The sequence below is a fragment of the Haemorhous mexicanus genome, chromosome 23, assembly GCF_027477595.1.
Source record: "Haemorhous mexicanus isolate bHaeMex1 chromosome 23, bHaeMex1.pri, whole genome shotgun sequence".
Taxonomy (NCBI): domain Eukaryota; kingdom Metazoa; phylum Chordata; class Aves; order Passeriformes; family Fringillidae; genus Haemorhous; species Haemorhous mexicanus.
In genome coordinates this window covers 707,087-811,047 of record NC_082363.1, presented here as the reverse complement: position 1 = coordinate 811,047, position 103,961 = coordinate 707,087, and the positions used below count along the sequence as shown (strand labels likewise).

The following is a 103,961-nucleotide window of genomic DNA, read 5'->3' as shown; positions in this document are numbered from 1 at the left end:
GCACTGGGCACAAGGAGATGCTCTGGACCCAGCAGAGCCAGGCTGAAAGGATGACAAACCCTTCCCACAGCACAGGATGATTGGAATATTTGCTTTGTTTTCCTGGCCTTTGCTGAGGTACTAATGAAGTGCTTGGAGGCACAGCAGCAGTGATGGCAGTGGCTGTCGGAGGGGGCTGGTGCTGCACACTCAGCACTGGAATCCATTATCTATAGCAGAGAGCCAGACCTGCACTCAGATGCACAAACAGGCATTTAACAGGGCCAGAGGCAAGGTCACACCTGTCAGATGGGCTGTGTCCTGGAGAGCAGGGCCCTTGGCAGGGGACTGCAGGACAGCACTCCTCACAGAGGTGCTGTTGGTGTGGCCACCAGGGCAAATGAGGTGCTCGTGTGACTAAGAGGCACCATAGAGGGGAATGACCTCCCTGTCCTCATGTCTGACTGAGCTCCAGAAGGATTTGATGTGGCTGATAGATTTCTCAGTGTCCAGCAGAGGATGTTTCTGGTGCTCTGCTGGGTGCTGCAGACAGATGGGCTGGTGAAGGTCAGGCACGAGTGACTTTGTCATAAAGACAGACCCTCCAGACCCAGGCAGATGCCAGGTATTGCCTGAGGTGTCACTTAGACACCAGCCCCACAGAGGTGTGATCTGAGACCTGCTGTACAGCTGTCCCATCACTACCATCACCTCATCCACAGCACAATCAGAGCAAAGCAGGTACTCGTTCATATAATGGTATCAAAACATGGTCAGGAAGAGGCTCAAGGACCTGAAACTAAAATGTGCCCGGGGGAACAGAATATACCATGTAAATACGGATATTCTTATCTTCAGATCCATTTGCTCCTACAAACCTCTGTGTGCTACTCACCCACTGGATGGGGCTTGGAGCACCGGGGGATAGTGGAAGGTGTCCCTGCCCATGGCAGGGGTGGAATGGGATGAGCTTTAAGATCCCTTCCAACCCAAACCTCTCTGGGATTCTATGTTTCCTGCTCCAGGTCAGAGCACAGAATGGACAGGATGGGTGAGGGGAGACCAAAGAGGCAGGAGCGAGGGCAGGGAGTGAGGGCAGGGGAGTGAGGGCAGGGGACAGCATCTCTTGATCCCCATGGCTGGAAGGATGGAGGGATGCAGGCCACGCAGGGAAACCCCTTCCTCACCCTTTATCTTCCCTGTGCAGCTGGAGGCCATGTGCTGTGCTGGGTGCAGGGAAACCATTGATCTGGCTGTTTGGGCCTGAAGCTAGCACTTAGGATCAGGATGTCACCTCCAGGGAGGTGTGGGTGACACTGATCAGTGAGTGGAAAGCTCTGGCTTGGTCCGAGTGTTGCCTTCAGGCACCTGGAGCTGCAAGCATCTGTCCATATAGAGATGTTTTGCTGTGGTGGAGTCCCTCCTCTGCCACCAAAAGCATCTGCATCCCTTCCCTTCTGTGACTCCCACGTGCAGGTCTCTCCTCTCTGTCCTGTTTCTTGTTGCCTGAGCTGAGCAGAGCTCCAGGTCTCTCTGCACAGGGATACAGCTCAGCTTTGCTGCTGCAGAAGTTTTCACGGCAAGCTAATTCTGGAGTCACTAATTTAATGATGATTAATGACAGGTACACCACCTTTTCCTTCCTACTTTTATCGATTGGGGAAAGAAACCTGGAGCAGAGCTGGATATTAATTAATTCTCTCAAGTGGAGGGGAAAGTGATCAGACTGAAATCAGACTGAATTTAGGACTTGCAGGTGAGCAGGAGGATGTGCTGAGTGATGAAAATGAGAAATGGCCCAGTCTGGCTGGGCTGGGAGGGACAAGGCTGCTGAGCAGATTCCACTGGAAAGGCCTGGCAAAAGTGGATGTAAGGGACAGGTATCCAGGCTGGACCTGCCCACCTGGGGCACACAGCCAGGCCCCACACTGAGAGGGAGTGGGCATGATGTGAATTTGGTGGAAAGCCTGGCAAAGATTTGCCTGGGTGGCCTTATCTCTGCCCTGCCTCCACTTTGGCTGTCTTTCCTACAGGCTGCATCACAGCATCACATTACACCTCACTGGCAGTGTCCAAGGCCAGGCTGGAGGTGGTCTGGAGCAGCCTGGGACAGTAGAAAGTGTCCCTCTCCATGGCAGGAGTGGAACAGGATGAGCTTTAAGGTCCTTCCCAACCCAAACTAGTCTGGGATTCTGTGATTGTATGAGCATCCAAACCAGCTGAGCTGCCACACAAAGCCACATGTTGCGAATCTCTGTGATCGTAGATTTTTGCTTCACCTGGGAGTGCCAAGAGTAGGGCTAATCAAGGCTGGAGAGTCCATCTGCCAAGCATCTAACTGTTTTAAAACCACATATTCTCCAAGAACATCCATTTCACCTTGAGATGAAAGCCTCCTCCCCTCCTTCCCTGCAAATCAGTTCAGGGCTGCAGGTCAGGGCTGAGCCTCACAGCTCACTGAGGCTCAGGGCTCCAGCAATATCCCAAGTATTTAAGCATGACTAATTGGCTTGTGCCTACCATACAAGGGATTTAAAGCCTGTATCCTATTCAAGCACTGGTCAGACCCATAACTGCCTAATTTCTAATAGCATGCACACTCAGCCATCAGACAGGAGACATTCCAGAGTGCCCTTTCCCTTTGCAGTCCAGTGCAGTGTCACCTCACATTAGGAGTGGGACCATGAATCCTAAACCTGTGACCCCAGTGAAGCAGTCAGTGATGCCGTGTCAAAATCTTTTGACATTATGCTTCAAAAAAGAATCTTAAAGAAAATGAATCAAATTAAATAAATGCAATTAAACAGACATTTTTCATCAGAAGAGAGGTTACTGACTGGGTCCACTCCAGGATGTGAGCAACCTTGTGTTCATAAAGGACAAGAGAAAGTTTTCTGCTGAAATCTCCAGTTTGGGCAGGGCTTTGTGGGTCAGGTCAGGTTGGCCTGAGCCAGCAGTGAGGGCTGTCCTCCATCTCTGCAGGAAAGTGCAAGGCAAACACAGTCTTTGGAATGGCTGGAAAGAGAAACAAGGGCAAACCAGCAATCTAATTACTGCTCCTGCACCAGCAGTAGAGACTCATTTAAAAGAATCATGGAATATCCTGAGCTGAAAGGGACTCACAAGGATCATCCGGTCCAATTCCTGTCCCTGCACACACACCCCAACAATCCCACGTGTGCCTCAGAGCCTTGTCCAAACTCTCCTGGAGCTCTGGCAACCTCGGAGCTGTGCCCTCGGAGCCTGGGCAGTGCCCAGCACCCTCTGGGGGAAGAACCTTTTCCTGATATCCAGCCCAAACCTGACACAGCTCCAGCCATTCCCTGAGTCATTTCACTGACTACCAGAGCAGAGATTGGAGCTGCCCTTCCACTTCCCTGGGAGGAAGCTGCAGACCCCAATGAGGTCTGACCTCAGCCTCCTCCAGGCTGAAGAAGTCGACTGACCTCAGCAATTTAAACACACTGCCTTTAATGCCCTGGAGACAAGATATGGGAGTTTGCTGGATGTCTCTGGGGATGCCTCAAGGGCAGGACATTGTGGAGACAGCAGTGTGGAGGAGCACTTCCATCAGGCAGGAGACAGACATGGAGATGAGGAGAGGCACAGCTTTTTGTAGGGTGGTACTACAGAAAATGGGTCCAAGCCAGAGCCCTTATGTCCCATCATGTGTGCCATCACCTCCAGAGACCTGTGTGATAATGAATAATTTTCTCCTGTGTTTTGCGGAAAGAGCAGAGTGAACTCAGCCTCTGAGTCAGGTGCTGCTCTGCAATCCCCAGGGCAGCTCTGGGGATGCTCACTGCTGTGTGCCATGGGGACAGTGAGTCACAGAGGACTGTCCCATCAGCCCTGCCCTGCCAATGGCCACACAGCAGCAGGAACTGCCTTTGAGTTATGGGCTCTCTGAGAAGCCCTCACCAAGGTTCTGAGTGACCCAGTGCTCAGTGACCTCAACTGCAGAGGTTCAGAGGGTCTCTCGGAGAATGTGGGCTGGCATTTCTGAGCTGGACTTGGGCCAGGATGTGCAGGAGAATCACAGAATCATTCAGGCTAGAAAAGACCTCTGAGATCATTGAGTCCAGACAACAAGAAGCAGAAGGGAAGGTGGGAGCAGAGGGGAAGGTGGGAGAGAAGGAAGGGAGGACCATCCCTGATCCCTAACTGACATCCCAGCCTCCTGCCAAGGGAAGGAGGTCAGTGGAATGATGGCACTAAGAGGCAGAGGCAGGACCCCCTCTGGCTGCCTCCTGCAGCCCTGCCCAGCTGAGAGACAATTGTTAAGGGCTCTGAGTAGCCTGGTCTGGTGCAAGGTGTCCCTGTGCCAAGGTGCGTTGGAATGAGATGATATTTAACGTCCCTTTCCAAAGCAAACCATTCTGACATTCCATGATTCTGTAAGTCTAGAAGGGGTATGTGTTGGGGTTGACTCAAGATGAAGATGACTTAGAAATAAGGCCATGGGAAAACACCTCAGACCTATAGAAAACCATAGAAGTCTGTCCCAGACTTCCCCGGTTGTTTTATGCAAATTTGTACTAGAAAGTTCTCGGTTCTCTCCCAGTTACCTTGATGCCCTCGATTGGTTGATGTACCCCTGCAATGTTTTCCAAATCCTCTCCTATTGGGCCTTACCCTCAGACCCTGTCCTAAGGCCGCCCATCTCCCAACCTGTATGTACCCCTGCAAGAGCCTGGACCCCCAGCTGCAGCTGGGCTTTTCTAGTGTGCTTCCACGTAGTTTGTTCATTTTCCAGTTTGTGATTTTCCGGTTATTAAAGGGTTTAGCTCCCAAGCCACTGGACTGGATGCTTGTCTCTCTCTTCAAAGTCGCCCTATCAGACTCTGGACATAGTTGCCACAGGTCCAAAGCTGTCTGGACCTAGGACCATGTTATAGATGGATGATGAGATTATTGGCGCTTTCAATTAAAAGATAACAGTTGTGTGACTAGTAAGAAAAGCTTTAGTGATGTATAGTTATGTTACTGTAGTTTAAATGTCCTCTGTTCTCCCCACAGTTCCCTTTCCCCCCCTGTATTGTTGCCATCAGACAGCCGGGATTGTCTAGGACAGGTAAAATGAAGGCTGAACAGGTGTCTCTTGCATGGGGCAGTTAGTTGGGAATGGAAAAGCTTGTTGCTAGGCAGGCACAGCATGGCAACACCTGACTTCCAATCCAGTTATAAGAAAGCAATCTCCACTGATAAATGGCAAAGAAGAGCTGACTGACAGACTTTGGGAGGGGCCAGGGCTGGCTGATGCAACCCCAGGGGTATAAAAGATTGAGCATCCATCTTGAAGACAAACTGGCCACATGGTATCCATGAGGGCAGTTCCCAACACTGCAGCTTTTTCCTTATGTAGTCCTTTTGTTGTATTTTTGTCAAGATTTAGTAAACCTTTTTAAATTTTCAAAGTGAGCAGTTGTTTATCACAATTGGGATGCAACAGGGATGTGTCCTGAGGCTCTGGAAACACCAGGAGCACATCCCTACCCTGCCCTGAGCAGTGATGCTCTCGTAGGGGCCGGTCCCCCCAGCTGTCTGTGCTGCCACCTCTGCCCGCAGCATCCCTCCCTTCAACATGGAGGCTGTGCATGCAGGCAGGGCTCCTTCCTCGGAGCTTCAGCACAGGAGGCTGTGCATGCAGGCAGGGCTCCTTCTGAAGTAAAAGGGCAAGTAGCCCTGCTCTTTTTTTACCGCCTTTATGAAATCAGCTCTGGGTGGAGGCCCAAGGGGTTGCGCACCACTGCCGCTGCTCCCCTCGAGGATGTGGAGGAGGAGGTGAACAGCTTTGCTATGTAGCAAAGCTGGGGCTTCTGTCCTCACAAGCCTGCCTAGGAAGATGCCTTTAAATTCCTGGTCAGAAGTCCTCACCCTGGTCCCATTCTCTTTGTGTTACAGTGACTGCCTGGAATTATGCCGATGGAACAAGAAAACTGTTCCCAAGCGAGACATGTCACTCAGTCTCTTACACTGCAAGTTGGCTCATCTTTTAGGGTGTTATTCTTTCAAACAGTACCGGATGTCTCTCAATTTACATCTACGCCGGTGACGTCGCTCTCTCCTTCATAGCTCAGGCCATCTTGGGAAGCAGCGGAGGCAATACTCGATGGAAAAAAAGGTACAGGCAAGGGAAGGCACTGCTGGGTGATTAACAGTATTGGTAATCAACAGAACCAACACACTCAACTTGGTGATCAACATCCAGTGTTGCAGAGTGATTTCATGGTTCACCCCAGAACCCCAGGTTTTTCCCCTGAAGATTCCCTCCCAGGTGTGTCAATCACCTCTCCTTTCCCCACCCTGACCCCTGCCGAGCACTGTCTGTCAATCCTGGAATTCCAGAAGGGCATCAAGTGATTGGGCAGATTCAAAAGATGCCCTCTACCCCTGGCGGGGCATTGGGCCATCCAGGTGTCCTTTGTCCCTTGAGATCTCCTCTCCCGTACCTGGTTGGTGGGCTCCCCACCCCTTCCCTCCTCCCCTCCCCCAGGTAAAAGGGCAAGGAGGAGTTGCTGGATTCAGAGGCCTGTGGGCCTGAATAAAGCTCTGGATTGAAACCCTCCATCAGAACGGCTCCTTTCCTTCACCATCGCCTTAAAGCTTCTCCAGCAGAGGGAAACCTGAGGAGCGGCCCCTCCACAGGAGGAACCTCCATCCTGCCACCACCAGAGCTCCTGCATGTCTGGACTTGTCCCCACGTGCCCAGCTGCAACATCCTGTGAGCCAAAAGTGTCTCTGGGGTGAAACACCACAGTTGTCACTATTTGGTTCAGCAGCAGGGGCCAGACAAGCCAAGGCATGTCCCGTCCACAATATTGGTGATACCAATAATCCAACAACCAACAAACACAGTAACTTGTTCATAACAATTCCATGGAGCCTCAGGACAGGAGGCTGTGCCTGCAGGCAGGGCTCCTTCCTCAGAGCCTTGGCAGAGGAGCAGCCGTGCCTTGTCCCCATGCCTTGTCCCCGCAACCTGTCCAGCTGTTCCCCTCGGGGCCCGGCTCCCTGGGACCTGGCATGGAGCCTGGGCCCTGTGCAGGGCAGGGTGAGTTTGTAATTTATTATTGATTGTCAGGAGCGGGGAGTGCTCTGCAGGACACGGAGGACACAGGGAGACAGACTGCCCCTGCCTGTGCTTCTGCAGCAGCACTGCTTTGTGATAAAAGTTTAATAAATTGAAAGACACAGTTTCCATTCCATTGGTAATTAACTTCTGCTGCTGTGTTCCCTCCTAATTGTCTCTATTACTCCAGATAAAACTGAGATCAATAGAAACCAAAGTCTGGAGGCTGGGAAAGTTGCAATTAATTCATTATCTCTCTCTTGCATGCATCCTCCATCTGCTGGTAATCAAATGAGATTAGGCTGGTCCTCGTGCAGATCCTGGGCCCTCCATGACTGCTGGAGTCCCGTGGGGACTTTGCAGTGGGGCTGAGCAGTGTGTCCTGGAGCAGGAAAGGGCAGAGGGACAGCTCTCACTGTGCCATTGCATTCCTTCTAGGTGTTTGGCCTCTCCAGGATGGATTCCATGAGAGACCACTCAGTTTCTCCCAGGGTGGAGGCTGCCTGTCATTCCCTCAGGCTCTGCAGTTTGTGCTGGGGCACAAACACCAGGAAGCACCTGGAAAGCAATGGTGTGACACGTGTTAAGGCCTGTGACTGTGAACAAGGCTGAGAGCCAGAGTCTTTCTCACATGGTCTCCGAGAGCCTCCAGCAGTCTTTGGCATGCTCCATGACACATGGACTGAAGCACCTGTCCCCAGAGCCAGCTCATCTCTGGATCCTCTTTAAAGGCTGGAGTATTTCTCACACTCCCCCTATTTCTGCTGTCTGGGGAAAGTGCTTTTTTGGGATGTTGTCAGCTCTCCCAGCTAAAGCTCTGTCTGTTGGAGTGTGTCCAGAGATGGGAATAGAGCTGGGGAAGGGTCTGGAACACCAGGAGCCATTGAGAGAGTTGAAGGAGCTCAGCCTCAAGAAAAGGAACCTCAGGAAGGCCCTTCTGGCTCTGCACAACTCCTGACAGGAGGGGACAGCTGAGAGGGGTCAGGCTCTGCTTCAGGGACAGAGACAGGAGGAGAGGAAATGGCCTCAGGCTGGGCCAGGGAAGGTTTAGGTTGGATCTGAGAAAAGGTTTTCAGGCACTGGGACAGATTGCCCAGGGCAGTGGTGGAGTCACCACCCCTAAAGTGTTAAAAAACCATGTAGACGTGGCTCCTGGGGACGTGGTTTATTGGTGAACATATGAATGCTGAATTAATGGTTGGAGTCAGTCTTAGAGGGCTTTTCCAACCTTATTGACTCTGTGATTCTTTATGATTTTATACTCAGCAATGCCCTGCTGTGAGCCAGGACAGCAGCATGTCACATCTGCAGCCTGTGCCGACATGGTGGCCAGACCCCTCCTGTGTCTCCTGGGGCTCTCATAGGAGACAGCTGCTGCTGAGAGTGGACACTTGGTAAGGATTTGTATTAAGTTATTCCACTGCTCAGAGAAAATTATGCCTTACCTATGAAGGTGAACACAGCAGGCCTCCAGAAGAGCTGTGCCATGGCCACCATCCATCAGTCAAAGATGGTGGGACTTCCTGGCCCAGACACAGGTGCTGAGTCCTGCTGCTCCACTGCCAGGCAGGAGCTGGAGGATTCATTCCCATTGTGTACCAGTGGGTGCTGTCACGTTTGCAGTGTCCCTGGCCATGGCAAGAGGTTGGAGTGAGATGATCTTTAAGGTCCCTTCTGACCCAAACCTGTCTGGAATTCTGTGATTTCATCCTTCTCCATACTTTGAATGGCCTGTGTTCCAGGGTGTACAGGGAATCCCTGCAGGAGGGCTGATGCATGGCTCCCTGTGTCCCAACAGCCCATCAATATTCCCCTTGCAGAACAGCTCTCTGTGCTTTTCATATCATCTGCTGGGACATGGGTGCTGCTAAATTGAGAATTTAAGAAGCAGCACTCAGGTGTGCTGCACTGAATTTCAACACAGCCTTCCCCTCCCACCAGTGCCAAGGACCTGCCCCAGTCCCCTCCCAGCACTCATCTGTCAGAGGAGCCTTTGCAGGCACAAAGCTGCTTTGGGAGCCTTCCCAGCACAGCAGCTCCGTGCCTGAACCACTCCCGTGTGTGAGGGGAAAGGTTCAGGAGTTCCCTGGCTGCCATCAGTCTCCAGGGGACAAGCTGTCATCTTGTCCTACTCTTGGTGCAGACCCTTTCAGACAAAGTGAGTCTTTGGGTCACCCTAATCTCTTAATTTTCCTTTGGCAAGGGGATCCTTCCTGGTCTTGTGGGTTTATTTTGGTGTCTCATGAAGGTGTGGGATGCAGGGAGGAGCTGGCTGGAGTTTCAGTGTGCCCAGCCAAGTTCTGCAGTTCTCCAGCTTCTCCTATGGCACCTTTTATCTTCTTTAGGCTTTAAACATCTTCCGCCTTCTGGATTGCAGAAACTATCCCTAAGAATGCTGGCTGCAGCTCCACCCTATTCCACCTGTGGATGTGACTTCTCCTCTCTCATTGTCCACCTATTCATCCCTGATTGCTTCATCCAGGCCCCCGAAAGTCATCTTTTGCCCTCAGAGGTTCCTATACCAAAAACTGCCCTCTCAGAAGAGAACAAGGGGCCAAGACACAAGAAACCAGGCATCAAAGAGAGACTGGACTACCTGAGCTAAGCCCAGTTCCCCGCAGTCATGGCAGAATGGTTTGGGTTGGAAGGGACCTTAGAGATCATCTCCTTCCACCCCCCTATAATGGGCAGGGACACCTTCCACCAGACCAGACTACTCCTCATGGATATTTGCTCCAAAAGCACACTCAATGCACTTGGACTTGTAAAATATTAAGGAAAAGAAGATATTTTTGCAAAGCTTGACAGGTATCAAGGAAGAGAACTGACAGCAGACAATTTCTCTGGGGAAAATCCCAGGTAATCTCAGGAGAAAGTGTACAAAACCTATAGTTCAGAGGGAAAACAACAGTATCTCTGTCTAGGGGAAGCTTCATCCAGACCTCAGTTACAATGACAGATGTTTCAGGCCTAACTGATCTTAACCTGTGCATCATTCCAGATGTTTCAATGCTCTGGCAGGGAAGTGAACCAAGAGACTGTGTTAGGGGAAAGAAAAAAAAAATATGAAGGAATAGATGGTTTCTGGCCCTGCAGGTGGCCAGCAGGAACTGACAAAGAGATGCTGGCAGGCAGTGATGGACCATCCCTTTGAGCCTCTCCAGGGGATGCTGTTATTCTGTGTATGATGCAGACCAGCATTTCCAGCACCAGGTTGACTCCTTCCTTGACCCTTTGTTATGGAATTAATCCCAAACCTCTTTGTCCCATTCTCCCTGCTTGGGAACCCATTCCCCTTTGTGTTTTTGTGAATCTCTTAATTTTCCATGTCACCGTGGTTACAGGCAGTTTATGCAGATTTCATATGCTAACAGAATTGTCTCTGAAATTGGATAATCCCTTTCCATATTTAAGAGATGGTGATCTCCTTTCTAGACCCTGGTTGTGTCAGGCCAAGGTCCCTGTGCTCCTGCACTCCCCAAATCTTCCCAGCACTGCTGCCAAGAGCTGGAGCTGGAGATAATGATGTGAGTAAGATCTTAACACTGCCTTGTACGTCCCTGTCTCTGCTGCAAGCACTCTGTCTGCTGCATTGTATGCCCGCATTAGCCACAGACTATTGGGAATCAAATTAGATTAGAGGAAAAAAGAGATATCAAATACCCTTGATCTCTGAGGTTTGAGACCGATTGTTTGTGACTAAGATCTTCACTAAGCCTGATTTGAGAGGCACATATAATTTGCCTGGAGTGAAACAAATTAATGGAAAAGCCTCTCAAATGAGGTAAATCCATTTTGGGGTCTTGGTCATGGTTGTTTGTCCATAACTGCCTCTGCTATATTTCAGTATGATAAACCACACTTTTAGGGCAACACCAGGCTGCTTTATAAACCTATAAATGGAAGGAGTGTTTAAAAATCTGTAAAACTTCTGCACTGCTGTATGTTCAGGAGGAGAAATGCTCTTTTAAACATTGCACCACAGCACTGCTGGTTTGAAACATCTACCATGATTAAACTGCAAAGTGAACCAGTTTCACTGAAATTAAAAGAAAATAAGGTCCAAATGCAAAAGAGAAAATTGTGGCCAGACCTGGGCAAATTAAGTGTCAAATCATTATGAATGGAATGAAATATTTTAAAGAGCAACTTCTTAGCAGCTCAGCAGCTAAGAATGCAATATTCCCCACACATTAGGAGGTCACGCAGTCAGGAGTGTCACCTCTTCTTGGTGACATTCTAGTAGAGGACAGTGGGAGCACATGGCTCCACAGTAAAATAAACCTTTGCATGATGTTCTGAACACCCTCTGATCAAGGAAATTCCTGCACCACAAGGGCTTTTCCAGAGGATAAACATAACAAACAGCCTCAGAGAAGTGTCAGAGGAGGTGCTGGAGCAAAATGTGCCTGACTAGTCCCAAACAGTCAGGATTATGTGGGACTCAGACAAGAATTGGAGAAGAATCAAATCAGCTTCAAGCTCCAATGTGTAACCTCAAAGGAGTGTTGAAGGTGACACGTGACACTGAACCATACAGATTTCTCTGTGGCCACCTAGACAGCTTATCACCAGCAGGTCTAAGTGTCACACCAAGCAACTGGGCAACTGCAGCGAGGAACAGAACAGACACCTTGATGAACAGAATTTATTAAGAAAATGCCTGAGATTTTCTGTAGAGGGGAATCAGGTCTCTCATACCTTGCAGAGATCTTTGAAGTGGTGAAAAGGAATGTGGAGGACTATGAGGACAACAGCAAGTCCTTGGATCTCTGTGCCAAGGTACCACAGAAGAGACTCCCTGTGCTGAGGGGCCGTGGCTCGGCCCTGTGGACTGATAACGAGCCCGAAGAAGAGAACACCAGAACTGGGCTGAGATGTCCAGGTATATGATGGGAGAGCTCACCATCAGGCCCAGGAATTCTGGCAGAGTCCCAGGCTTGATAGTGTGTTTGTAACAATGAAAGGTGATGGTGAAAGCTGAGGCAGCAATACAAATTTATTGAGAATGTTTGGATCTGAAAGGGAATATGAAAAGCTGAAAAGAAAGGCAAAAAAAATGACTGGCAGGGAGATAAAATGACTCAGTCCATGCCCTAGACAGAAAGCCATTTAGGTGGAAAGGAAACCCAAGCTGAATGCAATAACAGGCTCCAAACTAGAGGCACATGGAAAGAATCTTGCAGCTATGTGAAGCTCCCTGATCATACCTTGAAACTGTCCAGTAGCAAAGGGAAAGGAAATTAATGAAGTAAAATATTGAGAGCAACAGGGAAACTTTGCTACAGCTCCAGTGACCTGAACAGCACAGGCAGTTCTGGCCTTGGCACCAAAAACTGGTTTCTTGCAACAAAAACAGGGCCAAAGGAGAGAGGTGTGATGGTGGGAGAGGCAGACCAGGTACACAAAGAGAGATGGAAGGGCTGGGGAGATAGGCTGAGGGACAGGGATTCTTTGGAGATCTGTGCAGTCCTGCTGGGTGTGAGATGATGAAGGGCTGTCAGCTGGAACTGGGAAGGGATGTGTTTCTGGAGGATGGATTTGCCAAAGGTGGGGTGCCGGCTCTGGGGGTCCCTGTCCTGCCAAGAGCTGTGCTGCTGTGGCCACTGCAGTGTGCAGCAGCAGGCCCAGCCCAGGCAGAGCCTGTTGGCTCCATGCTGCTCCTGGATTCAACTGCTGCATGAGGGACAGGTTGGGTAGGCAGCCATAGCCTGCTCAGTGCCCCACCATGAGCTGGAAGGGGACTGGGAAAACACACACCATGAGCAGGCAGCAGTCCAGTCAAATCCAGCCACTGAGTTTGCTAGAAAATTGATTCCCTGAATTGCTCCTTTGCTGCAGATAATGAAAATTAGAGAAGGGATTGCTAACAGGAGAGAAAAGCTGATTTGTTCTGCCTTGGGTTTGCTGGAGCTTGCCAAACCCACGGAGCCTCTGCTCCCCTCCCAGTGCACCAGCACCATCCCAGACTGGCAAAGATGTTTGCAGGGCTCCACAGGAGAGGGGTCCAGTCTGAGCTGAGCTACTGCTGGCACAGGACAACTTCTCACAGGCTGGAAGAGACCCCTTAATCTGTGCAGTCCTGCTGGGTGTGAGATGATGAAGGAGCTCCAAAATTTGGGCATCCCCAATGGCTTTTACAAACCTGCCCTAGTCCTGCCCCCAGCTCTGACTTCATGCACTCGTAAGAGCAGCAGCTGTATGTCTTTTTAAGTCACGGTTGTGAATGTTATTTAATTCCTAATTTGAAATCCTGTATCTTTTGTGCTCCTGGTTCCCATCCCTTCTGTCAGCTGTACCCCATTACCCCATCAACACTCAGCCTCTCTGCTCTCCTAAACAGGGATGTTTGTGTCTGGCTGTGCCCCAGACACCTGGTTTGCCTTATCCAATGCCCCATCTCATCTCTGCAGGCTTTGCCAGGCACTTCACCTTCTCTAAGACAGAAATTCACTGTCACAGCCATTTTCAAATCTGCTGTACCTGTGTCTTCCTTTGCTGCTCCTCTGGCTGTTCTCTTCCTTCCTTTGCACTCACCCCCTCCTGTCCATCTGCTGCCAGGCTCTGAATTCTCCTTGTTCTCTGTTCCCCCAACCCCTGTGGACATTCCCCTCCTTTTGTCTCACACCTGAATCACAAACCCCTAATTACTCCCACTGTGCTGCCCTCCTCTGATCTCGCTGTACAATGCCCTGCCCATGCCTTCTTCTCTTTCTTCCCAACAATTTCTCCTTCTCTTCTCATACTCTTCCTGACAAATATTCCCTTCAGATCCTGGAGGTTCTGAAGGCTTTGCTTGGCCTTGCCTCACCCATCCTCTCCACCTCTTTGGGACCACCCTTGCTCCCTGCTGCCCCATCAGTAACAAGACTGGGGCTCATTAAAGCAACAGACCCACAGCCTTGTCAGGAAATACCCTGTAAAGAACAGGCCAGAATGTGGCAGCTGAGCTGCTGGCAAATACACAATGGATTTGTGGAAACAGCAAAGCCCTTTTTTTTGTTTCAGTGTCATAAATTGGTTCCACTTAGGGGCCTTTATTGCTCTTCTCCCTTTCCCATCACCCAGCCATCATCTCCCGCAGTGGAGTCCCGTGGAGCAGCACGGTCACTGACCTGTGTTCGGATGCCATGGCATTGAGGACCCGAGGCCATGGGGCTTAGTGCCAGCTTAGAACGAAGCAATTAATTTTCACAGCTGAAAACCCTTCACATTTCATCTCATTCTGTAAAAAATGCTGATAAAGCCACAAATTCCACAAGGAAAAGGGTTATCTTGACAGTCAGTCTTGTTTGCTCTCCTCCTGTGCAACTCCCCCATCTCTGACAGGGCAGAGCTGCATCTCCCCTGGCACAACAATTCCAGCCCAGAGGATGCTGAGGATATGTCTGTGGGAAGAAGTGCCTGGTCGCATTGTGAACTGACAACATGTTGACATTTCCCCTCGGTGCTGGAAAGCTGCAGCTCACCAGCCAACCCATGCTGCCAGGAATGATGAAACCTCTGCAGCAAAAGTGGGGCTGTTTGTTCGCAAATATTCTGTTTTGCAAGGGAGCTGAACGGGGAGTGGGGATGGGAGTACTTGAAAAGCAAGTGAACTTATGTTTTATGCTTTTTAAGATGTCTAACAGAGTACAAAAGTTCATCTTTAATAGGAGGGCAACACAGGGTGCTTAGAGCTGCGGTTTGACACAGATACAGAGCTCAAATGCCTTTGAAGTATCTTCTGATTCCTCATTCTGCCTGAAGTAACTTTAGATTTATGCAGCAGATGGGAAATAGTCCCTCGTTACGTGGCTCTCCACTTCAGCGCTGACTCCAAGAAAAGGCAGCCTCGCTGCATCTGCACTCCTCAGAAGCGCTCTTAGCGCTTTAGTCTTCAGGGGCCTGAGTTTGTAGTTTGCATATTTTTTTCCTGTTTTTCTCTAAAATTAGTCTTGATAAGTCCAACATGTTGTGAGACTCTTCAAAGGAGAATGAGGAGGAGAAAAGTTTGTCTGTGGAGTAGAGGTGATTCATTACAATGCGTTTGAAAGCAGTTCTGTGTGTTTGGGGGAAGAGCTTTCGGAGAAGCGCTGGGGAACGGCCTCACGGTGACCCCAGCCTCGCACAAGCCGGCTTTGAAGGAGTCACTAAAAAAGCTTTAGAGTTACTCTCACCGCTGCAAACCCCACCGTCAGCCCCGGCGAGGTCCCTGCGAGGGGGTCCGCTCCCCGAGGGGGCTGCAGAGAGAGGCCAGGGCGTGCCGGGCCGGGCTGGGGACGCGGCCCCGTTCAGCTCCGCTGGGGCCTCGCCCGGCCCGAGCCCCGGAGCCGCCCCCCGCACGCACGGGCTGCTCGCACGGCACCGGGCTGCCGAGACAGACAGAGAGACAGAGAGACAGACAGAAAGACAGACAGAGAGACAGACAGCCAGACAGCCAGAGAGAGAGACGGACAGAGAGACAGACACAGCCTCCTCCGGCAGTCTGCTGGGCTTCCTTCTCCCCTGGCCCTGGCCAGCCTTTCTCTGGGGGTTCAGCGCTCCCAGTCTGTCCTGGGAAGGGAGGCAGAGCTCCGCACGCCCTGCCTTGCTCGGAGATGCTTCAGCTGCTCGAAGCTGCCCCTGCACCGCAGCCTGGAGGAGAGGAGGGACCTTCCCCTCCTCTACAGCTCCCTGCCAGGAGCCAGGATAGGGCTGGGTTCTGGTCCCAGAGAACAAGGAACGGGATGAAAGGAAATGGCCTCTAGCTGTGCCAAGGGAGGTTTAGATTGGATATAAGGGAGTTTTTTTCACAGAAAAGGTTGTGAAGCATTGGAACAGGCTGCCCAGGGCAGTGGTGGTTTCACTATCCCTGCAAGAGTTCAAAAAAATGTGTGGATGTGAGACTTGAGGTTCAATGGTGAGTATCCTGGTGGTTCTAGGTTGATGGCAGGAGTTGATCTTAAATGCCTCTTCCAGCCTCAACAACTCTATGATTCTATGATTTTCATGCACTCCTTAGTTCATTCAGCATGGTCAGGGCAAGGCTGATCAGTCCTAAGGGCTGGCCCATCTCCTGCCAACTGGTCCAACTCCCAGCAAAGCCCAAGCTAGCCTGACTTAGGGTACCTTCCCCACAGGGCTCTTCCTGCTCCCAGAGATGGTTTAGGGCACTCAACGTGCTCTCCTGGGGCTTGGATTGGGTTGTGCCTGGCAGGTGTTGGGTGGGGCAGAGCAATGACAGTTGTCACCAGATGTCCCAGGGTGACGTTATGATGCTTGTATCCTCAGCTGTCTGTTCTGTTAATGCTGGATATTATATTCTGTGCCTTCAAGACTGGTTCTGAGAGTGGAAAACACCAGGAAAGCTTGTATATTATACCACAAAGTACCTGCAGTAATTGAGATTGTGCAAACACCATTTATTCTGTCAGGACTTGCAGCTATAATGGAATTGTTTCCACCTTTGAAGTTTTCCCCACTGACCAGATGCTGAGGGTTGTGATGTTCACCCTCCTGCATAAAAGCCTTTTTTCACATACTGCTTGGCATTTCTGCTCCTTGCAAGATTCCCTGGAATGCACCATGCTGGAGCATTGCCCTCCTCAGATCCTGCCCAGAAACTTCCCAAGTCTCCAACGCCCCTTGCCCCTGCAGGGACCCATTCAGGCACAGGAATCCTCTCCCTGAGATGGTGCTGCAGGAGCTGCTCAGTCTGGGCAGCCAAAGGTGTCTGGCAGCCTCCTGAGGCTCAGTCACCACTGCAGAAGGCAGGTGGGGATGTTTAGGACAAGGCTGCCTGACACCCCTCTCAAGCATCTACTGCTGGCCCTTCTCCTGGGGTGCCCTGCAAAAACTCCAGGATATATATATATATAGATGCCATATATATTTATATATTATATTTGCATTAAATATAAATATATAAAATATTCATATATGGCATGACATCATGCTCAGCATCATGCCCTGGGCTACAGGACCAATAGAATCCCAGAAAGGTTTGGATTAGAAAGGACCTTAAAGCTCATCTCTTTCCACCTCCTGCCATGGGCAGGGACAGCTTCCACTGTCCCAGGTTGCTCCAAGCCCCATCCAACCTGGCCTTGGACACTGCCAGGGATGGGACAGCCACAGCTGCTCTGGGCAACTTCTGTCAGGGCCTCTCCACCCTCAGAGGGGAGAATTTCTTCTCAATATCTAGTCCTAATATCCTAATATCTGTCCTAACATCCTAGTTCTTAATATCTGGGATGGGCACTTTGCCTATTTATTGCTGTCCTGTTCCAGCCAGACTGTTCCTGCATTCTGCCCTTGGTTAAAATCCTTGGAATCCATCTCAGCCCAGGTACCCCAGGCATCCCTGAAATTGCCTGTGTGAGTGGGGAGAAGATGAGAGGGCTCCTGTAATTGGGACAATTCTTCTCTTAGTCCATTTCCTGTGATGTTTATGCCTCTTTCTTCGTCTCAGGTGTTTAGAGTTGGCTGATCAACACGGTATTTATGACTTGTTTGTACAGTAATTGCTGCTTAAGATAAATGATTCATAAAGTCCTACCATAGTCTTGAAAATGGTGTAAACAGGGAGAGCATCTGGAGAACAGCAGTGGGATGCTAATGAGGGACCACCATGGGGAAGGAAATGCAAAAAGACTGGGGAGGAGGGGGATTAAAGCAGCCCCTGATGCTGAAGAACATCCAGTGCTCATCTGCAGCATGGGGCAGAGCCCAGACTGCCCCTGCTCCAGTGCTGAAACAAGAGGTCTGCAAGAGTCACTTTGAGCAGTTAGGGCAGGAAGGATCTGACCACGTGAGCCAGGAGTGGCAGCTCTGAGATGGCAGGAATGAGCAAGGACACGGAGGGGACAGGACTGGAGAGCCAGCCCCAGGCCCCAGGAGGCAGGTGGGACTTGTAACACCTGGCATTGGGATCAAAGACACCCAGCTCAGCTGAGCTGAGCTGGAGCAGGCTGCTGCTGAGCAGGAGCACAGGTCCCCTGCTCAGCAGCTCTGCTCCAGCCTCTCTGCCTGGCTGTCAGCAGCTCTAGCTGCAGGTGTAACATCTGCATTGACAGGACAAAACAGATGGGGTGGAGGGGCAAAGAGTAGGGACAGCCCTGCTGCCAGGTGCTCAGAAAACACCTCGGGGAGTGGGAAATTGTAATCCCACATAGCAGCATATGAAATTCTGTTTGTCTCCTACTAAGAGTGTGAGTCATGGGGGTGCAGGGTGGGAACCCTAGTCCAGCCCTGGGACCAGTCAGAGGACGGGTTACAGGAACAACTTTCTGGGGTTGTGTTCCTTTGACAGAAGGCAAGAGCCACTTGAGGATAGGCATCTGAGCTGCCTCACTGCTCTCCTCTGGCTGCCCAGGGAGTGTGGGCACTCAGGAGTGCCCACAAAACATTCTTCTGAGCAACACTTGGAAGAGACCAGCTCCAGGGCAGCACCTGGAAACAGCTTTGAAGAAGATTTACATGTACTGAACATCCCCCATGACCACCCTCAGCTCCAACACAGGTGTCACCCCATGGGAAGGCAAAGGGCTCTCCCTGCCCACTGCTGTCCAGGCACCATTCACTAATAGCACAGAGGCTGCAGGGCAGGTGTGGTATTATTTAGCCTCTCATTGAAATTAAAAGAGCTGAAACTGGTCACTCTCTGATCCCATAATGACAGGAGCAGAAATACATTCCTTTACTTTCTACACAAAGCTTCAGCAGGCTGAAGAAGCCAAGCCCAGCCCTGTCAGCACCGATCCCTGAGTGCTGCATGTGGAAAGGCTGCAGGGGCTGTTCAAGGCTCGTCACTGTTGAAGAGCAAAAGTTATCATTTCATCACCTGGGCAGAGCAGCTTGGAAATGGGGCAGAAGGATGAAAATGTCAATGTGTGGGGCACTTCCACTGTCTCTGACTGTGGGGCCACTATGGAAGAGTCTGTGTACGGTGTGAGCAGAGTGCTGCACCCAAACATAGCCAGAAATGCTCTCAGTGCTCACCCCCTGCAGGCTCATCAGTGGCTGGATAAATAAACACATGTAGGAAGAAGATGGACTACAAATAACAAGCTCCCTGCAACACTCAGGTCAGTGACACAGGACAGCAAACCCCTCCTGCTGCAGCACATCACCTTTCCTACCTTGTGCTTTCTGGGTGTTGGGATGGTGTGGTGCCCCAAAAGGAGGATTTTGGGCTGCATGCTACCAGGATACCACACACACATCTCTGCAGCACCACCCCCTGATTCCAACGCCTCCAGAATTCTTCCAGTCCCCAAACCTCAGTGCTATGGCCCTTTGCAGAGCAGCTGGGACCTCCTCACTCCACACAGAAGCCCTTGGAAGTATCTGGGACAACACCAGAGCAGACAGTGATGGTGACAGGGCCAGCCCTGGGCTGCTGCAGGTTGCCATTCCAGGCCAGAGTGCAGGCAGAGGTGAGAAGCCAGGGTTGATTGCCAAGAAGTTCTTGCAAACCAGACCGGGGGCTGGAGCTTGGATGTAATGCAGAGATGAAGTCAAACTCTTTCAGATTGATTCCCATTTTTAAGGGCTCATGCTGTCAAGCAAACATGTGATGTTCAATGGCTGTGTGTGAACCCCAGGGCTGAGGAGGGAGGCAAAGTGTGGAGCTGTGCTCCTCAACTGCACTGGGACCAGAGCTGGCATGGGCTGAGGCAAATGAGTTTGTTTTCAGGGTGCTCTGCCCTGTGCCCAGTTGAATATGCAGGATTCCAAGATCATCCAGGTCACAAGGGACAGGACAAGGGGAAATGGACTGAAGTAGCACCAGGGGAGGTTTAGGCAGGATATTGGGAAAATTTCTTCATTGAAGTGTTGGTCAGGTATTGGCACAGGCTGCCCAGGGCAGTGGTGGAGCCACATTTTCTGGAAGTGTTCAAAAACGTGGATGTGGCACCTGGGGACATGGTTTAACGGAGAGCATAGCAGTGTTGGGGGAATGCTTGGAGTCAATGATCTTAGAGGGATTTTCCAACATTAACACTTCCATGATCTTATGAACAAAATTGCTCCCTGCAGGCTGCATCCCCCTGCCACCACCAGCTCTCTGTGTCACAAGACCAAGTATTAGGAGAGGACAAGAGGTGGCAGTGGCTCTCAGCAATGCCAGCATCCCTGTGGGACCTCCAGTCCTGGCCACTCCAGTCCAGGCTCTCTCAGCACCCTCCAGCCTGAAGCAGCGCTGGGAGCTGCTGTGAGAGGACACAGTGCTGGAGGTGCAGGCAGGCGCCAAGGCACTGCCATGTCCCTGTGCCTTTGGAAGGACTGGACCTGATGCTGAGCTAGAGGATCACCAATTCTCCCAGGGCAGCAGTGGCCTGCAAATCCAGGATTTAGCTGAGCTTCCAGGGAAGCAGAGAGCCCAGCCAGCCACCATGATTTAGCCTGAGGAGAAGGGACTAAGCATCATGCCTAGTGCTGGCTCTGCTGGACCCCAGGAGCTGTGGGACAAATGAAGAAAATGACAGACTAGAGGGAAATTAATAGAGCAGAAAATTTGAAATGATGTGGAAATAATTCCCCCAGCTTAAGGAGAGCTCCTTGTATGTTTAATTTCAGAATGCAACTGTTTTCATGTTGCTAAATTACAGTATCAAAGCAAGGGGCCCTGCCTGGAGCTGATGGGACATGGGGACATCCCCATGCCTGTGATGAGCTCTCCCACCTGGTGCAAAGCAAGGGCTGGGGTGACCTATGTTTGCCATAGGGTAGGGGGCAAGGAGCTGTCACGGCTATTTTGGAGAAGTTCAAGTGCTGCTTGTCAGCTCCATGAAGATTTGTCCCGTTAACCTTTCATCCCTAATTTGGGGCTGCCAGAAGCAGCTGAGGGGGAGGGCAAGGGGCTGTGGGGGCTGGGAGGTGTCTGCTGACTCCTTTGCCCACTCCCACACTCTGCTGCTCCTCTGCATGGGGATCTCTGCTCACTCTGCTGTACACAGCTAGGCTTGGGAGCTGGGGGAGCCAAGAGGGATGGAGGGAGCTGCTGCAGTGGAAAGGGAGGAGAGGGACACTCCTGTTTCTTGGAAGCCTCCTGAATCCATCCGTTGTGGGTCCAACAGGATGCTGCAATGCCCTGATCTGAAAAGTTCTCCCCCCCACCCCCTGCATCCACCTGTGGGCTCCATCCTGGGTGTGGAGCCAAAGTGGGAGAGAGCACCCAGGACCCAACTGCCTCTGCCAGGACCTGGAGGACTTGAGTGAAACTCTCCCTGGGCACATCCCAGTCTGGGGTTATGAGGTCACCTGGGCAGGGGCCACAGAAAGCAGAGACTGCAATCACCCAGTGAAGAAACAGATCCATGCCAGTGGTGCTCCCTGCATGCCAGCCCAGCCTGGGGACCCCCTACTCAGGCTCGATGGCAGCCATGGGCTTACACTGCCAGAGAGTGCCTGGGGAAGGGGGATAGGGAAGATGCTCTTTTAGAGGCTGGAAATCTATTGGGAAGTCCCCAGGAGCTTCAGGGAGTGAGGAATCAGCTTCTTTCCTGACAAAAGAAGTTTTCAAGGTGTCCTTTAGGCTTCAGAGCACAGAGTGAGATTGATCTGTACTCAGCCCCCCAGAGAAAATCACCAGTCTGGATTTTCTCTTTCCTCACACATAAATGGGCAGGAGCTGCCCACATGTCCCTGCCCGTGGAGCCAGGAGCAGGCAGCCCCAGGAGGCAGGGAGAAGGGAGACAAACAGGGTGTCAGAGCAACATCCAGCTCTGTCCCCCTCTCTCTGCCGCAAACACACCTGGCTGCAGACTCCTGACATGCAGGGTGTGCAGGGCATGGGCAGGGAGGGACAGAGCCCTGGGCTGTGGGCAGAAGGGCAGGTGTGTCCCGTCTGGACACGTGGCCTCTAATTTCCCCGGGCAGAGTGCTGGGAAAAGGGACAGCAGCGTTTTGCAGCTAAAGCCCTGCAGCCCTGCCCTGTGCACGTTCCAGCGCAGCCTCCAGCGTGCATGCAGCACCCACAGACCTGCAGCCCTGCTGGGACACTCCAAGGCAGCACCCGGGGGTGGGGAGGCAGCTGCTCTGCCCCCCACTGCCGGGCACCGGGCACCTGCACAGAAAATGTTCATCTGTCACGGGGGTGCTGCAGATTACCCTGGTGCACATGGGCAGTGCTGAAGGACCAAGCCGAGTGGTCTCTGTCCTCTTGCTGCTGAGTTAGAACGCTCCAGGCACTCTTTCTAATCAGGCTGAGTGGCAGTTTCAGTCTTCCTGGGAAATCCCCGGCCTTCCGAATGCTGCATCCACAGCCCAGTTAATCTCTGCCTGTTCTTGTTTCCGCCTGCTCAGTGCTGCGCGTTCCCCCAGCGCCGGGAGATCGGTGCAAGCTGCAGAAATTTCACTTTTGTTACAGCAGGTGGAGTCCGAGGAGAGGAGAGAGGAGAGACAAGAGAGGAGAGAGGAGAGGAGAGTTCCTCTGCAGCCACAGCCTGTGTGTGGGCTTGCCAGGCATCCGCCCTGGCCACTGCAGAGCACAGAGGGAGTGTCCTCCATGTTCCCAGGGTGAATATCTCTGCTCTGATGGCCTGGACACGGGTGACCAAAGGTCCCCCCCGGTCACCCCCTTGCACACACCAGCTTTCCCCTTTGGTACACAAACCTCAGCCACATGGGATAGTGCTTTCCCCTCTGGTTAGAACATTTCCCATTCCAAACCCCTGAATTTCCTTCCTAACCTCTGGGGCATCTCCTGTACTTGGGTGGCTGCTGCTGGTATTGCCTCCCAGTGTGTCTGCTGTCCTTCACTTCCAGCACTTGTAGCATGAAGAGGTGGCTCCCTGGCAGAGTCACTCACTCTGTCTGCAGGGGTGTCTGTCTCTCTTCCCTGGAATTCTAAGCCCCAAATTGAGCTTGCTGGAGAGCCCTGGCTGAGTGTGGTGCATGGCCAGCACATGCAGATGAACTGCACCACAAATGCATAGAGAAAAAAACACACAGTGAGCCCTCTGTGCATGTAAATGGCCCCAAACTGAAGTGCAGGAGATGGAAAAATAGCCTTGGTTTTAGGAACACCCTGTGACAGAGTCTTGTCACCCCCGAGGCTGGGTCTGGGAGAATGGGTGAGGGACCACGAGGAGCTGCAGCTTGCAGGGCAGGACCACTGCACCAAATTGCTCTGCCCAGAGCAATGCCAGCCACTGTCAGCTGGAACTGGAAGAAGACAGACAGACCCTAAAGCCTGGCCACAAGACCTAAGGCTGACAAATTCATGTTGAAAAAGATTCTCTAAACATTACTGGTGAGATGGGATTGCTATGGCTGGGACAGTCTTCTCCCACCAGTGACACCAGTCCAGGAGATGCTGCAGATGCAAAGCCATGAAGGCTTCACCGGTGGCCTGGGGCAGGTGGGCAGTGAGGGGTGAGAGGCAGAGTGACGAACCTGCTTGTCAGAACCCAGGACATCCCTCTGACTGCCCTGGCAGTCATACTCGAGACCCTGGCAGGGAGCTCAGAGACCTTGGCATGGAGTCAAAGACACCTGTGCCTTTGATTTTAGCCCATGGAAAAAATTCCCAACTTTGTGTGAGGAGTTACAAGCCACAAGGGTTTGAATAGAATGATAGTGAATTTATCACTGGGTGAAAATGTAGAATTTTGGGGTTTTTAGAATGGGGGTTCAAGAGGCAAGATGGAGGAATCTGGGCGTGTCCTGTCTTTCTCCTTCTTCTTGTCCTCTATCTTCTGCTGTGATGGTGACACTGTTTGATTGGTTTAGAACAGAGACAAACTGTCTAACATAGGTGATAGGTATTGGAAAATTATTGTAAATAGAGTACACGTAGTTTTTAGTATAAAAGATAACACTGCCCTGAGGGTGGTCAGTGTGCCACAAACCGACCTGCCAGACAGACCTCAGAAGGTCAGAGAAAGAATGTTATAAATAAGGAAAAATAAACAACCTTGAGAACAAGAGCCAAGGAATCCTGTCTTCTTCGGTGTCAGGGCTGGGAAAAAGAGACTTTCTAACACCTCGGGGTCATCTTGACTCCAGAGACCCGTCAACTGCTCTGCTACTACTCCCTGCCCAGCACAGCCCCTTCTGCTGTCCGCGGGATGCTGCCTGGGAGCAGGAGCAGCCCTGGGGATGCAGGGCGAGCGTGGCTGTGGCAGAGCAGCCGCCGGCTGCTCGCTGTGTTGTGGCAGCAATAGCGTGTAAAGCGCTGCCCGTGCGAGAGGAATCGCGTGTCAGGCGCTCCCCGGGGCCGCGAAAGGGGCCGGGAGCGGCATCTCCACAGGCAGCCCACCTGCCGGGCATGGAGGGCATGGCCCGGGCACAGCCAAGCTCCCCCAAACTGGGGACATGCTCCCCAAACCCGCCCTGCCAAGCAAGGGGGGGCAGTGGGAGTTGGGGGTAAGAAGTGGGTCAGTGCATTTAGGCTGCTCATCTCCTCTTATCCTGCCGTAACTCCCTTTATTCCAGCAGACTGGCTGGGACCTGTAGCATGTTGGAGCTCATTCCTGCTCCAGCACATCGCCTCCCCTGGGCAGTAGGTCGTGGAAATCCCTGTGCCCTTGGCTGAGGGCATGGAGAGCTGGGGGACATGATTCCCCCATGCTAAAGGTGCCACTGCCATATCTTGAGCTGCACCCAATTGTCACAGCACATGTAGGCAGACTGGAAAACCATTCCTGGAGCCAAGTGACAGTCTCTGAACAGCACTTGTTGAAGGCCAGTGGTCAGCCTGTAAGAAAGGCCAGAGCTTTTCCCAGAGCAAAGAAGCACTAGAGAGGATGGACTGGATTGTTCCAGCAGGGAAAGAGCAAAATCACACAGTCCAGGGGCTTTGTGGTGCTCGGGCTGTTGTGAAACAGGACTCAGCCAAAGATTTTTGTTGTAAGGGCTCCCTGGAGATCCAGAGTCCAGACCCCAGCTCCAAGCATGGCTACTTCAAAACTAGATCAAGATTGCCCTTGAGCTGAAAATCTTCACCAGTGCAGATTTTTTGGCCCTCACCAGTACTGCCTTGGAAATTTTACACATGCACACAATTAGCAGCACAGGTGCCATTCAGGGGGTCAAAGGCAGAGGAGAGTTTTCACCTCACCTGCAAAATTACCCATCCCTTTTCAGAGACCTGAGCATTAACATTTGTGCAGTATTGTGGCACCCTGGATGGGTTCCTGCAGCTGCTTGCCTGGGAAGAAGACTACCAAGATCCTGCCGTGCACGAGCCATGTTCTCAGGTGTGTGGATGGAGCTAGGAAGGAATGGCTACTCCTGCACAAGAAAAGCTGAGGTGACTTGGGTTGCACAGTTTCAAAACTAAAGGTACACATCAGCTCCAACGTTACCCTGGGAAAGCACAGGGACAGAGAGAGGCACAGGAACACTGCAATCTCTGCTGTGTCCCCTTCTCTCAGCCCCTCAGAGCAACTTTGGGAAGCTGCTAGCACTCACATTGTCCCAGAAAAGTGAAAATTTGAACAGTAGGAATGTCCTTGCTAGGTACAATTAGCTGCCTGAAATAGCCCAGCGGAATTCTCCAGAGCCAGGCCTGGTCATTAGGAAAATCATCAGTATCTTACTGAAGAGAGAGCATTTTTCAGCCTGTTTGGGAGCTGACACTGTGTCCCTGGAGCAGAAACAAGAACTCTGTCCTTGGTGCAGGAGGTCTCTGGTTGCACATCTTGAACTGCCCTCTCCACCCCAGGCAGGGTCCCACATCTCCTCCTGAGCAGAGCTGCTCCACGTCTGGCCCTGCCCAGTCCCAGCACATGGGAAAACCTCTCTGCATTTGTCTGGGAATGAGCCCTGGAAATGCCAGCTTAGGGACAGGGAGGCAGGCAGGTGCCAGCTCACTGCAGAGCTGCAGAGATGGCAGGGGACAGCAGTGCAGGGCAGGGGCAGCAGGCAGGAGAGGCCTGCCTGCAGCAGCAGCGGGGGGTTAATTAGCCAGCTGCTTCCGTGACTGAGCTCTGAGCTCACAGAAAAGAGCTCCAGAGAGGAAAAGGTCTCTCACTCATGAAAGAAACATCAGGGCTAATTGAATCCGGGTCCAGCCCAGCAGCACGCGACAGGCCACGCTGCCTCATTCATATTTCATGCTTTGCTCTGCTTTGGCAGCATGAAGCACAGTGCAAAAAGCAGGGGAGCCCTGCCTGGCACGGGGAGAACCCCAGGAGCATGAGGAGTGGCCAGGGGAGAGGGGAGTCAAGGGCTGAGCCACGTGTGGGCTGGGGCTGTGGGAGGGACTTGCCAGCCAGTCAGTGATGCCCCAGGTAAGCTCGAGGCAGTGCTCACCCGTTTCAGGTTCTGGCCTCTGCAGGTCAGTAAAGCAAGTGGGTGGAATGGGAGTCTGTGGCTGCTGAAGGCTTCTCCTGGCCCCTGGATTTGGGCAGTTGCTCCTCAGTGCTACTAGAGGTGGGTGAGAGCCCAAAGAAGTCCAAACAGATCATAGTTAGCAAGGTGAGGAGAAGGCAGCCCCTATGACAGACAATGACTGAGGTCTGTTTGCCTCCAAAACATCTTTTTAGGGGCTTTACCCTTGTCTGGAAGAGACTGGGGGAGTCCTACTGATGTGAGGTGGAGTGTGGGGCACAGATCCCCCAGGCACAGGGACATTGCTGGGGCTGGAGAGGCAGATTGCAGGCAGGATCCTCAGCAGGAGCTGGACTGAGGTGCTGGAGCATATCCAGAGCAGGGCAAAGGAGCTGGAGAAGGACTGGAGCACAAGTTTGAACAGAAACAGCTGAGGGAGTTTGGGCACTCACTTAAGAGAAAAGGAGGCTCAGGGGGTCTCATCCTTCTCTGCATCTACTTGAAAGGAGCTTGGAGCCAGGTGGGGGTCAGGCTCTGCTCCCAGCTGCCTGTGCCAGGGGAAGTTCTGGTTGGACATTACTGAAAATTTCTTCACTGGAAGGGCTGTCAGGCATCGGCACAGGCTGCCCGGGACAGTTTCTGCTGTGCAGCAGCAGAGAAGTTTCTGTGAGGGAGTAGCTAGGGGGGGGACTTGGCTGCAAACTCCCAGCAGGAATGGTGGAGGGAGGCATGCAGGGAAGGCTGATGAACCCATGATCAAGGCTGATAAGCAGGAAGAGATAAAGCAGGATTAAAGAACACACAAGCTGGAAGTTAGACAAACAGGCAGGGAGCCATCCCCACTCCTCTTGGAGCTCTGACAGAAGGCACAGAGGAACAAGACAGGAAACTCCCATTTTAGCTCCACTTGGCCCATTCCTGGTGCCTCTCCCCAGCATGCCCAGACCAGTACAGCAGCTGGTGGCAGCTGGTGAGCCTGTCACTGGGAGAGCCTGCTGCCTTTCCCTTTCCTGTGCCAGGTTTCCAACTCCCAGCAGTATTTCTGCTTTGGCCTTTCATAGAATCACAGAATCATTAAGGTTGGAAAAGCCCTCTAAGACCAAGTCCAACCATTAACCCAGCACTACCAACTCCATCACTAAATCATGTCCCCAGGTGCCTCATTCACACATCTTTTAAATCCCACCAAGGATGCTGACTCCACCACTGCCCTGGGAAACCTGTGCCAATGCCTCACCACTCTTTTAGGGAAGAAATTGTTCCTAAATCCAACCTACACCTTCCTGGCCCAACTTGAGGCTGTTTCCTCTTGTCGTATCCTATTCTTCCACGTGGCTCAGGGATGCCATGAAGATTGTGTGGAGAAGCAGCTGATTTTGTGTCAATGTCACTGGTGCTGGCCCAGAGCAACCTGTGGTTGTCTGCAGGACATTCCATCCATCCCACCACTGTAGGAATGTGCCCCCTGTTGACAGTGACTAAATTATTCTTTGTCTGTTTAAAAAGGCAAAAAGCCCAGAAGTTTGTCTCCCAGTTTGGTACAAAGACACCTCATAGGACCTTGGGGACTTCACCTCAGACCTGGGGCTGCCAATTGGACAGAGGCCAAAAGGTCCCACCAAGGTAATTCACTAGAAAAGGAAGAGAACAAAGGAGAGAATTGCTTTTGTGGGGTGTTTTAGCAGGAGCAAGAGCCTCTTGTCCCGGCTCAGTTTTTCTCCATAAGAGCTTTGTTATTTTGTCTTTTGTTAAACCTGTTTCTGTTTCCAACACTACCTCAGAAGCCATCCTGCTTATGTTATGCCATTTGAGGTAGCTGGGCTGCCTCAGGTGTGATGGGTTCTCTGAGAGCTCATAAGCCCTGGCTGGAGGAGAAACCCATCACACCCCCTTCCAACCCTGCCTTACTTCCACCCCTACTCCAAGCCTCTGTCAGGAGCACAAAAAGCAGCTGAGATCCTCCTGCAGTGCAGTGGCAGCTATGGGGTCCTGCCCTCCCCAGGGTGTGTCCTGGCCACCAGCCAGGTGTCCTGAGCCCTCGAGCTGTGCTCCAGGGGTGACCAGGCTCCTTGCTGTGGCCAGATGTGTGGTGGAAGCTCCAAGAGTAGAGTGCAGGCATGTGCCAGTGAAAAACCTGGGGACCCCTGCACAGCAGTGCTGTCTCCCTGGGACTGCAGCCTGCTTTCAGCCAGAAGCCACTTCCTAGGCTCCCAGAGCTTTCCATCCAAAACTCATTTTGGCACCAAAGGCACTGTCAGGCAGCTCCCCCCAGCTCTGTGGTGCCAGTGGGTCAGTGGCAGGGAAGACACCTTCTCCCCAGAGCAGATCAGTTCTGCATCAGGAAGACACTGAGGCAGGAACTTTGCCAGTCAGGGGTACCAGAGCTGTGCAGGAGCAGGGAGATACCATCAGGGGAGAAGAGCAAAGGAAGGACTGGCAGGGGCAGCCACTGAGGCTGGGGCTCATCAGGGATTGCCACGAGGCTGTGGCATCCCTCACCCTCCTCCCAGGGCCACAGAGGATGCTAAAATGTTCAGGGGTACATTTCAGGGGTGGCTAAAAAGGCAATTGAACCCTCCAGACTCCAGGCCTCTCACTGGTCTGGGGTGTTGGGCAGCATCTCACACTGTGACCTGTGCACAGGGAGAGGGCTGGAGCTGAGAACCAACAACCCCACGTGTAGCAAGGGGCTCACTTGAGGGCAAACCCAACCTCCTGGAGGTGACCAGGGCAGGGTGTTCCTCTCTTGGCCCCATAAGTTGAAGGCTAGCATCCCCAGCTCTGCCCCAAGGGAAGATACTGAAACCACAACAGGGAAAAGAAGGATTCAGGGCAAACAAACAAAAATACCAGCAATTTCCTACATGGCCTTCCCTACCTCCTCTTCCCACTGAATGTGAACTCACGACATATCTGCTCTCATGTCCTATGCTTGAGCTGCCAAAGCCCACACAAGCACACAAGCACAGGCAGAGAGAGCCACAGCAAGATCTGTGAGTAGTCAGCACAGGTGCCTCCCATAGACACTGAATATTCTTTAAAAACTGTGAACGTCACCCTAGCTGTGATGCTGGCCCTTGAAAACCTGTCCTAGGTGCCAGCCCTGTGTTCCAGTGTACCCTTTCCACTGCTCTTAAATTCCACAGGGTCCCTCAAGCCCCCCAACACCCCTTGCAAAGCTCTGGGATGTAGAGAGGCTTGAAAAGTAAATGTGGATATAGACATGGTAGTGGATGTGAATACAGACATGGTGGTGGACCTGGAAAATTGAAACAAATGATGCAGGACTAGAGAGTAGCACCAGGTATGGAGCCTCTTGCCTTCCAAGGCTGTTTCATCAGGCTAGGGGAGAACCGGGCCTGGTGCTGCTCATCCTTGAGTTGTTTCTTTTCACCCCAACAGCTTGATCCTCAACATGGGCCCTCCCCATCGAATCACAGAACCAAAGAGAAGTTTGGGTTGGAAAATACCTTAAAGCTCATTCCATTCCCACTCCCTACTGTGGACAGGGAGTCCAGCCTGGCCTTGGGCACTTCCAAGGACAGGGCAGCCACAGCTTCTCTGGGCACCCTATGCCAGCGCCTCCCCACCCTCACATGGAAGAATTTTTTTCCCAATATGCCATCTAAACCTAGTCTCTTTCAGTTTGAAGTTTTTCCCCTTTGTCCTGTCACTCTCTGCCCATGAAAAAAGTTTAAATCCCTCATTTTTTTAAGCCACCTTTAAGTACTGGAAGGCCACAATGAGATGTCCCAGTTACAGGTTGTGAGAATAAAGGTTCTCTCAGACTGCACTGGAGCTCTGGAACAGAACAGGATCCAGCTGTGGATTCTCAGCAAGGGCAGGGTGGGCAGGGAGGGCTCAGTCCCTGTTCCAAAGCTGTCATGTCAGGGGAAGCGAGGGTGTATAACGGTTGAGGATGAGATTTTGTCAGTGGTGGGGAGAGGATCAGACTGAAGGCACAGCTTTGCAGGGGCAGGGAGCTGTCAGCTGTCAGCTCTGGAGGGCTCATCAAAGCTCCCTGTGCTCCCAAAGCACACCCTGAGCATTGCTCAGCCCAGCCACGTCTGTCTGTCCATCCTGTCTTCCCAGGAGGTGGGTGTCTCTGACAGGCTCTCTGCAGAGAGAAAACAAAACCCAGCTCCCCCAGCCCAGTCCCCTCCTGAATACATGTGCAGGGAATTTCAAATGTGCTGCAACTCTGCTTTTGCCAGGAAGGAGCTCTGTGCTGCAATCCTCTTGCAGGCAGTGCATTGTCCCTGTCACAGCTGTCCTCCTTGGGCACTGCCCTGCTCACAGGACACTCTCAGGGAGGTGAAACAGGACTCACAGAATCTGAGACTGGAAGAGATCCTGCCATGGCAGGGACACCTTCCACTGTCCCAGGTTGCTCCCAGCCCCATCCAGCCTGGCCTTGGACACTTCCAGGGATGGAGCAGCCACAGCTGCTCTGGGCACTCTGTGCCAGGGCCTCCCCACCTTCAGAGGGGAGAATTTATTCCCAATATCTAGTCCTAATATCCTAATATCTATCAGAATATCTAAAATCCTAATTCCTAATACCTGAAATGGGCACGTTGCCTAACCCTGCCTTCTTTCATTTTAAAACCAGTCCCACCTTTTCCTATCCCTACATGAGTACCATGGAATCCCTGAGCATCCCAGCTGTTTCCCACCTGCCACTGCCCTCAGTGGGCTGTGAGGAAGCTGAAGGAGAGGAGGAGGAAGGCTTTCAGGGAGCAGCTGAACACAGGGTCAGGAGAGCAGGGGCAAGGGAAGGTATGGAAACCAGAGCAGGGGAGCTACAAGAACTCTCGTGGTCGCTTTCTTCCAGGACAGCGTCTCTAGGCTCCGAGCACAGCAAGACTTTGCCCGCAGGGAGCTGTCCCGGGTCCCTGCTCATGCCTTCTCCCGGCCATGTGCACACACAAGCTGAGCCTGCCACCGTCTTTTCAGCGAGGGCACTGCTGCCCCAAGGCTGCCAGCTCTCCCCTGCAGCCAGGGCAAACCCACAGCCAGCCCCTCCGGCTGCTGCCTGTGCCGCACCCAGGGAATGTGCGACAGGCACGGCTCGGGGCCTGCTGCTGAAGGGCCAAGTCCTTGTTGCTGAAAAAGGTGGGAGGTGGGGAAGTGTCTCACAAAGCTGTGTGATGACATTTAGGTACTTTATGTGCAGCATTTATCAATGAGTTCTGCTGCTTAGAGAGGTTTCACTGCCAGGAAATTTCAGAGGATGGGGCAGGGCTGGTGAAAGGGACCTCGAGGTTCTTCTGCATCATGTTTATGGTGTTGCTGTCACTTGTCACAGGTCAGGTTGTCCTGCAGCACTGTGTGTCCCATCCAGGGGGACTGGCTGAGCATGGCTGGAGTCCTGCCAGCCTCTCCTGATTACAGACTCCTCTGTTGCCTCTCCATTGCCAGCCCCCGCCCCTGGGGCTCTCTGAACAGGCAATCCCAGCCCACTGCAAGCACAGGTGTGTGTTGATCGCTGTCAGACACAGTGCAGGCAAAGGAGCTGAGGCATGAAGGGGCAAGAGCTCAGTTTCTGGCTCAGAAAGGAGCAGGACTCAGAAAGCACCAGAAAACAGAGGCAGGAACAGCACTGAGGAGATTCACACCTCCCCTCATGCTGGATGTCCCTTATCCTGACAAAGCCTGAGAGGAGCTGTGCTGGGAATGACAAACCACGTCTGTGCCTGTTCCCTGAAATATCAGAGCATTGATAAATGAAAGGGCCTGGAAAAGCAAGGATTCAGGGAGGAAGACCAGGTATTGATAAGAGCAAGGGCTGGGTTTTTTTGCTTGGTGAGACCATGCACAGAAATGTGCCCATGGGCAGAGAAGGGGCCACACACCAGCAAGTCCCATCCTGTTTTCATCTCTCTGAGCAGAGATGCCATAGATTTCACTAGAGCTTTTGTTTCCTTTGCAAAGCCTGTGCTCAATAAACTTTTGCCTCTACTTATGAAAAGCCCTTTTCCACACCAGGCACAGCTTGCCCTGGGCTCTTATTTCATCTATTGCCCCACTTAGGCCTACTTTGACTTCCCTGTGCTCCTTGTCTCCCTTTCCTCCTCCTCCTGCCCCAGCCACATCCTACTTCACCTGAATCTGTCCTATCCACCTTCCTTTTACCACCACCCATACCTCCATCTCTCCTGAAAAACTCCACTCCCTGGGCAATGTTTCCACCTCTCAGTGACAGAACTGCAGCAATGAAGCTGCTGGTGGACTTGTGTCTCCTCTGAATTATCTGGAGTTAAGGAGGCTGCTGCTCTGCTCCTGAGACCCTGCAGACCCCAGAGATTTCCAGGTCCCCAGCAGTGGGGACCTCTCCCCACACCCCAGCAGTGTCACATCAAAGAGCACAGCCTTTTTGTTTAGGCCCTGTTTGAAGTTTGCTGCTAATTTTTGGTATGCACAGAGCGGTATTTGGCTCCTGCTTGTTCCTGGAATAAATGCTCATTGCATTGCTCTTAAATGCAGGAGACCTCCTGTTTTAATCTTTTATTCATAATCTTCTTCCAGCTCAGATACAGAAAAAACATGTAAATTCAAAACCTGCAAGAATTGAAAATTTCATAAGTGCTGGTGACCCCTCACTGGCAGCTCTGAATGTGAGAGAAATAAAGGAATTGTAATGAGGAACCTCATTTTTGATAACAGGTTTAGAGGACCCAGGCATTATGGGGTTTCACATGTTCCTGCTCTGTGTCCATGAGAGATGTCATCAGTCCTGCTGGGCAGGGATTGTAATCCTGCTGCTCCTGCCTCTCTGTCATCTCCTGCCTCTCTGTCATCTCCTGCCTCTCCCTCTCATCACCTCTGTACTGAGGTGTGAGCTCACCTGGTGATCACCTGGTGACTCTGGGACATCCCTACCTGTGTTGCCTCACCTGCTGGTCCCCAAGCTCACGTCCCATTGGTCACCAAAGCCCATCCACCCAAACTGCCTTGGTCCTGCCATGTTCCCTCAGCTCCTGTCCAGGCACAAAGGCCACTGCTCCCCATGGCCTGCACCACATCCCTCACCTCTCCTTCTTAGAATCATGGAATGACAGAATCATGGAACATTCTCAGTTGGGAGGGACCCACAGTGATCATCCAGCTCAGCTCCTGGCCCTGCCCAGGACACCCCAGCAATCCCTGGGCATCCCTGGCAGTGCTGTGCAAACGCTCCTGGAGCTCTGGCAGCCTCGGGGCCGTGCCCATTCCCTGGGAAGCCTGGGCAGTGCCCAGCACCCTCTGGGGGAAGAACCTTTCCCTGATAGCCAGCCTAAACCTCCCCAAGCACATCTTCTGCCATTCCTTTTGGTCCTTGGTTCACCCATCCTCTGCACCATTCTGTGCTTGGGAAGGAATATTACCTGAATATTACCTGTTGTTACCTGCTCAGTGCCACCCCCTGCCCACTCCCTGCAAGGACCACTTTTCAGGACAGCTTTGTGAGAGAACGTTTGGAAGGCAGGGAGGAAATGAGAGACGTGATGAGTAATAAGAAATCTTTAAAAGACTCTGGGGTCAGGCAGACAACAGTGATTGCTGGGAACAATTTCACCTTCTTTCAGCATTAGCAAAATGAAAAAACTTGTCAAGTCTGGGATTCAAGATCAACAAGTTCCAAAGCCTTTACCCTTTCCACAAGTTTCCCATGTGGTGTGCAACCCCTTTGTCCTTTTAACTCAATAAACAAATTCTTTCTTTTTGTTTTTTTTTTCTTCCTGAAATGAGCAGGATGGTGTGTAGGGAGATACTTCCAGCTCTGCATCCAGAAACTTTTCTGGCACTTGCAGATTATCTGCAATTCTATTCTGGAAAGCCCATCATAAGCAGGAGATGTACACTGGGCTTTCCCAAAACACAGCTGCCTGGAGTTTTCATCCAGGAAAGTTAAGAAGCTTTGTTGTTTGACTGGATACTGGGGATTTTTTACAGCCTGTTCAGAAGAGGTCGCTGTATGAGGGCCCAACAACCTGCTGAGGGTGCAGAGATGAGGATCCTGCTCACAGGCACAGCAAAGCCTCCCATGCCAGGCCGTGGGGCTGGGACACAGGTCCCTGAGGAGCTGGGCTGTTGGGCTGCCCCTGGCACTCCCTGAGGAGTGGATGCTTCAGGGTGTGTCCCAGGGAGCGATGGGGCTGCCTGGGATGTGCATCCTGTGCCTGCAGGTTCAGTCAGGCTCCTTAGTCCAGGGTTACACCCAGAGGAGAGAGGCAGTCCCCCTCGCAGGAGGGGATGAAGGGCCATTGCCTTCCTCCTTTTTCCTCTCACAGCGGGTGACTGCTCTGAGATGTGACACCTACTCTCCTGATGTGAGACCTGCCTCTCTGCTCTGAGTCCTGCCCATATTCCAGGCCTACAGCAGAAGTCAGGGTGGCTGCAGTCCCTGCTCATCTCTCCCCAAGCCTGGCTGGCTTGAGGTGGGGAGACACTGGGCTGGTGGCAGAGCAGGCACATCTGTCATCCTGGGATGAGCTATGATGGAATCTCAATCCTTGATGGTGCTTTTCAAGAGATGACCTATGGGACACTTCAAAACCCATGCAGAACTTGACCCCTAATCTTTCCAAGAGTTAAGGCAGCAGCTGGGGCTGATATTTCTATTTTACATCAAATTATCCTGAGTAATTTATTTGGACATGATGCTAAACGACTGTGCTAAAAGCAAGGAGAGAAGGTGGTTTGGGAATACAGCCTTCTTGGCAGACTAGGCTGGTGTGTGATCAGACAGGAATCATAGCAGGAAATCCGAAGCCTAGTTCACCATCTGTTCCCGCCAGCCCTGGAACGCATCTGACCCCTGCAAACCTGCGCAGGGCTGGCACCGCCAGGAGCGCGGGGAGAGCCAAGCAGGGCTGCACGCAGGGCTCGGCAGGTGCTCTGCAGGTCCAGACTGCCACCTCCAGGCACACGGAGTCACAGAGCCTCACTCCTAATGACAGCCAAACCGGCCCGGGCAGCTGCCAAGGAAATGCTTCCGAGAGGAGTTACTGGAAGCCTGAGGTAATGCTGGTGTGAGTAGAAAAGAAAAGCTGTTTTACCAGGGAAAGACCAGCTCCCAGTGGTGCAAGATGGGATGAAATCCTCTTGGGGGACATTTAAGTAGGTGTGAAAATCCCGTGGTCTCTTTTGGTACAGGAAGGGGTTTATTTGCTGGTGTATATGAGCCAGGGTGTCCATCACCTCTCCTTGGATGGAAGACTTTGCCTCTTGACCAGCCCTTTCCCCAGCATCCTCTTCCCAAGGGGTTTCCTGCTGAGCCAGTTTCTCTCAGCCATCAAGGTCCCTGGTGCTGCCCTGGCCCCAGCCTGGCCAGATGGGAGTGCAGGAGGTCTGAAAACATGGCTGTGTGTCCTGGAGAAGTGTCTCCAGTGATGGACCTTTGCCAGGACAGCAATTTCCTGGCAATTTCTTTAAAAATGACACAACTGTGCCTCAACTTCCTGAGGCTGTGAGCAGGGTGATGCCCTGGGCATGATGCTCACAGGCTTTGACAAAGTGATGCTGTAGTGGCCAGGCCCCTCCCCACACAAAGCCATGCACAGCAGCCTTGCTGAGTGCCCCTGCCCCTGCCCAGGGAAGGAGCCAGGCACCAGCATCATCCACACTTCCAAATGTTTGGTCTAAGAAACGTAAGAAAATCTTGCACGTTTTGCTCAGTGTGGACACTGACTTTATTAATAACTGAAATACAGCAGTGAAATGTGTGCCCTCAGTGAACAGTAACAGGTTCCTGCATGCCCAGGCTGTCCCACTGTGCACAGTGGCAGCACTGGAGCATGAGCAAGGGATGATGTAGTTGCTGCCCCTGTCTGCATGATGTGATGAGGCTCTGAGCAGAACCTGCACAGGTGTGTGCACTGCACCGGCACCTGGAGGGGTGGGACGAGGTGACCTTCAGAGACTGCATCTAACCATATTTATCACAGAATGGTTTGGGTTGGAAGGGACTTGAAAGCCCACCTTGTTCCCCACCACGTGCCGTGGGCAGGGACCCCTTCCATAATTCCTGGTTGCTCAAAGCCCTGTCCAGCCTGGCCTTGGACACTTCCAGAGATGGGGCAGCCAGAGCTGCTCTGGGCACAGGAGAAGGATCTGGGAGAGAGTCAGGGTTATAGTGATGGGAAATGTAAATACAGAAATGGGGTAGGTGAAGGGGAATGCAGAGCACAGGATTTGTAAGCTCAACCCTCAGCACAGGGGACACTGACAAGGAGCAGCTTGTCCAGCCTGGGGGCCGTGCTTCTGTAAAGGGGCACCAGAGAGAGTGATGGGAGGGGGGACTGTGAGGAAGGAAGCTCTGGATGGGCTGGCAGGATAACCTGGCAGTGTGCAGGCAGGCTGAGCTGGCCTTTTCTCATGTCTGAGATGGGGAGCAGATGTGGGGCCAGTAAACAGTCATCTCTGTCTTTGAAGTGTGGCAAAGGTTGGGAGCACGTGAGCAGGCAGTGACAGCTTTAGAGCCAACCCCACCCTGTGCTGTGGGCCCGTTTGATTTTATAGGTCATTTCCTGAAAATGGTGCTTTCTTTGTCCTGCAACTCATTTGCTGGTAAATCCTTCTCTGAAGGGCAGCTGGAACACAGCTAAACACCTTCAGGAAGAGTTTTACAAGCAGACCTACAATATACTTCAGCTCAGACTTCAGGAGATGAGGGCTGAGGTTTTACTGGTTTGGTTTTTTGGTGTTAATTTTTGTTCTTTCTAAAAGAAAATAAATCTCCATCCCCAGAAGGTAAGGCTGAGTCCAGGAAAACCTGAGAGGAACCTATGCACATGAGATATCTTGGTTTTGCATCATGTCCTGCATGAGATGCTCCTACATAGGATGACTTGGTGGTTTTGGGGTGTCCTCTCCCAGCCCACAGCACCCCTCCCTGGGAGCCTACAAACATCCTCTAGGCTCTTCCCTGTCCGTGTGGGCCCATCCCATGGATACTCCTGCTTTGCAGGGAAGCATCCTTCACTTGTGGGAGGCTTTCTGGAGGTGGTGACTAGCTGAGCATCTCAGAGCTGGTCCCCCTGAAGCAGCTGGGGTGTCCCCTGTCCTCATTGTAAGTGGTGACAGCTCTGTGCAGCCCAGTGACAATAACAGGCAAGGAGATGGATCACGGAAAGAGGGATTTTTATTGTCCAGGGGGAAGCACACACTCTGAACATAAAAGGCAAACCCTGCCCCACCATCCCCACAGCCAGGAGCAGCCCAGTGACCCTATACTGCAGGATCTGATGCATGAACCACCTGGAAAGGGGCCATCTGGCAGCTCCCAGCCTCAGATCCTGCAGCCTACCTGACTGGGCTTGCCCAGCAAATCCCAAGGACACAGGTGTGGCACTGGTCTGACCTCTGCTCTCACCAGCGTGTCCATGACAGAGTCCCAAATGTTGGGAAGAGAGGCCAGGGCCAGCACCCAGCCCCCTGTGCTGCAGGGCTTGGATGAGCTTCATCACATGCTGGCTGTGGGGAGGGAGCGTGCCAGGGCTGAGAGCAGGATGCAGGGTGCAATACAAATGAAACAACACATTGCATCTGTCCCCCTTACAGAAAGCTTCCATAGGAAGAAGTAAAGTACCCGCCCTAGTCAGAGAATCCATCAGCACACAAGTGCTCTGCATGGATAGCCAATCCAGCCCTGGACAGGCTGGTTTAGCCAGGATTATTGCAGCTGAGAAATGGCTTTAACCCACCCCCCACCCCCCCTTTTGCCCCAAGAGGCCTGGCAGGAACAGCCCTCAGGCCACATCCCACCAGCATCTGCACTGGAGTGATGCTGGGTTTGCTGTGCCGTGGGAAGGACAGGGTGCTATGGGTCAGGCTGGACCCTGCAGGGAGTGTGGCTCCTCTCCAGTCTCTCTCCCCTCCTGTCACCCCCAACCCAGCCATGCTCCCAGCAGGTTTTTTTTTTGCAGTGAGTTCAGCCCCACAACTGAGGCTTCTGTGCTTTGAGACCATTTTGTGTACCTAACATCCTACTTCAGTAAAACAGCTCCCAAACCCATAGGAAATTGTACTTACACCAAAAGGAAACTCCCAGCCCACACCCTGCCCCACTCCTCAGTTCATCTGCACCTCTGCCCCCAACTCAGCCTCCTGGACCAGCTCCACACATCTTTGGAGGCCACTGCTCAGCACCAGCCAAGCTCACCCAGAGAGATGCTCCTGTGCAGGACAGACCACTCTCCCAGACACTGGGCTCACCAGCAGTGAGTTCCTGTGTGCCCAGAGCCTCTGTCCCCAGCCACAGGATGCTGTGATTGCAGCTGGAAACACTGCCAGGACCCCTCCTCTGCAGGTGACCCTGCAGCCCTGGGCACTGGCAGCCAGGTGATGGCACAGCTCTTGGGTTTCTCTAGGACAGTATAAGAACAAAGAAGAGTTGTTTCTCTGTCCCTCTATCATGTGACATGGGAGCACACTCTCCCATTCCTCTCTGTTCTGGGGGAGGCCAGGACGATTCTGCTGGCAGAGAAACCTGAGCTTGTGGCCCTAGAAAATATGCCTGGGCTGCCTGGAGGGCTGTGCTGGATCCGTGGAGGAGTAGTGCTGGTGGCTTAAAGATGTGGAGAGTGTCCTGCAGCAGGTAGAAGGCCCTGGACAACTCTCCTCCCAGCTGGAAGTATGGTCTGAAGGCAGAGCCAGTTGCTCCTGGCACTGCCACCTTGTATTGTGTCCCCTGGCCTCCTGCTCTTGGTAGAGGTGGACCATGAAGTCACCTTCAGGCTGGTGCAGTTCAGGAGGTCCAGGCTGGAGTGTGCTGGAAGGTACAGGGAGCAGGGCTGTCTCTGCTGTGGGCAGTATGTGGAGCCCTGCTCAGTTCAGAGATCCCAGGAGCTACCCAGCTGCCTGATCCAAAGGAGCTGTGTGCCACAGCAAGCCCAGCCCACTGCTCCTGGTTATTGCTGATGTGTCTGATACCCCTCCACCTGCAGGAGCAGCTGGACCATCCCACTGGGTGAAGGGGTTGTCTCCTGTCCTGCATAGCTGTGGGGAGACCACCAGTCCCACAGGGAAATAGCAGAGTCATGATGTGTCTGCTTGGAAGGCTGCTCCCCCCTTCACCTGGGGGAAGGAAGCAGCAGGACCACCAAGGTATCTGCAATACCATGTTTCCACCAATGCTGAAATCACAGATGCTGGCAGGGCTCCAGCTCCTGGTGCCCCTGTTCCTGCTCACCACCCTGCAGCCCCTTTGCCAGGGTAAGTGTTAAGGAATGCCTGATGCAGCTCTGCAGAGCTTTTGGTCAGAGATGCCTCCTGGGGCCATTTGTGTTCAGCAGCTGGGATCTCATGGCCTGGATGCTGCTCAAGATCTTCTTCTGGTGGCCCATCATGGTGATGCCCAGACTCCGAACATCCCTGGAGAACAAAGACACTGTCAAAGACACCTGTGCCAGGCCCCAGGAAGACAACTGCACTCCTGGACCAGCCCAGGAGCCTCTGCCTGGCTCTGCTCCACTTGCACATCAGCACAAGGCTTGTCCTGCCGAGGGTCCATGCACATCCTCCCAGGGATAGACAGACTGCCATTCTCTTCAACATGTCCTCCTGACAAGGCCACTGTGACAGCCCTGTGGGGAGCAGGAGCAGGATCCCTCCTGACAGGCTTGTAGGTGACAAGATTGATGCTGTGAAATTGGATTCAGTTTTAGTGAGATGCCCTCAGATAACCCAGTCAGAAGGATGGATGATGAGCCTTCCCCATTCAAAAGATTCTCTGATGTGCATGAGAAACAAGGATCACTATCAGCTCAATCCCAGAGCAAAGGCCCCATGTACAGCCCTGCTCAATGCACATGACAACTCTCTGTTTGTGTCTCTCTGCCTTCCCTTTCACTGCCACAGGAACCACTGTCCAGCAGCTCCATGCCTTTGGACAGGGAACAAGGCTCCTTAGAGGCTGAACAGGCTGTCACTCCTGGTGACAGCAGGGGATGAGAGATGTAAGCAGGTATAAGGGCTGGAGCTGGCATAGTTGCCTTCTTTTCTGGTACTGCTTGGATGCTCTTCCTTGGAAACCCCCTAAACAGATGGGAGATCAAGTTCCTTACAGCAGGAGGGTGATGAGACAGACCTTCTCCAGCTCTACTTACTTAACCCACCCTTGGTAATGTGTTAATGATCTTTCAGTGATGTCTCCCTCCTGGCTGCACTGAGCAGGGAGCCAGTCCTGTGCACAGAGGTCTGACAAAGCTCCAAGGTAATGCCCAGCTAAGATTGTTTTCCAGTGATCCTAGAGAAGCTGTGCAGAATAGCACAGCCACACTCTAGTCCAGAGGTGCCTTTTGCAGGGAAAACAAAGATGGGAAGCACAAGGAGAAAGCAACCTCATGCCTGAACCTGCTCTGACCAGGAGGTTGGGTTAGCAACCCAACCTGGAGCACCTTGCAACCTGACTTACCTCCTATGGGCCTATGGTGACATTAGAGAGCCACCACAGAGCACTGGAGGTGACTTGGAGTTCACAGCCTCTCAGTACAACACACACACCTTCCCTCAAAGCTCAGCGCAGCCTTGGACGATGTCCCAGGTCTCAACACTGAGGGCCTGGAGATACCTCTCCAGAACCAGGGACCAACCAGGGCGAGCCAGCAAAGGCAGGAGGTCACTGTTTGGGGCTGGTGGTTGGTGTGGGCCTTGGGACACCCAGACAACGCTGTTTGCTCCGTGCTACTCACTCGATGTTCATGTGCATCACCATGCCCAGGGAGGAGTACCCAGCCATGGCGAAGTTGTCCCGGTAGTGCCCCAGGCGGATGGAGTCCAGCCAGTCCTCCACAGTCAAGCAGCTGCTCAGGTCCAGAAGACTCCTGTCCAAGCGTGTCTGGGTGAACCTGGGAGCAGAACAGAAGGGGTTAGACGAGAAACGTTGGTCCAAGGTGAGCAGGCTGTGAGGGCACCTATGTAATCAGGAAAACATTAAGGTTGGAAAAGCCCTCTAACATCATCAACTCCAACTGCTGACTCAGCACTGCAAGGGCTACCACTAAACCATGTCCCCAAGTGCCACACTCACACCTCCAGGGATGATGACTTCACCACTGCCCAGGGCAGTCTGTGCCAGGGCCTGACCACTCTTTTTGTGAAAAAAATTTCCCTAATATCAAACCTAAACCTCCTGTGGCACAACTTGAGGCCATTTTCTCTTTTCCTGTCCCTCATTTCCTGGGACCACAGGCCAACTGCTGCCTGGCTGCATCCTCCTGTTAGGGAGTTGTAGAGAGACAGAAGGTCCGCCTGAGCCTCCTTTTCCCCAAGATGAGCCCCCTTCCCAGCTCCCACAGTCTGTGCTCCAGACCCTTCCCCAGCCCTGAACATACTCTAGCCCCTCCATTTTTGTCTTGTCGTGAAGAGCCCAGAACTGACCCCAGCATTCAAGGTGGGGCCTCACCAGTGCCCAGCACAGGGGGGAAATCACTGCCCTGATCCTGCTGGCCACATTATTCCTGATGCAGGCCAGATGCCATTGATCTCCTGCTCACCTGGGCACACAGCTCTGACACAGCTGATCTGCAGATTGTGCAGGACAGGACAGAGAGCCCTAGCAGGCAGGTAAAGGCAGGAATGCTGCTGCATGGGCACTGCTGCACTTCCTTGGCCTAGGCATGGGAATGCCATGGTGGGAGCAAGGGGATGAAGTGCAGGAATTTCCTCCCTACCCATTACAACCTCTGTCCATGGGCCCTGTGCATGTCCATGCTCCCAAGGGCAGCCATTGGTGCTACAGCCAGTCAGAACTGCAGCCCACATGCTCTGACCAGGATCAAGTCACTAGCCCCTGCTCACACAGGGGTCAGGGAGCCCTCACCTGTTGATGGTGCCTGTGCACTTGAGATTGTCGGGGTTGCGGATCAGCTTGTCCAGGATGCCAACAATGTGGGAGAAGCGAGGCCTCTCGCTGCGCTCCTTCTGCCAGCAGTCCAGCATCAGCTGGTGCAGGGGGCTGGGGCAGCCCATGGGGGCAGGCAGGCGGTAGCCTTCCTCCACAGAGGTAATGACCTGCAAGGAAGCAACAACCGCAGTGAGGCTGCACCCCCAACCCACTCCCAGCCCTGCCGATGGGAAGATCCATGGAAGCTGCTGGGGCCGTGGAATGGGAAGCAGAGGGATGTGCACAAGCTCCATGCTAAACAAGTGACTGGCTGCCTGCAGGCTCTGTGCAGAGCTGGCAGCAGGCTGGACATCACACACACACACACAGGAAATCAGTGCTATGACAACAGAGTTTTTTAGTGGTCCAGTGACCTAAAATATTGCAGCTTCCCTCCAGCAGACAAGCCATAAGGTGTAGAAGAATTCTTGGAAGAAAAAGGGCATGCTATACTCTTACAAGAATTGGACAACCCTGGCTTGCAGATTACAGTTACTCTGAAGACCATGTCCTGTCCATGGAACAAGATAGACCATGTACCGTCCTCGAAAGGATACAACAAGAAAAAAATGAGCATTGTGCCAAGACAAAGCCAGATGCCAGGCACATTGTGGGTACTGGTAATTTAGCACACCTTAGCTAAAAATGCTTATAACATGACAACCAATCAGCAAATAACATGTATGTGTGAATGCAGCCACTTAACCAACGAGCATTAAGCATTAGTGGCGTGAGACAGTGCATAGAGAAGCATAAAGATGCCAAAGCTGCTGAATAAAGCAGAACGACATGCAGCCACATTGGTGTGATTGTCGGTACTTGGTCGACTCTCTGTGGGACCCTCTTCAATAAGGGCTGCACTCACACTCAGTTTTTCTACAGCCAGGGTGTGGCACTGGTCGACAAGGCTGGAGGAAATGCTGCTTGAAGAAATTTTGTGGAGGAGGTAGTGTAAGCCACTGCATTCATGCCCTGCTGTCACCAAAACCACCACAAAATAAAAAAAAAATAGGAAGACAGGGGGCTCCCAGCACAGTGGGATATTTATAGAACTCCTAGGTAAAAAAAGGAGTCCTGTGGTTCTGCCTCCTTTTGAAAATTATGCCCTCAGGTTGTGGTCAGGATTATAACCTATATTTCCCTTCAGATTTTATGCTTCTCTTGAGGTGGGAGTGGCTCCACACAACTCAGACAAGCCCAAAGCCTACAGTTGGGTGGTGCCAGCCTGAGGCTCTCAGCAGCCTCATTTGGACAATGGAAGGGATGGACACTCAGCATTGGAACTAGCAGGCTGGTGCAGTGGGGCTGCTATGATCCTAGGGAAGCCCTGACCCTTTCCAGGTTCTGGGAAATGTGGCACAACATGAGCTGACTCTCTCCAGCCAGCAGAAAGGCAGGATTCCAGACAGCCACAGAGCACACAGCCAGCGTGGCAGCGATCTCCCTGCCTGCATTTGTACTGGGAACTTAAGTCAGTGTCCCCAGGATCGGGGCAGGATTGGGAAGGGCCAGCAGGTAGGTCAATATACGAGCTCTGGTCACTCCTGGGTGCCACGGCACTGCAAAGGCAAAGGCTGTGCAGTGCAGGGATGGACTGCTGTCGCCACAGAGGGGACGTGCACCCTGTGCACAGCCCTGTGGGGATGTGAAGGGAGGCAAGAGCTGATCGGCGAGCCCCTGTTGCCAGCCCCTGCCAGGCTGGGCTGGGGCAGGCAGGAGGAGGGGCAGTTGGGCAGCACTCACGTCCCGGTTGGTCATGTTCCAGTAGGGCCGCTCGCCGTAGGCCAGCACCTCCCACATGACGATTCCATAGCTCCACACGTCGCTGGCTGAGGAGAACTTGCGGTACGCGATGGCCTCAGGAGCCGTCCAGCGGATTGGGATCTTCCCCCCCTGGAACAGTGAGCGAGAGTGGAGGCTCAGAGCAGGCAGGGCTCAGCATCCCAAGCTCTGCAGCTGGGACAGCTGTTGGACAAGCTGGGGTGGCATCTTCTGAAAAGGACTGAGGAGGTAATCTGCCCAAGAGAAGCCCAGAGGTTTATGTGAAGGACGACTTCAAGGTGTTTCCAGCAGAGCAAGGAGAACACTGTGCTCTTTTACAAGGTCTTCATGCACAATTTGGTTCCCCAATGCTCAAGAGACTAGGAATTCAAAGTGATGAAGAGGAGCCCTGGGCTACCAGAGCACACAGGCAGAGCTGACTCTGTGTACAAGCAGAGAGCCTGACTTGAGCAGACAGGGAGAGTAATGGGATGTGCTGTCTGTCCTTCCCCGCTTTGACAGGCAAGGACTGAAAAGGCAGATGCATTCAGTTAAAGGACCATGCTGACAAAAATCAGCAATATATGGACTAAGAATGCTTTTAAGCTGGAAATGTGGTTGCCAGCCATCTGAAGAGGAAATTTGCAGTGTAGGGAACATTGGGTGGGCTTCCCAGAGCATCTGGGGTAGGAATGGTGTGCTATCACCATTCAGGGATACCTGTATAGGGAGAGCTGCCTCTACCCAGCTAAGTTCTGCCTGCTCTGGCACATGCCTTGGTAAGAACTGAAGATGAACAATGTGCCTTTTGGGAGAGTTCCTTGGGTGAAGCAATCTCCTGAGCATGTTGAAGACAACACAGGACAAATACAAGTTTCTGAACTCAAAAGAAACCTCATTTGTGTGGTACCGTGATTGAGACCTCCCCAGTAATCCTGACTCTGGCACCGCATCCTTGTGGTTCAGCTCTGCCCACACTATACACTATCCAGTCTTCCTCCAGAGCAACCAGCTCTGGTGGGTTTCACCGCACCAAGGCACCTCAAAGCACAAGAACCCAAGCAGCAGGAACCTTGCCCAAAGTTAAATTATCTGGAATGAATGCTGTTTCTTGAGATACCAGAAGGAGCAGATGAATGCATAGAAACACACACACAGGGAATCCCTCTGGCTCAGCTTCTCCACTTTGCTGAAGCCAAGCAAAGACCATGAAGGGCCACGTTCTTTAGGCTGGGCCATGGTGCACTCATGCCTCAGAGCTACAGCTGCCCTAGGGCATGCTCAGCATCAGCTACCCCAAAGGAGCCTGAAGCTCTTTCTGCTTCTGTAGTCTTGGTCTTTCTGAGAAATGATGCTCGGATTCCTCTGCTACAGCTCCAAACTCGCCTCCATCTCCACAGTCTGTCCTCCAGATGTGTTCCAGAGGAGCACACTAATTCATTTAATGGCTAGAGAAGAGCAAAGAGAGCTCAATTTATTTAACATATTCTATGTATTTCATGAAAATGTATTTCTTTTTGCTCCTAATGACCTCCCATGGAAGAGGACATCAAGAAACAGAGCTGCCAGGTTGGCCAGAAAAATCTCAGCAGGGCTTCACAGACAAAAGTGTCCTGCATGAAATAAAACCACAGGTTGCAAAATCAATTCCCACCTTTTCCAGATCCATGAATGAGGCAGAGTCACATGGAAAAACCAGTGTGTGGCCACAATACTAAAGGGTGGATCAGAACACCCCCCTATGGATTGATGATGGCTCTAGAACAACTGCGGAGTGGATGGAGCTACACAGCCTAGGGAAGGACTCCAATGGGGATACAGAGGCCACACACACCCATGGGAGCAGTTGGTTGGGGATGTTTGATACCTCCCTGTCCTGCCATCCTGCTGCTCTTTGTTAACTGCACACTCAGTTCTGGGTTGTCCCTGTGTCAAGGACAATGCTTTAAGGCTGAGGAGTTCTTTGGGTTTGAACTGTTGGCCCAGATATCAGCAGGAAGTGACATTGCCATTCCTGCCCTACCTATTTTGACTTGAGAGTCTCTGACTTTTCCATGTGTCAGAGGCCTGGGGCAGCAACCAGCAGCAGGGACCAGCTCTGTGAGCCACCCACCGTGGTGGTGTACGCAGCATCGGGGTCGTCCTCCAGGATGCGGGAGAGGCCGAAGTCAGACACCTTGCACACCAGGTTGCTGTTGACCAGGATGTTGCGGGCAGCCAGGTCCCGGTGCACGTAGCCCAGGTCAGACAGGTACCTCATGCCTGCCCCAATGCCCCGCAGCATCCCCACCAGCTGGATGATGGTGAATTGCCCGTCGTGTTTCTGGAAAGGAAATAACCCAGAGTTCGCTTGTGGTGCTCACCACCATCCTCTGTGTGTGCTGCTGTCATTAAACCAGCCCCCAGTTCCTCTCATCTTTGGCTTTGTACCTCCTCTGACCCCACTGCCTCCTGCTTGTGCCCCTGCCCACTTCCTGCCCTCTCAGTGCCTCTGACATGTGCTCAGGCTGTTGTCCCTGCTTTTGCAGTGTCGCTTCAGGGAGCCAGACACAATGCCTGGAGCCTGTGTCTGCTGGAGAGGTGAGAGCCTAGCACCCACAGCTCTCTCTAAAACAAGAGGTTTCACTGGCTGTGAGGCTGAGGAGCAGGAACCAGCCCCAGAGGATGTGCAGTGAATGAAAATACAAACTCGCTCCTTACCCTGAGGAAGGTGTCCAGTGAGCCATTCTCCATGTATTCAGTAACAATCATCACCAATTTGCCTGCAGAATATAAGGGAGGTCAAGTTAGCAGAGAAGTCACCTTTGTCAAGGAAGCCCAGTGCCAGGTTTTCACTGGGAGAGACATGAATTCAGGTCTGTGCATCTTCTGCAGCCCCTCAGACTGGTGTCACCCCTGCACTGGGCAGGACTGACCCAATGATGGGGATGTGGCAACAACCCAGACAGGTATCCCTCCCTCCAGGTGCTATTGACATGGTTAGGTCAGTTTCGTTACTCTGCTGAAATTTGCATGCCATTAGTGTAAGGCTTTGCATCAGAATGTGCCTTTTTGGAGGAAGACTTCAAATTATGATTCAGTACAGGCAGCCTTTAAAATAAATGCCTTTGAGTAGGACATCTCCCAGCCCAACAATGATCTGGAGCACACTGCAGAGCCTGGTGTAGAACTGCCATGAGGAAGTTTGTTCTGGAAATGAAGGCAAGGGGGTGGCTGTCCTGGGTAAATGCACAAATATGAAAAGCCACTGGGGCAGTAAAGGATGGAGTGCACCCAAAGTGAGCCCTGACCCATTTTTTTTTTTTTCTCCCAGGTTGCCCGCAGGGAGATGCATCCCAGCTCCGCTCCGCCATACACTCCCTCCCCTCCCAGCCACATACTCCTGGTGACCACCCCCTCCAGGTGGATGACATTGGGGTGGTCGAACTGTGCCATGATGCTGGCCTCACTCAGGAAGTCCCGCCTCTGCTTCTCTGTGTAGCCTGCCTTCAGTGCTTTGATGGCTACAGGAATCTCCCTCTTCCCTGGCAGCTTCAGGCGGCCGTAGCACACCTCTCCAGACTCCCCTGCAAGGCAAAGGAAAGTGGGGGCATGGAGAGCTCCTCAGCTTCTCGTGCTCACCCGCCAACACCATGAATCATCCAGTCTGTCAGCATACATACAGCATGCCTCAGTCCCTCTGGGTTTTAGTCTGGATTTCAGTGCCCTCCAAGCCCTCCAGGATTCAATCCTCTGAAAGGATTGATCGGCTCTTGTTTCTAGTTCAGGAAGGATGGGAACATCTGAAACCACCTCTCTCTGATGCCTGTCACCGAAAGCAGTGGGCCAAGGGCAGTGATCACAATGGCATCATTCCTCTGGGTTCAGCCCTCAGGGTGCTGCTGGTGAAATTCCAGCTCCAGCTCTGCACTGTGCTTCCCCAAAAGCCCCTGTTCCTATGCAAAATTCCCTTTTGTTCTGAAAATGTGCCATTTTGCTTGCAATTTCATTTGCGTCTTGTCACCCCAGGTTTTTTCATGGGTGCATGTTGGGACACCCATGGGGACAGGCTGAGCCATCTGCTGTGTCAGCCTGAGCCGCCAGTCCCACACCTGCTGACGAGCAACCCCCTGCACCAGGCTGCTCCAAAGGGTTTATATCACTGCCTCAAAGCCCCACTCTATCCAAGGTTTTGATCTCCCAGGGCTACGGAGCAGACAAAGCTCTGCTGAGCACAGCTCTGATCCCAGCAGGCCAGGGGCACCGCTCAACCTCAGAGCATGGATTTCCCTGAGCAGACACCATGCAAAGGGGAGGCTGGGCATCAGGACTCACCAGACCCGATGACCTTCTCAATCTTGATCCGGGAGGCTTCTATTTCACGGGTGAACTCATGCACAGCTTGGCAGGGGTCCTCATATGTGTGGGGGTCCACATAGAACTTGGATTCGGGGAACTTCACTGCCAGGTTTCAAAGCAGAGAGAAGAGATCAGCACTCTCAGGCAGCCCTGCTGGGAGGAGGGACACCCAGCCGCAGGGCAGAGGGTGGGCAGGGGCAGGACAGGCTGAGGAGCCGTGGAGATAGAGCAGAAGGAACCCTAAGTCACGCTTTGGTGTAGCAGTGTTCTCAGAGCAGTTCAGGACCTGGCTGCCCAGGTGCTCTCCACATGATTGTCCCACTCCATCACCCCCCACCCCTGCCCTGCTGCTCTCTGGGATGATCCTGCTGCACTCTCAGTGCACAGTGTTCAACATTTCAACCCCATTACCAGGATGCTCCTGGGATCAGATCGCCCACTCAAGTCTCCTAAGACACGTTCCCAGAAGGAGGCAAGATACAAAACCCTTCCCCCTGGAAAACACAGCACTACCAGGGGGGTAACAGTCCATCTCTGCCCATCCATGGGGCTGGAGTTCTTCCCAGAGAGCATCCTACCTTGCCCATTCTGATAATGCATCTTCTCCTCATCAGAGTCCTGGAAAGCCTTGCTGTACCCACAGTGCCTGCCACAGGAGGACAAGGGTCAGAATAGAAGTCCCCATCCCTCACTCCCACAAGCATTCCTAAAACAGGGTAGAAGGCAGTGCATGCTGGAGCTGTGGGCAGCCAGAGAAAACACTTGGCCATACACCAGCTGCATCTCTGCATCTCACCAGCCTGACACTCTGGTACTCTGCAGGTGCTCTCCAAGGCTTGGCAGTGCTAAAAGCATGTCTGTTCCACGTGCCTGGTTCAGCCATGCTCATACAAAGCACACAGTCTCCCTTAGGTCTGTCTGCTGTAGAAAAGATCTCTCCACCCCTGACCTACCCACCAGTCCATCCAGTCAGCTCTTGTACTGGTAGTAGTTCTGGTACTGGTATTGCTATTGCTCGTGCTACTGATATTCCGTATATCATATATTATAATATACACACTGATTTATTATATTCAGCCTGCTGGCATGAGGGGAAGATCTGGAGACTGGCTCTGCCTCATGAAGTCTCTTGGCTGCCTATTAACCCTGGACCTATAGATGCTCCGGACAAACTGAAAGGAGAAGAGCTGTGCCCAAGTTCTCCCCTCCCTCCCGTCCCTGTTGGTGACCTCCAGAAAACCTCACTAGCCTCAACAAAACACTTACCTCTTCTTGCAGATCAGAACCACCAGCAAGGTGACAAGACCAGTGATGAGTGTCAGGCAGATCCAGACAATCGTCATCGTGTCGTACCGGAGAGACACTGGAAAAAGCAGAGTAGGAAGGGGGTGAGCTGGAGTGGGGAATTCACTGCTGAGCTCAGGGACATACCTACCCCATGGTCTTCAAAGACAAAGCCTTGGGCTGACAATGCAGTAATGGTCTTCAAAGATGAAGCACTGTCCCACCTATTCCCAGTTTTGAGCTTCTCACAGTGTACAGGGACCACTTACATTGGGGAAACCAAGGAGAGATCTGAGAAAGCCATGGTGACATAGCAAACATGTACAGACAGGAGACTGGAGCCTCAGGACCTCTCCAGGTCTTCCCTGCCCTAACTGCTACATCCTTCCTCCCTTTTCTTTCTAATGTATAAGCATAGAATCACAGAATCGTTAAGGTTGGAAAAGACCTCTAAGATCACTGAGTCCAACCATTAAGCCAGCATGGCCAAGCCACCACTTAAACATGTCCCCAGGTGCTATATCAACAGATTCATCGAGCACTTCCAGGCATGGTGACTCTACCACTGTCCTGGGCAGCCTGTTCCAATATCTTCTTTCAGTGAAGAAATATTTCCTATTATCCAACCTGAACCCTGTTTCAACTTGAGTCTGTTTCCTCTTGTTCCAAACACATCAGGAATGCAACCTCAAGCAATCCCTGCAGGCTGAAACACTGGGGGGGATGTGCCTTCAGGTCCCCTCCCTGTGTGGCAGTGGAACAGCGGCCATGGAGAAGGGCATCACCAGGCCCCAGGCTCCCTGCCCCACACTTCCCACACCCTACATCTGCACACACTCACCTGGCTTCCCTGTTTCCACCTCCACAGTCTGACTGAACCTCCCGCAGCCGGCAGAGGTGCGAGCCCGCACCTGGAATATGTAGCGGGTTGCAGGCTTGAGCCCAGAGATGGTGGCAGTGGTCCTCTTGGATTTCAGAGTTGAGTAGCTCTGCATTTCCTTGTCCTGGGGAAAATCAACAACAAAACCTTCTCTGCATTAGGACAGCAACCACGTCTTCCAAAGAAGCCTCTTGTGCAAGGCTGGCTGATAGCAGGGGGCTCTCTGAGAAACAAGCTCAGTTACCTTCTCATAGTACTTGATCTCGTACTCCAGGATGATGCCATTGGGCTGGTCTGGCTCTTGCCACAGCAAGGTGACACTGTTCTGGCCTGTGCTCTCCTGATGCACCACCACCACCTGTGACGGGGCTGGGGACCAGACAGGGGGTTAGGTGCCTGCTCAGGGGGGGCAGCAGGAGACAGCAACAGAGAGGAGTGGAACTAGAGCCTCAGGCAGGACCCATGGCTTAAACCAGGTTTCTGGTTTAATTAAAGCCATGTAGAGATGAGTGCTGTGATGGGGATTGCAAACAGGCTTTTACTTGTTTTGGCTGCACCAGTCTCTTTCCCATGGAGTAAGGCAGCTCTGAGAAGATGAGAAAGAAGGGCACTGTCCCAGCAGAGGCAGGAGGGGACACGGGTGATTTGCTGTGATCTGGAGCCAGAAAGGAGAAGGACCAGTGTGGTTTCAGGTCATAGAGAGTGTGGTGGCCAGTGGGCCTACACAAAAAGGGTCCATTACGGTTCCTTGGACGGACAGACTTTAAGTAGGAAAAATCTCCCCTGTACCAGGAATCAGAGCAAAGCCTCTCCCACGATGCTTTGTTGTGTATGCAAATGTGCCCCAGCTCTACCTCCCTGGTTGGCCCATTGGCCTCTCCACCCCTTTTTCCTTATATGCATATATGCCCTAGAATGTTCTACCTTCCCTGCTTACCCATTGGCCCCATATTGCCAGTGTCCCACCTCCTTTACCCTACTGGCTGCCACCCCTTGTCCTGCCTCCATACTGCCCTGAGCCCTCAGTCCATTGGCCCTCATGGTCTTCTCTGCCCCCCTTGTTGCCCGTATTTAAACCTGGACCCTCCACTATCCTTTTGTCTTTGTTCTTGCGCCCCTTCATGTGAGGCTGGAGTGAACCTCCTCCTCCTCAGAGCTTCATACAAAGACCCTTCCCACTTCTTTGTTGTTGGTGATTCTACAAGAGCTACGTGAAGTGTGTGCTGGAGTGACTCTGTGTGTGTGTGTGTGTGTGTGTGCGTGTGTGCATGTGTGTGCTGCAGTGACTGTGGGTGTGTGTGCCTGTGACGGTGTGTGACTCTGTGTGTGTGTGTGCTGGAGTGATGGTGTGTGTGTGTGCCTGTGCCACTGAGCGAGTGGCTCCGTTACTGGAGACGCTTCTGGAAGGTCGGGCGCCACGGCCAGCAGCTCGTGACTTGAGATCCCTACCGCACTGTCCCCTCTTGTTCTGCCTGCAGAAAAAGGAGAGGGGAAGGGGGAGAGGGAGAGGGGAGATGATAAGCATGGTCAGGGTTTGAGCAGCAGTCTGAAAGTGCCTGGGGCTGCTCTATTGCCTTGGGATATTTGTCATCTTCCCAGTCCTGGGCTGGGAGCCTGTGAATCTGTTCTTGTACCTGTAGCCATGCCTGAACTGTAGCTGTCACAGCTGAAGGAACCAACTCCCAGCCTCTTTTCCTGGGAAAATATCCACTGGGAGTTCCCCAGAGTGTAGTGGGTGCTGTGATGGCCAGGTGCAGCCATAGGGTCTGACTCATGGAAAGGTTTTGGGACCCACTTGTGAGCTTCACTGTCAGGTGAAAAATGGGATGTGGCAGCTCTGGGGAAGACAGAGCTGCAGTGGCCATGGCTGCAGTGCAGGGGTGTCACCAGAGCAGCACAGAGACCAAAAGAGGCCACAGGGACTGCAGCAGCAATTTTAGCTCTTTGGGCCTGGCTCCTCTGAGAAGCAGAAAATGCTGCTTGTACAGAGCACCCTGTACCAGATGGGGAGATGGGACAGGGTGGGATGGTGGGAATCCATTAAACTGCACAAGCATGGGCAATGCCTTTACTCCAAACAGCCGAGGGAATCTGTGCTGCATCTGCCTCAGCCATTGGGGCTGGGGGGACAAGGGTGACAGCACCCAGGAGGTTCCCTCATGCAGTGTCGGGGTCCCTCAGCCCCCTAGGAGGGCAGGGAGCTCTGTCACGGGCAGCAGCTGGAGCACAGAAGCTGAACTATTAAATTCCCAACACCGCTGCTTTCACAGCACCTGCTCAGAATCCATTTTGCAGCTGAATGGTCAAAATAGGAATACTCAGCGCTTCCTGAGAGCATATCCATCTGAGACATCAGGCTGAGGCAGCTCATCAGCACTTGGAGGGATTGTGAGGGATCAAGCCAGCAGGACTGAGCCATTTCCACATGCTGCAGAAGTGCTACAGGCTGGCATTAGTGACAAAGGGACATGTTCTCATGCCAGCCATGAACTATCCAGTAAGGCTGCCAAGTTTCTCCCACTGGTACCCCTGCCATGAGACCAGAAGGGGCTCAGGATCACGGGAAGTTCTTGTGGGCTCCTTTCAAACTGGGAGGACTGACAAGGAGGGTCAGTCCCTGCCCTGATCTCTCTGCTCACAGTGTGCTCCATGGAAAAATCCACGGAAAAAAGTCCTGTCCTACCTGGGCTAGAGCACTGCTCAGAGGAATTTCCTGAGGAAAGATCATTTTGCAGTGAGGAATTTGCAAAAGTGAGACTTTTCTCAGCAAACATTGCTGTCATTTGCCAGGGCCTAGCACTGGGGTGAGATAAGAGCAGAGTACGGACTGCTGCCTGGCCCTTTGGGAAGGGACAAAAGGCTGGAGGATCAGCCTGAAACATTCATAGTCCACTTAGTGCTCCCGTCAATAAACAAGTGTTCTCCGTGTCCCCTGTCTCTTGAAGAAAAGGAGCCTATAACAGTGTCTGCAAGCTGAAGTGAAGGGAACAGAGAAGAAAAAAGGACACCATGAAGCAGAAGCAGAGAAGGGTAAGAGTTACCTTGGGCTGCAATTTATCCCCAGCCGATTCCAGTTCCCTGAACCCACCTCCAGCATCATAGAGGACAGGGGTCCCATTTCTTGGCTGTCCCAAGCCCATTACAAAATCAGCCCTTCACTGCTAGAGCAAGTTCTGGCTTCTGAAGACACTGCCTGGAGCGATGCTGGAGCAACAGCAGCATCACCCGCACAGGCCAAGTCTGCAGGGGGGGGTCTGCTCTCCTACCTGCCTGGTTTGTCGTGATGTTGGCCACTGCGGCTCTCCTGGACTCCAGGCTGAGGTCAGAGACTCCGTTGACGGCCTCCACCCAGAAGGAGTAGTTGGTGTGTGCCAGCAGGTTGGTGACAGTCAGCGCTCCCTGCACCAGGCTCATCTGCTGCGGCACAAAGCGGATGCCGCTGCCACAGGCCTCACATGGCCCCGTGGCCCCCGCGCAGCGCCGGCACCGCACGTTGTACACAATGTCCGCGCGGCCGCCCTTGTCCAGGGGCGGGCCCCACTCCAGGGTCACAGAGGTGCCATTCACACTGGAGATCAGGTTCACGGGAGCAGAGGGGGGCCCTGGAAGAGAAGCAGGGATTCAGGCAGAGCAAGGGCTGCTGGAGTATTGGAAATAGTGGAGCGTGGGACCAATGGATGTTGGAATCCAGGACATTCTTCTGGCTGCCCTGGAGGACTTGAGACCCTGGCAGGGGGCTCAGAGACCTTGGCACGGAGTCAAAGACACCTGTGCCTTTGATTTTAAGCCCATGGAAAAAACTACCAACTTTGTATGAAGATGTACAAGCCGCAAGAGTTTGAAGGGAATTATAGTGAATTTTCCACAGGGTGGAAAAGTAGAATGGGGGTTTTTGGAATGGGGGTTCAAGAGGCAAGACGGAGGAATCTGGGCATGTTCTGTCTTTCTCCTTCTTCTTCTTCTTGTCCTCCATCTTCTGCTGTGATGGTGGCACTTACAGAGACAGACTGTCTAACATAGGTGATAGGTATTGGGAAATTATTGTAAATAAAGTACAACTAGTTTTTAGTATAAAAAAATAACACCGCCCTGAGGGCAGTCAGTGTGCCACAAACTGACCTGCCAGACAGACTTCAGAAGGTCAGAGAAAGAATGTTATAGATAAGGAAAAATAAACAACCTTGAGAAGAAGAGGCAAGGAATCCCATCTTCTTCTTCGGTCTCAGGGCTGGGAAAAAGAGACTTTCTAACACCTCGGGGTCATCTCGACACCAGAGACCCTGTCAAATGGAGATGTGTCTTGGGCAGCAGGACCTGAGCTCAGAAACACTGCTGCAAGGGACACAGAACTGCCCAGAGCAGTGAATGTGAGGGACATGAGACAGCAAAGACACAGGCAGGGCACAGGGTGAAATGCCTTGGAGGTAAAACGGTCAGGATCAGGATGCCAAATGCTAGACAGCAAGAGCTGGTGTTAGTTCTGGGGGAAGCAGGAACCAATGGTGAGGCAAGAAGATTTGCAGGGAGAGCAACAGTTGATGAGCTGGATATGCTCACCTAAAGGGAAAGGTGAACTCACATTTCCTTGGCAGATTAATAAACTTGGGTGGATATTCCTTAGAGAAATGCAAGTCAGGTGCTGCTTATCCCTCTTTCACCCTGGCCTCAGCTAGCAATGCCACACCTGTCTGTCCTCCTGGACCAATTGCAGAAAGGAGGACTCCCCCTGGGATGTTTTTGTCCCCTTTTAATAGCACTGGGCTCCTCAAAGCAGCCTATTGCAAAGCTGAGCTGAGACCATAAGAGAAACCCTGGTGTCGCTGTCCACCCACAGAGGAGGAGAGCACAGCAACACTTGAACAGACCCCATGGCTTCCCAGGGGTGCCTGACTTCTGGGAAAGGAAAGCTATAGTGGGGGGTTCAATCACTTCTACCAGGTAACAAGTGACAGGACAAGAGGAAATGGCCACAGGCTGTGCTACAAGAGGGTTAGATTGGGTATTAGAGAAAATTGCCTCATAGAAAGGACAGTCAGGCATTGGAACAGGCTGTCCAGGGAAATGGTGGAGTTACCATCCCTGAAAGTGTTCAAAAAAACGTGTGGATGTGGCACTTGGGAGCACAGTTTAGGGGTGAGCATGGTGCTGGGCTGATGCATGGACCTGACAAACACAGAGGCTTTTCCAACCTTAATGATTCTGTGACCCTCTGACACTGGTCAGCGGCGTTTGGAGAGCAACAGGATGGGGTTGACACAGAGGCAGTGAGGGAGTGCAGCTAAGGAGGGCTCAGCTCACATGCCAGACAGATACTCAGGGTTGTAGAGCTGGTGGAGCACCTTGGACAGCAGGTACAGGGCCAGGGGAGAGTGCTGGGCTCAGGCAGGAGCAGCAGCCAGGTCCGAGGATGCAACACACGTGCCCCAGTGCAGCACAGCGGGGCACAGGACAGCCAGAGTGTTCAGGAGGTACTCAGGGGATACTCAGGAGGTACTCGGGGGATACTCAGGGGGTACTCACGTGTGCAGGCAGCTGAGGGGGGGTCCTGCATGGCGCGGTAGAAGCTGCTGTCACAGTGGCACACACGAGCTGCCCGGCTTGCCGAGTGGCTGTGCAGGGGACATTTGGCACACAGCTGGTCCCCAGGGGCTGATTTGTAAAATCCCAGCTGGCAGGCTGCAGGGAGAAGGGCACAGGTCAGAGGGATGTGCCTGGATGAGGATCATCCCACAGCTCAGCAGATCCCACCAGCACAAAGCTCAGCTCTGTTCTCATGTAGTGCACAGCAAACCAGCCTTTCTCCCCTGCACCTGGGCGAGTCCCCTCCAGCTGCTCATCTGGAAACTGAGCTCCATTCCCCCAGCTGCACTTACTGCCATCCTGACACCCGTTCCCCACTGCTTCACAAGCAAACTTGAGTGCCTCTGCTGTTTAGGAGCTGCCTGCAAAGCTACAGGTATTCTTGCCCCTGTGCCTTGCCTGCTGTCCAGCCACTGTCTGCCCTCAGGACAGAGAGCACTGCAAGGATCAAACCATGGAAGCACTGGAAATCTATTGGCAACTACTCCAAAATACCATTTATGGGGCAAATTTACAACACAGTCCTCACTTTACGGTGGTTGCCACGAACAATGACTATGCCCAGGTTCCCAAAAGCATCTATGTGGGAAGTCTCCGAAATTAAATCTCCACATCTGGGACATGGTACATGTCCCTCTGCAAGACTCTGGGGTGCTGTCACACAGAGCAACAAGTTTTCTTGCACAAAATGATAGGGAAAGAGCCTCTCTTGTTGCATAGTACAGCAAAAGGCACTGCATGCCTGCTGCCCTCTCTCTGGAGGCAGAGGGACATTCAGGCCAAATGAGACAGCCTTGGCAAAAAGTTTTTTTCTGACAATACAACCTGCCTGCAGTTCCTCTGCCTCCTCCTGATACAGGAGCTCATCCCATGCCCATTGCTCTGGTTCATCCTACCCCTTCTCCAGCAGCCCCTCAGGTAGTTCCTTTGTCACACAAACAAGCAGCTTGTCTCTCGTTAAAAAATCGATTTCTTCAAGAGTGACATGTGGCATGTCAGGTATCTGTCTGGGGGTGGAAGGATCTGCCCTCTCCTGCAGACTTAGATTCCAAATAAGGGAAAGCAGGCTCTCTCTGGGTCCCTGTGCCATGAGGTACTTTTAGGACCAGTTCTAGTGATTCAAGGATTATTCCTGACTCTATCTCATCTCTGGTATTTTTTCCCACTGAGGTAGTAATACCTTCATTTTCTCATCTTTACCTCCAGTGGCCAGATTTGCATACAGCCTCAATCTTTGCTTTCAGGCATGTAAAAGGGGTTTTTTTTTGTGATCCAGCATCCTCAGTGGGCTGTGTCTCTCCGTGCTGTTTGTTCTGTTTCAAGGTGCTGATTTATTTTCTTATTAATAACACTCCTTTCCTTGCCACAGATCTCCCTGGACTGATGCTACCAGCATATTCCACCTCTCACACACTGTACAGTGACTCAAGGGCCTTTGTATAACTGAGCTGCTCTAGCAATGGCAGCTGAGGGCCGTGCTCCAGTCATGTGTCCCTGGTGTGGGGAGCACTTGCTGGTCCCTCTCTGGGCTCTGTCATCAGTTTCTGTGGCACTTTTACACAGTGCTCTGTTAACAGCAGGGGAGTGATACCACTGGCAGGACAGACATGTGCTGCATGTGCCAGAGGTGGTGGCACAGGCTGGTGTCACATCTTGGTATAGCAAAGACCAGCAGTTCCAGACTTTGTTCCCAAATTTCTGCTTCTCCACTCCCCAAAAGGCATCAGGGCAAGGAGCAGAAATGCCCAAATTTGAGGATGCAAGGGAAGGCAGACGTGAAATTGCAGCAGCTTGGGGCTGGTTTTTTTTCTCCAGCTCTTCTGGCACCTTTCACCTCCTCAAGGGCATCAGGAGAGGAGAGAACTCGGAGGATGCAGATTTTCAGGGGATTTCATGTCCTCCCTAGGACAGCCCGAGACATTTGGCAGGGTCTGATGCTGACTGGTCCTGAGGATACCAAGAGATTCAGGGACTCTGCCCTTGCCAAGTGCCCCCTGATGCAGCACCCTCCAGTCTGCATCACATGAGCACAGATACACCCTGTTCTCATGTGGGGACAAATCTGGGAGGCAGCCAGCTGGTGGAAAAAACCCCAACCAAACTCCCAAAATAAATAATAAGAAAGAAAATTTCCCAGTTTTCCTGTGTGGGAAAGGATGAAGACACTGCATGAGCACGGATGGGAGCTGAGCAATGGGACAGCCCCAGTCGGTGCTGGGCAGGTGCAGGACAGGAACTGCTGCCTTTAACTTGTGTGAATGTCCCTTGGACCTGCAAACCATCATCCCTACCCATGCAGCAACCAGCAACTTGTGACTCCAGAGGCACTGGAGTGGTTCCCTCCACCACTATTTAATTAAGGGCAGAGAAATCAGTGCTGCCTCAGGTACGAAAAGACAGGCAGCAGGAAAGATGGGAGCACGAAGCACAGCAGATTTGCATGGAACAATTGTAATCACTTAGCATTTAATGCTGTAAAAAACCCATTAATTACCGGTAGCAATGAGTCACAATTATTTTAGATGCACTCAAGGGGAAAATTATACTAAATGACAAATTACAGGTGAATTTGTGCACCAGGGCAGAGCCATCAGGAGCCAGCTCCCTGCACATGGATGGCATGAGCAGGCAGGGAGGGCTGGGGGGCACCTGGTGCTGGGACAGGCACTGCTCAGGGGGTCATGTACCTCTGAGTGCCTCAGTGCCCACTTTCGAGGGAAGCAGGACACAATGTGCAAAGCCCTCACGGGAGAGGGCACCACCTCCAGCCTGCTCATAGTATGAGACACCTTCAGTACAGGATGCCAGGCATGAGCTCTCTCATGCCATGCCAGTGACATGTGGAAGGCCAGGACCTCCCAGGTTAGCTCTGGGAAGAGCAAACAGCAGAGAAGTGACCAGTAGGAAAAATTCAATCAAATGCACCAGGTCTAAAACACACTGGGCTCCACAGCCGTGGTTGTGGCACACACAGAAGTCTCCTAGGTCTGCAGCCATCCAGCAGAGAGGTGCAGAGTGGTTGTTCTGCTGTCTTCATGGCAGTCAACTATAGCCACCTGCCAGAAGTGCCCTCCCTGGAGCCCTGGGGAAGGTGAGGGTTTCTTTTATTCCTATTATTTTATGTAATTGACACCCTTGCTCTGAATCTGAGGATCTCAGGTCCTGCCTCTTTGTGAGACACCAGAAGTGCTGCCATGTCCCCAGTGCCAGCCCCAGCTGCCTGTCCCTGCAGTTTGATCTCACATGCACAGTGGGGTTTTGCAGTGCACGTGGGACAGGAGCAGCTCTTCACCTGCCACTCAGCCCAAGACTTGTACACCTGCATTCTTCCTGCAGCCCAGACACTTGGGTTATCCTAGTGTCACCAGCCAAGCCTACAAAACCCAGTGTTGAACCTGTGCTTGGCAAAGCACATCTCTAGCCCTGTATTGCACAAGTGAGTCCCCCGTGATCACTCCAGACCTGTCTGGGTTTATCCCATGGGGCTTGCACTGATTCCCCCACCCTGCACTGCACACCTTGCCTGTTTTCCCAGCCCACCAGCCCCACTGTCACGTGTCACCTGCCCAAAGGACCCTGCAGCAGCAGCTTTGTCTCAGGAACAGTGATCATGGAGAGCCCTGCCAGCCATCTGGAGTTCGCTCCATTTGTTTCACTCCCCCTCCATCCTCTGGGGACAGGACAACATCTGCTAATAAGCTGGCAGAGCTCAAGAGATGATGGATGGACCTGTCAAGGATACACTAGCAGGGAATGAGCTGCTCCTCTCCCTCTCAAGTGGCTGCCTGGAAGCAGTGCTCTGCAGGTGGCCCTGGTGGGACCACCAAGGGCTGCTCCAGCAGGGCTGCAAATGTGAACACTGCCCCCATGTCAGTCTCTCTTGGCTCGGTCCTCTGCCCAGGAGGTCTGGGCAGGGTGAGGGCATGGCTGAGGGTGACATGGGGCAGCTCTGTGACACTGGTGCCACCCTTCCTGGCCCTTCAACAGATTTGGGCATCTGCAAGCAGCAGAAGAGTAGCCATGTATCTCCCTTTGGCCATGCTGGGAAGAGATAGAGATGGAAATAAAGGTGTCACAGCCACTGTGACAGCCAGAGACAGGCACCAGTCCCAGAGCCCCCCAGGCTGCACAAGCCAGCACAGAAAATCCCAGCCTCCTTTCCACCCAGTTTCAGCATGATGCCTCAAATCTCAGCTCCCGTATGACACAGACACTGAAACAGAAGCCAGTTATTCTCAGTCATGTCTTAAAATGACACATTTGCCTCATTGTCCAAAATCTTCTGTTTTAGCAGGGCTACGCTCCCCTTTCCCTGCAATCCCAGGTCAGCCCAGGCTCTGGGCTGTTTCAGTGGCCTGGAGAGAGTTTGGGGGCCTGGCTGGGCTGGTGCTCTCAGGAATCCCCTGGTTCAGAGGTCATGCCTTGCCCTATGGCCCTGCTGGTGGTCACATACCCTCCTTGTGCTGCTTGTCTCCACACTGCCTCAGGCCTGGTCGCCTCTGGCCCCTGAGCATCACATTAGCCTGTCCACAGCCCCACTCCCACCTTGCAGCCCTTTGTACAGTTCACAGATCTTCCCACCCCCAATACAACCCAGCACACCACTACACACCCCTGAACTTGTCTCCTATTGCCCCAGACTCCACCTCACATCACTTCCCCACTTCTTGGCCCTTTTCCCCACAATTAACCCACTTCACAGCCCACTGTACCCCTGAGTCTTCCAGAGGGGGAAACAGGAGGAGATTTTTACCCATGAAAGATTTGCAAAGCCAGCAAGACCCTGTGCTTGGGGCTCCCAGCAAACGGCACACACAACAAAGGACACCCTGCATCCTTCTTGGTAAAACCCAGATTTCACTGCCATCAGAACAAGTTGTATTTAGGAGGATCCTGGCCTTCCAAGTGGAGTAATTCCACTTGTAGTGCTGGGAAAACTGTAACTGCAGTTGTACAGACTGGCTGCATCCCAAACTGGAAATCTGCATGATGCTGCCATAGAAAAATCAGCAGGTTTTAGAGTCACAGAATCACTCAGAGTCACACCTCTAGCATAGAATTCCAGAATCCCAGGTTTGGTTTGGAAGGGACCTCAAAGATCATCCAGCTCCCCTGCCCTGCCATGGGCAGGGATACCTTTCTCTAGACCAGGTTGCTCACATCCTCATTCAACCTGATTTTAGTACTGTTGGACACACACCTGACTCTCTTCTCTTTCCCACATCTTAAAAAATGAAAAATAAAACCAGGAAACATCCAAGTCCCAGATTGCTATGAGTGCTGCTCTGCTGCCTGATGCAGACATCCTTCTGTGGGAGTGGGGGTGAGGCTGTGCAGACTTGTGTAGGTGAGACACCCTGACATGCTCAGAGCAAAGGCTTTTTTTTTAAAGCTTATCCAGGGACAGGCTACAGCTTGCTGGAGTAGAGTGGAAACTGGCAGCCTAGTGCCAGAATTAGAAAAAAGCTGTTTCCCATACTCAGTCTTGTCAAAGAGTTTTAGACAGAAATATCCAAAGCTTCTGAAAAAACCCCACAGATTTCACCAAACCAAAAGCAAACCCAGAAAACACAGTCTAGAAGAAGGGTTGTCACACCTGAAGGTGACAGTGCTGGAGGTAACTCTGTATCCATTGCAAGGCATGAAAGAGGAAAGGAGACACAGAACATCAAGAGCTTCATCTCATCCCTGGCAGGAGTTGGAGTGCAGTCTGGAGGGGCATGTGAGCCCTCTCAGCACATCCATATGGCTGTGGATGTGTAGAGAGGCTGAGCTGTAAAATGAGGGTGCCCAGACATTCCAGGGCCAGCACAGCCCTCACCCGCCACTGCTGAGCTCCACCAGTCTTTGGATCTTTCTCCTTCCAGCAGAAGGGGCAGCAGCAGCAGCTTGTTTTCAGAAGGGGAAGAAGCCCTGACACAAACAGTTACATAAGTGGCATCAAGAGCTCCTGCCAAGGGCAGAACAAGTTTCTGGCAGGGCCCCGCTGCTCTGTGGAATGAGGAGAATCTCCATGCAAGGCAATCTCACCAAGCCTCTGAATGTGCCGGTGGGGAATTCGAGATCCCCGCCCCGTGTTACACTATCCCCAGTGTAAGGACTGGTGCAAAATTCCAGGTCTTTCTCATGTTCTGTGTCTTAACTCCCCAACAACAGCTTCCCAGGCACCTGCACACTGGAAATCCAGAGGAACAACCTGTGTACACCACCCAAAGGCAGCCAAGTTTTATGGAAGAGTTCAAAATAAAAATCTCCTGAAAAAAATACACATTCCCAAACTGGTGAATGTCCTCATCCATCATAGCCCAGCTGCTCTTCACCACTTCTCAGAGGGACACAGAGACCTGCTAAGCACAAATAAAATTTGATTAATCCCCATCACTACCCTGAACTCCAGCTCACAATCATTCTCACCCTTCATTTCTGTCAGCACCGAAACACAGAAAACTCAGAGGAAAAGTGGCACACAGAAAACTCAGAGGAAAAGTGGCACACAGAATATTCAGCCAAGGACAAACCCTATATTGTTGTGTTGGTGAGATACAGTGGTGCTCTGCAGGCAGCTCCATTCTTTCTGTTTGTTCCTTAGCAGAGAAATAACTAGATGGGTGTTGGGGTTCTGCTTTGTTTTGTTTTCCAAGCAAATGCAATTAGCCACTGCATTTTAGAGGTGGGAGTGATGCTGGAGATCCTGGGATCACTCTGTCCTGCCTCCTGCCTTCTCCAGTGATCTCACTGGGCTGAATTAGCTACAGACACACACAGCCCAGCATCCCTAGGGTCCAAGCCTAGAAGTCAGGTCTGTGACAGTGAGCTGGAGGTCATGGTATGAGTCAAGTGTGAATCCAAGGATCCCACCCCAAGGCTGGATAAGCCTCTAGAGGAAGAAGTCTTTCCTAATGAAAAAAGAAAGAGAGCAGGTTTAGATGGTATATTGGGAGAAATTCTTCCCTGTGAGGGTGCTGAGGTCCTGGCACAGGGTGCCCAGGGAAGCTGTGGCTGCCCCATCCCTGGAAGTGTTCCAGGCCAGGTGGGATGGGGCTTGGAGCTGCCTGGGGTACTGGAAGGTGTCCCTGCCCATGGCAGGGGCTTGGAAGGAGATGAGCTTTAAGGTCCCTTCCAGCCCAAACTTTGATTCTGTGTTCCTGGATAGTCACAGCTTATGCATCTTGGAAGACAAACTGGCTTTTTTCTTTCTTTTTTTTTTTTTTTTTTCTTCTTTTTTTTCCTTTTTTTCTTTTTTGGTGGGAGGGAGGATGCAGAGCTTTGGGATGAGCAGCTGATAGCTTTGCAAACCACAATGAAAATCTTGAAATTTTGTGAGTCACCAACTTTTTTTGATTCTGTTGTCTGGCATCAAAGAGAGAACTTTTGCATAACTCCCACAGCACCACTTTGGAAATGTTTCTGCCCCTGGCCTTGAAAGATTTGTCTTACTACACTCATGGCAGAACCCCTCTGTGTGGGATACCTGGGGAATTGGTGCCACCAGCTTTGGATACCAGGTACAGCTTGGTACCCCGACAGCAGGCAGAGGATGCTGCAGGCAGGTAAGGCTGTGGCTTGGGCCTGCCATGTGTGTGCTGGGACTTGCACAGAAATTCCTCTTGAAATCCACACCAAGAAAACTGAAACATCTTCCAAGTTATTTGCTTGGAGCTCCCATAACAGGGTATTCTCATAGAATCATGGACTCACCAAATGGTTTGGATTAGAACGGACTTAAAGCCCATCTCATTCCACCTGTGGCTGGGACACCTTCCAGTAGACCAGGCTGCTCCAATCCCCATCCAGTGCCTTCTCCTGGCATGTTTCTCCTCAGGTGTTTCCAGGGCTTTCCCTGCTCCTGTTCCTGGCTTTGCCCCCAGCACAGTACATGGGGTGCAGCTGGATAGGGTTTCCCATCCTTTCACACAACTCTGCTCCCCCCTTGCCCCACCAGCTGTGGGACTTCCTTCCTAAATGTCCATGGATACAAAACTGTATTCACAAGCACATAATTACCAAGCTGGGTATTTTCTTCTCTTAATTAGCAATGCTGTAGTGCTTAAATTGCTTGATTAAAGTTGCCCACAAGGAAGTTTTAAGGTACATTAAATCTGCTGATTGGTTCATCAGCATGAATCCCACCAACTGGAAAAAAATTAACTAGCTTCCAGATTGCTAACTAGACTCTCCAGATCCATTTCCACCAGCTGTGTACCACAGGAGGCACGAGAGAGATCAGCAGTCCTTCGTCTGTTCCCACCTCTCCTTCATTTTGGGGGCTGGAGGGGAAAGGGTCCCAGCAGTGGCAGTGTCCCTCTCTTCGCTTGTCCAGAGGAAAAAGGCTGTTTTCTCGCTGAAGCAGAGCTGGGTAAAATCTAACCCAGGGCCAGATCCTCATTCAGCCACGTACATCAGACCTGTGTTTGGTGGCTGTTCTCACTCAGGCTACAAACACCCATCCTCAGGTACAAATTGGCTGCTGGCGCAGGAATTAGGAATTGCTCAGTTCCTCCTCCCTGATCACCATTTTCCATCTAAAGGGAACAGCCAAACTGAAGGTCCCAAGAATGAAGGGAAAGCATCCAGAGTAACCAGAACACCCAGAGGATAAGATGCCTGTTTCCAAACTTCAGATAAAATGTCTGAACAGCTCCTGAAAGCCATCAATATTCATCAAAGAAGCTTTTTGGGAGTGGCATTTCTGCCAAAAGCTCATCCACCCACTCTGACAACGGGAAAGAGGGCCTGCCTTCTTTTCCACTTGATTATTAACAAAAATCTTTCCTGGGAGATTCTGTGCTCCTGGGGGTCCCCGATGGCTGGATGCTGGGTGCGTTTGTGTCAACTCCCAGCGAGCAGCACCATGATCTATAGCCATGGCACTGCTGCAAACAAACTCCCTCTGTGTGTACAGCCTGTGAGCAGCTGAACAGATTTTAGCCCAACTTGAAGTTTTGCTCACTGATAGCTGGTGAGAGATGCAGCCCAAGAAATAATTGGGACTTGACTCAAAAGGGGGACCCTGATGCCAGGACCATGGATTTACATGGTCCAAGGACCAAGGTCTACCCACCAAGGACCACCACCAAAACCCAAGGTCCTGGTGTCTAAGGAGCCTGACAGCCCTCCCCAAAGAGGGCTGACCAAGGCTGGTAGGAGGGATGTGATTGAAGAGCCACTGCCCCCACCTGCCTGACCCTCTGTGTCCACCTCTCCATCCATCCATCCACACACAGGATAGGGTACTCATGCCTCAGCTCTCAGCCTTTGGGGAGGTGGATTATGTGCCCTTCCCTGCTCACAGAAGCACAACCAGGCTCCCCTTTCCCATCCCTCTAATTGCACTGACCTTACTGAAATGGGTATCTATTTGTCCTGCACAGCAGTTGCATATCAATAAGGCGAATTATGCTGATTGTCTCCTTATCTGATAAATTCCTGGGACAGATCCCTTTCCCTCCTGCTCTTGCTTATTCTGCTGTTTAGGCAGAGCAGTTGCTATTTGCTGTCTGCAAGAGATGTTAATGTGTTGTGTGTGGACTGTTGCATTTCAAGGAGGAAAAGAGCAGTCCGAGGCTGTGGGTTAGGAGGTGAGTAAAGAAAAGCCCTTCAGAACCTTGAAAACAGAGGGAAAAACAAGTGAGCTGTGCTGTGCCAGGAGGAGTTTTATCCTTGGGGTGGCTGAGGCACAAGATGCTGTGGGACTAAATGCTGGGAATGTTAGGAGCTGGCAGATCCCAGGATGTCATCAACAGATGTAGGAATTCCAGCTCAAATCCCATTTCTGTTTAGTAAGGTACTGTAGCAAATGTGCCCAATCCCTTCTGGAGAAGGGGGTTCTCTGGAGAGGAATCTAGCAGAGGCATTAGGCACAGATATGGGGACAAATGTCTGGTGTGTGGGGGCTGTGACACATTCAATGCCAAGCCAGCTGGCATCCTCAGATGATCCTGATCCCAGCGCCCCTGGGCTGAGGTCTGGCCCCCTCAATCCCGTGGAAACTGTCCCTCACATCCTTATGGCAAACAGCAGGACATCAAAGCAAGGCAAAATGTGGATCCTGCTGGGATGGGTGCAGAAGTCAGAGACCCCAGCCACCATCCCCCTGCCCCAAAAAAGGGCAGTGAAGGATCCAACATGATAGATGACAGCAAAGCCCCATCCCTGCAAGGCCAGGCTGAACAGGGCTTGGAGCAACCTGGTCAAGTGGAAGATGTCCCTGCCCATGGCAGATGGTGGAAATGGAATGAGCTTTAAGATCCCTTTCAACCCAAACCAGTTTGGGATTTCAACAACTCTGTAATGGGGATGAGAGGCAGAGAAGTTCCTGATGTGTCTAGGAACATCTTTCACCATGTCCCACCTCACCCCTTCCTTCCCAGGTCTGTGTCACTGCCTTACTTCTCCTCTGAAGGGCTGGGAACAGCCCTGGCTATGGTCTGGTTTCCTGAGCTGTCTTCCACCACTCTGGCAGGCCCTTAGGAAAATGAATGTTAGAGGAGGGGAAGAAACCTCCATTGTTCAAATATCTTTAGCTTTGACAAATAAGGCGTCCGGCTGTGAAAGGCAGAAGGAAATTAATTTGGAATCATATTTTAAACACTGCCGTAGAGGCAAAGTATCTTCTCTAATTTCTCCCCCTCCACACCTCCTCTCCCCAAGCAAAAAATGAATTTCCCTGATATTTATAGAAAGATTATTAGGGCCACAAGGAGTGATTTATACCATCTCATCCCTGTGACCGAGAATGAAAAATTGCTGGGGCGACAGCCACTGGAATCCTGCTTTTGTCCGCCTGACAATTAAAACGGCTAATTTCCAGCTCCAACAGATCTGCTGGGCTTATAAATCATCCCCAAAAGGCACTTTTCAGCCTGAAAAATGAACTCTGCCCCAATCAGACATAAGATCAGAGATTTGCATCTGTTTGCCTTCATGTATAAATATATGTCCTGCTGCCACACCAAAGAGGATGCAGGAAAGAAGGTGCTGGCCCTGTTCACTCCATGTCGGGTCTGGAGCCAGAAAAATGGTACAGGGAAGGCAGGAGGGTAAGAAAACACTGATGTCAGAGAAAGTCCAGTGACATTTTTGTCCTGTTTCTGATGCTACAAGGCTTGTAGAGTTTTACCAGAGAGCATTGCTGGGTCTGAGTGTGTCTGCGGGGCCACCTGGGAACATATGCTGGACCACGCTTCCTCCTGTGCCATACCTGTGGCAGGAGCAATCCCACCAGAAACAGGCAGGAGGGCAGAGAAGGGGCTCTGCCACAGCTTTGCTCCAGGAGAGAGCAAACCTATCCAAGGAATCACATGAAAATGAGGCAGGCAGAGCCCAGCACCAATGCCACAGCCTTGCTCAGCCTCCTGCCTTTGGGAAGGGGATGTACTGGGACAGAGTGTGCAATACAGGACTGCTGGAGGGGAACAGTAGGAAGGGCTGTTTTGTCTGTCTGAGCCGACTTGCAGCTCCTTGTAGTGGTGGGAGCCACTGTGCCAGCCAACCAGGAGGCCCATGCCAGTGCCCCCTCCTGCAGTAGCACAAGCCTGGCCCCACACACATCTTTGCACCCACTCTTTAACATGATGGAAGACCTTTTCTGAGTTATTAGATCTATCCCAGGACAAGTTTCAAATCTGTCACAGACAGGAGGAGTTTCAGATAAAAGCATTTATTCTGCCCATCCTTCCCACACTGTAACTGGAGACCTGCAGGAGCCAGTGTGGGTCCCAGCAGCCCCTGGATCCATTCCAGTCTGGTGTTGGACGTCCTGACCTTGAGCCAAGCCTCCCTAACTTGATGTTACCACGAAACTCAAACAAAGGCCCCGCACTCATATTTGTGCTGCTCCCCCTCAACACATCCCATGAAGAAACAGAGAGCAAACAAATCTGTGTGGAGGGCTCTCCCGGGGAGCCCGTGCTCTGTATGCACACATCCCTGTGCTGCTGCTGGTCACCTCACCTGCTTATCACAGTTTGTTCAGTTGGCAGCTCAAAGCTGCCCAGTGGCACTGAGGGCCCCTGGGAAGGCTCCCCACACCCCTGCATGAGGGGCTCTGCAGCAGACCTAGGAGGTGAGGGATGGAGGCAATGACCTTGTTCCATGAAAGCTCAGTGTTTTCCTTTTTGCTTTTCTCCCTTTCAAACCCATTCCAGCAGTGGGTGTTTTGAGGAAGCCAAGTAATGCCCTGCTGGAGCACACCAGAGATCTCAGCACCAGTCAGAGCTTCTGAGGGCACTGAGCTGGGATCTCTGGGGCCAGTGATCCATGGTACAGAAAGATGGAACCAGAGCAGTCCCTGTCCTGATGCCAGCCAGTTCCTATCCCAAAGCCCTTCCCTGTGCACCAGGACCTGTCAGAGCCACAGGAACTCCCAGGGAGTTTGTCAGTCATACCAGCCACATATTTTGGAAGCATGAACCCAGCCAGCAAAGGCATGGACAGCCCTGGGCCTCCACAGAGACCAGCTATCCAAGTTTCTGTGAGCAGGCTTCTGTCTTCAGCCCTTCCCCAAAGAAGCAAGAGCCCCTTGCAGCCACCCCTTCCCTTGCAGGCACTGCAGGCAAGAAGTAGGGACTCACCCATGCAGGAATCCCGCTGCTCTTCATAGCCAGCACTGCACACACACTTTCCGATGGGCACCAGCCACTCTCCCTCAGCACTGCAGTACATTTTGGGGGTGTCCCTCTCCTCAGAATGGCCTACGCACTCTCCCCGCACTTCCACCAAGGAGGACGAGTCTGCCCCAGTCACAGCCTCGGAGAAGGACGCCAAGTTCCTCACAGTAGCCGGGCACTTCTTGTAGTACACGCGCACCGAGACGATGGCAATGCAGGCACCTATGTCCTGGAAGGCCAGGTAGAAGCCCCTCTTGCTCAACGGCCCCACGCCCCGCACCTCTGTGTTCAGCTTCAGGCGCCGCACACCCAGGTCCACGTTGGTGAAGCTCTCATCTGCTGCAATCGTGTCGATCTTCAGGAACTGGCTCTGCCGGGTGCTGGTGCCCAGGTCCCGGTCAGACTCCATGTAGTAGAGGTTGAAGGTCTCCTTGCAGGTGCCCAGCACACCTGGCATGCTGTTACAGTCCCTCAGCGTGAATTTGATCTCTGCATAGACCCGACGCGCTCCATCCCGCTGCACCCAGTTGGTCCGGAGCCAGTTGTTCTGGTTGGGGGTCATGACGTTACAGACCTGGTAGGTGTGGATGGGGCTGAAAAACTCATCCATTTCATTGATTGAATCCCACTGTAGGACAGAGAAAACAGGTCGTTCCAGATATTCCCAACCCCTGGGGGAGCAGGGAGCATGTAGGAGGGTGTGCCATCTCCCACCCCTCTGCTCCTGTGGAAGGTCTGGGTGGGAGGTCACTGCTGCCACAGAGCAAAGGGAAATGAGGAGCACTCGTTAGCTGCACTAATTTGGGCAGTGACACCCAGTTGTAGTACTGTGGGAGGTGCAGCCCTGCTTGAAGAAAGGAACACTAGCTGAGGTCCTGGCAGAAGCTGTTGGCAATGTGTGTTGGGGAGGGCTCCAAACCCTCCAGGTCATGCCTGCAAGTCCCTTTTCCTGGTGCTCAGCCTGTCATTTCCAGCAGCAGCAGGAACCACCTGCCTTGTGCTCAGCTGAATCTCCACTGGCTCATGCACTGTCCATGCACAAACTAAACTGGGTGCTTTCCATCTGGAGAAGGAGTTTCTGGGTGGATACCAGAGGGTGAAGGGGAAGCATGTACTGAGCACTGCACTGTCAGCAAGAAATGTGGATTCATGGGGGCTCAGAGGTCTCTTCTTCCCTGCAAGGTGGTGCCAGTGTGGCTCCTCAGTGTGAGCCCACAGTGCCCAACCCAGATGAGAGGCTGGATCAGGGCTGGCTCTGGGAACCAGAACGTTCATGGCTTGACAGCTCAGGGGTGAAAATTCCATATACTTGTGGCTGCAGGGCAAATCTGGGGAAGAGATACTGGCAAAAGCAGGTTGCAGCAAGCAGGATTGCAATGGAGGGTGGTCTGGATAAGTTTAGAGGGACAGGGACATGGGCGTCACACAAGGGAGGGATGCTAAATGGGTTTAAGTGATAGGAAGTGAGAAGAAGTAGTGATGTTTTGGATATGAGCTCCATAGGTGAAGAACAAGTAGAACTTAGCTGTTGGGAGCTACATGACACTCCTGGGGTCTCAGTCTTGCCTGGCATCTCCCTCTCCACTCTCACCAAATTCCTCACCAGGACACACAGACTTTTGCTGCACTGGGGGCTTCTCACCACCTCTTTAGCTCACATTTCTGCTCAAACCAGGTACTCCAATCATACCCCCATGGATGGGTCTGGGACCCCTGAATTCTTAGGAGAGAAGGGGAGGAGAAAGAGGATCAGAGGAGAACTTCAAACCATCTGGCTTTTCCCCAAACTTAGAAACAGGCTTTGAAGTGCCACCCCCATGCCCAAGTCCAGCTGTAAGGGACAGCCTCAGATGCAATGCTGCAGAAACTGGGGAAGGCACTGGCACTCCTGCTCCTTTGCCTTCCAAATGATCACCACCTTTCTCCCCACAGCCTCAGCATCCCCCTCCAGCACCTTCCTGGGGTCTTGGCTCTGCCTGGAAGCTGGCAGGGAGCAGGCCACCACCTCAGCCCCTGTGTGTACCCAGCTGTCTGTGGGGGTTGGGGGAGCCAAGTAAATCCCCAGCCATGCTGCACAGAGCAGGAAAACAAATCTTTTAGGCAGCATTTTAAGTACTTTAAAGTAAACCTCTAGGCTTGTTCTGACAGGGCAAAAATGGTGTCTTCTTATGCGAGTGGTGACTTGTGTTTCATTAGACACAAACCAGCAGTCCTGAGAGAAGGATGCTCTGCTCAAAGGAGGGGAGCCTCCAGCCTTCACCCCAGTGATGTGGGAGCTGACAAGGATGCAGATCCCTGGGACCTGCACCTGCCAGCCTTGCTGTGTGGCTGCCAGCAATGCAGGGACAGGGCACAGCTAGGAGAGGGCAGCACACCTCCAGAACATAAGAGATACAGGAAAGAGGTATCAGTGATACCTGTAAAACAGTCCACTCCCTTCTCCCCTCTCAGATGGGAATGTCCTTCCTTGTTTGACCTCCCTGACCTGCTACTTCTGGGGAGGTGTTGTCATGCCTTCTGCTTGTGTGAGGGTGGGCAAAGCAGTCACTGCAGTCATGTACATCTTCAGTTTTCTCCAGGAGCTCCAGTTTTCTCCTGCATTTAGAAGAAAATTCTGCTTCTCTGTCCTAAAGAGCTTAAAGCAACCTCAAAAAGGCAGCAGCTCCAGGTGCAAACTACAATGGAAGCTCATTTTAAGGGGAATATGCTGGCAAAGGGGGTCAAAATCAAACTGTTCTGAGGGAAGAAAAATGTTTTGTGATGCATTTAAAAAAATTGTCTTCTGAATTCCCAGAAATGCCCAGGTTTGTCCTGGGATAACTGGGAACATGCCCTGCACTCCAGTACTCAGGTGAAGAACATGGAAAGGGGCCAGGCTACAGGTCTGCTTGGCCAGAGGGATGAGGGCAGCAGCCCTCAGCTTCCCAAGCCAGGGATGAGCCTGTCAAAGGCGCTGTGACACCCAGGACACTGCCCTGCTGCTTGATGGGGGGGCACAGGGGTCCTGGCAGTGTATGCAGCACCAGGCATGGTCCAGCCCCTGGCAGTGCTGCAGAGCAGAGCAGCTCCCCAGTCCCACATCCACTGGCGCTCAGGCTGCTGCAGTGCTTCCGAGGGGGTGGAAGTCGCTGTCAAAATTAATTGAGCACAAATTAACACAACAGCTGTTTCCTGTCTTCTCCCTGCTGAGTTTCCCGGGGGAATGGAAGCAGAGCTGTGCATGGGAGGAGCCCCACAGTGTGAGGGCAGAGCTGTGGGGGTGAGCAGGGATGTCCCCCACAATGCATAGCCATCTCTCCTCGGCACTCCCTGTGCAGTCAGGGCTCCCTACGAGGATCTGGCAAGGTGAAGATGAGGTTATTGTGAGCACCAAAATGCTTTGGATCCAGCTCATCTGGTTGGTTTTGGTCTCCAGACATTCTCTCCTAAATCTGGCAGAGGAGATAGAGCTCATTACAGCCACATCCCCACATGGCAGTCCCCATGTGGCAGTCCCAGAGCTGGCAGCATCCTCCCTGCTGACAGAGCAGGAGATAAATGCCCACCTCCAAGTACCAGCAACAGTCGGTATCAGCCACACCTCCACCCTCTGGGGTGAATTTGGAGAGCTTGCATATGCACCATCACTCTTTCAAACTTAGTGCCGTTTTGTACAGCAGCTGCACTGGCAGTTCTGTCCCTCGGTCCCTTGGGATCCCAGTCTGAGACCAGCCCAAAATACCACACTTGGCCTGCAGGGAAAGTGCTCTAAGAATGGGGCAGGCTACCTCAGCTCGTGGCTCAGATGCTACAGATTCATCTTACCAGTGTGTCACAGATCAACCAAGGTCCCATAGGCCCTGCCAGGTCCCAGGAGTTACAGGGCCTTTGGGATCACAGAATCCAAGAAATTATTTGGATTGGAAGTGACTATCTTGTTCCAACCCCCTGCCAAGGCAGGGAACCCTTCCACAGCCCAGAGTGCTCCAGACCTGCCTGGCCTGGCCTTGGACACTTCCAGGGATGGGGCAGCCACACCTTCTCTGGGCACTCTGTGACCACCCTCACAGGGAAGAATTTTTTCACAATGTCCAATCCAAATATACCCTCTCTCAGCTTAAAGCCATTATCCCTTATTCTATCACTGCTTAACCTTGCATAAAGTCCCTCTCCAACCTTCCTGTAGGCCCTTTTAGGTACCAGAAGGGAGATGAAAGGACCTGCTTCAGGAATCCCCACGACTGGAGGGGTTTTTCTGTTTCACCTTAGTTCCAGGCTCTGTGGGCAGGAGGGGACCTCTGTGACACTGGGTACCACTGGTTCAGGAATGAAGGCAGCATGCACACCCCAGTCACTGCTGGCTCTCAGTTCATGGGCTGAGGTGGTTTTATGAACCAAAGATCAGCAGGGCCCCACCAGTGGGATAAGATCCCCCAGCGAGATGGAAATGAGGACATCATAATTAATGTGGTGAGCGCACGCACTGGGGGAGGATGTGATTGCACCTGCATTCAGGAGTTTGCCTAATAGTTTAAATTAAAGTCAACACCAGTTATAAAATATCTGCCAGATTATGAAAGGCAAGAGATGCAAACACCAGATATCTGGGCAGCTGAGTGAGGCCTTGTAAGTCTCCCAGGGCCTGTGTGGCACAGCAGAGGAGAGGGAGGAGGAGCAGAGGAGAGACTGTGTCCCCCTGGCGGCAGCTCAGCCTCCCTCCATCCTTACAGCGCAAAGGAATGAGTGTCCCCAGCCCTGGGACAGCTTGCGGGAGGAAAGCCAGGTCTGCCTGGCATAGCAAAGCTTTTGTGGCCACAGAGACATCCGGCACTTTCCTTCCCAGCACGCCATGGCACCTTCTCACACCATTGTCACTGGGAGAGGAAAAAAAGAGAAGGCTATTATTGAAGCTATAAATCATTATATGGGAAGCCTTAATGGAGATAATCCCCATGGAATCAGTGACTGCTGTGCCTAAGGAGGGATTTTTCAGGCAGTTAACTACCCTGAGCTTCACTGCAGGTGATTAACTACTGGTAGTGACCAGCATCTGGGGAATTAGCAATAACCCAGGATTTACTGAACAAGCACTGGGAGATGAGCTTTTATCTCAATTACCAGTCTAAATCTTTATTTTCCAATGTTCCCTTCCTACACTTTTTTTTTCCCCAAAGAAAATTAATTTCACCACAGCTTGAGCTGTAACTTGCTGGTACTTCTGGATCCAGGTAGAGGCTCCAGCTTGGAAGAGAAACCCAAGAAATACAACAGGAACATCAAAGTGAGGGAGAGCAGAGACATGGCCTAGGCACATGGGAGAGCCCCAGTAACTCTTGGTGGTCTGAGAAGAAGAGATGAACCTGAAGGGGGGGGTGGAATAGCCAGGACACAGCACAGCTCACACTGGGGATGGGATTTTACGGAGTGGGCTTGGGGCAAAGGGAGACCCTGCTTCATGACAGATGAGGCTCATACCAGCCATGTACTGGCTGTTGGCTGCAGGATCAGACCCAGGCAAAAAAAGTCCCCTGGTATGTAGGCATGGCTCTGCAAATAGCACACTCCCAGGGCTGAAATCCCCATTCTTAATGCACAAATAGAGCTGGGAGACCATCCTGTGGCCATGTCTGTGCTTTCAGATGGGGGTTGCAGCAGATCTGGTGCCTTTCTGACTGTGTTCTCTCTGTGTACTGTAGAATGAAGGAGGAGCACCCTTGGCTAACTGTGCCCAGGGGCCTCAGGATACATCCCTTTCTGAGGAGCAAAGGGGCAGGGATGGGGAGCTTCAAAGCCCTCTGAAGTTCTCTCATGATTCCCACCAACAAAGCCAACATGGAGCAAGTCAGGTGGGATTGCTGGGGATTGTACAGGGCCAGGATTTGGACTTGATGACCCTTGTGACTCCTCCCAGCTCAGGACAGTCCATGACTGTGACAGATGTTGGGGCAGCTGCCTGAGTGGCAATGCCCAGCAGCTCTCTGGGCTGACCCCAGCCCCTGCTGCAAGAGGGAAACTGTGGGGCCACCATAGAAGGTGCTGGTGGGGGTGGATGGCGAGGTCATGGGCAGCACTCAAGGTGCTCCCATCTAATCAGCTTTTGCAAAGCATCATTCAAGCTCCTTAGATACCCTGTGTCTGAACAAAATAATTTCCTGTTTGACTTTGTAAATCAAAGTAGACGATACAATTATTATTAATAATATGTTGACTTATCTCATCAGTGTTTTAATTAGTCAGTAGAAAGGCAATTTGCAAAGGGGCCGATCAGCTCCCTCTGATCCAGCAGGTCACATGCCAAGCAAGGAGAAGGGAGAGAAGGGCACTGGGCCACTGGGGCATTTTGCTGGGGAGAACTGGGATACAGGAGGCATGGCAAGGGAAGGGGTCGACCACACTGATAAGAGTTTAATTTTCAATGCAAAGGGAATTGTTCTGGGAAAGGAGCGAGCTGCAAAGCTCCTGGTAGCCCTTTGAAGTTATAATTGAGAGGAACGGCAGCCTGCAGGACAGGGATGCTCTCGGTGACCCTTCTGCTTCCTGCACGTGTCTCTGGGGTGGAGGTGAGGGGGGGGATGCAATTAAACCCCTGAGCAGCAATTACAGCCAATTACCCCTCAGTTAATTGTCTGTCAAGAGAAAACGTCAAAACAGGCCAGGCATGGCTCCCTGATGGCCTGACATTCCCCAGGGCCCACGGCACTGCTGACCCTCACTGTGCCAATTGCTCCCAGATCCTGCTCCTCTGCTCTTGCTGGCCGTGGCAAACCCAGAGAGGGAAGTAACCTTCCAGTGAGGCAGGTAACCTTCCAATGAGGCAAGTTCACCTTGCCCACAGGTATGGTAAAGACATCGGGACTTTGCAAGTGGTACCCATCCAGTTTTGCCTTAGCTGTGCAGGTAGCTCTGGGATCTCCCAGTCAGAGGATGAAGCCTCTGAAGCTGCTGCCTTTCCTCTGGATCCCCAGGTGTGACAGGACCGACAGGTGCTACAGGGCAAGCCACAAGTCAATGGGCAGTGAGCTAACAGACACAAGTCCTCTTCAGAAGCTCCTCAAGCTGGGGACCAAGGCTCTGTGCTGCTTAGTGCCATGAAAAGACCCAGGTAGAGCTACCCACCTCCTACTGTCTGTCACCCATGTCGTAGCCCTGGGGGGAATGGAGATGTGGGTAAAGCAAAATGAACATGATTTCAGCCAGCAGTTCTGTCCTGTAGCAGGCCCAGAGCCTGCAAGGGCTCCCTGGCGTTCAGCAGCCTAAGATAGGAAATGCCAAGTCATGATGACTGGACCTTAAAAGTCCCTCTCTTCCGTCTTCGGACCCTTGCTATCTCTGTAAGACTACAGGTCACTTTCCTTTAACCCTTGCTATTGGACAATTTCCAAAACGCCTGTATCTTATAAAAACCCCTACTTTTGCCCAGCCCGACAGAAGAGCTGTCCTTGGGAACCTTCCCAGAAGAATCAATAAAGACATCACTGTGGAACCCCACACAGACTTCTCCTCTCTCTCCCTGCATCTGCCTGCCTAGGCACCTAGCAAGCAAAGAGCTGAAACCACAATGAGCTGATAATCACTAAAGAGCTGGTATCACTTAATCTTGCTGAGGTTGCCTGTGGCTAAGAACTGCTTGGGAGCTCGGACAGGTGGACAGGCCGTGCCCAGCAGGACTGTGCTACCCAGATCCACTGCAGCCTGCTGGGGACACCCCGAAACCCAGCCAAGGCAGCATTACTGTCCCTTGGAGGAGGATGCTGTCTGTGTCTGCCCACAGATGGAGCTGACACATTGTGGGGAAATCCTGCACTGCGGCCCAGGCAGGACAGCTGGGAGGTAGCAGGAATGGGGGGGTGGGGGGTGGCACTGCCACCAATCTTTCAGCTAGAGTATCTAAATTAAGGAAATGGCAGCAAAAAGAAACGACCTCCATGAAAATCTGGCTTCACAGTACAATGCCTCTATACAACCCCAACCAGGCCTTCCAAAGCTATGGCACGGGGCAGGGGCAGGGACAGCCCCAAGGACACACAAAGCACCGGGCACAGATGGTGACCAGCAAAGGGAGCTCCTTTCTTAGTGCAGGGATCACACCAGATCTCCCCCACCTAAGCCTGAACTGCACTCTAGGGGCTGCTTGGGAGGCATCTGCTCAGAGCCAGACCATTGGCACTGCCAGCAAGTGTTTTACCCCAGCATCCCTGAGACACCAGCACCCTAATGCCTCTCCTGGTGACAGCGAACAGATCCAGGGCAAATTTTCCACTCAGAAAGGACCTGGAGGTGAAGGACCAGCAGGGAGGGAAAGGAGTGAGATGTGCTTTCCAGATTAGTGATACAATGGGCCATGGAGGAAGAACCATGGTCCAGACCAGTGTTTAGAGGAGCCATTAAAACATCCAGCTGGAAAAATATCTGCAAAGATGAGGGTGTTCAAGACAGTTTCCACACAGGTATGTGGTCATCCTGTCAGTAACAGTGCCACAATTTGGGCAAAAGCACAGGGTAAATGCACAGTGGAGTTACCCCACGACTGACTAAGGTCCTCTAGGACTCAGCAGCATGGCCAAGAGGTGGCTCTGGTGTTGGGTGTTACACAGAACTTAATGTTGTGAGCCTTTTTGGTTTTCTTTTACTTTTTTGGCATCCAGTATTATAATTTTGTTTTATTCTTTGTTATATTTATTTACTCTTTTTAAAATTTACTTACAGTTTTATTTAATTTATTATACATTATTTAATTTATTATATAGATTATTCATTGTATTATAATTTATTTTTAATTAACATCACCAATAAGATGGAGAACGCAGATGTACTAGTGTTCAAGAGCTGCTGGTGAAGGACTGCTGGGCATCTGCTGTAGAGAGCCCTGAGACTCAGCCCCAGCCCCTGTGGTCACCTGACAGTCACAGCTGACAGTCCAAATGGGGTGGGGTTCTGGATTCATCCCTGGTTTTGTCAATGTCCAGCACAGGATACTGCACCTTAGCTGACCAAGGAAGTCCCTGGTGTGGTGAGAATGAGGCTCCTGTAGGCTCAATCGTTTTGTCTGCTTTGGGAGTGCAAGGCCCTGCCCAGCACAGCCAGCTCAGGTGGATTCATCCTCACCCCAGTCACCTTGGTGATGCAATGGATTCCACCTGCATTTCTGACAGGGACCAAGGGCCTAGGCACAGTGTCACCCAGAAGGATAATCCTGGGCAGTCTGCAAGCAGCGGGTGGTCTGACTATGGGAAGGAATTGCCTGGGGAGGGATTAAGGACAGAACACTGGATGTGGACAATGGAAAACAGCCCCGTCTCCCAGAAAATCCCAAAAACATTCTCCCTTGCAGGAGAGCAGAGGAAGCCCTGAATGTGTGTCAGGCTCCTCAAGGATGCCACGATCTGGCAGCAGGGCTGGGATGAGTTGACAGCTGATCAGTGACAGGACAGCAGTGACAGCCAAGGGCAGCCATGAGGAGGACAGCATTTGCTTCATCCAGGCAGAGGCAGAAGAAGGTCCCCTGGCTGCAGACCGGAGGCAGGCAAACCCTTGTAGCGATCGTTTTTTAACACAGGCACAATAACAGCAACACCACAGGACCTGGAGGATTTACCAGCACCAGCAATTTTGCAGCCAAGGATGTTTTTCCCTCAAAGCTGGGCTGCTCTGGGAGCTGAATGAATTGACAGGTCTGAAGGCCCGTATTTATGCAGGAGATCACATCACATTAGTTCCACAATCCCCTCTGACCTTGCACCTCTCCGTCTCTTACATTCCCAGGATACTCATCATTGCAACAACTAACTGCTAAAATTAGACTTGAGTTAACGATTTAATATATTTACATATATGATAAAGTCAGATAGAAATCTGATCATTGGTATTATTATGAATTCACTGTTCTGATCACTCCTGTTCAAGCAGTGCGGGGACTGAAAGTCTCAAGCAACAGATCAATGAAAATTATTAGAGGCCTGGGAACATTTCTGTGGGAGGTGGAATTGAAAAGATTAGGACGGTTTAGTTCAGAGAGAGGATAAAAAGAATGGACATGAAAAATCAACACAGCCGCAACAGCCAGGTAGGCACCCCAATTTTGCACGTTTTGTGCCTGCAGAAAGCCCTACTGTGCCTTGCAGTTGGTCCTGTGGGTATTTATGGGATTGTTTCTGTTCACTAAATGAATGAGCAAAATCCTTCCAGCCAAGTCACCCTGACATCTGAAACTCACTATTTCCAAAAAGCTACTGTGTCAGGAAAACCAGGGCATGAAAATGCAAGTGAAGGGAGAGTGTGGAAAGGATCCAGCCAGTGGAGATGGCAGGCTCATATGGGAGTCACCATGCCACCATCCCTCTTGGACACACTGCAGGGCTGTGAGTTTGCACCCCCATTCCTGTAAGATGAGATCCACAGGGGAGGCCCCCCTGCCCCTCTTGCCCATTTCTCACAGAAATTTATTGGATTCGAGGTGGTTGGGAGCTTCCTGGTCATTTGGGGCTGTTCCCCCTGATGCTCACCTAGTGCAGTGAGGAATGAGACACTTCTTAGCATGTCCCAGCTCTTGAGTCCCTCCAAAGTTCAGGACCTGGTGACAGCCTGGCCCTTACCAGGGAACATGGAGGGTTAAGTGGCATTTCCAAAACAGCTGTATCCCTCTGCCAGTCTGTCAGGCTGGCATTTTCCCAACAGACATGGTCTGTTTGCCTCATCAGCACTGACTCGGGGCTGAGATGTCCATTCCCTACTCATCCCCTGACCCCTGCCACAGTGACCCATGGTGACCCATCCCACTGGGGTCCTCCTCTGCCAACAGTCCCTTCATACTTACCCCATGTGAGGGATAAGTCATCCAGCCCCAGTCTCCCAGGATTGTTGACGTGTCTAGCAAGTTCACTGGAAAACACAGGAGCAAAAGCTGTGTTAGAAAGCTTTGTCTCCATCTCCAAGGAGTGAGGAACAGAGCCACCATGAAGAAGCCCTCTTCACTTGCCACTTCCTTGAAAATGTCCCCCACCCATCAATCTTTCTTCAGGGACTGCCTGCCTGGATATGAGGCAGGTATGGAGTTTGGAGATGGCAATAAGGGATGCTCCCCAGAGCTGGTGGTTCAGGATAGATTTGAATCTTGGCCCCAGCACTGAGAGCAGTGTGACCTTTGGGGGAGAGGAAGCTGCAAAGAGCAGGTTGGAGGGAATGCAAAGCAAGGAAGGGTTGTGGAAACAAACTCCCAGCATCAGGTTGTCCACCAGTCCCACTGTGGGCCAAGACTGATGCAACTGGAGCATCATTCCTCGGATGTACACTTCTCCTCTGGAAGCCCTTTAGGCTAAGCTCCCTCTCAGCATCACTGGTTTGAAATCTGCACTCCAGCAGCTGCTGTAATTGTGCACTGCAGTGCCCAGTTCCAGCACAAAAAGACTCCCATGGTCCTGGCTGACACCCCACTGGAGAAGTCCACCAAAGCCAACCCCTCCAAATCCCTGCCACCACCAGGAGCCCAACTTAAAGAGGAAACAGAGGCAAACTACAGGCAGAGGGGAGCAGACTGTGTGGTAGGAGAGGTGAGGATGCCTTCCAATGTGCTCAGAAGCTTCCTGTGGAAACCTGTGCAGTGGCAGCAGTGGAGGAAAGCAGGATGCCATGGCACTGCTGCCTCTGAGCCATCTGAGCCCACAGCATCAAGCAGAGGAGAGCCTTGCCTTGCCTGATAACCTTGAGTTGCTCAGCACCTGGGGAAGGAGCCCAAGCCCCAGCTCCACGGTGCAGACCCAGAGGGATGGAGGTTTGGGGGAGGCTGCCAGCAAGGTGCCTGGACCTTTGGTGCAGTGGGCACCAGGACCCTGATGCCTCAACACCCCCCCAAGAGCACCAGGCTCCCACAGGGATCTCCATTGCCTCCAGCTTTCCCCATTCCCTTTATCCTGAAGCCACCCAATGAGGTCAATGCTGTGGGAGGCTTCATCCTTTCTGGCAGCCTTTCCTCACCCTTGAGGAGCACCAAACTGGACCTGGAGGCACCTCATCACAGCATCCCTCTGCAACAACAGCATTGGGCTGGTCCCTGGGCTCAGGAGGGATGGTGGTCTTGTTGCCAGGACCAGCTTGTCACAGCAGGGACAGGGCATATCAGGACAGTGGCTCCAGTCCCTGCAGAGCCTGGGCTCAGCATGAGGCTGCTCCCTGTAGCCTGAGGAACGGGTGCCACTTTCATTTACTATTACCAGGCAGGGAAGGAGAGGGGAGGAGAGAGGAGCAGAGACGTGAGCTGGCTTTGAAACACCCAGACGTCATGCTCCTGACAGAGCAGATCAGGAGCTTTTGAGGCATTTATTAATGTTAGCAGAACAATTTGAAAGAATTTCCAGGGTTTCTTGTGTGGTTCCATTCGCCCAACAGCAGGCCAAACCCCTCCACTCCCTCCGCAGCATTGCTCCCACTGCTAAAGAGGCCTCTTGCCCTCAACACAGAGTAATTACCTCAGAGATCTCAAATCCATTTTTATTTGTTATTGTTAATCTGAAGATTTTCTGCCTATTTTCCCTGGGTAATTCACCCAGCAGGAGCCTAGGCTTGGGAGCTTCCCCGTTCACAGTGCAGGACCACAGTCCTGGTGACCCTCAGCAGGCAGGTTGCAGGGAGGGGACAGCTTTTGCAGACCCTCTCTCCCCCCCCCACAGTGGTCTCTGCACCCTCTTTCCCACGCTGGGATGCTCAGCAATGGATGTGGCTGCCTCCCACTGCTCTGCAAGCAGCAGGAGGAGCCTGCATGAACTGGAGTCCAGCAGGATCATTGTGTTACGAGGGAATGATGCTGAGAGCACGTAGTGGGGTGTACCCCAGACTTCTCTGCCAACAGTATGTGGGACCTGGAGCCAGCTTGCTACACTCCATCCCACCACCCTGACCATGTGGTCATCACCCAGTCTCACAGAGATGTTGCCATGACCTGAAGGAGTCTTCTCCTTTCAGTTGCTTTGGTTCCCAGACAACCTATGCCAGCTTGCATCCCACTCATGGTCAGATTCCTCTTTGAAGGAAGAGGGATAAGTTTCTTTTATTCCCTCACTTCAGCCAAGTGCACAGAGTCCTGCGTTTTAAGCCCACACAGCAAGCACTGCACAAACACAAAGGCACTGTGTGTCCGAGAGCTCCTGTTAACTCATGGGATAGCACACGTGCCTGTGGATCCCAGTGTCCGTCCAGCAGCACTGACATGCTCCGATATGGGAACACCAACACTCTCCCAAAACCCAGCTGGTTACAGCCCAGGTTACTGCCCAGCTCCAAGGGAACCAGCCACACCTCATGTGACCAGTGCCTGTTCAGCCCTGTGCAGCGAGCTCCCGGCTGCGTTGCCTCTCCAGGGTGATGCTCAGAGCCTGCCTTCGAAGCCGCAGGGTGAGCAAGACTACCACAAAGGACCCCTTTCAGCTCCAACATTTTTTCAGAAAATCTGCTGGTTTGGGAGACCTCTCTCCTGCAGCTGGGCAATTCTCTCTGATGCTATGGACTGTCTGCACGTATCAGTCTCAAACCGTGAGCTCCATTTTGTTTTCCTCAGCACCATTTTGTTGTTTCCCTATTCTGTGCCTTGGCCTTGCCTCGGCTTATTGAGCCAAAACACCAGGAGGTGTCAGGGGAAATTCTCGCCCTGGTGAAAAAGCTGTCAAGCCTGATTGCCCATTCAAATGTAAGCACCTAGGAGCGGAGCAGGTCGTTTCCCAGCACAACTGGGGTCTGCAGACGGAGTCTCACATAGGGCAGACCCTCATGCTGCATAAAGTTGCATTGTGTAATGGTGCATGAGTAGTGGACATTGCAGCTTCTTAGATACAGACTGGGCAGGAGTCAAAGTGTGCAAATCAACATATGATGTATGTATATATTGTATTTATACCTATAACTCTATTGTTGGATCTATATCTGTATCCATTTCCATACCCCTATCTACCAAATTCTATATCCTGTTTGGGATAAGTGAGGGAGCTGAGACTGGGACTAGCATCCAGAGGATGTGCATTTTACTTCAGACCATATATCTCTTGCCATATATCTGTATCTATATCTTTTTCTATATCTCTCTATATCTATATATCTATATCTATATCACCTGTATATCTCTATTTTATCTATATATTTATATCTGTATCATATATATCTATATCTATATAATCTATAAAGAGTGAGTGCTTAGATACCCTTCCCAACACTTTCACTGGTGGCCACAGCTCCCACAGGGATGTATTGCATCCCTACAAACAGATGTGGGAGCACATTGGAATCTCACATCCAAGCATCCTGGGCTCAGGAATGGGCTTGTGGTATCTAGGGGAGCTTATGCATCCTCAGCCCATCCCAGGTTCATGGTGGGGTGGTGGAACAAGCCCGGGGGTGACACACTGGTGGATGTGCTGAGTCCCAGCCTCTAGAAAAACAGTGGGGGACCAAAGAGGGCTCTGAGCACCCTCACTAATTGTTAACCCACCATGGTCCTCCCTCTAATTACTCCATCATCTCCCTCTTAGGCAGGGGCTTTGTAGCGCAGGCGTGGGGAGGAAGGGTCACTGGGAGCAGCCCTGTTCCCTTGGGCTTCAATTCCTCTCCATCACAACTTCAAAGGCCTCCCAAGATTCACAGCAAGGCTCCCCCCCCCACATGCAGCAATGCCTTTTGCATCGATAATTAAACTCTTACCAGCACAGCTTGGCTGCTCCCCACTACCCAAAGACCAGCAGGCTCAGCTCCACAACTCCAAGCAGGTCTACACAGCCCACAGCAGCCCCACAGCGCCAGCCCCTCTTCATGGGGGAATGACACAGGGAGGGTTATCTGCAGTGGGAAGAGAGTCTGGGAAAGGGGCAGCAAGAGGCTTCCTGAGAGGAGGGGAACAAGAGCCAGTGGCATTCACTTCTCGTAATCTGGGTCAGAACTTGGAAGGGGCATGTGGGGCCAGGGCGGGTCAGCTGTTTGTGTCCCACCATTTAATGCAAGGGCCAGCTGAATAGGCAGCCGTGACCTTTCCAAATCGGGAGGCAAAGCTGAGACAAAAGTCTTACTGGCCTTGGAACATGGCAAGAGGACAGGATGGGAAGCTTCACATTCAGCCTCCTGATCCCTGGGACAGTATTTATCTTTAAGGAATGAAAAATAGCCATTTATTCCCCAACGCATGAGGCCAACATGGGTAGGGCTCGGAGGGAGGAGCGGCCTGCCTAGAGGGCCGGTCAGCTCTACCCTTTCAGGAGCTGTGTGCAGGAATGTATCCGACAGATCCAGGTCAGCAGTGGGTTGCTGCTCTGCCAGACCAGCAGCCAGATCCAGGCAGGATTTGTCCAGCAGCTGCTCATCCACAAGGCTGCACATGCTAAGGACACAGCAGGGATGGGGCTACCCTCGGCACCCACCAGCCTCGGCTGCCCAGAAAAGGAGTTTAGAAAAGCAGTGCGGGTAGATCCAGGAAATATCATCAAATCTGGCAGGAATTTTGGATTTTCACACTTCTGGAAATGCCAGAATCAGGCTGGAAAATAAAACAAAGCAAAATAAAACAAACAAACAAAAAAAAAAAGAAAAAAAAACAGAGTCGAAAAATACCAAACAAACAAAAAAAAGGAAATAAACACCAAAAAGAACCCCCAAGAACAACCAAAAAAAAAAAAACAACCCCAAAAAAAACCCAAAACCAAAAACCACCAAGCTAAAAAGCAACATTTTCAAATGAAAGCAATGCTGCTTTTTGGCTGTGCCCTAATTCCCATTTCAGGATTTCTTCTCAGACCTCCAGATTGTTGCTGTGAACTTTCTGCATTTAATTTTATATCATTTTGTAATGCATCAGGAGCGGCAATGCCCATAAGGACTGCCCAGAGGGTCACCCCTTTTCACTATACCCAGAGCAGGAGATACTTTGATGTAGGAAGAAAGCTTGTTTGTTCAATCAGTGCTAACAAAAAGCCTCAGTTCAGGTTTTAAAAATAAAATTATCAACCTGATCCTTCCAGCCCCTGCATGATATCATGTAAGATAATGTGCAGTGCAAGAGCACATTACCTACCCATGGTAGGACTGAGGTGTTGTGAAATAATGCAAAAAATGAAACAAAACAAAAGACCCTGAACAAAGTGTTTCTAAGGCTAAAAACCTTGAAATCATAGGGCAGGTTTTTTCTTCCCGGGGAAAAAAAAAAAACACATCAAAAGCTGAACAAAAAAAAAAGATGTTCCCTCTCAAAACTACAGGTGGGAAAATAGAGATGTAAAATGGTCATGTATCCTCCTCCATTTGAGACTCCCAATGCTTGTGTGCAGGACGACAGACAGGGAGAACTGGGCATGCTGGTGTAGGAGACCCAAATCAAACACACTACCCCCCACTGGGCAGGGTGTTACAGTACTGGTGTACATCCCCAGTACTGGTATGTACCCCTGGTACTGGTGCACACCCATCCCCAGTACAGGTGTGTACCCATCCCCAGTACAGGTGTGCAGCCTGGCACTGTGGCACTCATTGGTTCTGGTGCAAGCTGAAACTGGAAATGTCAGAACCCCCCGGGCTGTCCCAGGGCTCGAGGATGAGTGTGCAGGGCTGGACAGGGCTCTGAGTGAGGGTGAGCCCACACTTCCATGTCCCTGGTCCTGGAGCCAGTGGGAAAGTAACTATTTCAGGTTCTAGGGGGGACTGGGCTCGTTGTAATTCAGGGCAGAAGCCAGAGGAGGAGGTGGGAAGGCCCTGGGGATGGGGGGGTGAGCAAGGTCAGGGATTCAAGAAATACCAGGGAAACATCCAAAGTGAGCAGGGGAAGAAGCAAGACTGCAGTGAGGCTGGGGAAGGAGCACTGGGGTGCCTGTGGCCCTGGAGGAGGCACAACTGGTGCCCCCAGGTCTGGATTTGGTCATCTGGGAGTCACACATGTCTTTTCTTCCACAACATCCCCAGCCTGAGGGACAGCAGAATGACACAGCCCTATCCATCAGCAGAGAGGAGCCTATGCCTGGCACAGCCACACCTTGATATCTCATCTGGCTAAAGCCCTGTGAGAACAGATTTATTCAACAGATTTATTCAACTCCCACACCACCAAAGGGTGGCTCCTGGCATCCCTGACCAAAGCCAGAAGCTTGAGGAGCAGGTAAGGCACCTGCACCCAAACAGGGACTTCCCACTGAGCTGCAGTGTGGGTACAGGGACAGCCTAAACACCTTATGGTGCCAGTAATTCAATATCGTGACAGCCTTTAAAAGTTACACAGGAGTTTTCTAACACAAAAAAAAATCTTCTGCTTGCAGTCAGCAACACCTCTGTGGTACAGATTCCAAGAAAGGGGAGCTGTGTCCAGAGGATTTTGTCCCAGTGTCCTCACTCTAGTCCTGACTCCCTCTTCTCTTTTCTCACATCTGTTGGGTATAATAAAATAGACACAAATGGATTTTCAGCTTTAGTCACCGAGGTGTTTTCAACCTCTGCTGCATTTTTTGGACATTGAAGCTCATGCCACATAAGCTGCTAACACTGTCCCAAGTCCTTTTCCCAGACTATCTCACTCCCCACATGTAAGCTGCATGCCCCCTCAATTATCTCCTGCCTGCTTGGGATTTGGAAGATTTCTGATGCCATACTGCCACTTCTTCCCATGCCACCCACTGTGACTCAGGCAAACCTGGCACTGGAGAGCTGTGCCTGTATCAGAGCCAGGGCAGACGTTGCAGCACCCTGAAAATGCCATTCTGCCCTTCCCACCGATCCCTGTGCCCCTGCAGTCCTGGTAAAGCCTTGTGTAACCCTCTCTGGAATCCTCACTGGGGAAACGTGGGTTTTACAAATGTGCTTGCTTATCTGGATTATCTGGAGGGGCTTTGCATGGCAGTTTTTCAGGCTGTCGTATGCTTTCCCCCTAATTTCTCTGAGGACATCTTTGCTCTTGCACCAGTTGGCTACCCTAAACTGTGCTGAGCTGTTTGTACCCCAATGACATTTTTAAAGCATATTAATTTCTTTTAAAGGCTTTTTCCTTTGCTCTCTTAAAAATAGCTTTCTAAAATGGAACATTTTCATGGACAAAAATACCAATACTAACTGCCTTTGAGGGAACAGGCTGAATATCTCATACCACTGGTAATTAAATATCACAAAAGTCCTTAATAATTGTATGGAAGGTGCATAACACAGAAGGTATTTCTGCCGCAAGTTCCAGGAAAGACCCTGGAACTTGCAGCACCATTCATGCTGGGATGGAGCTGGGATGGATTCATCTATCCAGATGCAGCCAGCACTGTTGTCACTCACTAATGTGGTTAAATAAGCATTTTAATATATGAGAAACTGGACATAGAGCAGAAGATGCCATAGGCACAACTATGATAACCAGGGCTGGAGGTAAAGAAAAATCACAGAAGGGAACCTGCAGAGCCCAATCTGCTCATGCCCACAAGGGCTGCGAGGTGCACAGGTTGAGCTTACCACTTTCATAGCCGAAAAATATGGGCTCTTTAATCCTGCAGGAAAAGCCTAGCAAGAACAAATGGCTGGAAGGTGAAGCCTGGGAAATTTGTATTAGGGAAAGAGGGACCTGATTTTCAAAGGCTGGGGCTGATGAGCCCTTGGAAAGGATTATTAAAAGCAGCACTGCCTTTGCCGATGTTTTCAGATAGACGGCGAATACTTTTCTGGCCACTATCCCTGGGCCAAGCACATTTAATTAGGCTTTATTGGTGTGCCTGGATCTGATCCATCAAGGAGTTCCATCCTTTACACAATTGTTCATGATACCGAGTACTGCGCACCGACACGGGCAGGACAGGGGGTTTGGTTTCGTTTTCAAGGTAATACAAGTGCATTATCTGACCACTGCCTTTGGGACTGGTAAGGCTGAAGGGGTTAATTGCCTCTGTGACAGAGGAATCATTTTGAGCGTTGGCCAGGCAAACAGGCTGGGTTAGAAGAATGAACTATCAAAAACTGTCAGGGTATGAATAGAGTTATCATATGAATGGATGTGCCCCTGGAGATAAAGGCAGCACCGAAGACTGCCAGTGAGGCCAGCAGGGACAGGCAGAACACAGGGCCTGAGCAGAACAAAGAGCAGAGGTGGCGGGATGTCTCCAGAAAACTAGTGCTCCCCAAGTCCTGCTGCCGGCACCCAGCATTGATGCTGGGATGTGCGGGATGAGCTTCCACCCTTCCTGAGCATCGCTGGGGCTGGGCTTTGCTGCTGGCTTGTTGAGGTTTTTTTGAGTAAAATATTTTGCTAACCACCTTTCAAGAATCTAAAAAATAAGGAATTCTTTCCTCCCTGAAGCAATTCATTAGGTTTTCAGCTGTACTTAAATTTGGCTTCATCAGATCCATTTCCACCATCACCAAAATGGGTGCTCATTTATTGTCACTGGAAACAACCCCTTGCAATTTCAGGAAACAAGAATTCAAGGAGAATGAAAAACCTGCCAAAGTAGGTGTGTTTTATACACAGGTGTGTTATTTTTCTGCAAATTTTGGAGGTTGATTTTCCAGAAGTTTTATAAGCTATTAATACAAAAGGGATGGAAATGAAGATGGCATCAGAAACATATCCTCGTAAGCCTACCTAAAATTATGCAAATATTTTCTTTATATCAGCATTTTGGGAGCAATCAAAAAAATTAAACACCCCCAGATTTTTTTTTTTCAGTATTGTAGCGTAAACCAGCTCCCTGTTTTAAACCAATGCTTCTCCATCCCTCATCACCAAAAGTCCATAATCTTAAACACTCTTGTTTCCTATCTTCAGAGAGGAACACAGACCCCCACAGCCTTTTTAAAACGGAAAAGGCAATTTCCTCTCCCTTTCAATGTCTTGCTTTTCCTGCAGCCCCGACTTCGGCATTGTTGCAGAGAAGTAGGAAAGAAGCATTGAATAAACATGCAGATTAGTTTTTACCTTTTTTTCTGTCTGAGCAGAGGGGCAATTAATGAGATTACAATGAGAGATTAGCGGGGGAGACCCCCATGAACCCTTCCTGTGGCCCCCGTTTCAGCAGCGCAGCAAGCGGCTGGGTTTTCCCAAGGATTCTGGCGCTTTCCCGCACCCATCCCTGTTGAGTGGAGGAACAAAACCCCATCACTGTGGTACAAGGAAAAGATGTGCATCCTCTCCTCAGCTCATCCTCCCCTGTATATCACCCCATCCCCATCATCAGCTGTTTGTCTTAGCCAGCCCAATGTGCCCCAAAATGCTGGGGGAAATGTCCCCAGATCCCCCTCCCCTGCTTCACCAGGTCCCCACATGGAGCTCTCCCAGCTCACCCACGGGCCATGGGGTCCATGTTGTGATAGGGAGGAAGGTCACCCCTCTCATGGACGAGGACAGAGCTGAGCTGGGGACATCACCTGGGAGGGAGTAGACCCCCAGCAGCAGCATTTGAGGTGCCATTTTTTTGACAGAAAATACCATTTTTTTACCCCCCCACCCAAGCTGCAAATGTGATGATTTCTGCCAAGCTGCAAATGTGATGATTTCTGCTCGTCTGATTTTCTTTCAATTTAACAAAGATATTTCATATTTTATTATTTAACTTCAATTTGTGGTATAATATAAAATACCCGCTTTAATATTTTCACCTATGCAACTCAGTCTGCAATAGTGTAAATATTTTTAGTCTGTCATACTTCATATTATTGAAATATCTAATACTGAAATATCATATATATTGAAAATAATGTTTCTACCTCCCTGCTCTAAAGCAATTTAATAATTTCTGACAATTCTTTTTTCAGTGCCCCAAATAAAAATCTTCCACATCCTACAAATTTTTACCCCTCTTTAAAAAAAAAAATCTGAGTTTTGGCTTTCAATGCATTCTGCAATGGCAGCCGTGCTGAAATGGGGGATTTCCCATGGAATGGCGATTCCCTTTTCCTCCTATTTCTCGGGCACGCCTGCACACAAGACTGAAAGGAATAAAAAATATAAGCATAAAACTTCTTGGAACAAATATTTCAGGAAAGTGAAAGGCACTGGGAGCTCTTGCAAAGAAAAAAAACTAGGTTGAAGCTGATTTTTTTAACAAGTTAATAATTGTTTTTATACACCAACTGCCTCCCAATACATGCATGCAGAGTGCAGCACACCATGGCCTGAAATTTGCTTTGTGGTTGTAATTTTCTACCTTGCAGCTCTCAAACCAGCACTGGGTTTGCTCGGCAGTGTGTCCAGAAATGCAGGGCACTGAGAGGCTGAGCAGATAGAGATGATGGGCAGCCAGGCTACACCCTCACAGCGTGCCTGTAGCCACCACATGCTCTGGGATGGGGCAGCCAAACCTGGCACAACTGGAGTGTGGCATGCACCAAGGCTGAGCTCTGCTCTGCAGCATCTCCCACACTTCCAGTCCCATCCCATGCCAGGGTGCTCAACGACTGGCACCACAGCCGATCTAGTGTGGACGCTGCTCCCAGCCCATCCCAGCACAGGGACACTGGGAACTGGCAGAGCCCACAGCCACATCACCATTCCTCTGCTCATGTTGGCGACCCAGCTGGCACTGGGTGCCCCATGCCAGGGCACAGCAGAGCCCCAGGATCCACAGGGCCATGAGCATCATCGCGGTGGTGGATGGAGCACCACTAGCTTTCTGCAGGCTCCCAGACCTTTTCTTGATGCCATTCAGTGCCTCCTGTCTGGTCTAATCAAGATCCAGCCTGCTTGGTCTGCCCCAGAGCCCAGCACATCCCCAGCTCTGTGCAACCTCCTGACCAAGGCTGTGATTGAGGATAGCTTTCTTTTCCAACAAGTTTTGTGGGAAAGCCAGGTCTCTCCCAGCTGGCAACAGGCAGACAGCAGTGCAGGGCCTGGCTGTCCATGCAGACACCATGAAGCCCAACTCAGCATCCAGCAATCTCCTCCGTAGAGTACAACAAGGAGGCACTTGCCTCACTTGTCAGTGCCCAGCGTGCGCCAAGTCCAGGCAGGGCTGTTTGGCTTTGCAGGGCTGCAGCACTGAGAGCCTGGCATTGAACAGGCAGCATCCTGCACCACTCCCTGCCCGGGGCATGGGGCAAAGGGCAGCTGCTGCATCCCAGAGCAAAGACCAAGCAAGGGCTGGGAGTGTCGGGGTGCTGGGGCCCCATTCTGCACCCTCACAGCCCACCCCCAGCAGTGAGACCACAATGCATCCCCCTGTGTGGGCAGCAAAACAGATGGGAAAAGGAGCAAGAAGAAGGCCAGGAAGTAGGCATTTGGCAGAAAACAGAGTTAGGACCAGCAAATAACTGGAAATTGGGAATAAAATGAGGGAAATGCTGGTGGATGTTGGACAACGGCAGTAAGCACAAGGACCCCACCCAGCAGGGTTCTTCTGCACAAGGCACAGGGGTGGCAGCCCTTGGGCCTCAGTGTGCTGGAAGGATGGCAGAGATGCAGGGGCAGGAGAAGGGAGAGATGCCATGGGGCAGGGACACCGGCCCCGGGACGCGCTTCAGAGCCTGTGCTGTGCTAGCCGTGGCTCTCAAGCACAGCAGAAGGGAGGAAGGATGCTGCTGCCGGTGCCAAGGACATGCTCGGGAGCGGGAGCAGCAGATCCCTGGCTATGAAGATCAGCAGACCTGGGAAGCAGCCGTGCCGCCGCTGCCAGCACAGAGGGAGACAGGCGAGCGGGTGGGTGGCGGGAGCTGGAGCAGCACTGCCAAAACCCAGGGGGCCTGAAATACTGGAGTAGGGACACGGACAAGGGCCGGGGATGAGGGCAGCCGGCAGCTGGGTAGAGTGGCTGGCTGGAGAGAGCAGGCCTGAAGTGGCTGACACTAAGATGTCGGGAGAGGATCCTCAGCTGCATCCCTGCTTCCTACTTCAGAAGTTTCCAGCCCTTTCTCTCACGAGAAGTTTCCCACCTGAATGCCCTTTCCAGCTCCCCTCATCCTCCACACACCTTCCTGTGCCCACCCTCTCGCTCCATCACAGCCTGCGCTGCTCGGCCAACACGCCCGGCCCCGCACTCCTGCCAGCTCCAGTGATGGGGATCGCCATGGCTGAGCTGGTGCCGGTGTCCCTGTCCTCTCTGCAGCCACCCCTGCACGCTGCAGCAGAGCCCGGGCAGAGGAGGGAGGCAGAGCTGCAGGCATTGCTGCAGAGTCAGGTTCTCCTGACCAGCTCCGAAGTTTTGCCTCTGGTGCAAAAGCTCCAGGATTAGCAAACTCAGGCAGGCAGGAACCTGGAGCTGCACTCCCCTGGGAGCACAGCGAAGCAAAGCCCGGCATGGCTGAGCCCATGTGGGCACATCCAAACAGCCACAGCAATCCCGCGGGTGCCCCTAACTCTGCCCCGTCACTCCAGGGCCATCCCGGTTCCTACCTTCGCTGGTGGCGGCCGAGAGGCAGGCAGTCAAGGTTATGACGACGGAGAGCGAGGATGTCAGATCCCCCTGTGCCCATGCCATGGTCCGGCGGGGGCCACCAGGCGCAGGGCCACCTCGGTTGTCCCAGCACCTCTGCGAGCGAGCTACCTCTACCCAGAGCTACGGCACTCGCCGGTAATGCAAAGGCACTTTGCGCACATTGCTCGCAGCCACACAGGCGGGCGAGCAGGGAGGGAGCAGCCTGCCCGTCACCGCTCGCAAGCCAATGGGCTGGGTGGGCTCTGCAGCGAACCCCCCTTTCCGCACCACACGCGCTCGCTGTACCCAGACCCAGCATCTGGACTCGGGCTCCCGCTCCCCGCTTTCCCCCACCCCCCTGCCCCCGGGAAGCTCCAACAGTCCCCGCTTCATCTTGTGCCCCCCATCCCGCTCCGCTCTCCTCACTGGCCGCGGCGAGAGACAAACTTGCAGCGCTGCGGGGGAGCCCTGCACTCGGTCGGGGTCAGGTGTGAAGGGGATGGGGTTACCCGTCCCTCCCGGTGTGCAAGGAGAGGAAAACCCCTTGTAACTGCTGCCCTTGCTTGTCTGAATGAGACAGGTAGGACACCCCCATCCCGATGCTTTCCGTGCCACATCGTTCTGACCTGTGGCAGTGGGGGCAGGGACAGCACACCTGGGCTCACAACGGCCTGTTTACTGTCACCTGACAGAGGGTCAACCCTTTCCAAAGTAGTTTGGGAAGACACAGCAATTGTGCCAAGGCAAAAAGGCTGGGCACCGGGCAAGGGTGTCCTGGGACAGGCTCCTGGGGCTCCCTAGGAAACACAAAGTATCCTTCCCACAGCCTCTGCATCCCTCTTGCTTGGAGCCACCAGAATCGCCAAGCCAGGTGAGTACTTTGCTCAGCATTAAACACTCGACATCTGTCAACAGACCCCCTACAGCCACTACTGCTTCCCCATCTAAATGCTGAACAATCATTAATACCTGCCCGTGGTAACCACAGATGCTGACTCCCATCTATACCACATGCAGTGACGTATTTGCTCCTTCATGCACTCGTTGCCAGTGCATTGTGACTGCAGCTCTACCCTGCCCCAGGAACTACCCCTGGCCAAGGCACACAGGGCAGGATAGGCATCTCTTCTGTTGTCTGTCAGGCCGTCCCTTGGAAAAGCTCATCCCAGACTTGCTCAGTGGGGACAGGAAGGAGAGGGTGTGTTGCACACCCTTTGTTCTACTCTGTGTACCCTGTAAGTTCCCAGGAGATGCTAGACCCTGTGCTGGGGCACCCCATGGTGCTACCAGTAGCTTTCTGCGTGGAGGAGTGAGAGGATCTCCCTGCCTGACTACCAGCATGTAGTGGTAACAATTTCTCATTCAGAATGGATGAGGGCTGTACCTACAGGGATGTGTCTCCACCACTCATCACCAGGACCTGGGAACAGCACAGAACATCGGGTGCCTCCAGGTTTTCTACCCTGCCCGCCTGGGAAGCAGTCAGTGCGGAGACAGTGCTGGAGAGATCCTGTCATCAGCAGTATCACAGGATGGGCTTGCAGAGTGGCTTAGGCAGTGACACAGCTGTGCCTCAGAAGGCACCAGACACTCCCAAGACTCCTGGCAGAGGCCAAGTGGTGCTGTCAGGTGACAGGAAGGGCTACACAGTGGACTTTGCAGTGAACCTTGGAGCAAAGGGGTCAGGGCTGATGGTCTCCAAAATCACAGCAAGCCACCAGGAAGCCCCACATGATACCACAGTAGTTGCACCCCTGCAGCTGGTGGGAAAGCAAATTTTTTGCCAGCTATCACATTGCTACTCCGACCCAGACATTTTCATTTGCTGAAAGGGCGTGTCACAGCTCCATGCTGGATCATTCAGCTTTCTGTCCCACAGTGCCCAAACAGAGCCAGCCATTCCAGAGGGATAATGTTCACACTGCCACCATCTGCTTGGCTCTTTTGAAACTCCCCTGCAGAGCTACCTCCAGCTTTGGTGTTCATCTGGAGAAGAGAAGGCTCTGAGGAGTCCTGAGAGTCCCTTCCAGGGCCTAAAGGGGCACCAGAAAATGGACTTTGGACAAGGGATGGAATGATAAGGGGAAATGGCTTCACACTCATACAGGGCAGGGATGGATGGGATATTGGGAAGAAATTCCTCCTTGCAAGGGTGGTGAGGCCCTGGCACAGGTTGCCCAGAGAAGCTGTGGCTGCCCCATCCCTGGGAGTGTTCAAGGCTGGGCTGGGTATGGCTTGGAGCAACATGGTCTGTTGGTTATGGGGTGGAATGAGACGGTCTTTAAGGTCCCTTCCAACACAAACAATTCTATGATTCTGTGATCTCAGACCCAAACTCTGGAAAAAGCTCTGGGGAGGCAGAAGCCAGCTTTGGCCTTCCAGCAAGGAGTGATTCCATTCCCAGTGCCATGCCCCTAACCCTGCAGACTTTCAACACATCCCAGCTACCCACATGGGCTCTCCAGTCCCCTGGTGCCATCCCAGCCCCAGGTGTGACAGGACTGTGGGTCCTCTGGGTATTGCAAAGGTACCAAGAGCCAGCAGCTATTGCACGTCCCCCCAGGTTTTGGGTTTGCTGTGCTCCAGGACTGCAGAGAAGCTGTGTTGGCTGTTACACACTGTAAAGCAGCTTTGCAGGAGCCAAGACGCAGCCACGCCAGAAATGCCCTGAAATCCCTGCCAGGGAATGGGAGGCCTTTTAGATATACTGTCAGCTCTGGGAGAGGGGATGGGGTGTAATGGGGTGCCTGCAAGCAGTGGTGGTTGCAGCAGGAAGCAGGGTCAGTGTGACCTCTGTACCACAAGGCAGCTCACACACACTGGGCACTGAAGGGCTGGGGAGGTAGGGGCAGACATTCTGGTTTCCCTGGACACTTGGTTTCGTGGTCAGGATGTGCCTTGAGTGTGTAATCAATGCATGTGCATCGAGGCTGGGCACTGGCAGGGGTGTTGGAGCTGGTACGGGATCAAACACTTTTGGGACGCTCCTGGCTGGAAATGCGGACCCTTTCCACACTAAGATCCATGTGCAGCCACAAGGGGTGGTCACAAGGCATCCCAGGAACCCCAAACAGAGCAGGAAACAGAAGCATGGAGGCCATCACACCAGGATCCCTGTCCCTCTCCCCACCTGCAGCCCTCCCCAGACTCCCATTCAGCTATCTCTGGCCTGAGCCCAGCTGCCTCCCCCTTCTTGCTGAGTGCTGCTGCCTCCTCTCCTTGATGAGTCTCTTGCCATGTCCCTCAGCCATGGTCCTGCACCTGGCTGTCACTGAGATGGGGAGGATGTTTATAGATGCAGTGGAGAGAGGAGAGCGCAGCTCAGACAGACAGATCAGCAAAGGAGGGAAACAAGCCTGGGTTTACCTCCTTTTAGCAGCACCCAGGTCACTGTGCATTTAGCAGGGAGGCCACAGCCTCCTTGTTAACACAGTAGCTCAAACCTGAGCAGTTGTTGCCCTTTGCATCCAGCTTTGCACGCAGGGATTGCCCATTGCAGCCCTGAAAGAGCAAATCTGTGCCTGGACTGAGGAGGACAGCCCTGTCTCTGGTGTTCCAGAACTTCTCTAGCATGTCCAGGCACTTCTGCTCTCCTGTAGCATCTGCAGGGCCACGTGCCTTAGAGTCCAGGCTGGTGGAGGCACCACTAGCAGTCATCAAGGGAATGGGACCGTCTCCACACCCCTCTCATTCTGTGTTGGGACACCAGCAGAGCCAGGACTCCCTGCTCCAACCCCTGCAGAGAAGGAGAGGCTCAGGGCAGGGACAGAGCCGTGGTGCAAGTCTCCATAACCCCTGACACCTGTTCATCCATCTGTACCCCACTGTACATCCCTTTCTGAGGAGGAGGAGACAGGATGGGACATGGGTGCCCTCTCCCAAACCCAGTGTTCTTCTCGCTCATCAGGTGTCTGCAGAAGAAGGACGAGGATGAGCTGTGTATGTCCCTGAGCAGTAACAACACTGCACAGAGGTCCAGGATCCTCCCAGAAAAGCACTGATCATTGTTGGTAGGGGGACAGGACTCCTGGGGGACTTTCTCCACCCAAATAGCCTTAAACTATGCTCCATCCACGTCTTGACCAGGCAACAGCCCTGAACCCAAGGAGCTTTAAAACCTGAGGTTTAAGAAGTCAGATTCCTACTGCCTTCCCCCCCTATCCTGAGCCCTCCATTCTGGCTCTACAGCAGAGCCCCAGAAGTCACAGGACAGAAGGAAGGTGCTGGACCCATGCAGGTGGGACATCCCCCTCTACACTTCTGGTGGCTGTGGCATTCCCCAGTAAAATTTACATTTGATGCCCCAGCCTGAGCTCTCAGCAGGAATTCTCAGGGAGCTCCAGTGTGCCCCATGTAAGAATGCCAGTGGAGAGCCCTTTTAACTGGCATCTGCTACATAAACACGCTGACAAGTTCTCTATACGCATATAACAATTCACCTGAAGCAATCTGGGTGCTAAATCACTGTAATTCCTTGTGCTGTGTCAGGGCTGGGACAGATTGCTCAGCTGCAAGGCTGAGGATCACAGGGACCACGTCTCACCTCCTCCCTGCCTCCTGGGCAGACTCAGGCTTTTTTCCCTTTCCAGTGCCTTGCAGTTGTACTTTTCCGAATGTGCCAAGATCCTTTTCAGCCAGGTGCCTTCCCTGCTTGCCCAATCCTCCCTGGGGCTCACAAGTATTCCCATCATTGCCTGGCCTCTTACCCAGGGGAGCAGCCGTTCAGCCAGGACCTTTCATGAGATGCCATGGCTGAAGATCTCCTCCAGTCCTTCAGCACAGCCAGGTGGAGGGTGCTGCTCCCTCCTCATTATCACAAGCAGGTGCCCAGGTGGTTCTATTAATGCCAGCAGAGAGGGCCAGCCCTTGGCATCACTCATGATGAGGTACGACTGTGGGAACCACTGGTCAGCTGAGCAATCAGCACACAATTAATTCAGGTCAAGGCTGGGGAGGCTGGGCATGCCTCTCCTTGTCATTATCAGAAATGCTGTGCATTAATATCTTTTATATTAAAAAAAATAATCTCATCATAATTTTTCCTCATTGAAAGAGACAGTTTGGAACTGGAATTGAGACAAACATAAGCCAGGAGAACCAGTTGCAGAAGGGGAGAGTTTAAGAAAGGTCTTTTGGTAATATCCATCGTTCCCTTATCAGTGAGGATATTAAATGTATTGAAATGCTAAGCAGCTCTTTAAGGGCTGTCTCTGATTTTCATTAAACAAGCGGGGGACGAGCAGGAGAGAAGGTGATGCAGCACTGTTCTCTCTCTAAGAAATTCTGATTGCTGGATATTAACAGCATTAGTCCTTTTATCCAAGGGCACCAGGGTTGTACTTGCCTTCTTGCCTATTCTGTGTCTTGCTGAAGTGGAACTGAGTCTCTGCTGTCTAACATGGGCACACAGTGGCTTTGGAACTGTTAAGGACCAGAGCTGTACAGAGATGCACAGCAAGAGTCTCCCAGGGATCATGAGTTGGGTCCCTGTATATCCCAGTCCCACCATGTTCCTACTGCCCAAAAGGAGGTGTTAGCTCATGCCTTGGCAGGGCAGTCTGGTCCTGAGAGGAGATGGGGATGAGCAGTCAGAGGTTTAATCCAAGTGAAATCACCCCAACAGCCCTAGGCCCAAGGTGGAAGCATCACCTGAGGGATGGTGAGGGAATGGGCTACACCCTTGAAATGTATGTGGCATTGAGTCCTGGTGATCCCCAGACATCTCCAAGCACGGAGAAAAATTCTTCTGTGTCCTGCCTGAAGGGAGGCCTGGGAAACACCTCTGCCCCACTCTGGGGAACACACAGTGCTGTAATTGCTCCAGAGACCATCCCTCGGCTTCCCAGATGGGGACATTGCTATGGGAATGTTGGAGGGAACCGCCACAGCAATGCAGTGCTACAGCATGGATCAACAGCAGGGCTGGGGCCACACAGGGCCACAGCAGAGGGTTTGGGGGGCTCTGCAAAGGGTCTCAAGCCTGTCTGCAATGCTGGCGTGGCCAGCTGAGCACTTGCAGGAACTCCAGCCAAAACTCCAACTCTGACACCCAGGCGGGGCTGTGACAGCCTCTGGATTTCTCTGCCTACAGCCCAATGATGCTTTGCTGGCTGAAGAAGCAGAGGTGCAACACAGTCAAGTCCAACCACTTCAAAGACACATCACAAAACAAAGGCCATGAATTACGTGCTAAAATGGCACAAGTGCCACAAGTACACCTCAGCACTCTTATATCTTTTCTTTGCCTTCCAGTTTCTAACCTTGGCGTGCCCCTGGCTCTGCTCTGAATGGTCATAGAGGCTGAAGGCTCTGCTGCTATAACACAGGCCTCCAGGAGCTGGGGCTTGACAGCACCTGAAAATTACAAGGCTACCCACAGCATTTGTGAGAGACAGCAGCTGTGGAGGAGGGCAGGCAACCCCCATCCAGTGTACACGCATTTGGAAAAGAAATGGACACAGGGACAGCCCCAGAGCTCTCAAGAGAAGGGCTGGTACAAACAAACAGAAATTAGCTGGAGCTAATAAAACAGGGGCTGCCACGAGCCCAGGCATGTGTTTAACCCCATCTCCAGAGCCCAGCCGCTCTGATATTGCCAAAGGGAATGGCTTTGTGGGCTAAGCAGGTGGTTTGAAATGCTCACGCTTTGGGAAAACACAGGGTCCCTGCAGGACAGCTGGAATCTGCAACCCAGCTCACTACCCCTCCCACACAGGACCCTGGCATCACCCTGCTCTGGGCAATCCCTCTTGTGTCTTTGGACCCAGCTTGTGTGTCTTTCCTCCCAATTTATTCCACACTTACCTTCACTCCCTTCTGTCCTTGCTCTTTCTTTTTTGTACATGGTTTGTTCTGTCCTGTCTCTGAGGCTTTATCCCACATGGACAGATGAACAGCTTTGTGCCTGCCAGATGGCTATGGCACCTCCATCCCCATCCCCTGCCACCCATCACCGCCTCCTCTGCTCACAGAGATGGTCACTGCTTCCAAAGAATCTCAGAACAGTTTGGTTTGGGAGGGACCTTAAAGCTCATCTTGTTCCAATCCCCTGCCATGGGCAGGGATACCTTCCCCTAGACTGAGTTGCTCAGAGGTTGCTTTGCTCCCAGCTCAAGCTCACCCTGCCCGCTCCATCAGGCTTCTCCAGCAGCAATGAGACAAGTGCTCTCCAAGGCACCCAAAACTCCTGATATTTGTGCCATGGGATACAAATCCTCCACAGGATCAAATGGGGCACTTCCATGGTTGTTTCTTCTTCTGATTTCTTGACCAAAATAATCAAGTCTTTCTTCAGACACTGTCATGAGATGGAAAGGAAAGCAGGACAACCACACCAGCCACTTCTAGAGTCCTGCAGCTCTGCCTTGGAAGCACATTATAGCAAGAAGCACCCTTTGGCATTCCCAGTCTCTGTTTGGCCCCAAATCACTGGTGCTAAGGGGCAAAGCCACAAGAGAGGCAGAAATATACCTCCAGCCCCATCTCAGGCGACCCTTGCACAGCCAAGAGAATGCTCTGATGCCGTTGAAACTGTCAGCTTCACTTCAAGCACATTGTTTCTGCTGGAAGTGGAAATTTCAAAGAGACTTAATTACAGAGCTGGGCAGACCCAGACATAATCCTTTTGAAAGCTGACAATGAGATGCTGTCCAAAAATAATTTTGATGCTATAAAAATAACCAAACAAAGCTACATTTTAAATGGGATGAGTAATGGGGGAACAATAGCAAAACATATGGGAACACCCACAGCCACTTCAGAGTCCAGGCAGGGTTTCCCTGTGCAGAGGGAAGTACTGGTCAGGCAGGAGCTGCTCCTACAGAGTGATACCCAGGTCCTACTTACCTGGGCTGTGGTTTCCCAGAGCTCTGTCTGTGCTGTCTGCCACTTCAGGGAATTTGGGAAGAGGCCATCAGCATGCAAAGGTGGGGCTGGCAATGGTAAAGGACAGACCAAAACCACAATTTTCCCCTCTGGTTTTGGTTACACATCCTGGGATCCCCAGCTGCAGCTTCAGGTTTAATATTTTCTCTGTCCAATGACAAAGTTCAGCTGTAGCAGGGACCATGCCACCAGCTGGGCCTATTTATTACCCAGCATAGTTCTCTGTGTATGCAGTGTGAAGCCAGCCTCCTGCCCAATAGCATTTCTTCATGTGGGATGTTGGATGCAAGAATATTTAGGCAGAACTGGAGCTATGCACCCAGCCCTGGCTATTGCAGAGTTATAAATAACCAGGTTACCTTGGGTCACCTTTAAAAATTGCAGCCTAATTTCTTCAAACATCCACCCCTTCACTTCATGTCACTGAGATTTAACTCTCTGTGGGGTGTGAGGGGTCAGTGAAAAGCCCTTCATCAGTTCAAGAAGATGAGAAAACAAATTGAAATTTCATAAAGAAAGTGTATTCAATTAATACCGTTTCAGGAAATAATTAACAGGTTCACTTGGAAATTGTCCAGAATATAACCTGTTTTTTAACAGAAGGTGGAAAAGGGTAAGGGAGGACACACATATTTCACATTGTTAGGACTCAGGTCTGGGACTCAGATGTAGGCAAAGCCCAGCCTTCAGCCTGGATCTGAGCCTGTGCTGCCCCATGGAAGCACTGTGTGTGACCAGAGGCAGGGGAGAAGCCACACGTCTCCTCTGGAACCTTGCCTGCTCAGGCCAGCAGGAGGCTGTTTGCAGCTCCCAAAGGTCAGTGCAAGCAGTCCCAGCTGCACAGAGGAGCCAGGAGCTGTTGAACAGTCACTGAGAAGTCGAGGCTGGCAGCATCTGGCACCACCAGCTGCCACCCCAGAGCCTCCTCACTGCTAGACCTGCCACCATACTGCTGGGTCATATCACAGCTCCTGGATTAGAGACCAGCTTTGCCTCTGGAGAGACTTCAAGGGCTCGACCAAACTGTGTTGTATTGCTGCCTGCTCAGCTGAAGACAGTCGGAGCAGCAGCCAAGTCAGAAGCAGGGGGTCACATTGCCAGATTCTGGCAGCACTTTTCCCCATGCCATGTTTTCAAACATTGTGAGATTTTCCTAGCCTGCAGCATGGGGGAAGTTTATTTCTCCCCTGGTTTGGGGAATTTGGGCTAAATTGAAGTCAAGTGACTTCAGATGAGAATGTCATCAAACTCCAGATATTGCAAGGCCTGACATGAAATGCCCAGGAAAAGGAAGGACAGACACTCCCCAGCCATCCTCCTCTTGCTCTGACTGACAGCAAGCTGTCTCTAATTTTTAAATATATACATTTTTTTCCCATTCTATCTTTGGAAAGTCTCTCTATAAGGCAAAATAAACAGAGCTCCAAGCAGAGTTGATTTAGTCACTCCAGCTTCCCTGTGGCTGTTCTCCTCTCCAAGTACCCCATCCCAAGGACACTGCAGCAAAGCTCCTCACTTACTGCCAGCAACCCTGGCTCGGGCCCTGTTTTGCTGTGTGAGGTCCCATGGGGCACCAGGCACTGGCAAGAGCCACCCAAGGCTTTGGTCTGCCTACAAGGCAAGACTGTCTCCTGCTTAGGCACCTCAGTCTACCAAGGCAGCATCCCTAGGTCCGTACCTTCTTTCTAAGCTCTCATTGAAAATATTTCTCAACAGCATAGTAATTCTCCTTCCTAACAGCGTATCAGGGGTCTTGAGGGAGCCTATTGCCCTAATTTAGGCAATAGGCTCCCTTTGAAGGCAGCTCTGCTGTCAGTTGCTCTTCTGACCGTATCATGCCCTGAGGGTCTCTCATCCCAATCTAGCCACTGAAAGCTTTGCAGTAGACTCCATGCCCCATGTTTTTGTCATCTGGCTATGCAGGGGGACATTTCCTAACACATTTCATTCCTTTGGTCCTCCAGTTACAGCACTCACGTGTTGATGTTAGGAGAAATAGGTTCTTATCTGGTCAGTGGCACACTCAGGTGATGTTCACACATAGCAGAGACAAGTCTCTTCACCACTCTCAGAGTGCTCTCAAATATCTGTATTCAAAGTAAAGCTAGTTGCCTTGACCTGGATATTTTGAGTCTGTTTGCCTTCTGCAGCAGCTCTTTCCCTCACTGCTTTGAAGAACTCATCTGAGCTAATAGCATGGGCAATTTTCTCTTTATCCTCCCCGTGCATCTGCTGGTGCTCACAGGCTCTTGCATTTGCTGTCTCTCCCAGCTGCGGGTGCTGTGCTTTGGGTGCTTATCAGAGCCCATGCAGCATTCAGGCACTGTGCTGGCTTCATCCCTGCTCTCAGATCTGCTCTCATCTCTGCCACAGGTCATTCTGGTGGTGTCAAGTGTTTTCAGCAGTTTATGAAGGTTCCACACTGTTCACCCTTCAAAGGTGTCACTCTGGATAGGGGGAGTTCTGCCTGGCAAATTCTAATTGCTGTGCCCCAGCATTAGCTCTGCAACCACACCTTGCTCACTGCCTCTGCCTCCCTCTCAGTTGCCTGTTCTCCAGCCACACATCAGTCACCAGCTCTTCTGAGATTTCCCTTTCTTTCAGTCCTCTTTGATTAAAGCATGTCTTTTATATGTTTCACTTTTTCCCATGGTGTTCCCACATGCCTCAGGTTTCTGTGCAGCACTCCTGTAATTAGCTTCCTCAGCCTCAGTCAGCTGAATGCTACCAGAGAAATCAAATGTTTCAGAACCAGCCAGAGTCAAAAATAAGGCCTTGACACCTTTGTTTTTACCACAACTTACTACTTCCAGTAGCTGTAAGAAAGCTGCTTGAAGCTTTCTTCCCATGCCAGGGAAATCCAGCATCCTCCCATGGACCCCAGGACACAGAGAAGCAGGTCAGGAGAATAAACACTGCAGGCATACAGCAGCACAAGTGACCAGCAGACTCACCTGTGCTGTGGGGCACAAGAGTCACACCTCCCTCTGCCCAAGAGGATTCAACCCTCACCTTTAGCCTCTCCAGACTGTGCTCCAGCCCTTTGCAGATGGTGCATGGACCCCTTGGGCAGATGTGAGCCTTGAGCACAGAGCCTCATGCAGCAGCTCATCCTTCTGCAGGGCTTGGGGAGACAGATTTTGTCCCAACAAGGTCCCTGGAGGGTCAGATGTGGAAACCAAACTCAGAAGACCACTCTGGAGCTAGGATCACACCTTCAAAAGAGTAGAATTTTTTACTTCTCTGCTTTTCCCAAGCTCCAGAAGACATCAGCCCATCTTGGCATTATTGCAGGTGCCTTGAACTGGGAAGGTGGGTTGCACCAATCAGGCTGGTTTTGTGGGGCCAAAATCCCCTTCAAAATGTTGCCTCCAGAGCTGAGGCACACGAGAGTGAACTGTACCACACTCTAACCAGCCAAGTAAAAATCTTATCTCCCTGCTTGACTGGGAAGTTCAGTCTTGCGCAGCAGACCATCCATAACATGATCAATGTTGAAGATTTCCAGACCATATTTTTCCTCTACCCACAAGAAAAGGTTGCTGTTCCAGAAGTTATTAAATAAAATGACTGAAGAGGAGAGAAGGGTACAAAGACAGAACTGCCTCTGCAGAGCAGATAGAGACCTGGGTCCTGTTCTCTCCTTTGCTTGCAGGTTTACTCCCCAAGTCTTGCTTTTCCTTGTCTTAAAGCCCAGGCAGCAGAGGTCCTGTCTCCAGTTCTTCCACATGCACATTACATGGAATGCCCTTGTCCTGCCCCATAGGGTTGGAAAATTATTTTATCCATTCCCAAGACACTGTGAGTATTTCCCATGCAGCAGAAGAGAGCAGATGAGGACAACCTGCATCCAGGAGTGGCAGATGTCCTAAAGAATGGGCTCCAGCCTGGCACCAGGGTCTCCCACAGAGGGGACAATTTCTTCAGTGGATGTGTCTGAGGAGACAACCTGTCTAAATAATTTGGTGAATGTGGATAAGACATACACATCACCAAGGAAAAGTTTCCAAAATCAATGAGTGAAGTTAAGAACCGGGCCAGATACTTTTTACATGACTGCTGGATCTGCTAACCACATCTCCTTCCCTGCAGGAGAGCTGATGTCCCAGTTGTCATCCCAGGGCAGTGTGAGGGCACTGCAGTAGGTACTACTGTTCAT

General features: G+C 51.9%; 1 protein-coding gene across 1 annotated transcript; it reads right to left on the bottom strand.

The window, feature by feature from the left end:
* Nucleotides 1-39,534: 39,534 nt before the first annotated feature.
* On the bottom strand, nt 39,535-91,981 carry EPHA8 (EPH receptor A8). Its single transcript, XM_059866483.1, has 17 exons — nt 91,897-91,981; nt 79,405-79,469; nt 68,577-69,240; nt 55,945-56,100; nt 53,691-54,026; nt 50,669-50,793; nt 50,386-50,548; nt 49,527-49,623; nt 48,839-48,906; nt 48,237-48,362; nt 47,303-47,488; nt 46,623-46,684; nt 46,036-46,245; nt 43,905-44,054; nt 42,099-42,289; nt 40,969-41,124; nt 39,535-39,649 (listed from the first exon to the last, which is right to left on the bottom strand). Exons 1-17 carry the CDS (start codon nt 91,979-91,981, stop codon nt 39,535-39,537), a joined length of 2,955 nt encoding a protein of 984 aa, XP_059722466.1.
* Nucleotides 91,982-103,961: the final 11,980 nt, after the last annotated feature.

Excerpts from the sequence above, each read along its gene's own strand:
- EPHA8 (XM_059866483.1), bottom strand. The coding sequence starts at position 91,981 with ATGGCATGGGCACAGGGGGATCTGACATCCTCGCTCTCCGTCGTCATA. Across the intron at positions 56,101-68,576 it reads GCAGCGGGATTCCTGCATGG|CCTGCCAGCTGGGATTTTAC; the intron begins GTGAGTCCCTAC and ends TTCTCCCTGCAG. Across the intron at positions 42,290-43,904 it reads GGAACATGACCAACCGGGAC|GTCATTACCTCTGTGGAGGA; the intron begins GTGAGTGCTGCC and ends GCTTCCTTGCAG.